Source organism: Rhynchophorus ferrugineus, unplaced genomic scaffold (assembly GCF_030347505.1).
Source record: "Rhynchophorus ferrugineus isolate W39M unplaced genomic scaffold, kcgeb_rfMv2 rfM3, whole genome shotgun sequence".
NCBI classification, from domain to species: domain Eukaryota; kingdom Metazoa; phylum Arthropoda; class Insecta; order Coleoptera; family Curculionidae; genus Rhynchophorus; species Rhynchophorus ferrugineus.
The window spans coordinates 55,548,359-55,665,084 of record NW_027472582.1 but is presented as its reverse complement, the minus strand read 5'-3'; the positions used below and the strand labels follow the sequence as shown (position 1 = coordinate 55,665,084).

At 29.9% G+C, this 116,726-nt stretch overlaps 12 protein-coding genes across 28 annotated transcripts; 6 read left to right on the top strand and 6 right to left on the bottom strand.

Moving 5' to 3' along the window:
* Positions 1-8,507: 8,507 nt before the first annotated feature.
* Positions 8,508-21,148, top strand: LOC143194128 (uncharacterized). The gene is made up of 6 exons (XM_076400709.1): positions 8,508-8,641; positions 15,804-16,030; positions 16,648-16,754; positions 16,824-16,990; positions 18,793-18,957; positions 19,015-21,148. The coding sequence occupies exons 1-6, from the start codon at positions 8,549-8,551 to the stop codon at positions 21,043-21,045; spliced, it is 2,790 nt and encodes a 929-aa protein (XP_076256824.1). The 5' UTR covers positions 8,508-8,548; the 3' UTR covers positions 21,046-21,148.
* Positions 21,149-22,221: 1,073 nt separating this feature from the next.
* On the top strand, positions 22,222-36,251 carry LOC143194177 (betaine-homocysteine S-methyltransferase). 8 transcript variants are annotated; one of them, XM_076400781.1, is made up of 6 exons: positions 22,222-22,352; positions 33,593-33,823; positions 33,901-34,062; positions 34,127-34,389; positions 34,447-34,661; positions 36,020-36,251. In XM_076400781.1, the coding sequence occupies exons 2-6, from the start codon at positions 33,607-33,609 to the stop codon at positions 36,177-36,179; spliced, it is 1,017 nt and encodes a 338-aa protein (XP_076256896.1). In that variant the 5' UTR covers positions 22,222-22,352; positions 33,593-33,606; the 3' UTR covers positions 36,180-36,251. The 8 variants fall into 8 exon arrangements, with proteins under 8 accessions (XP_076256896.1, XP_076256894.1, XP_076256889.1 ...); XM_076400779.1 differs by lacking the exon at positions 36,020-36,251 and adding an exon at positions 35,502-35,825; XM_076400774.1 differs by lacking the exon at positions 36,020-36,251 and adding an exon at positions 35,481-35,825.
* Positions 36,252-36,439: 188 nt separating this feature from the next.
* MED11 (Mediator complex subunit 11) lies at positions 36,440-37,274 on the bottom strand. Its single transcript, XM_076400782.1, has 3 exons — positions 37,116-37,274; positions 36,798-37,061; positions 36,440-36,742 (listed from the first exon to the last, which is right to left on the bottom strand). The coding sequence occupies exons 1-3, from the start codon at positions 37,189-37,191 to the stop codon at positions 36,636-36,638; spliced, it is 447 nt and encodes a 148-aa protein (XP_076256897.1). The 5' UTR covers positions 37,192-37,274; the 3' UTR covers positions 36,440-36,635.
* A 422-nt stretch (positions 37,275-37,696) lies between these two features.
* Positions 37,697-53,900, top strand: RtGEF (Rho-type guanine nucleotide exchange factor). Of its 6 annotated transcripts, none has more exons than XM_076400768.1 (13): positions 37,697-37,833; positions 38,654-38,732; positions 42,619-42,736; positions 42,796-42,937; positions 43,942-44,160; positions 47,263-47,461; positions 47,522-47,618; positions 47,675-47,799; positions 47,866-48,111; positions 48,858-50,733; positions 51,776-52,079; positions 52,276-52,498; positions 53,393-53,900. In XM_076400768.1, the coding sequence occupies exons 2-11, from the start codon at positions 38,670-38,672 to the stop codon at positions 51,805-51,807; spliced, it is 3,117 nt and encodes a 1,038-aa protein (XP_076256883.1). In that variant the 5' UTR covers positions 37,697-37,833; positions 38,654-38,669; the 3' UTR covers positions 51,808-52,079; positions 52,276-52,498; positions 53,393-53,900. The 6 variants fall into 6 exon arrangements, with proteins under 6 accessions (XP_076256883.1, XP_076256880.1, XP_076256885.1 ...); XM_076400765.1 differs by lacking the exon at positions 37,697-37,833 and adding an exon at positions 37,947-38,104; XM_076400767.1 differs by lacking the exon at positions 37,697-37,833 and adding an exon at positions 37,972-38,097.
* On the bottom strand, positions 38,208-42,284 carry LOC143194180 (uncharacterized). Its single transcript, XM_076400783.1, has 3 exons — positions 42,158-42,284; positions 38,399-38,607; positions 38,208-38,343 (listed from the first exon to the last, which is right to left on the bottom strand). Exons 1-3 carry the CDS (start codon positions 42,231-42,233, stop codon positions 38,311-38,313), a joined length of 318 nt encoding a protein of 105 aa, XP_076256898.1. The 5' UTR covers positions 42,234-42,284; the 3' UTR covers positions 38,208-38,310.
* Positions 53,901-54,481: 581 nt separating the features above from the next.
* LOC143194175 (uncharacterized) lies at positions 54,482-60,428 on the bottom strand. Of its 2 annotated transcripts, none has more exons than XM_076400771.1 (10): positions 60,202-60,428; positions 59,737-59,942; positions 59,500-59,686; positions 59,258-59,448; positions 59,064-59,196; positions 58,876-59,012; positions 58,579-58,816; positions 58,328-58,522; positions 57,972-58,236; positions 54,482-57,139 (listed from the first exon to the last, which is right to left on the bottom strand). In XM_076400771.1, the coding sequence occupies exons 1-10, from the start codon at positions 60,250-60,252 to the stop codon at positions 55,836-55,838; spliced, it is 2,907 nt and encodes a 968-aa protein (XP_076256886.1). In that variant the 5' UTR covers positions 60,253-60,428; the 3' UTR covers positions 54,482-55,835. The 2 variants fall into 2 exon arrangements, with proteins under 2 accessions (XP_076256886.1, XP_076256887.1); XM_076400772.1 differs by having other exon boundaries at positions 54,482-56,896.
* A 1,322-nt stretch (positions 60,429-61,750) lies between these two features.
* On the bottom strand, positions 61,751-64,222 carry LOC143194176 (beta-catenin-like protein 1). Its single transcript, XM_076400773.1, has 10 exons — positions 64,063-64,222; positions 63,786-63,992; positions 63,471-63,725; positions 63,265-63,398; positions 63,091-63,200; positions 62,813-63,041; positions 62,598-62,758; positions 62,399-62,546; positions 62,057-62,315; positions 61,751-61,984 (listed from the first exon to the last, which is right to left on the bottom strand). Exons 1-10 carry the CDS (start codon positions 64,090-64,092, stop codon positions 61,844-61,846), a joined length of 1,674 nt encoding a protein of 557 aa, XP_076256888.1. The 5' UTR covers positions 64,093-64,222; the 3' UTR covers positions 61,751-61,843.
* Positions 64,223-65,741: 1,519 nt separating this feature from the next.
* Mcm6 (Minichromosome maintenance 6) lies at positions 65,742-69,486 on the top strand. Of its 2 annotated transcripts, XM_076400764.1 has the most exons (13): positions 65,742-65,964; positions 66,049-66,145; positions 66,196-66,604; positions 66,655-66,846; positions 66,898-67,132; positions 67,188-67,496; positions 67,556-67,756; positions 68,041-68,273; positions 68,395-68,486; positions 68,539-68,794; positions 68,853-68,982; positions 69,036-69,172; positions 69,235-69,486. In XM_076400764.1, the coding sequence occupies exons 2-13, from the start codon at positions 66,054-66,056 to the stop codon at positions 69,340-69,342; spliced, it is 2,394 nt and encodes a 797-aa protein (XP_076256879.1). In that variant the 5' UTR covers positions 65,742-65,964; positions 66,049-66,053; the 3' UTR covers positions 69,343-69,486. The 2 variants fall into 2 exon arrangements, with proteins under 2 accessions (XP_076256879.1, XP_076256878.1); XM_076400763.1 differs by having other exon boundaries at positions 65,904-66,145.
* A 1,292-nt stretch (positions 69,487-70,778) lies between these two features.
* On the bottom strand, positions 70,779-82,580 carry LOC143194171 (general transcription factor 3C polypeptide 1). The gene is made up of 29 exons (XM_076400762.1): positions 82,024-82,580; positions 81,676-81,970; positions 81,337-81,622; positions 81,100-81,232; positions 80,862-81,042; positions 80,634-80,808; positions 80,334-80,559; positions 80,150-80,281; positions 78,624-79,258; positions 78,404-78,562; positions 77,982-78,246; positions 76,835-77,078; positions 76,549-76,775; positions 76,173-76,480; positions 75,999-76,122; positions 75,754-75,907; positions 75,326-75,616; positions 75,162-75,271; positions 74,958-75,109; positions 74,235-74,516; positions 73,876-74,171; positions 73,046-73,206; positions 72,671-72,990; positions 72,371-72,617; positions 72,160-72,316; positions 71,633-71,859; positions 71,390-71,579; positions 71,232-71,319; positions 70,779-71,098 (listed from the first exon to the last, which is right to left on the bottom strand). Exons 1-29 carry the CDS (start codon positions 82,278-82,280, stop codon positions 71,004-71,006), a joined length of 6,417 nt encoding a protein of 2,138 aa, XP_076256877.1. The 5' UTR covers positions 82,281-82,580; the 3' UTR covers positions 70,779-71,003.
* A 448-nt stretch (positions 82,581-83,028) lies between these two features.
* On the top strand, positions 83,029-89,622 carry Nup98-96 (nuclear pore complex protein Nup98-96). The gene is made up of 20 exons (XM_076400759.1): positions 83,029-83,295; positions 83,357-83,527; positions 83,580-83,719; positions 83,778-84,021; positions 84,076-84,219; positions 84,275-84,522; positions 84,590-84,749; positions 84,814-84,936; positions 85,020-85,170; positions 85,226-85,451; positions 85,511-85,832; positions 85,885-86,076; positions 86,142-86,278; positions 86,405-86,593; positions 86,652-86,854; positions 86,911-87,106; positions 87,157-87,389; positions 87,456-87,612; positions 87,687-88,540; positions 88,601-89,622. The coding sequence occupies exons 1-20, from the start codon at positions 83,247-83,249 to the stop codon at positions 89,409-89,411; spliced, it is 4,950 nt and encodes a 1,649-aa protein (XP_076256874.1). The 5' UTR covers positions 83,029-83,246; the 3' UTR covers positions 89,412-89,622.
* A 1,507-nt stretch (positions 89,623-91,129) lies between these two features.
* Positions 91,130-96,517, bottom strand: LOC143194170 (GILT-like protein 1). Its single transcript, XM_076400761.1, has 5 exons — positions 96,321-96,517; positions 92,940-93,074; positions 91,949-92,082; positions 91,741-91,883; positions 91,130-91,680 (listed from the first exon to the last, which is right to left on the bottom strand). The coding sequence occupies exons 1-5, from the start codon at positions 96,483-96,485 to the stop codon at positions 91,430-91,432; spliced, it is 828 nt and encodes a 275-aa protein (XP_076256876.1). The 5' UTR covers positions 96,486-96,517; the 3' UTR covers positions 91,130-91,429.
* A 1,449-nt stretch (positions 96,518-97,966) lies between these two features.
* On the top strand, positions 97,967-103,276 carry RecQ5 (RecQ5 helicase). 3 transcript variants are annotated; one of them, XM_076400758.1, is made up of 13 exons: positions 97,979-98,195; positions 98,252-98,376; positions 98,429-98,593; positions 98,643-98,816; positions 98,895-99,295; positions 99,359-99,610; positions 99,690-99,899; positions 99,963-100,101; positions 100,198-100,473; positions 100,853-101,685; positions 101,740-101,879; positions 101,946-102,209; positions 102,259-102,527. In XM_076400758.1, exons 1-13 carry the CDS (start codon positions 98,096-98,098, stop codon positions 102,333-102,335), a joined length of 3,156 nt encoding a protein of 1,051 aa, XP_076256873.1. In that variant the 5' UTR covers positions 97,979-98,095; the 3' UTR covers positions 102,336-102,527. The 3 variants fall into 3 exon arrangements, with proteins under 3 accessions (XP_076256872.1, XP_076256873.1, XP_076256871.1); XM_076400757.1 differs by having other exon boundaries at positions 97,967-98,195; positions 99,359-99,601; positions 101,740-102,209; positions 102,259-103,276; XM_076400756.1 differs by having other exon boundaries at positions 101,740-102,209; positions 102,259-103,276.
* Positions 103,277-116,726: the final 13,450 nt, after the last annotated feature.

The following is a 116,726-nucleotide window of genomic DNA, read 5'->3' as shown; positions in this document are numbered from 1 at the left end:
ATTAAACGAAATTAAATTATAGTAATTAACTTAGTAAACATTTATTTATTTGTAGTGATATTAGTAATTATATATTAGGTTTGTAAGTATTCATGTATTCTCACAATTTTTCATGTTAAAAAAGACATTTAGTGAGAAACACCAGAACATAATATTTTCCCTGATGATATACAACTTTTCTCTCCATTGTTGCAACATGTGGCCAAGCATTGCCAGACAAAAGGGTTGTACTCACTGTTGCTGGTCTTTTTGCAACCTGGTTCTCTTTCTCTAAATGACGTCGGTGCACATGTGTAGTACAGTACAGTCTTAATAGTTCCTAGTAAACTTCACCTTGCTGATCCCAACACCTCTATCGATATGGAACCATTGAATTAAATAGTTAAGTCAGGTTGTTTAACAAATTTTTATACCTATGAACAATCATTATTTTTAAAAAAATAACTGTATTTGGAAATAGTTCAGTTTCATAAAATAAGTATGTTATTTATACTTTTAAAGATCAGTCATGTATTATAAAAATCTACTAATTTTCATATTTCCTAAACAATTAACGAACGTAAAGTATAAAACACATCAATTAATAACAAGTAATAAGAAGAGAAATATAATAAAATAGAAACAAACACTATATATCAATTCTAAGCTTAAGCGACAAATAACGACAACTAATAATATCTATAGATATTTTATCGCTTCGTCTCTTAATTTGTAAATGGTAGCGATTTAAATAGAACAACTTTTATATTTTTGAATAAATTTAACGAATTTTTGGATACGTTGTTTGATTATAAATTATATAGTCAAAATGTAACTTACAATACAATAACGTAAAATATATAATGTATGAATTATAGTGATCGAAATAAATTATCAACCAATGAGTATGAATACATTAGAAATCATATCGACTCATCATTTAATTAAAGAAAAAACCAATACTATGATTATTATCAACACTAGAAGAAACAATGACAAAGAAAACGAAAATAACCACCAACGAACAAAGACGTAGCTACTATTTATTGGATATACGACAGAATGAGCTATTGAGAATATTGCAGCAACTTATTGAAATTGAAGAAAGAAGTCCACCTACGTGCACACTTACATTTTCTCATAATTATAAAATTATATGAAGCAGTTTACAAATTGCAACTGCCTCCGATATATTTACCAGCAATCTATGTGAGTTAATCGATTTCCGAATTCAAAAAAAAGGCTGTATGGAAGAAATGGTTTTCACAGACGCTATAACCATTACAATTCAAACCGTTATTTTTTGATACTGCATATAAATGATTGATTAAGCTTAAATAGTCGAAATAAAAGTTAGTTACATTGAATAACAAAATATATTAAATATGACACATCAAAAAGCAACTTAAAATTAAAATAATTGAAATGTGATTCAAAAATAATAATAAAGAACAAAAAATATTATAAATTAAAATTTTGTAACAATTACAATAAACAATTTGTATGCGCAATGGATTGTGCATTCGCATACATACATTCGCTAACATTGAAACAAAAATACATTGAAATTTGACTTTCAACAGAATTAAAATTTCTGTGTTTTTATCACTATGGATGAAATTTAGGTAGACTATCGGAATCCTGAAAATGGCTAATGAGTGGTGTAAACAAGGATCTTCAGCTCCAACGTAAGTTTGTGTTCACAAATAGACCAAGTCTGAAAGCGTTAAAAACAATAAATTTAGATCTGTTTTTTTTTTTGGTCCTGGAACCGGGAAAGGGAATCTGTTACGGATACCTGGTCGGGAAGACCCGCAGGAAACAGCGAGTTGGACTGGTTATGTGGAGACTGCCTCTGTTCTACCCGCTAAACCCCACACTATCAGCTGATCCTATCACCCTAACTGATACTTCTTACTGTTAGTAAGGAGGGTGTCCATGACCGGTAACACCGTTAAGAGGCACAAGGGCCAGGTAAGGACGTGACGTCGTTATCGCACCACGCAGCTTGCGGTACATGAGTTAATCGCTCGCCGGAGAAGGTCGAGAGAATTTGGAGTTAGAGCACGACGTGGAAGTGTCGGCTGTGATAGAATAAGGCAATGAAGAACCGAATGAGTTATTGGCCTAAAATATCAGCCAGCTCGGTAATACATCTATTACCCGAGAGACGAAGAGTGGAGAAATATCTCGAGTAGAGCTCGAATATAAAATCGTGAACTTGAGGGACGTCTGTTTCTCTATGAATCTGATTGTTCCTAACGAATCAGGGGGCATTAATTATTCTCCTGAGAATTTTTTTTAAAGACTTGAAGACGTTCCACCTGGCTAGGTGAGACGTATTTTAGATAACACTGGAGCCGTATAGAACGACTGATCGAACCAGCATCTTGTACAGGAGAGATTTTATAGAGAGAGGAAGCCTGCTGGCCCGGTTGATAAGCGGGAACAGCAAATTAACAATACCTTGACCTTTATGGGGGGATCTTTGAATGTGGCAATTCCACCTAAACTTGGGATCGAAGACAAAACCGAGATAGGTGGTTTCTTCTGGCCATGGTATTTCGGCGTTCTCGATTTTAAGACGCGAAATATTCGGTGCAAAACGCTTCTTGTGGAAAAAGATGGCCTGGGTTTTCTGTGGGTTTACCTACAACCTCCAGAAATGTAACCACAGGACCGTCTCATCGAGTTGTTTTTGGAGTCTGCTTCGGATGTGCGGTGATACTCTTGAAGAAGCAAAGTAAGTAGTATCGTCTGCATAAAAAGCTGCCTCAATTTGTGGTCTCCTAGTGATATCTGAAAGAAAAATATTAAATAGAGCGGGTGCCAGGGGGGAGCCTTGTAAAACTCCTGCGTCGATGGTTTTCCGGCTAGAGAGAATATCTTTAATCATCACCTGGAACGATCGTCCTGACAGAAATGATTTGATAAGAGCTGTTAGGTCATCAGGTAGGCCTAATCTGATGCATATCGCCACTAAGCCTTCGTGCCAGACCTTGTCAAAGGCTTTGGTTAGGTCCAAGAAGACCGCTCCAAATCTTTCACTTCTGTTAAAAGCACAGTTGATTTTTGGGGCCAACCGATGGGCCTGATGAACGGCTGAATGTTTGGCGCGGAACCCAAATTGCTCATCTGGAATCATATTGCTTGTCTTCGTAAAATCATTAAGAGCATAAAGAATTGCTCTTTCAGAAAGCTTGGTAATGGAACTTAGTAGGCTGGTAGGTCTGTAGTCAGAAGGTGATAACTTAGATCCTTTTTAGGGATAACTGCGATGGATACATGTTTCCATGTGGATGGAAAGTGTTGCAGTCTCAGAATGGCCTTGATGATATTACTTAGTTCGGTGAGCTGTAGGGAAGAGAGTGAGTTTTTCAGTTGGGCTATTAAAATATTATCGAAACCCGGGGCCTTCTTGTTCCGAATCTTGCTGATCATTTGCGTGAGTATTTTAGGAGTGACTAGATGGTTTAAAAGATAACTCGGAGGCATTTGAGAATGAACGGAGTTGGCCTTCCTAATGATTTCGTCGTTCTCAGCAGCGTTTATATTTCTCGGCCTTTACGTGGTCGATGACTACGAAAGTTTCTGTCTCCGCTGACATTAGTGGGGTATGACGTTTTGCGTCTTCCCAGATTTTTAAAGAGTCGCCAGAAAGTTGCGGGGTCACCCAGCCTTTGGTCCGCTAGAAATGAGTTCCATTTCTCGGATCGCCAGGCTTTAATAGTTTCCTTCACTTGAATGTTTTTACTCCGTTGACCTCCCTTTTATCTGCCGAGCTGAGAGTGGCACGAGCTCTACGATAGAAACGATATTTGAGTCGGATCTGTGACTTGATGCCTTCAGGAACTGGCTCACTTTGAGAGTTTGAATAAGATGGAAATTCGATTGATGAATTCTGATAGGCGGACTGGATTTCTCGAGGTAGCTTCGACACAGCACGCTCGAGTTAATCAGGTCGATCAATCTTCGGGTTTGGACCAGATTCCAAATTTAGATCTGTTGTAGCTACTATCATATTTGGCTTTTTTCTATTGTTTCACTGATAACAAGGAGGTAATAAGTGCCACACAGTCAAAATTCACAAACTTGACGGAGTGTTGTGCTAAGAATATCTAAGTTGATGAAATTTGTAGCGAAAATCTTGTTATATTTCCGGAATTTTCATTTCTGTGAATCTAGCGAACGTCCTAGTTTATACAAATATAACCTCATAACACATAAATGCGTTACAGTATTTATGTAACTGTATCAACTCGTATCTTTAGTTATAGTAGACATTATTTCGAAAATAAAAAGTATTGATAACTAGGACGAAAGAAAGTACAGGTAAAAAGTAGGACACATTATGTATCGATAGTTTTGTTGCACAAAAAAGCATACACGTATAAAGATCATCTTTTAAATACACATCAATATATGCAGCTTAAAATCAAAAACATACAACAACGAAGAAGATTGTGAAAAATATTTTTAAAAATAGCGCTGACTGTTGAGTAAAAACTTTTATTATTACATAAACAAGTTTTTTGTATAAAAAAACTAAAATTAATTTTGCAGCTTCACAATTTGTTATTATTTTATTGGTTATATACTGTTATATCGCGTTATATTTGAGGAGCATTACTTGAAGAATAACTTAAACTGTGCAGGTAGTTGGTAAAAAGGAGACTCTAAATAATATCTTTTAAAATATGATATTAATGAGCTCGTTATTATTAACAAAGTATCATATTAATACTGGACCAAGAAAGTATGATTTTTATATAATCTTTTATTTGTTGATTTTATTTAAATATCTCTTAATTATCTATTAATCTCAATATTTTTTTTACTGTTTCAAATAAAGTCATAACGTCCTTGGAATAAAAATAACTCAAATATTACTATATCTCAATATTGGACATTGTTACAGCAGAATTTGTTTCTGTCAGATTTTCATCAAGTCATCTGTTTTCTTATCCTTATTTAAAATAACTAATCATAATTTGCTACTCATAACATGCTTTTTAACTTCAGATCGTTTATATTAAACAAAATAATCCCAAGTATTAATAACAGAGCAAATTGAAAATCGAAAAATCGTTATGTCTTCTTAATATATAACTATGACATTAACTGAGTTACTAAAAATAATTAAAAACTGCATCATTGTCTGAATAGTTTTTACTAAATTATTGTTGCAATTGCAAATGTTTAGTTATTATTGCAATATAATAAATTACACTTAAAAATAATTAATAAAATTAGAATCAACAATGAAACAATCTAATCATTTTGTATTTGTCAATTTTAAATATTTAACACTATCACATAACATCTAATCTTATAATAATAATAATAATAATACTCTTTATTTTAATCTAAGTGTTGACTTATGTAATATTTTATTTAAATTATAAAAAATAATAAGATATAAAAAAGGGAAAACACAAAAAGCAGTAGATAGTTTTATAAAGTTATTATGTTCGTTATGTGTTTAGTTTTTCGAATAGGGCATAAAATGTATAACGATTTATATTAAGGCTATATAATAGGTAACTCTACTGTATTTTTGAATACCAACTGATTAAATAAAATAACTTTACAACAATAGGAAAAACTCAGTATTGAGCAGTGACACAATACATGTTACAGGTCATAAACCCAAAACATGAATTTAACCAGGTTAAATCTGCATATTCATTATCCAACAAGTTAAGATATTACATAGCTGAAACCAAGAATTATATTATTATTAGTTATATAATGATTTTTTAATACTTTTTGGTAGCAATTTCTTAGGTCAGAATAGGTTTATGTGATTGAAGATCCATAATATCATAGTAAATAAAAGGGAGTAGCGAGAGTATTTACATACAATAACTCATTTGGACTTAAAAAATGCATTTAAAAATATTTTGTTCTCAATACTTCAATTTCGACAAGTTCTTTTTATGCAAACCTTGTATATCGATTTTATTTATCAATATAATTCATCAAAAAAATGTTTAAGACCCATATAAAACACAAATAAGCCTTAAATATGTTTAAAAATAGCACTAAATCCTATTACATAACAATTCGATTTGGGTTTTACTTTGGGATTATTGTACTGAAATATCGTACTTTTTAGTTTTAAAAAAGTTATAACGGGAATATTAAAAGATTTAAAAACAATGAAGGTATTCTAAAACAGGATATTAAATTACATTCTAATCTGAGGTAAATTATCATGATTCCTAAATCCTAATTTAAAAATTAACTTTCCATTTATCAGTTTCCTTGTAAAACTTTCTTTATTTCAATTTTTACGTAATAAAATTTTAACACTTTTCTGAAAATTGATGTATTAAAGTAGTCAAAGATGCTAATATTATAAGATAATACCGTAAAACCCTGAAAACGGTTATTTAGTAATAAAAAACTGCTAACTATTTGACTTAATAAGTATTTTTTTATAATATAACAAATTATCAAATTCTAATTAATATTATATATTACGATAAGCTTTCTAAGCAATCCGTTTAAATATTTAGGTACTAATAAAAGTCATATGCCATCTGTTGCATATGCATCAGTTTTATGTAAGTAGTTAAATACAAATTTTTAAGTATAATATAAGTGTAGTATATGTATTACATTTTTTTTAATAAATACAGTATTTTGAACAGACACTTCATTATTTCATTAACATTAGCAACAATAATACATGTACTATAGGTTTCAGTTATATTGTATTATTTTTAGCACAATTCTTTCCACAAAAATCTACAAAACCGTTAAGAGTGTTACGCTCTATTACTTTCAGTTCAAATATTTGTTATATATTTAATGAGTTTTCGATATTATGTACTTTCTTAAACAGATTTTTTCGTTTTCTTAAAAACCATAAATATTTCAGTTTAATTATGTACCGTGTCATCATGATCAATCCATGAGCATGAGCTGGCATTCAGGGAGAGTGTCTACTTCCCAATCAATACGTTGCTGTTAATCCATTAATCAACCCTACATTGACCAAACAAGACCTACATTGTTCCAAATCTCGCCGTTCAAACCTCCAACAATGTTATTGTTGTAATTGTTAATTTATTTACCTTTCGCCAGACATGTTTAAACCATTACAATCAATGTCTCTGGGCGTGGTCCTCAACTGTGCACTGACTGTCGCAACATTTGTAAAATTTAACATCGCATTTGAAAGACTTAAAGCCTACAGATGTCTGTAATAATGTCCAAGTCTCGAAGCAATACGAACTATATAGTGTAATAAAGATAATTCAAAAATCTTCATATTGAATATCATATCTATTTTTAACTTCTTTTCATACAATTTCGTTTATTACCATGTTGAAAATCAATATCGGGACGACATCTTAGGCGAAGACCAAATATTGAATCACAAATAGGTTCGATGAATCATTTCTTTTTGCAAGCAGCTAATAAAATCAAAAGAAGCGTGAAGAATTTTAGTAATTTTTAGGGGAATATGTTCCGAAGCTTCCCAGAGTTGCCTAAAGCTTTCGAAACTGAAATCAATAAATTTACAGTCGCAATTCAGTTGAAATCCTGCCTGCACTTCTCAGTTTGCTTCCTCACGAGCTCTTTGAAGACCCATATATATCTTTCGTAAATACTTCCAATAAGTCCTTAAAAATATTAATTCAGTTAACTGGATATATGTTATAAATAATAACGCAGTTTAAAATTTAAATACACACTTCTAAGAGTGAAGAATATTGAAGTCGAATCTGAAAAGGATATGTCGGAAAGAATAATTAATACAACTAATTAATGTAGTCTTTTTCGCGAGCTTTTTCAATTCTATACTAGAGGTGGTTCATAATAAATGGCTAAGAATGATAATAAATTACCCATAAATTATATCATTCGTATTAAAAATACCAAAGTCTAATAATATGAAAAAAAAATGAGTATTAGTTCTTCTTCATAGTAGCTTGTCATCACTGGATCGCTATCCAGTATTCTTATGTTAAATCAGCAATAATCTATGCCTCAGAAGCTCTCAAATGCATATATAATATATGTGTGACCTATAAGGTGCATTAAAAAATCATATATAAATAATTGCGATTGTCAATTAAAATACGAACAATCATTATCATGAAGCTTTACTTCGTAATATTCAAAAAACAATAACTTAACAAATACAATATATAAAATAACTATATGGTCCACAACATGTTAACATCAAAGAAACCAAAGAAGTGTAGAGAATTTAATTGTAATAATTATAGGATATATAAAAGAACAATTTGTATTAAAAGAAAAATTGATAAACCATCGTTTTTACGAATCCATCACATTCAATAGCTCCATTCAATAGCTCCATTCAATAACCATAAATTAATATATCATTCACGATTAGATAAACAAGACGAAAACAATGAATAAAATTAAGTTTCACCAAAAACAATTTCTATCGGCCGAAACAATAAAACATAATCGAGAAAATTTTTTGTTACATAAACCCTCATCATCCGCATCATCTCGATCAGTTTGATATTTGAAAGATGTTATCATTTTTTTTGGCCGATGCGGATTTATAGGGGGGCACATATAAATGATAATCCACATCTCGTTTAGAGAGTACAGTTCAATTCGCGACGCGTTCTTCGCTGGTCTCTTACACTTTGGTACAAAGATGAAAGTTTTGGTAAGTCACCCGTTCTTCTTACGATTCCTTTTCTCAAGGTTATTATTTATTATCTCATATAATAGTTCAGTTTAGTATATAGAGCAGTATTTAGTGCCTTCATTACTTATATTTTAATTGCGATACATATTTTAAACCATTTTAAAAGACGATTCTCAAACAAAGATTAATCTACTTAAATCCATAAACGTTTTATTATATGATTAAATATGTCTATTGTTATTCTTATTTATTTTAGATACAATAATAATATTCCCATAACATAAAAATTATTCCTAATTCATAATTATTTACACTAATTAAAACTTAAAACATTCAATCAAGTATATCTTGTCATGTAATACTACTTTATTTGCCGCTTTTATTGTTATTTTATTATTTATATCGTTAACACAATATGATTTTTATGGTTAATAAAATGTTAATATAAATAAAATTAATATCCTACACTTATAATATTTCATTATCATTTTAAGAACTAAAAGTATCACTATAATCCAATTTTGTATAAAATCATTGATCAGAATTTTAACGAAAACATAGCAATATCCATTAAAATTTTTCAAATTATAATGTTACATCATACCTATATACAACTTCTTAAAGAGGTGGCCAATCTCTTCAGCTTGGTAGAGCTAAATTTAGTCACTGACATAACAAGTCGGGACAATTACCTATGATATATTAAGCAGTTTGCATCAAGCCAAAAATAATGATTTGCAATAATTAAAAATCGTTGACAGGGTAACAGTGATTTGGTATAAACCAGTCAGCAATAATTACCTTTTTAATTATATATAGGTAACGGAATTGATATTTAAGTCAACATTCTTTAGTAGACCTTACTAGATTAATAAACTCTAAGAAAATCTATTTTAATTCTAAACGGTGATGTAAGTTCAATTTTCTCATTATACCATGTGAATTTCCTACACTACTCTGCTCTAGACACATTTATGTCCATAAAACTTTTTAGACATTGAATCACATGGACATTCATATGGTTAACAGAGGTCTTTCATATTTCCATGTTCTCTATTCAATATTATCAATAATCAGATAATTATCAGCATTTTTTATAATCCAGTTAGATATAATATATCATTTAAATAATATGTTTAAAAATCATTAGCTTATTTTTTATCAAAAAATCTATGGTTTTTCCTATTAGTCACAACATAAATAATTAAACTTTTAATTAAGTATCTTTGAAATGTGTACGACGAAATCAATGACAAAGCAATTTTGAGCATTAGTTCTTCGTGTGACTCCACCAATCCTATATTCTAATGGGAATTGACGACATTGTTGAGCTCTCCGAGAAATTCTTAGAATAAAATATGAATAAAAATTCCATGTATGTTGATTTAGCCGCAATTAGTGTTACGTCGCAAAACGTACATGTACAAATCGATTACCCAACGAATGTCCTTTGGCTGTATCATCCTCCGCCGTAAACCCTGTTTCGTAAAGAAAAGAAAGTCCGGTCGGTGGATTTTAATTTCAAATCGTCCCGAGATGGTTAAATACCAAGAACGCCTACAGGTTACGTCAGCCTGAGGTTGTGTCGGGCCTGCTGCAGCATCGGCACGCTAAATAATTTAGCTGAGGCGTTACGAAAAGTCGTCCCCCATACACGCAGATTGCGTTTTACGTAACGCCACTTCTCCCGGCAGATGGAAAGGTCAAACGTTGCCGAAAAATCGATCAATCGATCGAAAGAACGATTATATTGGAGCAAGCGATGGCCGGTGACATTTCGAACTGTATTAGATCATCTAGGGCAGGTGCATTCACTAACATTTAAACATCTTCAAAGCCAGTAGGTTATCTGAGCGGAATATTGATTGAACGGTTCCGAAATAATCACATTGTTTTTATTTTTGGCACAAAATACACATTTAAAGGTGAAATAAGAAATCAAATCGTTCTTTGTACGTATATAAAAGTTAATCAAAATCATTATTTGATTATGGAAATTCGATTGGAACTATCTAAAATTGTTTTAATTGTTTCGGCCATCGAAGGAAATTTCATAAGTTAAGAATTGGTATCGTAGACTTTTCCATAGGTTCTTAGACTTGAATGTTTGGCCGTAACCCTTTCAACACATCCCCAATCATAGCCATATGTCAATACGAAATACATTTTTTAAGCTGATATACTGAATTTTCGTTTTCATAAACTGTTTTAACTACAATAATAGTCATCAACAAGTTCTTAGACCTAAATGTTTGACCACACTCTCTTGATACATCCTCAATCGTGAAAATAGATCAAGATGAATATATACTTTTTATTACATGTTGTCATTGTCCATCACTATGTTGTTTCCTGCTGGTAAAGAAGACACACATCAATATTACCTCATTGTTTTTGTACTATTTTATTTATATAACAACAAAATCTTGTAGGTTTCAGTTTATTTGTATCTTGGCTAAACTTAATTACCAAATAGATTTAATGTAGCAGTAAATAAACATAATGATTTTCGAAAAATCAAAGATTAACTTGACAAAATTAATTAAACAAGTTGTAAAAATATTATTCAACAAAACAACTTTCAATAATTCAGTAAAGTTAAGATACAACATACATTTTCTATAGGAATATGTAATAAGCTTAATGCTTTCAGGGTAATAAATATTCAAACTAAAAAAAATTATAATTTCTTATAAATTTAACATAAATAATAGTCAAACCAATTATTAAATACAATTCAACTATATGTAATTATCGTTTAACCTACTAATCTACTAGTCCAATATCAGGTTCCTGCAGTTGACCAAGAAATGATGCAAACACATTTCATAATATTAAATTACTTGAATGATTCTAAAATCCGAATCAAACTGAGATTAATGGGATGTAGCTGATATTAAGTTGATAATATTAATTATTGAAAAATAATTAAATAAATGAAACTAAATATACTTAACTATATACGTGAGTGATTTTCACGCATTATTAATCAATCTCGAGTTTTAATTTCATTCATTATTATTAGATTGTAATTATCATCCAATACAAATTTGACCTCAACATTTAAATCGTATGTAAAAGATAGAAAATATATTAATGAAACTTAACGGAATTAAAAGGAAGTCTAGTGAACTTAAATAGTTCTTAGACTTTTATCATTTTAATTTTAAATAAAATTAATTTTTATTGATAAAATAACATCTCTATCGATCATTCAAGCTCATTGATTTAATGAATACATTTAAATATATTGTAACATATTATAATATCCCATAGTAAATACTTTTTTTAATCTATGAAAAAATATCACTTATTGTATTTAATTAAAAATATTTGTAAAGAAAACATATTCATTCTATTTTAATTGATAACTTTTTATAGATAACAGACATTTTACCAAACACAAATTGTCTTTTAACCGTGTTAGGATTTATGTACCTAGGTCTTCATTTTTTAAAAAACGTTGTTATATTTTAGCCATTTTTAATATCTCATTAATGTTTTTTAAGAAATTTAATTTGATAGTTTATAATTGCTTAGTTTATAATATATTTAAAATCATGATACAATTACAAGTATGATATCAACCAACATCAATTATATTGAGGCTTGAAAAGTCACACAATCTAAGGTATATAGTTATATAGGATTGTGAAATAATATTCTTAAAAAATGGTATGACACATACCAAGTGACATCGGTCCAAACAATAATCAGATGGGGCAATATCTAGAGATTACAGCGGGTGGGGTAGAACTGAATCATTTATACTTATCCATTTACCAATTAAAGTCAACAGTTCAAGATATTTTTCTTTAATTTGGGAAGGCTTTTTTTTTACACAATTAACACAATTAACTACAAGAATAGCCAATAAAGATCTGATTAAAAGCTCAACAAAGCAGTCTTGTTATTTCAATATAATGCTACACAATAATATGTTACAGGTTGTGATAAATGGTGTAATGTTTGATATGTATGTAGAGAAACTATACTATATATATGTAGTAGAAATGAGATGTAGAGAAACAATACATAAATACTTTCAAATAATATATCATTAAAAGTTCAAGATATATAATTAAAACTACTAGGTGTTCTACATCATATGTTATATTATCTAAAATCGCTAGGGATTTTCCGTAGAAATCTTATAGAAAGTAAGGTTATATAACCAGCGATCTAAATCAGAACGAAAACACAATTCAAACAATGATAATCAACGACGAACAGAGTGATTAGAAGCAGACAAAAATAATCGGGTCTGTCGCTGCTATCTCGCACCTTTCATACATAACAAACCGGTCAATGAACAGGCTCTGCTTCTGAATAAATTTCGAAAGTCGATAGCGATCCATTCATCACTCCACCTTTCTTCGCATTATAATTTTAAATGAGACCATAACATCCGCGAACAGTCAAGATCAAAATGAGATGGTCTTATCGCGAATCCTCGCTCGTGATGTAATTGAAGAGATTTTTTTGCTGCAAGTGCTTCTTCATTTTCGTTCTATTTACCAAGGCCGCTAAATAACATTCCTTTACTGCCATTACGAAAAGGTCAACCATGAGCGCTACTGACCTATGAGGTGGCTTATTCATCCAGATACGGATGCGAAATAAAGAAAGACCTACCCACGCGAAAGGAATTTAAACACATTTGATTCATTTAGATGTAAAAATGTATTATCCTACTAGACTTTTTGGTATCTCTTGAAAACATGTTAAAACATTAGTCAACTCATGTAAAAACTTATGTAAAGGGGTATTCTAGTCTAGGGGCATGGATTTTAGGTATTTTTTAAAGTGAAATAAAAAAAGAACAAACAATATTTCTACTATCCATGTTTTTACTAGATATTTATTAATGTTTGAAGAGAACATACAAAAAATAAAAATTCAAAAACTTACAGGCTGATGAAGTACCTTCGTACACACTATTGCATCCTTCCTAATAGTCTGAAAACCAAAAAAAAAAGAATCTCAATCTATAGCAGTGCTTCCTTCGTAGAAAGGTAAAACAAAATTTGTTATTAAATTAAAATCCAAATTTAGTAGTTATAGCTTTACTTTGATACGATAGAAGAATGTACAGAAAAGGCTCCCACCAAATTTCAGATAAATACTTACTGAACTAATGTAAGTAAATTCGAGAAAACACGTTTAAAGTTTCGGGTAAAATAACACGTAGCCTTACAATAAGCCTAAGCCTTACAATGGTACTTTATACTTACATTTTTTCGGTTCAAACGATTCTGACCTCCTTTGAAGAATAAGAAACTCGTATTTCTGAGCTCTCAACCCGGGTATTGTCACGTTTAACGGCAAACGCATAGGGTTCTGGACTATTTGTTATTCCTATAAGGGTAATCGATTTTTAGGATGGAAATGAATTCTTCGTTAAAAATTCAAACTGCTATAAAAGAAGCAATTTCATTCGTGTGAGTTCCAACATAAATATATTTAGGTGTAGAAATCAATATCAATGAATTCATATTCATTATTATTTTGTATTTCTAAACCTAAACATCAAGTCAGTTAATATCTTCGAAAATAATTTTAAATGTTTAAAAAAATTATACTTAAATCTCTTTAAGGGCATTTCTTGGACATTCAATTGATTTTTCCGAAATTCTTAACCCCTTAACACCAGAAATGTATTTTATATTTTAATTAATTACTTAACCTCTTGGCTTATTTCTATCTCTCTATAAATATCTATGCACTTCTGCATATTTTTTCACTCCTGCAAGACGCCTGCATCGAAAGTATTTTCGAAAACTTTGATATCAAAAAATGCACATAACAGAAGAGAACAAATGCGCATATCTAAGCTGTACGGCAGATATATCAAAATCTCATGATATATAGATTCTTTGAATACTTAATTAAACTGTTTTATCTATTCGACATGTGAGCTATTCGGGCAAGGTATTAGTTCATAGCAATTCCCGATTATGTCTCAATACCACGACGTTACATGATATTTTACGACGGTATACAATAACAATTCATACACAAAATCAATATTTACCAATACAGCAACTAATTTTGTACATCGACTACGAAATTCGTTCTTGTCTAAACAACTGCAACGACTGGAATCAGCAAAACCATTGAAAATAGTACTCCCCATTATATTGATCAATGCACACTCAATTTCTATTCATTTTAGAAATAATTCGGAAATGAAAACTCGTTAAATGTTCCAAGTATCGAGCATCTGGTATCTTCAGGTGAATGGTTCTAAACTGTTTTATGGTCGATCTTTAATTCCATACCAAAATTGCAAAGTCAAAAATATCGATCTATATGAATTTTATCATGTTATCAGTTAATCAAAATTTCTAACATTGGTGCTTACTTCACCATAAACAGTACACAACTTTCAATGAGTTGCATTACATTTTTTCTTTTCTAAGTAAAAAAAGGTAAAACATGATAACAACAGCCTTCTGACATCTGATATTGTGCTTTGAAAATTGAAATATATGTTGACTGAGCAAACGAATGATACTATATGTATGTCTAAAATGTTCTATGGACTTTTACCTTTCAAACGCGGTATCGTCTATGTTCATTGTATATGTATTACTTAAGATATACTTAAAGCAATCTATAAGAAAACAAGCAAAAACATCCACCCTATACATTTTTAATATAATAAAAAAGTTGTTTCACTTTAATTCAAAGTCTACTGTATTTTTGGAAAGTTACTAAGTGTTATTATATTATAATGCTTCCTATTAAATATAACGTATGATAAAGCACAGCACCAAATAAATGTAGTTTAGACAAACAAATTCCGTTCGTAATATCTCAATTATCGGCTGTAAATCGAAATAAAAGTTTATAAAAAAAGCCCGTATACAAAATTAAAAATTTATATTTTTCTTAAACAAATTGCTCACATGTTAAAATACTCTCGCATGGCAACATTAATTTATTACAATCCCGAAATATAAAAGGTATCATCTTTATAAGTGTAACATTTTTTAGTTATGTTTAATATAAATACTTGGCTTCCTAAACAATTATAAATAATATTTATAGGCATTAATAGCATTTTTATACCAAAGATAGGATATAAAATCAATGAAATTAATAAAAAGTGAAATGATAAACATAAACAAACTTTTTTTTCATAAACAAAATATATTTAATCGTCGTTTTTTTCTAGATTATTTTTGCCGTTGCCCTAAGCGTGTGCCTGGCACAAAGACGCCCAAGCCAACCGAGTCAATACCAAGACTCCCAATCAGCTGAAACCGCAGCTCAAGATTACCAAGCCCCAGAACAACAATACCAATCTGGTGACGCCCGTCCCCGATCAAGGGAACTCACTACTCCGATTCCCATCATCAGATACGACAAAGAACAGGGCAATGATGGATCATACAAAGCCGCGTAAGTGGTACTTTAAGTTCGATCCGAATCGTACGCGTACGCATTCTCCATTATAATTTTTGGTTGCATAAGATGCTCTATTTAATACCCTAAAGGAAAATGTTCTGTTTCTGTGTACAAAAGTACGTAACAAATTTTCAGATCTATTTTAAATGTCACGGTTAATATATGAATGTTATTAGGTAAGACCATTAACCAAAAACACTTGTTAACGGTGCTTCTAAAATTAATCATCCTTGATGTTTATCACTTTCCCTATTTCTAAACTTAAATATCTGGGTTTTGTTTATTTGCATTTGTATCTTAATTTGTCGATTATCTTTATTGTAACAAATCTTAAGCTCAAGTCACTAATTTATTTTTCTTTAATGTAATCTGAAATAGTTCTTCAAGACGAAATTAGATGACAAGGAAAATATTTTTTTCTAAACCAAATACTTTGTACTCTGTCTTATATTTCATATTCTTCAATTTTTATAAAATGTATATATTAATATTATTTTATTTGAAAAATAAATATAAATATATATAGAATATATATATGAAATAAAATAAATAGTCGTTTCAGTGCCTCTTTTTCTATGTATTTACTTCACATCGTTTAAATATTATTTTAGATGGGAAACTGGTAACAATATCCTCGCCCAAGAAGAAGGTTTCTTGAAGGAACTTGGACCTGATCCCGATGAAGAAGGAGGTGTTCTTGCTGCTCAAGTCCAACAAGGTAAATTTCGTAAATCCCAACGGGCATCGCCTGATTAATTATTGTTTATTAATCATATGTTCCCCTTAGGTTCTTACTCGTACACAGCCCCAGACGGACAAATCATCACCGTCAACTACATTGCTGACGAGAAAGGTTTCCATCCTTCCGGAGACCATCTACCAACTCCACCACCAGTCAGTCCGGAGGTCCAAAAAGGTTTAGATCTTATTTACGCCGGTATTAGAGCTCAACAGGTATGTGTAAAGAACAAAATCACGACAATAATATATATGGACTATAAATAAATCAAAAGCTAGTTTTATGTCCATATATATTTAAAAAGATAAGCAAACCAATAAGTTTTAAAGTATAACAGGTCAATATATTAAGTATGGTATATCGTAGTTCGCGGTTGTTTACTAACTGAAACAAATTATAATCAAAAGTGACTACGACTGGTAAATATAACGATTTATAATGCTCGTTTCTTCTTTGATATGTTAATCGTTAAATTCATTAAATGTATTTTAATACTTCTTCCTGTTAGATCTCATAGCATCGTTTTTCTTTCCAAGTCACGCCCTAAAATCTCGTTGGGAGCCTCTCCATACACCTAACTGATGCTTAATTCTATTGTAAATTATTTTGCAAATTAACTTCTTTCTTTATCCAATAATTCCCTCATACGCTATCATTACTTCCTATGCCGAAACTGCGATTTCTCAATGAGTGAATCACCTTTAACAATGTTCTTTTTGGCTGAAGTAGAGAAGTTTATTATATTATATGTTATTATGTTTATTGTGTTATTATTTATGTTAAAACAGACACTTATACCAGAACTGATATAACGAAGATATATTTAACATCAGTAAATAACTTTAAAACTAATTCGGTTTGCCGCTTATTTTATTTCAGAATCAATGTGTTTTGTTATTGATTCATAAGTTCGTGCTCATTCATTGTAGTAGCATTTTGTATTGTTCTCTGTTACTAGTAGATCATAATCAGACCCACTAAACCCAAGAGATTGTCGACTTTACTATCTGTAACGACTTAAGCTATTATTAGCACCGCACGGTTAGTAACCCGCGTTTAAATAAACAAGAAGCGCGCACAAATAAAAAGAAACAAAAACATGTGAACTAACAAATAACTCATAAAATATGAGGTTCGATAAATAATTTGTCTCGTTTTGTGGATTTCAAATTTACTTTATTAGGTAAGTACATAGATGATGTACATTATTTAATTGTATATATTTGTACAAAGTGTAACTGGCATGTGGAATAGATTTATAAATAACATTACACCAATACACAAAATAATGAAAACAAATTCAATAATACTTCGGAAACTATGAAAATACGCATTGTAAAAATCACAAAATATCAATTAAGACACATTCGTCAAATCACAATAAAAAATCACCATCAAAACAACTACAAGCTATCTAAGACACTAACACACACAAAAAAAACTACCTGACGTAAATTTGACCTATCATTGTATATAATATACACCAATATTTAATATAAAACATACCTACTCCTACATTTATTTAGACAACATAATTAAACATCGAAAAGAACAAACATGTTTCATAGTTTATAGAAAAATAAGATGTTATAACAATGTATAAAATGTAGATATTACATAGAAGTTGCGTGCGTACATATTTAATCAGTCATTATATATATTATGCTGAAATTTGATATATATGCATATACAATTAACTGATTCCATACATGGTCAGATTTTTAATCACAAAATATAACATACACTAACATGTGCATATTAAAACAATAATTAAAATACATTAGTTGTTTAATGTTTCAATTTCTACTAACTTCACTCCAAACACATAACACATTTTTCCAGTTATTATACATTTAATGGCATGAGGCTTCATTAATATCAACATAAATATACGCAAAATAACAGAATATTTCATTCAAATTTCGCTGATCCATCATAAATATATTTTGCGTATATTTATAAGTCATAACATATATATTATTATTAACAAGGTATATTGAGGAGATCATTCTTCTAGCTGTATAAGAACGGGGAGGTGCCAAATAAACCAAGGGTGAATATATATCGAGGAAAAACAAAAGCTAGTGGCATAAATGCTGCAAATTTAATTGACTTTAATATTGGATTGATAAAAGGTCAGATTAGCGCTAAAGCCACCGACACTCAAATCGGCCTACAGTCGGTACGTATAAAAAAATATACAAGGTAATATTCTTCATGTCTCATATCTCCGTTTTAGATACTACAGAATCCCAGTCCTGGGAAAAGCGAAGTGATCGATCCGAATCAGCTTACACAAAACAACGTCAGAACAGCCGCTAAAGTTACCAAAAAAGCTGATAACAACGATGCGGACGTTGTTCTTATTAATTATAAAGGAACTCAAAAGTCTCCGTTATTTGAGAGCAGTACTGAAAGAAAGTTGGTACCTTCGTTGAGTATCGTCAGAGAAGATTCAGCAAATATAAATACCGGGTCACGAAGCAACAGTAACGCTCATATCGGAAGTGATGGAAGTGCGAAAAGAGAAACTATCCGACGTCAACCACAAATATATTTTCATTCCACTTACAACACAGTAAACAGGAATAGAAATGCACCTTCAAATAACATACAAAAGCAGGAAATAAACAATCAACATGAAATTGTTGCTGCAAATAACAAGTTTTCACTAGAGGAGGTCGATAAATCAACCAACAGTAACGTTGATGTAAAAACAGCATCTCAAAATGATAAACAAAACATTAATGGTCTCAGTACTAATTCTTTATCTTCCGCAACATCGACTTCATCCCAAATTCCTGGAGTGAATCATGAAAATACCGGGGCATTATTTTCACCATCAATATCATATAGTCAAAATCCCCAACTTAACAAAAACATAGCTATTAAAGATGACAAAACATCTTTTAAATCACAAACAGATTCAATAAACACACAAAAAGAAAAGGCTTTAGATAATTCTAGACATGTGTCCACTCAATTTTCGGATCAAAAAATTCAAAATCAATTTAAAACAAAAATCATTAATGCAAATGGAGAGACACCAACCGCTGACTTAAAGAATTCTTTCAATAGTAATCTAAATATTAATAATCAATTTGAATCAGAAATAACAAATCAAAATAATGACCGAATTTCCAACCCATTGCATGCAACAACCGCTGACTTAAAGAATTCTTTCAATAGTAATCTAAATATTAATAATCAATTTGAATCAGAAATAACAAATCAAAATAATGACCGAATTTCCAACCCATTGCATGCAACAACCGCTGACTTAAAGAATTCTTTCAATAATAATCTAAATATTAATAATCAATTTGAATCAGAAATAACAAATCAAAATAATGACCGAATTTCCAACCCATTGCATGCAACAATAAATACTAATAAACCAACATCATTCGAAAAGACCTCAAGCAACACAAAATCAGCACTAACATCCAACACTAATAACTCAAATCTTTTATTTTCAACGCAAACTGTCTTTCGTCCACCGCCATTTAATCAAGACCAAGTAGCTAAAACGTCAATTAGCAGTAATACACAAATTAACAACACATCATCTGTTCCTAATTTCTTGTTATCACTCACTCCACCAAGCGAAGAAATCTCCCAAACTAACAACTACAACAGAAATAATCCGCCTGAATCTAATGCCAATGAACAAGCTCCAACAAAAAATACAAATGCATCACCAGTCCCTGATTTCTTATTAACACTCATACCACCATCTAAACAAAACGCTCCAACAAATAATCCCAACGGAAACAATCAATTAAAGTCAAATGAAAATGACTTTTTATCATCACTCAAAGCTCCAACCCAACAGAACATCGCAAGAAGTATTACTAACCAAAACAACCAGTTCAAATCAAATGAAAATGACTTTTTATCATCTCTGCAACCACCAACTCAACGCAATAATGCAATAAGTGTTACTAACCAAAATAGCCAATTAAAATCAAATGAAAATGATTTTTTATCATCTCTCAAGCCACCGACAAAACAAAACTCCAGAAACAATAACCAAGTCAGTCAATCAGTCAAATTAAGTGGCGATACACAGGATCTACTTAAGCTTTTAAACATCAATTTAGAAGATATGATTAACGCACAAAACAAATTATGCTCTTTAGTTGAATCTGCATCAGATAGTGTTTATGAAAAATGTTCCAGCATTGTTGGAGACGTGGAAGAGTTTTGTAAAAACAGCAAACGGAGTAGTTCAGCTGTCTTCGATATTATAAAACATAGATTTAACTAGTTTATTATGTATAATAGTATATTTAAAATGAATGTTATTATCATGTCAATTACAAATAGTGTGATATCTACACAATCAGTACAATAATAATTATTTTGAACAATATTTACTTCAACTGTTGCTTTATATTTAAAGCTAAAATATTTCTATACCTCTTAATCAGTATTAACTAATTTATTGTGAATTTATTTATAAATAAAATATTATGAATAACTATGGACTATATTTATTGTGATGTAAAATCAACCTAGAGCTAACCAAAGGTAAGATTTTAAACTGTTTGCCTTCATAAATATAAATTTGAAAATCTCTAAAAATGTCTTTTAAATTTGCAGGAAGCCGCTGAAAGAGAAGCAAGAGAAAATCCTCAAGGCAAGAAACCACAAGAAGAGGATTACAACGGAAGATACAAGCAATAAATTATATAAGTCAAGTTTTATATCAGTTTAAAGACTTTTTGTGATTAATTATAACGTTTAAAATTACTACGAATATATCGAGGTTCATATTAGTTTTGCTACATATTGTTTAAATGTATTAAAGTATTTTTAATATGCAAAACCTATAAGAACACTCGGTATCTTTATAGACTGAATATAACAAAATAAAAAGAATATGATCTACAAAAAATTTATAAAATAATGCCACCATATAGTGATTTATATTCTTTTTCAGTAATAATAATAAACAGTGAAATATTAACTGTGTTTTTCTTCAGTGCATGACCAAATATACACTAACAGCCAAATATACTTAAATTAAAGACAAAGACATCATCTAAAAGATAAATATAAACGTATTAAACTTTATTTACATTGGAAAGTGAAAATGTCTAAACTTACAAATGATGAAGAGGTTAGGCAACTTTTTATTTCTTTTTCAAACAAATTCGCGGATGTAATATTAATTTATTATTTAAGTCTATTTATTCTTTAAAAAATTGCACTAAAAGTATAACAAAAACGAACTTATGATAATGGATTAATTATTTTCAGTCTTATATTTACAATGTACAAAATTTTAGATTATAATTTCAATATTATTAACATATTCTAGTAATAGAATATAATATTGCTCATATTTATATAGACAGATTATTATTAGTAGTTTATAGTAAGTAGTTTATATTAAAATAAATAATATTTAGATAATATGACACTTATTTCTCTAGGTTATCAGATGGCAAAGCGTCGGTTAAGTTAGTTTGCCTTGAGCCTTGGAGATGTTTATATGTGTCTGTGCTTATTAGGATATTTATATGTATTAACAGTTACCATTTTTAGTGTGATATACAGAAAACATAAAACGTAAGGATTCGCTATTATTAGTAATGTTTTTAATTAAATAACCTTAGTATAATAAATGGAATTTCAAGTCTAAATTTCTAGGTTATGATTAAATTTGGTTTGCCTAACATAGTTGGTTTAAATACAAAAAGTCTTAAAATTAGAATTTATGAACATAATTTTAAATTAACAAATATACTCAAAAAATATGTTAAGAGAGTAGGTTACCGTACCACCATAAGTTACTTTTAAATTAATTTTATGATTAATAATTAATAGTTTAGATGCGAAACAAATTATTAATTCTTTTTTAACTCTTTTTAATTATTAATTAGAACTTTTTTTAATTTAAGAAACATCGTTAAAGAAATCAATGTTTTATAGATTTAAGTAGATAATTATTGTTGTCAATCACGCCAGCAAGAAAATTGACAATTGGCAATAGTTATAAAATTAAATATAGTTAAACAAAAATTAAAAATATAGTTAAAATAACGTAGGTATATAATATCAATGAATATAATATTATTATTAAATGTACACAAATTGATGTTCACACCTTTTAAAATATTCACTTTTATGTGCGTTTTGTTTTGAAACAAGTATACAAAATATGTATTTGATGCAATGACAATGTAACATGGTATTTTTATTTAGTTTGACTCAAGCACGTGTCATTAAAACGCAGTTCGTCGCTGAAGCAATTCGTTTAACGAATCTTTCTATAGCGAACGTAAATATTTGGTAAATAGATATCAGTGTTGAATCGAATATTTTGTAGAAGTTAAAAAGATTTAGATACATTTTTCATCAAATTAAATTAATTAAGCTAAAGAATATATCTATATATAAGAAACTAATGTTATGGCCTTGTTTCCTGTTAAATGATAACGTATTTTTCATGTAACAATTTAACGATATTGGCGAAATAATAAAAATAAATCTTAAATAAATTTAAGAGTGACTGCTAAAAATTGAGATATAATATCGTCTTTTTAAAAATAATATTATTAAGCCAATTTTCGAGAACTGAGGACAATAAATAAACTGTTGTTGGCCAGGCCAAGAGGTTGGTAATAATCAAATGTGGCAATAGGTAAAAAGTTTTTTGATTAAATATATCCGTGGTTCGACCTCAATACAAAATTAGGTCAATATTTTTTATTAGCTGACATCTATGAGCTTTGAAACGTTAACTGGCATTTATTTTATCTTTTATGTTCCCAAGGATGTTATCATTTGTTTTATATCATATATCAATTCTAACTCTATTTACAATGAGATTTCCTATTCCTTGGCCTAATTGATTAATTTTATTAACACATTTCATTTCGTGATTTCGCATTAAAATGTTGTGACATCGGACACTTGCACAACCAAATGCCTGTTAGTCGTGTCACTAGAATTGGTTTTTTGTTATGCGCCGTTTTTCTGAAGTGTGTTTTGTCCTCTCCGAAGATTACGGACAACAATACGTTATTTGTGTTACAGAAATTAGGGTTTCCAAACATGCTTTATAATAACACATAATACTTTGTTTTTAATAAATGCAACAGGAAATATTCTTTAATTAATAATTTTCATAAATGAAAAACTAGATAATAAAGAGCCGAAATATCTTCACCCGAAATTGTCAACATATTTTCACTTTTTATTGATGACAGTTTATGCTATTTTGACCAAGATTAATTGTACCTTTCAATTTGTAGGCTTTCTATACTTCCCAACATATATTGCAAAAATGAGGTTAAGTTTAAACATTTTGAAATAGAAATTACAAAGAGCAAATCATACAAGACAAATTTAATATTAAGATAAACTATTCGGAGTCAAAGAATGTTCACAGAAATATACGTTTGAAAATTGCAATATATTATTCTTACTCTTATATTTGGGAAGTACATACTGATGTATTAATCCCGTACTCGCCTGGCTTGTGTATTAATGCAAGTACAACAGGACAGTAGTAATAAATTAATTTGTAAATTAAAATTATACTAAGCATATCTAAAGTAAGATGTAATTAATAAAAATAGAGTCTTATTAGTCAATCTTTTATTTATTATATGCTCCATCCACTCCAGCTATCACTAAGAGTATTTTCAATAATTAATCTAAAATGACGGAAAAGGAAGGACAGATAATCCATAAATTGGATACAAAAAAAGGTTCATTTATTTAAATCCCAATGTTGATAAGCTTGAAAGAAACTTTCAAAGAATACAGAAAATTTTTAACCTACACATTCCAAAAACACAAAAAAAAATGTTATTTGTCTATACACTTATTTACATATATTTTTCTAAATACATAATACATAATTTTTCGTTCTCTTCTTTGTTTATTGCTTACTGCTTTAGACTTTTATTTACTGCTTAGAGGGATTGAACTAATTTATTGAAAAAGTTGAAGAGTTGAAAAAACAAAAAACCACTACTTTATTTTACATTACCACCTCTTGCTTTCACAACCAATTCTTCGGAATTGATTCACAGTCCTTTAATTACATAGCAGTCTCCGAACCCTTTTAGTTATCTATATACTTAACCCCTCAAGTGAAAGCATTGGTATAGGTTCAATTTTGTGTCAAAACAAACGTTATTTCGCGTTCCAAACTTTTTATCAGCAGCCTTGTAGTCTTTAATGTTATCATAAGGCTCTTGAGATAAAAATACTCATTATTAATAATTATTTTTTGTGAAAACATGTTACAAACAATAATTAGATAATAGTATATAATAAAATGTTTTTATCTTAACTAATTCCTCTCTATTATTTGTCAAAATTAATGAAAATAAAAGATTTAATTTAAATAGAACTGTGGGAAAGGTAATAAACAATTAGCCCTTAAAATATTTTTTAGAAAAAAATTAAACCGACTTCAAAAAACAAATAAGCAGCTCATTAAAAATTAAAAAATAATCAAATTTAGAATATTGACATAAGAAAAGCAGTTTATAATAAAATATGTACATAATAATCGTTCTAATAATTAAATAAAAATAATCAAAAACCTTAATTAACCGATCCACTACACGTATTTTATATTCTACTATAATACACACAATTTAGCTGAATATCTACCTAAACCTATTTATCTATTTACAATATTATTTTAACAATTACTAACTGACTACTTCGAAGTCGGTTCCGGTCCCAAAATTATATTATTATTTTTGTATTGTTTGGGCTCGGCACCGACTTCAAAGTGGTCAATTGGTAGTAGTTAAAATAATATTGTAAATAGATAAATAGGTTTAGGTAGAGATTAAGCTATATTGAGTGTATATAGTAGAATATAAAATACGTGTAATAGATAGGTTAAATCAGATTTTTAATTATTTTTATATAGTTATTACAACGATTATTATGTACATATTTTGATGTACAAGATTGATTATATTTTAATTTTTAGTGACTTCCTTATTTATTTTTTGAAATCGGTTCATTTTTTTTGTTAAAAATATTTTATTTTTCTCTTTTTAATGTTAGATATTTACTCAATAAATTAACAGGTAAATTGAAAAGTCCCCAGCCTGACACATAGATGACGCTATTAGAATTAAATCCATATGATTTTTTAGTTAGCCCCAACCCTCAAAAGATGCGTGTATAAATTTGACAGCTGTCGGATCATTAGTTTGTGAATTATAGCATTTTGAGTGAAGCAACTTTTGTTATTGTGAAAAAAAATGGATAAAAAGGAGTTTCACGTATTGATAAAATATTGCTTTTTGAAGGAAAAAAATACAGTTGAAGCAAAAACTTGGCTTGATACCGAGTTTCCGGACACTGCACCAGGAAAATCAAACATCAAGGATTGGTATGCTAAGTTTACACGTGGTGAAATGAGCACCGAAGACGATGAATACAGTTGACGGCCTAAAGAGGTTGTTACCGACGAAAACATTTAAAAAATCCACAAAATTCATATCATTCACGAATATTTGGGTATGAGAAAGCTCTGTGCAAAGTGGGTGTCGCGCGAGCTCACTTTTGACCAAAAACAACGACGAGTTGATGATTCGGAGCAGTGTTTGAAGATAATTAAGGGTAATAAACCCGAGTTTTTGCGTCGATATGTCACAATGGATGAATCATGGCTCGAGTGAACTGCACACGATGAACCCTTTCCAAAACGTGGGAAAACGCAACAGTCGGCTGGCAAGGTTATCGCGTCTGTATTTTCGTATGCGCATGGAATAATTTTTATTGACTACCTTGAAAAAGGAAGGACCATCAACAGCGACTATTACATAGCGTTATTGAGCCGTTTGAAGAACGAAATCGCCGAAAAACAGCCGCATTTGAAGAAAAAGAAAGTGCTGCTTCACCAAGACAATGCACCGTGTCACAAGTCAGTGAAAACGATGGCAGAAATCCATGAATTGGGCTTTGAATTGCTTCCTCATCCACCGTATTCTCCACATTTGGCTCCCAGCGACTATTTCCTGTTCTCAGATCTCAAAAAATGCTCGCTGGGAAGAAATTTTCATCGAATGTAGAGGTGGTCGTCGAAACTGAGGCCTATTTTGAAGCAAAGGACAAATCGTACTACAAAAAAAAAGTTGGAGGGTCGCTATAATCAGTGTATCACCCTTGAAGGGAATTATGTTGAATAAAAAAAACTAATTTTGCCAAAAGAATATGTTTTACTATGGTAGGCCAAAGTCCCCGGCCTACCCTCAATTGACCTGTTAAGATACAGTGTTGAAATTATTTAATATATGGATAAATAATAGATATATATTCTATACAAATTAAAACTTCCGCTCTTGTAATGTCCAATTGAGTAATTTCTGAAAGCAAAACTTGTTCTGAAAGAAATAATAACCAAGATATAAAACTTTTAATTGAATTATTCTTTGATGAATATTCCTCAATTCTTATGAGAACAGATTAGATGTTGGTTCATTTAAAATGAATAGCAGTTGTGACTTGAAATATTTCACTCATGTACCTTCCATTTTTCATAATTTTCGTCGAATGAAGAGGTGATCGCCGAAACTGAGGCCTATTTTGAAGCAAAGACAAATCGTACTACAAAAATGGTATCGAAAAGTTGGAGGATAGCTATAATCAGTGTATCGTTCTTGAAGGGAATTATGCTGAATAAAAAAATTATTTTGACTAAAAAAAGTGTGGACTTTTCAATTGGCCTGTTACGCAGTTACTTTATTTAATATTACAATGGGTAGGCCAAGTAAAGGTGCAGCCCATATGAAGAAAAATAGGAATAAAGAAATAATAATTGAAAATAAGCCTAGTCTAGGTGATTTGACAAATATTCTAACTAAACAACAAGTTATTGTCCCCGCCGGGAATCAAACGCGCGAGCTCCGCTTGGAAGCTAAGCGCTTTAACAATTACACCACAGAAGTAGTTTTCTACAGTATTTCTACGAAGCCTTATGTCCTATAATGAGTTGTCCTTAAAGAGCAAACTGAATGGCTGGTGCACTGAACAACTTCTGATTTTCCGTCACATCAGGTCAGCAGTAACATTATACACAAATATTTCATTATTTTAGATAAAAAATAGGTGAAAACTTTATACGTGCCTTTGAAAATTGAGGGTTTCCCTCGATTCTCCCCATAAGATCCTAACTTGGTTCCAATGGGACCATCTGGGAAGTGCACTCTTTCGACTAAAAAAATAATTTTGAAAATATGTCCATAATTGACGGAGAAATCGGAGAACATACATTTAAAAACCTCCTCCTTTTTCGAAGTCGGTTAAAAATAGTGCTGTGGCTCCATTATGCGTTCCTCTTCACTTTCCTGTTCTATACTCCTAAGTGTAGTTAAGTTAGGTAGTAAAAGTTAAAACAAAGCAAACCTGTGTTTCTTTCCTTTATATTATTAGAAGGGGAAGGAGGTCAAAGACTGCCAAAAATCGCCTTACGTAGTAAATGAATAAAACGTTATAAAGTATAGGGGTGTTGGCTACTGAAAAATATGTCGATATTTCGATATATCGATATTTATCGTTACCAAAATTTACCAAATTTTTAAAATTAAGTATCAATTTTAAAGGTTTATTATAAAATATATTTAATTTATTTTGAAAAAATATCGAAAACTGTCGGCTAAAAAATATCAATATATCAGCCAAAAAAATCGATATTTTTTTCAGAAAATATCGATATATTGAAACTGGATCCATTTATTTTGTTATTTTCTTACTTTCTTCCACATGGAACCCAAGTATCGAACTTTTTTTATATCCAGTCTTATATATATGTTCAAAACTGTTTCGGTCGATACTTGATTCCGTAGCCATGTCACCAGATAAAATACCTCGATATTTTAAAGAACTTCATCCATTTGGTCGGCCAGACCGAGGTTAATCTTTAGTATCAAAATTTCCGGAAACCAACACGAGCAAACCCATACTCACACTGGTATTCACTTAAGCACTCGACTCCATTAACACCACACAATTTTGAACAGTGCGTACTTTTCGTAACGAAAGACACTACCTTTATCTGGAATGTTTTATAGAATATTATCTTTCATACGCACTATATAAAGCACTTTAAAGCTATTTGTTAGGGGAAACCAAGTTTCTTTTCCCCAACCTTTTCAAAAGTTAACAACTATTAGTTATTCTTTTTCGTTCAGCAATAATGTGGAATTATTCATAATAAGTGATAATCAACTGGGATAATATCAGATTAATCACATTCATGTATGTGTATATATAAAAGCACATACAATATTCAACTTAGAGTGAGAAAGAATAACGCAAAAAAAACGCTACTATCAAGAAGAAGTACATCATTAAAGTTTTTTTAGGGGACACAAAAGTGTGCTTTCAGTTCACTACCCCTAATACGCTTAAATAACTACAAGTACACCTTGCTTCGTTCGAAATTATATACGACGATATTTATGACGTCTTCACTATGTACGTTTTTTTGATAACGACAATCTAATTAAATCTATTACACCCTAATATCAAGATAACTGAAAGTTGTAAATGATTATCTTTGTGAATGAATCAGGTTGATGTTTGACGCTTTCGTTTTAGTTAGAAAACGAATGCCTATCTGGGTGTATTCTTAGAGCCTTGGTAAAGCGATAATGTCACCAGCTCTAACTCTTGAAATTGTTTATTTCTTGAAAACGCTCATTTCTTATTTAGTGATCTAATTAAAGTTATTGCTTGCAACAGTATCAGTAGAAATATTCTGGCATTAGAGCAAACCCGCTGTTGGCTGTTTGTATTGAGTATTTATGGTGTCAGATTTTGCCGTCCCTACACTAGTATATAGGGTAGGTATGTTTTATCGTTCAATTAGCCACCTATATGTCATGCACATCTTGCAAGCCAGTCAGATAATTTTTACTAGGTAGCTTATCAAGAATATCACATAATCTAAAAAGTTATCAAATATTTTTTACTGTTTATGATAGCCTCTCACAATGGTTTTTTTATGGTTTATTTTATCGTGATATATAATTTTTCCAAAAATAAGGCCTATTAAGCCGACTAATTAACATATACGATTAAAAGCCGTTTTCTATCATACTATTCCTGATATAAATACCGATCCAAAGCCTTTATGAAATAGAAATTCCTCCTTTTTTCCGTGTGCTAGAATGTCTGAATTGATCTAATTGAAGTGATTTAGTTTAATTTAATTTAGAAAACGAACAGATAGTAAAGGTTCTTAGAGCCTCGGTGGATCCAACATGCATTTCTTATTCTTGAAATAAAAGTTTTCGTAAAATGGTCAGAACTGGAGCAGTCGACTGGATTATTCCCGTGACATAATGGGGGTGTTATCTTTCGAATTCATTTCTGTTCACCGGAATCGAACCAATTTTCAAGAAAATAAGAAAAATTGACGTTGGATCGCCAATCGCTCCGAAGTTACTCAAAACACCCCTTAGCCCAGTTTGTATTGGAATTTGGATGTCAAAGGCAATCTAACGGAAGAAGTTACTGTAATACAATAGCCTCAAAGTTATTGAAGCTGCACACATTTAAAAAAAAACCTAGTCTTCGAACCCATGAAATTTGGATATCCTAAAGTTGAAGACATAGTCTAGTTTACTAGGATTTAAATATAATTAACATCACAATTCAGGGTTACTGAAAGTGTCCCTAGCCGTGAATATATTAATAGACATCTCGTCTAAGACTAATACAAATTGTTAACAGATAAGATATCTAATGTAATAAATATACAAGGTAGTTATGCTAATATTTTATTCTGATAAATAATAGTTTAGAGTAAATTAGATGACTTGGTGAATGGAGGTAAAATGAAATGAAACAGTGGTGTTTACATTATGTGACCGTTATTTATTGAAGTAATATAAAAATGTGGAAAATACAAAAATAGATAAAACGGATGGCAGCGGTGTTACCTGGAGACGACGCTTGGGCAGTCGATGGTAACATCCCAGATAAACGTCTCGGGGTTGCCAGCTATTAGTTATCGGGTTCTAGTAGGCGATGCTGGCACCCCGCCCGTGTTCAACATCTGAGATTATATTTCTGGGTATTTTGTAGACCGTTATTCCACCATGTAAAATTCGACATGCCTCAAGGTCGCTGCAATAGTAATAGTAACCAAAACTTTTTTATTAAAAAATGTTTGCATACAAATTATTAATAACAATGCATTTAAAAATATATTTTAATAATGACGCTTATCAATCAAGATTATTAAAATAAACATTACACTTATTGGGCAAGCTCTACATAAATAAACCAACTTAATCGGGTTGAATCCTCCGACTGTAAAAGTAAATTGTTTTAGTTATCATATTTAGTAAAAAAACAAGCTCCTTACATAATAGCTTATCAAAATTTGTATTTAGAACAATATTTTATGCCGCTGAACCTAGCTTATTATTTGCCTTAGATAATTCTATTTGCAATTGATAATAGTGGTACATGATAAGCCATTTTGACCTGAAGATCTTAATTTGTGGGGGGTCAATAACTTTTAATATAACTCAGCATATTTTTGTTTTTCGTGTCAGTTTTGATCGTGCCATAAACACGTTTTGTTCTGAGTACTCTTGTTTGATTTCTGTAAGTTGATTTTTATCTCGAATTTCGAATTGTTACATATTGTTACTTAGTAGTTTTAAAAGTTGCAAAATTAAGAGATAACATACTAAAGTAAACAAATTAAATTTAATATAATAATACTTATTATGAACTGATATCTATTAATATGTAGAACATAACAAAATGTTCACATTCCTTCGCCACATGTAGAATATTGTATAAAAAATACATACAGTAACATTTTACCAAGAAATGTAGATGTTAGTGATATTTGTTTTATATATTAGAATACTAATAGTTATTAAAATTCAGTACTTATATTATTGGTATAATTAATACTAAAAATAAATCTACTAAGATTAAACAATCTTAATTTACAAAAAACTTTGTTACTATTGTTCTGTTGTGCTTGCTTCAACGCACAAGCAGCCAAGTGAGGGATTAACACATCGTTATGCAGTTTCCAAATTCAAATTAAAATAAATTAATTAGGTTAAAGTTAAGAGTAATACCTATGTACTACATAAATTCGTGTGGTTTGTCTCGCTTCAATCTTCCGATTTCCTGCACCTTATTTCATGTTTACAACGTTTAGGGTAAGTTATATGGCTCGGTGAATGGAGGTAAAACGAACTGAAACAGTGGTGTTTACATTTTGTGACCGTTATTTATTGGCAATATAAAAAATGTGGAAAATACAAAATAGATAAAACGGATGGCAGCGGTGATACCTGGAGACGAGGCTTGGGCAGTCGATGGTGGCACGTCTAAACCAAACGATGGTCGAGTACTGAATGATTGGAAATACCCTTCAATAACATCCCAGATAAGCGTCTCGGGTTTGCCAGCTATTCGTTATCGGGTTCTAGTTGGCACTGCTGGCACCCTGTTCGTGTTCAACATCTGGGATTATATTTCTGGGTATTTTGTAGACCATTATTCATTCCACTATGTAAAATTCGACATGTCTCAAGGTCGCTACAAACGAAATCTTGGATAATTTAGTAGATCCATTTGATTAAGCAGAAATAAATATTGGTAATTAAATGAAGAACTGTGTTTTGGCAGCGATTTTTAGATTTTTAATCCAATTATTAGTCAATTTATTTACCTACAAATTAAATACACATGTATCTTTAAATGATAAATGAAACATTTGCGATTAGAAAATCATTGTCATAGCTGAGGGATAAAACAGTGGTGAAACCACTTAAAAATATATTGCTACTCACCCAATCGGTTTTTAAACATAATCAACGAGGATATTAAATTTTCTATTGTCATTGTATTTGTTTTGTGTGAACCATTAGCATTAATACAAGTTAGAAACGTTATTCGTTCTCTTTCTGGCTTTCTACCCGGAGCAGGATTTCAAATTACGGTCCGATATCAGTGGATCCGTAATCTCACGTAAACAAATGCAACCCTTTCACACTCGCCGATATGTTGGTATTGTCTCGTTGCCGGCAACGGCATGTCGATGGGAAGCAATCGGTCCACTCGTGTCGGTGTCGATTTTTGTTGTGTACAGAGATATTTTTAAGGTTAACCGAGGAAAATGTCTAGGTTTAAATATGATATTGTACAACTAATTAAATTAGTAGAGCCAAAGTCTTGTATATGGGACAAGACTAATGAAAATGATAAAAACAAAATACGTGCCATGTCGGTGTTGTGCCGGTGCCGTGTCGTGTCGATGTCATGCCGGTGTCGTATAGGTGCTAGCAGATGTGAAAACGCCCTATCTTGTTTCAAATCGTTTGTAGTTTACAGTCCGTTTCAATTTTTCATTTAACAATTTATTATTTATTTAAGTATTTCATAGCTCATTGGGTCATGCATTTCCTGTTGTTTAAACTACTTATAAAAGGAATTCTTCATTTTAGGCGCCGTTACATTTTCTTGTTTCCTTACTAAATCGGCAACTAACCGTCGAGCGTCGTATTGCCAAGAGTTATTTACATCTGTCGTAGAAATGTTGTTCCTACATTACCACGCGTTCAATTTAATCCTATGGTACGAATTTAGTGTTTACATTAATGCAGTGTGTTCATTATTGAGTGTATATTTTAATTTATTACACAGTTTAGAGTATATATTAAATCAATCAACTATACTATATTTTTCACTCTTTTCATATATGTCAATATATACAAATAATACCAGTGTCAGAAAGTGAATATTTTTTAAATTATCATAATATGACATGCACAAAATTTCTGAATTTTTAGAGAACTGATACACAATGGCCCCACCGGGAATCGGCAATTCTTCGCAGTGTGACGTAGAGTTCCCTACTAGTAGCGAAACTTCCAAAAATATCGTCATTTTGGATGGAGGATTTGCCACTCAACTTAGTTGTCATGTGAACGATCCCATCGACGGAGACGTATTATGGAGTGCAAGATTTCTATCCACGAATCCAGAGGCTGTTATTAATTCTCATTTGGACTTTCTCAGGGGTATAACATATCTGCTTTATATAATGAGAATATGAATTTGCATTATTTATTTTATTCAACCTTTTGTCATATTTCAGCTGGAGCTGATCTCATCATTACAAACACTTATCAAGCAAACGTTAAACTTTTCAAAGAACACTTAAATATCACAGATAAAGAAGCTTATGACTTAATAAAGAAAGCCGTCCTATTAGCTAAAACTGCAGTCGCAAGATATATGGAGGAATTTCCCAGTCCACGTAAGTTATTAAACATTTGCATTAAGAAAATGTGAAAAAAAAATATGATGGATTCAAATTTCAGGTCGACCGTTAATAGTAGGTTCAGTAGGGCCATATGGGGCTTCTTTGCATGATGGCTCTGAGTATAATGGATCATATGCTTCAACAACGTCAGTAGATGTAATGAGGGAATGGCACATTCCAAGAATAGAAGCCCTTTTGGAAGCTGGTGTTGATTTGCTGGCTTTAGAAACAATTCCTTGTCGTGTTGAAGCGGAAATGTTGATCAACTTATTAAAAGAGCGTTATCCAAAAGCCAAAGCATGGCTTTCCTTTAGCGTTGGGGTAAATCAACTAACATCTGTTTATCATGATAAACACTTCATTACTTAACTTACATAGACTGACGGCAAGACAACTGCTTTTGGAGAGCCTTTCCAACAGACTGCGAGAGCTTGTTATGACTTAAACCCAAATCAATTAGTTGCCATAGGTGTAAACTGTACAGCACCTAGATTGATTGAATCTCTAATATCCGGAATAAATGACAAAAGACAGAAACCCATTCCATTAATTGTTTATCCAAATAGTGGTGAAAGTTACAACGTTGAAATGGGGTATGTATTGAATATATTCATAATAACTCAACATCATTATGTGCTTGATATGTAACAGATGCAAACATGTTTTGTGCTTTGGGAAAAGAAGATAAAAAAGTTTTTTTTTTCATTTTTCAAGACGTTCATAAGAATATTACAACATATCGATTATTTTTCAATTATCTTATCAATGCAAAATCACACACATAAGAGAGCTTATACCTTAATTATGCAAGTATGTCTAATATTTAATACTCAATGATAGAAAAAATGGTACCACTAGATTAAATATAAATATGGTTTACTTTTACATAATACGGTAAAGCTTCTTTTATGTACATATATTGTGACAGTGATGAATTATGTTCAATAAGTTCTCAGGTTTTTATACACTTATTTAGATTAAGGCCGTGTTTAAGATATATTAAAAAAGCATTTAAATTGGAGATATAAATATTTTCCATTAAATATATTTATATGTACACATTTCGCATACATAAGAATGTATAGACATAAAACCTGAGTATCATAAAACAATCATCATAATCAGGATCATAATGATTAAAATAAAGGAATTGCTTGTTCTAAGAATGACTTGAAAAAACTGAAAATTCGACAAGTGTTTTACTATATTAATGTAGGCTAAATAAAAACAGATGAAAATTATTAGAGCTCGTAACTTGGTTATTTGTTCAATGTCTGTTCACTGTTCAATGTCTTGCTTTAAAATATTATTAGTCATTTGAAACAGTCTAAAAAGTCTAATTGCGTTATCACACAACCGCTTGCTATTAATCCATTCTACTAACTATCACCACTTGGTTTTTAAATATAAAGCGATGATACAACATCATACAGATGGATTAATCGAGACAAATGCGAGCCAGTTGAAACCTACGTTTCAAAATGGTTGGATCTAGGTGTGACATATATAGGAGGATGCTGTAGAACATTTGCCATTGATGTAACTAGGATAAAAAGAGAAGTAGAAAAGTGGAAACTGATTCGTCACATTGAGATTTAATTACTATTAATTATTGTACCTGCTTTAAATATTTTTATCAGATAATTTTAAGAAGTATATGTAATATGAAAAAAATATTGAACCAAAGACTTGCTAGTTTATGGGATTACATCAATCTTTATGTTATTTGTTGATATAAATAAAATTGTACTACATCACTGTATATTTTTACCTAACACTACAATATTCCATATTTGATTTTTAAATTCCATCAATTTCGATTTTTTATCTTTTGGCCTCTTACAAATTCAATATTTATTAACAAAATTTCATTGTAGTAAAATCTGTTTTATCATATGCACATAATATTTTAATGAAAGCATTGTAGATTTTATTAGGGTTATTTTACTAGGAATTTCAATGAATTAAGAGATGATCCTATTGAAAAATATGTCATGTCATGGTTAGATCTTGGTGTGGTAGGTATAGGAGGTTGCTGTAGAACTTCCTCAAAGAATATTAAACAAATAAGCATAGAAGTAGACAAGTGGAGACATTTGAAGAAACAATGATATTTAGGACCTGATATTGCTTTTGATATTATGTTGTAGTATGTTCTAATAAATATCTGAACATATATAAAACATATGTTTTGTATTCTTCCCCCTCAATATAATTATGAAAAAGTGTTATAATCAAACAGACATATGTAAAGTATCTAGTGTTATTTCAGAAATTATTTAAGGTCTATAGGCACCCATTAAGATATGTTGACGAATATTAGTTATACTAAGGTATAAAGAATTTTTGAAACAAATTATTACAATTAGTGTTATCTTTATAAAATTAGTAATTTTTTATTTGACAAAATAATTATATACAATTATGTCTAATAAAATCCATAAAACACATTTATTTTAAAGCTTACAATAATAAATATATCAGTGGCCGAGTTTATTCGCACTGTCACAGCACATCTGATATTCCAACATTCGAAATATAAGTTCTTTATACATCTCTGTCAACTGTCAAGTGGACTGGGATTGGATTTGAGGTACATTCATTGAAGTATTGGAAGTGTTTGAACCTGTCTGTAGCTGTTGCGTGGGTAAACGTTGTGACTGAGCAGTACGACCTTAAATAAAGATCAAAATCAAGTCCATTATGACATTCGAATTGTAGTAAGTTACCTTGCATGTGTTTAAATTTAATTTTTTCAAGTTCATTAACTCTAGACCTGGCATGTTCTAATCTGTGCCAAGCCATTTGCAAAACTTTTTGAGAGGCATATCCAGAACCTTCATGTGGCTGTCCAGTTGACACTTGTGTTAAATAATTTATTTGATCTGTAAGCTTATTTTCTACAGATCCAAGAGTCTTTAAAAATGTTTGCGTATGATTTTCTGCTTGCTTTAAACTTGACTTTTCCTTGCTAAGTTCTAGGAACACTTGCCCTAAAAAATGTAAGGTTAAATACAACAAATGTAAATATAATTACCTAATTTTACCTGCACTATTTAAACATGTTATTATATCTTTCTCTATGGAATCTAAAACTTGAATCCGTTCCATAGGTGCCGTCATTTTTAAATTGATTAATTTTCAAAACTTCCTCTTGACATTTACTTATAAAAAATATTTACTAATAATGTTTTACCTGAAGTATGCTACACAAAGCTGCCACTAGCATTGTTAGATTATCGATATATCGATTATAGCCAGCAATATTTAATGATTGTTTTAGCATATACGCAAATTGTACTTTAATCAAATATAATAAACGAACTCATCAGATTATCTGAAACAATATTTCTATTGTAGATATAAAGACTGAGATATTATATATATAGCGAATTATAATTGGATTTTTTAAATAATAATAGAAATAGTTCTCGATCCTGAGAATATTTCGGTTATTCCAATGTCAATAATGTATTAAATTTAACAAGAAAAATAAGAATGCAAAGAGATTTTTAGGCAAATTTAATTAATTTGGTTATTTTTGGCATAAAACTCATTTTAACTCCAATCTAATCACAAAATTTGAGAGCCAGAAATTGAAGAAGAAGAAATATTATAATATATCTCTGTTTTGTGAATTTTTTCTATATATGGTGTGAATATAATAGATGTCAGCATTAAAGCCATTACTTAAGCATAAGCATTTTTATTTTATTTGTAAAGTACTTTTTCAAAATATATTGCAGTTTTGCATATACGCCATTTGTAAGTACACAATTTTTAATTTAAAAGTAAATATTGTAACTAATAAGTAATGAAATCGATATAAAACTACATTTTGCATTCTGTAGATCTCTATCAAACAGCTGTTTTTACTCATTTAATGTCATTTGTCATCTGTAATATGTTTAATGTGTTTATTTGGTTTCTGAGTTAATTTAATTAGTTATTGCTACTGTTAATAATAACATTTTATCAATATTTTATCACAAATTAAGTGTTCAAGTATATCAAGTGAAGTTTAACGCTGTAAGAGGTATTTAATTGTACTTTTTTAATTAATTACATATATATATATATATATATATATATATATATATATATATATATATATATATATATATATATATAAAGTATTTATCCTCCTTATGTATTTCATAATTAAAGATTAATTACATTAATACAGTAACAACGATTATTTTATTATATGATATAACTGTGTTCTTATACTTCATTTCATATTTAAGATGTTTTAATAATTTGTTGTAACTTGTACTGAAATTACAAATAGTGTTTTATAATACATTTTAATTAGTGTAACTTGTCTTACCGTATTTATAATTTCCTGTAATTCCAAGTGAGCCCAGAGTATTTCTGGCACATTGCCAATTTTATCTAAAAACCTTTGCCATATGCCAAGAATGTGTCGGCATTTTGAAATTATTTTTCGCTGTCCAATGACGGTTGTTTTACGCACTGCTTCTAGCTCGTTTTCATTTTTTTTCATGCAGAAAGTGCCTTTTTTGGTGGTGATTTTTTCTAAAAAGTTCAACAGAACAACATCTTTTACTATTTATTTTCTTAGGTGTTGATGGCAAAATATGTCGGGGGATCCACTAGTTGTTCAAGCACTATATTCTTTTAAAGCCAACAATAATGATGAAGTAAGTATAATTTTTGTGTATTATTAAAAATTTAATTTGATAGACGTGAAAATATGAATACCTATTTTATTTTAACATATGATGTTATTTGGCTGCTATTTTTCTATTACAAAGGGGTCTTAACATTATGGTTATTAAAAGAACTGTTGGTTCAGTAAACACAATAATTCTACATATTTAAACTAATGTAACCAAGCACTATCTAAATACCATTGAACATTTTGCTACAATTATATATTTCAGGTATTGGGTAAAGTTATAAATTATTTCCATTCATATATTAGAAAACATATTTGAAAATAAGTCATGTTATAATTTTAGATACATAAAAATCTGTCCTTGAATATTTTCGCAATATGTATTTTATGAAAAAATTATTGAACTCCTAACTATTTCACATAAATTGTAAATACATCCTCTAGAGAAATTATGTCTTATAATTTTTTTAGTTTTATTTTGAGGTATAAAAGGCAATAAACAATAAAAATGATACATTACAATTCAGGGAATAAAATTGATTAGATGAATTTTTGGGGCACTAATCTAGATTACAAATGATTAAAATATTGTATACTGATTTATTATGAGTTATACCTGATAAATAACATTATTTTACATAATTTATCACTATAATTAAATGTAGGTTTATATTAAAGAACCATACAATTTTTACTAAAATTTATTTAGATCGTGCTTTTTTGAGAAATACCAAGCAATTAAAAATTGACTTATATTTAGATGCCCCACTTTGAGTCTAATATTTTAACAAGAATAGTCGCACGAAAAATATCAATATAATACCTAAATTCTTTATATACTTAATATTTATATGTAAGCTATTAATCATAAATAAAAAATAAATTTATTTTTCGTAAGTTTTTTACGAGATTTAAATTATTTTAGCATTGATTAACAAATTTCGCACTGCAATATCCCAGAAAGTCTCGCTAATATCAAATATTTTAACAAGCAAATAAATCTAATCTACATTACCTGTAATCAAGGCTTTACTTTATCAGAAAATTATTCGTGGCATTTTTTAGTAAAATTCAACTGTATGAAAATGAATTTACTTGAACCAGATATAATCCATTTTCTGAATGAGTGGTCTAGCTTATATTGTGGTTGTGGTATAACTTTTCAGTCTATCAAGTATTATCGTAATGGAAGACTCTTTTGTTTCTCTATCAATGAATCTTCTAACCAACTGGAAGTATTTGTGGACAATTCCTTTCGCGTCCCCTCACCCGACACAAAATATCACCTTTTTCTGAGACAATTAGCGAAGTACGGTAGATGTTAATTCAGTTTATTATTGTTTTTGGGCCAAACTATTTTTTTTTTATATTCAGCTGCATATAAATGCTACAAAACCTGCCCGGCCTGACACATAGATGGCGCTACTAGAATTAAAACCGTATATTTTTTAGTTAGCCATAACCTTCAAAAGTTGCGTGTATAAATTTGACAGCTGTCGGATCATAAGTTTGTGAATTATAGCATTTTGACTGAAGCAACTTTTGTTATTGTGAAAAAAAAATTGATGATTGAAAAAAAAAAGAAGGAATTTCGCGTGTTGATAAAATATTGCTTTTTGAAGGGAAAAAATACAGTTGAAGCAAAAACTTGGCTTGATGTCGAGTTTTGGTTATTTTGGCTAAGGATTGGTATGCTAAGTTTAGACGTGGTGAAATGAGCACCGAATACGGTGAACGCAATGGACGCCCAAACTAGGTTGTTTCCCACGAAAACATTAACAAAAATCTAATAAAAAAAAGTCTAATCGACAGTCATCCGAGTGGACTGCACACGATGAATCCGCTCCAAAGCGTGGGAAAACGCAACAGTCGACTGACAAGGTTATGGCGTCTGTATAGTGATGCGCATGGAATAATTTTCATTAACTACCTTGAAAGGAAAGACCATCAACAGCGACTATTACATAGTATTGGACCGTTTAAAGGACGAAATTGCCGAAAAACAGCCGCATTTGAAGAAAAAGAAAGTGCTGCTTCACCAAGACAATGCACCGTGTTATAAGTCAGTGAAAACGATGGCAAAAATCCATGAATTGGGCTTCGAATTGCTTCCTCATCCGCCGTATTCTCCAGATCTGGCCCACAGTGACGGTCGCCGAAACTGAGGCCTATTTTGAAGCAAAGGACAAATAGTACTATACAAATGGTATCGAAATGTTGGAGGGTCGCTATAATTAGTCTAATCACCCTTGAAGGGAATTATGTTGAAAAAAAAACTAATTTTGCCAAAAAAATGTGTTTTACTATGGTAGGCCGGGGACTTTTCAATTAACCTGTTATAGTAACATCAACACTGCTGATAATTTTAATTTTGCTTGATTCTTTGAAGAGTTTTATCTTCGTTCTTTTCAATGATTGAATAAAATTCCCCATCATAACTCATCTGTCACATCAATATTACCAGATTTTTTCACAATATTTTCGGCAGCGTTGCATCAATACACAAGCAAGACGAGTGCGGGATAAATGCATTAGTATGTATTTCGAAATTTAAAATTAAATTAACGACTTAAATTAAAATAAATGGTAGCGCTTGGTTTAGTTCGCTTTAAACTTCTGATTTCCTACGCGTTGTCCAGTACTTGTATTGCTACCACTTTGCTGCGATTTAGTAACTTTATCTCATGCAAGGCAACATGTTGAATAACTCCACTGATCCCTTTCATTTCGAGGTCATTGTTAATCGAAAAACTTTGTTGTAGCAGTGTTGGATTATTAGTCGATTATGTTTTAAGTATTATTTGCACACCTTAAGTCCAAATAGGCTTTATGATTGACTGACAAACCAGTCTCTTTGGTCTTGAGGCCAAATTCGGAGTATCTTCCGACTAACCAGTACAATTATTTGCTTTTGAGTCTAATTTGATCTTTTTTGTCCAACGTCATATTATATTTTAAAATATATAGCAAATGTTCGTTACTGAAGACGTATATTACATCCAACTAATAAAAAAGTAAAGAAAAAATTATTTTATGACGGTTGATTTTTGCAGAAAATTAGAAAATGTTATTTCTTGTGTATTTGTAGCACATCGTCAGCAATCTGCAATCACTATAAAATTACAATTTAATCTTTACGATCGCAATGAAAATATTTTATAACGCTGCAATAAAATTCTACAGGTTAACAGCTTAAACGCCCAAACACATTAAGGAATATATTAAAACAATCGCGCGAAAGTTGGTATGATTGGTTTTCCGAATTTATGTTTATATTGATTGATAAATGCCATTGTAGATTTTATAGTCGAAAATGTTTTCCACATTGCATTGTCTAAGCTGTATACCTGAAACTGTTTAAGTTTTATATTTAACTTATCCACGCATTACTCATTAAAATTATAAGATAACATTATTTTAGATAAAGTTTATCAAGTAGAAACATACCTTTAAAGTATTTTAAAAAATGATGGAATATTTCGAAAAATAAAGTTAATATAATTCCCGAATTTAAGAAATGCATTTGGAATATAAAGAAAACTAACAAATTCACTAAAAAGCGACTTGATAAAAGTTATACTTCAAAATATCATTTTATCTTGATACGCGCCACAAATTTATTATATTGTAAACTCATCCCAATTTATCAGATAATTGTTTAAAGCAAGAATAATCTTTGAGCCTGCGTCATTCATTCTGTTATTAAATATTTATCGACCGCATATGTATTTTTCAATAATACCTCTAGATATAATTTGCAAATTGAATGTCAATGCTACGTGACGACAAATTTTAAAAAAGTGTATTGTTTATTATCCTTGATTTAAATTTCACATTGGAAGCGTGTCGTGTATCAAAATGAGCGTTTTTTTCGCCATACATCGAAACTAAGAATGAAAGTGTTTCAGTTATGCTTCAAAAAAGGTGATGTGATAGCAGTAACTCAGAAGGATGAAGGATGGTGGGAAGGCACCCTCAATGGCAAAACGGGATGGTTTCCTAGCAACTATGTTGAAGAGTGTAAAGGTACGGGGAGTCGTGTTACACAATATTTCTTTTTGGTGAGTGATGTCATTTGGTTTTAGACGTTCAGAAACCGGTAGTTCAACAAGACAACCAATACACGAGTGTCGTTTTAAAAGATCTCGTGGATTCCGAAAAAGCTCACGTACAAGAATTAGACGGTTTGGTTACCAATTTCTTACAACCTTTAGAAAAAAGCACAATGTGAGTAGTTACATGTCGAAATATATATATATATATATATATATATATATATATATATATATATATATATATATATATATATCGGATATATCGAGAAAATATTCTTTTTTCAGTAAAGTAAAATTGTATGCGCATTTAGATGTTTTTGAAAGGTCGCATAAATTGTGGATTATCGATAAAATATCTTAAAGTTATTTCCTTATTGTTGACTATTATTTTGTCCTAATCTAAAATAATATATAGCTTGAAATTATATTATAGTCTATCACATTTTTATTAGATTAAATAAAAATAGTATACGAGGTGTGTTCAAAAGGTAACTGGAATTTTGAAATTTCGCATTCTGTGTTGATCCTATTGGTACCATTTTTTTGTTATATATTGATGAGTATGCCTATATATAAATTATCTGTACATTTCCAGCCATATTAGTTTACACGCGGTGTTTTAGTATCGTTAGTAATCTTTAACGTTTCATAAATAATGAAGAATTTTCTATTACATATTACTTTTGGTGTATTTGCTGCGAATAAAAAAAGGACTTATCGATATGATATAAGCGTTTTCAAGATGGCCGTGAAGACATTGAAATTAACAAGCAGTGTTGAAACAATTGATAATGCAACTGCTCATACTTCATTGCTTGTTTGAACTGTTGTCACCTTCGCAAGCAGAAGAGCTCAAGCTCAAAAACAAATGCCGGAATAATTTTGAAAATTACTTTAAAATAAATTATAGTAATTCCCTTTATCTTATAACACCCCTCATATATTACATATTTTAATAAATTATCAAACTGCATATATAGTAATAATATTTTGAAACTGAACAATCAATGTATTTTTTTTTCAATAGACATCGTGGATTTTAAGGTAAAGACAATAGTATTAGGAATGATATTTTGATGATTTGTCATATTATTTATTTGTTTTATTTCTTTGTTATTCCTAAATGATAATTTCATTACAAAACCACAGACTAATAATTTTATAAAACAATTCTAGATTGAGCCAGGATGAATTTAAACAGCTCAACAGCAATATTCAAGAAGTCCTGGAAGTACACCAGCAGCTACTTTTGCTGTTGGAACAAGAATACAACAAACCGGGTAATGAGCAGAGAGTGGGGAAATTGTTTCTCAACTGGGCCCCTAGAATGAAGGCTGTTCATCAAACATACTGCTCATTACATCCTAGAGCTGCTGTAATATTGGATAAATACAAGTAAGTAATTTCAATATCTTAAGATATTCTGTGTATTTCACTGACCATATTTGAGCATAAGTGCATTGAGAATCAATTTTTGAAGTCATTTGCTTTTTAAGAATCTTTATGAAATGAACATTTGCTTTTCAGTCTATCTAATAGAAATAATTTAATATCAGTTAGATATGTATTTTTAAAAAGTTTTTTTTGTTAATTAAAATATCTCGCTTGTAATCAGAAAAAAATTATCGTTAAACAGTCATCTCCTGATGACATGTCATATTTCTGGCTTCAAATGGAAGGTGCTGTAAAATTATAAAATATGCTATTATTGTTAATCAACTTTTCTAGTTCTATTACTCTTAGTGATTCAATAATCTGCCCGGTTGGCAATAAGTATTTCTTATGATAATCTTGAGGTGTATTTGGACTTTTTAGACAGTCCTTTACTTTTAATTTATTACCACTTTTAAATCTTCTAAGTTTTATTTATCTTAAATTATCAAATAATATTATTAATATATCAATACAAAACTATTGAAAACCTATTTTTTAAAATATAGGAAAACAAAAACCGATATCCGAAAATTTAAAACATTCATTAAAATATGTTTTATTTTAATCTATTTTAAGATCACAAATATTTTCTAATCGGCCTACAACATTTTTTATAAAACCGATATACAAAAGATTGGAGATGCGAGCTCGACATATTTCTTTCTGGCGCCTTGGTCGCGTATTAATTTAAATTTTTGGCCGGAAAACATTGCTGGATGTTCATTAATAATGTTCAAAGACTGTACAAGTTGGCTCTTTCCCCGATGATATTAATAATTCGACACTCATAGTTTTATACCATTCCTCAAAATATGAAAAACCGTTTTTGAGATTGTTAATAAAAATAATAATGTTAATAAATTAATAGTTTGCTTTGTTTCGACTTCCAAATGTACAAGTGCTTATTCAATTTATCTTAAAGACATGCATAGAAAAATATCTGCGAATTAATACAATATATGTGTACAATATATTTTCACAATCTGTTCAGCGTTTTGACTCATATATATAGCTGCTATTATCCATATGACACATACATTCTGAGTACTACTATACATTATATTTTGAGTGGAGTTAATTACAAATTAAATAAAAAAAATAAATCGTTACATTGCCTTCTCATATCAAAATGTATATCAACCAAAATAACCATACAATAAAATGGCATTTCCGTCCGACCTATTTTTTCATATAAATATATTTTATCCCGAGAGTTACTGTACGGCCACTTAATCGTTAGCATTTTCAGAACACCCGTACACGTCATTATGGAATTCTTCTTTTCCTCGATCTTTCGAAGATGTAAACAAGTGTTAAAAATAGGACTTATTTGTTGTAGACCGAAATACATGGTAAAAGTTTATTATAGGGAAAACGTTTAGGTAGTACTGGAAAATTCGTTTGATGGTTAAAAATAAACGCGATACAACGTAAACATCAGAACAGTTTCTTATTACATACATAATTGGAAGTTTATATTATACAATTATTTTCATAAATACATGCATGTCTAGTAAATAAATTCCTCTAAAATTTAGAACAGATTAGTAAAAACACAAAAACAAATAGTTTTGATTTCAAATAAATTAAAAATTAATTGTTAGTCTGGACTATCTTGTAGGTAACAATAGTTAATGGGGTGAATGCACTAGTAACACAGTAACGATCGTTGCCAAAATACATTAACATTATTCTCCTTATTTATTGTAGAATTAAATAGCTTATTTTGATTTTATTAATATATATTCTATTTTATTTTGTTGCCAGTGTAAGTTGCAAATAAAGTTTTGGTGACATCGGTCCTTAATCCTAATATTTAAGTATTCTTTACCACTGCTGTTTCTTACTGACTATACTCTTACCTGACTATAAATTATTTTGAGTCTGTGTCCTGAGTGACATTGAAAAATTGCAATATTTCAGTATGAACATGGGAGTGGATGCTTTCTCCTTCATGTAGGTATGTTGTCTTTTGTTGTGGCTGTCACTACCTTAAGGTCTCTGTGTAAGTAATCATTACTATAGTATCTGGGTTACGACACCTCGTTACGCACCTTAAGACTTTTTTATGGGAAACTTCTATTTTATTTATATTACTTTTCGCAGAACATGCACATTATTGGATTCGGCCCGTCCATATAAAAGTTATAACAATAGTAAGTTATTATTTATGTGCTTTGAATTGGCCAGCAAATTTTTTATATTTGAATTCGAGTAATTTTTCTTGTCTGATGTTCTCCACTAAACCATTTAGTTTCTTGTTTTGAATTTCCACGACACAGTCTTAACACAGTTTCTGTTATAAGACTCGTGAATAATCATTATGAACCGTTAACTGGATCATTATGAACCGTTAAAGTTATCATAACATTATTTATTATATATTTATATTTTAATAAATTATTATAAGTTGACTGATATAAACAAAGAAACTAAAAAATAATTATGAAATAGCATAATCACTGAATAATCAAGGAACTTATTCAATCGTTAATATTTTTAAAAAGTATATATCACTAATTCATACATTATAATACGAAGTTTATACAATTGTTGGAAAAACCTATTTTACTGTAGTAATTGACGTTTACATCGCTTTTAGGAAAAAATGTCGAAATTGACAACAAAATTCATACTGTAGAATGGTGCACTAATTAAGTAATTGGGCATTATTCATATTTCACAATTAACACAATTATCATAAAGACCCAAATGATTAGACTACGTAATTATTCATCATTAAAAAAAAATAAGGTTAAAGAAATAATTTCATAGTGTATATACTTAGTTAATAAAGAAATATAGTGACATATTCTACTTATCGAGATTATCTCACAATTATCTTAATTGAGTTATATTTTGTTGAAATGTACTCTAAGATATATGTTATAACATCCTTAGCACCTTCAAATGACTTCATATTGTATATGTTTCTATTTTAGCAATATTTGCCATACAAATATTGGAGCCTCTATTTCTCTCCATTTACTCCATCACTGTAACAAAATTGTTATGTTTAGTTTTTATTATTCTGCTATTATTTACTAAAATTTCGGCTTTCAGAGATAAATTAACCAAATATATGGAATCCAGAGGTGCCGCTAGTCCAGGTGTATTAGTTTTAACGACAATGCTTAGTAAACCATTTAGAAGACTAGATAAATATTCGAATATGTTACAAGAGTTGGAAAGACACGTGGAAGAATATCACCCCGACAGAGGTGACACGCAACGATCAGTTGCTATTTATAAGGAAATAGCTGTAAGTTGCAATATTTTGTATAAGATTAGTCATTATAGTTTAGTATTCTACAATTTATAGACAACTTGTTCATCCATAAGAAGGCAGAAAGAATTAGAGCTACAAGTATTAACGGGTCCAGTAAGAGGTTGGGAAGGACCAAGTCTTACAACGTTAGGTAAACGCTTAAAAGAGGAATAACAAATACATTGTTACATTATTTTATTTATTTAGGTGAAATTATCTACATGGGAAGTGTAGCAGTAGGATTACAACACCATGACAGATATTTTGTTTTGTTCCCTACAACTTTAGTTATTCTTTCAGTTAGTCACAGATTAAGTGCGTTTATTTATGAAGTAAGTAACAATGAAAGTGTTGAAATTACATTATAATGGTATAAACCAAACATTCGCTAACTTTAGGGTAAAATGTATCTGTCTGGATTAACGATAATGCGTTTAGAGGATACAGAGAATATTAAAAATGCATTTGAAATAAGTGCACCTATGATTGACAAACGAGTCGTCGTGTGCCAAAGCCGAGAAGAAGCTGATCATTGGGTAGAGCTACTTTCCAAGCAACAGGGTCCCCGATGCTCAACCACGTCTACAACTAGCCACAAAGTATTACCAAGCCAAGCTCAATATGTACCTCAACCTCCACCTCATGTAAGTTTATATATCTATTATAGTTATCCATTGTTTTTGACTGCCACCTTTCAGTGTGGGTTTTGGTCATTATTGTAACACTGTTTACATGTATAATATGTTCAACAACTTTTATCAGTATCAGATGGAATGTTAAAGCAAAATTGTTAAATTGGAAAGTAAAGAACTTTAAGCTTATCGTATATCACATACAGCATTAGAATGGGTTAGGAAAAAGTGATTTCGTTTTTTCAAAGCGAATGTATTATTCATATAAATTTCAAACAGTAATAAATGATATATCTGTCGTTTTAATCGATGGCATTTTGGAACTTTCAACATCAAAGAAATTTTGTAGAAACCTAAACAAATGATAATCGGACGAGGCATCCGGTCTATACTGTAAAAGCAACAAAACTTTTATTGATCATTGATCCATTGTTCATGGCCTGTAAATATATATCAAAAATGGCTCTATTTCATTTCGTTTCAGTAGCGATTCACAAATCGAAACGTTTTCAACACAACACAAAAATTTCCGAAATGAAAACGAATAAGCCAGTTCCAACATTGGTCATATGTTAGGAAAACCCAAAATTACCTTTTCCCGAACCTTATATTTATTAAAAAAATATATAATCATTTACAATTTTCTTTTCAATTTAATAATTTTTTACCACTGGAATCTGAACAGATGTCCACGTTTTTTGAGATAGGATTATTTATGTCGAGAATTGAGGATCATTTTTTTATCATTTCCCCAACAGCTTACTCGCCTAAACCAACGAGGTTACTGCAACCGTTCGTCAGTATTATCGTATAGAACCCCGTTGAATTATCGGCCTACTTACCCTTCCGCCATCTATCCATCAGCAGCACCATACGCATCCCTGGCTCGATTCTTTGCGAAAAAAATTAAGGAGAAAATAATAACGCGTAAACTTCTTAGAAATCTACTTTATGTCGAGCACTTAAACAAAATGAATCTCAACGTCGTGAAGATCAGGCATCATGTGACCGAGTGCATCATAATGACTAAAGGTATGCACCTGAGAGATAGTGTGATAAATTGTGATAGTGATTCGGATAATGATTCCGATTCTAGTGATGAAGAGTTAAATCTTCGACGACAGAATGCCGTTGAAAAACATTCAGGAGGTACATCCAGTAGTTCTAGTAATCCATTCGGATACATACGGTACTACAATCCTGATATTGGTTGTAATAAAGTACCAGTTGAAAAGTATGAAAGTTTTATTGACTATGGCCAAACTTATAAGGTAACTGAGCCTGATGAAGTGAGTATATCATCTTCTACTAAAGGACCCAAGGTGGTGGAAGAACTTCCCAAGAAACCTAGCATTGTCCTCACTTCTACAGCCAAAGTAAATCTTCTTAAGAAGCAGTATTCTGAAGAGTCAGATGCTAGTTCATGTATGGTTGCCCGAAATCCAGCTCTGGCTTGTGAAAATCTACACGCTTTAAACGAGAGTTTTGAGATGGAGAACCTTCATGTACCGGACAGTTATCTGCCCGTAATGCGTCAAAGTTGTCCCACAAAATTAGTTGGAAATAAATTTAATCAAAGCAGTTTGACGGCAATCTACATTCCACCTTGGTCCAACAGTGAAAACAACATATCATGTCGGACTAAACCACAAGAAACTCCACCAAATAGCCAATCCAGTTCGACTACACATTCTAGTAGTTTGGAATTGCCGGTAAATGCCTTACCATTACCAGATAAAGTTGTTGGTGAATTATTATACGGAGAATACACCAAAAGTGATAGCGTTGAAACCGATTTAACTGAACAATCTACCAGAACTGTGATAAAACCACCGACAATGTTTACCAACGCAACGGTCCGCAGTTCCAGCGCAATTAGTTTAAACAAACAAAATATACCATTTAGGAAACACAGTATTAATTCTGATAAGCCAAAAAGAAGATGTAGCATTCAAATTAATCCTACCGATTATAAGGAAAAGGCTGTTAAAAGATGTGTCAGTTCAAAATATCTGCAAATGAGACCTCCCGATACAAACGATCAGCCAAGTACATCAAGGAAATCAATTTGTCGATGCGGTTCGGAATACTGTCATAGTCCGCGATCATCAGATTCCGGAATGGCCGGTAGTTGTACCCTGAACAGTCCTGATTTGGCAAGTGCTACGGATATTGAGCCAGAAAGAAACAGCAGTGATGTGATGAATTTGTTATACCAGAAATATCAGGATTTAAGAGGTGGTATTACATTGAGTGACATAGAAGCGAGGAACTTTGAGAGCCAGTGTCCGTGTTCGTCTCCATTCGGTTCAACTCCAAGAACATCTAGCGAAGCTAGTCGAACAAGAGATTCCTTACGAACAACTTCAGTGACAAGTATCGATATACTTCCACCACAGTGGGAGAGTAATGATATCTCTGGTAACTATATTCAGCCGCAAAAATCAAAATCGGCCAGTTCGTTGCTGGACTATCCAGATGAAGCGTTGCAACTGCAGGCGGATGGTACGGAGGAGGAAGATTCACCGATGTTCAAGTCGGGTTTGTACGCGCACTGGTGGTTAAAAGCAAAATTGCCACCTGCCGTAGTCAGAGGGATTTACGAGACGACTCGCAGGAAATCGCAGGCTGCAGGCAAGGGCGCATGCGAGTGCAATGTGTGACGAGCGGTTTTATTTTTTTAACTTTGGCTTTGCGAAGAGCGATTTGTACTTAACGATGATGATTATGTTTAGTCGCGTTCAATGTAAACACTATTATTTAGAAATTTATGAGTTGCATATATAATTTATACTATTATACTATCCGACACAAATTGATGCCTGCGATTTCTTAAATGTCTTTGTACAGCGTAACTGTATAATTTCTTTGCACCTAATATACTTGCAAATAATTATACTATATATTTAGCCTGAATTAGTTTTAAACAAAGTATCATAAAAGGTAGTATCTAAATAAATATAGATTAGTGCGTGAATGGTATCCTAGCTCTTGGCTCTTAGTTGTTAGAGCTTCTTTCGGGAGAGGACCGCACGTTTTACAGAAATAGTGATTCGGCAGCTTAAGAAGTAATTTTTCAAATCTGGCTCATAATGGTCTTAACATAAAATATTAATTTTAGGCCATTGAAAATACTAAAGACTATAGTTGAATAACGAATTGATGTTTATAATATATTCAAACACAGTTATGGTGATATAACTATCAACGTAGGTTATTAATTCACAAACACAAAAGTTATACATACACTGATTATTTATATTAGTGATATATTAGTAATTAGTAGGCAGTACTGAATGCGACTGAACATATCCAGAGCAACTAATTCTAGCTTCATATGTGTTATGCCCTTGCCTGTACATTCGCATATTCATTGATGTTTTCACTGATAATTATTCATCTCGTTAATATTCATACCATATCATAAATTAACAAATCATTTTGCATGTTACTTTCATCATAGATAATGTAAATATTAGACCGTTATGGTTTAACATTCGTAGTTAGTACTATTAACAATACTTTTTAGTTAGTAAACATGTTGGTCGTTAATTGAACGACCATATAGTTGTTTTAGAATCTAATTAAAAAGTTTCTTATGCCTACGAAAGCTATATTTACTTTGAAATACGGAGATATTTTTAGGCATTCATATATGAATAATTAATTATTTTAGACGTCGCCACTAGTGTCCGCCCTAAGCCCTAGTTCACCAACTTTTGGAGCACGAGGACTGGCTCCTCGATGCTCGTCGCCCCCTGCCCCACCTCATGGTATATGTAGAAGCCCTAGTTGGTCAGCTGTGTGTTTGCGACCAACCCCGCCTTTAAGACCTTGTCTTGCGTTAGGCGCCGCACCTGGCGGGCCTTATCAAAGATACAATAGTAGACATCCGACAACATTTAAAGAAGACGGTATGATACTGGATGTTATTGAGGCATATTGTTCTTTAGGAAAGCCAAGGAATACCGTTAATTCAGGTAAGGATACATTAAAGTATTTTAATTACTTATAATGAAGCAATTATGAACGCAATTAGTAATATAAAGGCCAATGAACTCATAATTTTGAATTTTGTTTGAAGAAACAAGTTTTATAAATTTCAATGTTACTCATTTATTTTTCCCGTTTCCTTGAGTATTTTCTCAATCCTCCATCCTTGAACTTTCTGTCTAGCTGAAATTCTAACCGGCGGAAACGTGCAGCTTCCAAATAAACTGGCCACGACACGCTCTAGCCTCGAGCTTATAGTGCAGCCCTTACAACCTAGGCGATACCGCCCTCATGGTCCCTTAAGGGCTTCTACATGGTGTTGTGGATCCTTTGTTGCAAAACAACTGAAACGAACCCAACATCTGGAATAGGGGATTTTCGACCATAACGTTGCAGTTACCGCCGAGTGTGTGAATTACTTTTATTGAGTGTTTCTTTTAAATGGTTTGCTAATTTTACTAACCTAAGGCATATTTCATAAGTTGTCAAGATAACCCTAAGAGTTTTTGAAGTGTTGAAATGCATAACTTAATAATTAATTTAAAGACACAATTGTTGGAATTATTTCCATCCCATTTCTACTGTATCCTTAATTGATATAAATTTATCCTTCAGATCTGAGGTTTCAAATAAATATGAATTTAATGCTTATGAAAATTGCTTTAGTATCGAATGTTTTACATCCCATTCGCTTTCTAATATTACATCTAAAGAAGCCAAATATTGTGCAAATTAATTATCTTAGGTGTGATTTCGACTGTAATTCACTTAAATTTTTCCTGGGAACCAATCGCTTGCATGATTTTTTATAGCTTTATTAACAAATGCACAGTAGTCAGTTACAACTTGTTTTTATACTTTAACTTAAAAAGTGAAACGAAATGGATCGGGAATTTTTCATGCTACAGTTCATACACTTATTTTAGTCATTATGATTTGAACATATTTATAAACATGGAATTGGAGAAAAACACCATTAAAATAAAAAAGGTTAAATCAATTTAATTAATGGTTAAAAGTAAAAATAAAATAAAAACACGTTAATGGATTAAAATAGTCAGAATAGTTTATCTTAAAAGGGAATATATATGTTATTATTCTAATTTTTTAATTTTTCACCTTCATCTTATATATCATATTGAAAATAATGTCTTTAAATAAAATGTTCATCTTAAACACGTCCGTGACTTGATACATGTAATTTTATTTGTATTTGTCTTTTATGAACTTCATTCACATTAAAACACAGCCTATTTTGAATATAGTTGCCTCTTTAATAACAGTTACATTTCTTTTACAGCATCGTTTACCGATAATCAGAAACATGACTCCTCAAAATTATTATCGGACACATTAAACTTGCTACAATCCAAATATTATGTCTTGGAATACAAATTGGGCATGCTATCTGCGCAGCTGAAAGAAGAACGTGAAGCACGGAACAATTTACAAAACATTGTAAGAAATTTTGTCGTCGCCAATACGAAAGACACTAAAGAACTGGATAGTATTCAGTGGCCGCAATTAGAGTCCAACATCTAAGGTGTTTATAAAATTGGATATTTAAAATATGACTGAAACAGAATATACCTGAAAAGTATTTTTATGATTTAGTTTTTTAGAATGTAACAATAATTATATTATTTAAATGAAAAATATACATATATATAAAGTATGTTAAAGTCTCTAGTTCAATATTGAAATTAACTTGATTGAGGACCACAATTATTTTTATAACTTTGAATATTAACAAAAATGTTCCATTGATAACTGTATTTATATACACAAAATAAAAAAGTTGAAGCAAACATAATTTTTCTTTTTGTATTTAGTAATTAATTTGAAACTTAATAGGAAATTGAGTGTAACTTATAGTCCTGGAATTAGTAAGTGTTATGAAAGCATGCCTTTTCACAGCCTACTAGAGTTGTTTCAAATGCATCGCAATTTAAATTTTTGACAAGTGTTAAAATTTTGTGGCATTGAAACTTAGAAACTATGTAGATTTAGGTAAATGCAAAATAATAGTTAAAACTGCTTCTAAAGATGAACTAAATACAAGGAACTGAATATAGTGGAATCAGTTACATAGATGAGAGCTTTTGTAATCTACATAGAATTATCGCAGCCATTACCAAGAAAAATATTATTTTTCCGTTTATGTGTTGGAGAGTATATTATATCAGCAAAAAAATTAACAATAAGGACGTTTTTAAGTTCTTCCAAAATCCATACCTTCTAGATAAAAATATACATAAATATGTTCTCCAACTTTTTCTAATGAAATATTAAACAAGCCTCCACAGCTTTATATTAAACAACATGATTTGTGTCGAAATGTATTCATTATTTTGGGAAAACTATTTTATAATACATGAAACCAATAATATAGTATATGAAAAAAATTTAATAGTTATATTTATCTTACAACCTTACGCTAAATGTGCTACCACCATAATATTTCGAAATAAAAATAGACAATCAGTTCTTCATAAATCACAAAACAGAAATCACCTGTAAACAAAGTAAAATATTTAAATTTATCCGTCAAATGCTTTGATGATGAAAATTGCATTGAATCTTAATCTAACTCGTCATTTATACAAATTTTGTTTAAGGAAACAGTCTTTATAATGACTCCGAATCATATAAGTTCATTTAAATATTGCTAGCTACTAGTGTACATTTTTAAATATGTCGTGCCTAAATAGTCATAACAAATCTACCATATGAATAATTTACAATAGTATGTATTTATGTATGGATTATTCAATGATTCATAAAAAAAACATTAAAATGTTTAATAATCTCTTTTTCCATTTTTAAAGCAAACTAATAGTGTAGAATGGAATTAGTGTCTAAGTCCATTCAAGGTCATGACCAAGGTGTAATAGAAATAATAAATATATAAAAATATAAAATTGCAATCTTAGGAACTATTAAAATAAACTAAAGATAAAATTAAAAATATCACAGTAACAATTACTTTACTACACATAAGATTCTAGGAAGATTCTTGACTCTTACTGTATATTTCATTACACATAAATATTATATATGTTAAGTACAGATATTAAGTCAAAATGCAGAGGAAAGATATTTGAAGAAATAGCAGTGATTGTCTTCATATCAAGATAAAAATTGTTTAAACTTAAAACAGTAAATGCTATGTCAACTACTTAAATAAGATTTATAAAACAATTACAAATATTTAATTGTACATTAAATGTATGATTTTTAATTAAACATACAAAATATATTGGAATAGCGGTACTAATTGTGTTTCTCGAGTAATAACAAATAATGTATTTTTAAATGTTTCCTTAGTTGAAATAAGCATTATTTATTGAACTTATGTTAACATCTGGAATTTAAATGACGTACATTAAAAAATTTTGAAAGATGTTAAATGTATCAAGTCAATCCAGTATATAAAATTGGGCAATTCTTAATTACCTTGATTGGTAAAAGGTAGATTGTAATTTTACAATAACCATTATGAAAATAATTAACATCGTTATATTGAAAATTACAGAGGTAATGAAGTTAAGAAAAATATTAATAAAATTGTCCATTTGTATAATCAAAAACTATGTTTTAGATAAACATTGCATATGAAATATACAGTATTAATTTAATGAAGCCAACCAATTAATTTTGAGCCTTACTTTATTAAACTACTAAAATAAAATGTAAAAGTCAAGAAACTTTTCCTTTCCAGATCTGTACACAAATACCAATTATCAACAGTTTTCATTTTTTAACTCTAATTTTTGATGAGCAATAGCTTGCTGTTTCATGTATTTCGCATACATCTGTCTCGCTTGATTCAACACTCTGATCACTTCGTGTTTCCTGACCATTTTATCAAAATGCATTGCCATTTCATTATAATCCATACTCTTACTCATAATATGATCTCTGTGTTGGAGTAAAACAGTTAAACAAAGAAACATCAAAAATGGATTTCCACCACCAAATTCACTGGGAGGTGGCAGAAACATGGATGACTTTGATTCAGTGACTTCCTCGCAGGAATTCGTCATCAACGCGCTTCCATTTTGACAATCCTGTGATAAACTCTGATAGTGCAGAGGTTTCACTGGCGGTAATGGTTCTGACAGATTGACCACAACTTTTTGTTTAGTTTTCAGTTTACATTGAGAATTAATTATTTTTATTGGTGTAATCATTTTTGTTGCTGAAGTTTCATTAACCATTGTGGGAGGATCATAGTCAATGTCAGCTTGTTCGTCGGGAGTATCGGTAAAATTGGGAATGTTTTTGGGACTGGTCTGATGCAGCGGATTCTCCCATACGAAAACATCTCCACTATTAACTTTTTCCCGAGGTATACCTTCAAACTTAGTTGCTGTTTTTACATCGCATTCACTAGATGGTGGAGATTCTGAAACTTTGCTAGTAAAATGATCACCAAAAACTTTCCTGTCTAAATTCTCCAATTCCAAGCGCAACTCTCTAGTAACTGAAGTAGTCAAGGGAAAATATTCTTGACTATCGTCAGGACTATACTCGTCAAATGTATCAGTATCATCAGTTGTAACTGTATTTGAAGTAGATGAACACTTCAACTTATCACTGAAACTCTCCGAATCGTCAAAACTGGATTTAGTCAGCATAATCTTTGGTTTTTCATTAATCTGAAGCTGATTCTGACTTTGTGTCCTATCCGAAATTTTATTCTTGTTCATTCCAGCGAAATTCAAAAACTCGTTCAAATTCTTCACCACCTTCTTTGGTTTCTCTTCTTCTTCCTTGATGCTGTGTGTTGCGTCCAGTCGATCTAAAGAAGAAAATATCTTATGGGCCGCAATTTTCTCTTTCAATTCTTTAAAATGACCACCCTTCTTGGTGCTCTTGATTAGATTTGACATGCTAGATGATAGGCTGGAGCCCTTTAATTTTGCGGGTATTTGATTCAAGCGATTATTAAGCACTACTGAATCCGATTTGGGTTCTAGAGGTGAAGCAGATCGTGTTCTGTTCTCAGAGCAAGGTGATAGGGATGTGTCTTCTTTGGAACTGCCTATAAGGAGTCAATGGGATGGTTCAAGTTAATGTTAGTAAAAGCAATTAGAAAACCTATCAGTTAATTAGATTTGCACCACATTCACTTTTTTATCTCATAAAATTATTACAAATTTTATAGATATTAGAAATATCTATGTAGAAAATAATTTAGAAAAAGGACCAAAATGGAAACGATATTAGAAACATAAAATACAAAATATAAGCTTAAATTTGCATATTGCATCGTAAATATGTTGGTTATGTTTAAAAGTATGTTCTGCTAAAAAAACATTGAACTACTTTCTATTTTATAATTAATAAAGAATTTTTAAATGTGAATAACGAGTGTGAATTAATTTCGAGGTTTTGTTTTTAATTCAAGGCTTTATTACCAATTTATCATCTTTCTAGAAGCGTATGAATTCAACCTGAAAAAATTTGACAAATAGAAAATAAAGTCTGCTGGCATAGCTTGAAATTAATATAGGAGTTGCCTATTAAATATAGCATAGTTTAGTAATTGTAAATCTATTAAATTAGTTCATAAAGTTCTAAATTAAAAAAAAACATAGTAAAGTAAATCGCAATTATTACTTAAAATGACTGACTGTTTTGTGGTAGCAAATCAAAAAAGCATAGTGTTAGTTGCAACAGTTAGTTCAGTGATCTACATATATATACAAATTAGAGAAAAAACAAGCGGAAACTAACAAATGGAAACTAAATTATTATTGACATATATATTTAGAAGCAAATATAAATTTTATTTTATATTTACCTCTCATATATATATATTATTATCACATTGTTATTTTTTCCTTTTATATTATTAGCAAAGTTATACTGACCATGCTTGGGAGACTTAGGACTTGAATCACTACTCCTGCTACCTTTCAGATTTCTTGATAGTGCAGTATCATCCAAACTTTGGTTTTTGTTAAGCTTAATGTCCAGCGTGCTACCTTTATATCTACTTATTGTTTCATCTAAGCTATGGTTCTGTCTTTTAACAGGACAAGACTTTCTACAAGCGTAATTACTCAATGATATTGATGAACTTTGACGGCGCAAAGCACAAACTTTGGTGTAGGCATTTTCTCTCGGTGTTTTGACCTGAAAATACATATTAGCTTAAAAAATAGGAATACAGTAAAATAAGACTCCATCGATATGTAAGAATTAACATAGTATATCATACACCTACCAATGGGCTAATAGGAGGTGTGGCAGTAGGAGGTATTGAATGGAACAGTGTGTCATGTAAACGAAGTTCTATTTGAGGTGGATCCGCTGGCAAAGAGGCCCATAAAACTTCTAACATTCTCAAAGAATCATCGAATGCGAATTCCCGTTTCATTTCTAACAGCAACCATCGATAGCAAAACAAAAGATCATCTGCCTAAAATATAAATTTCTATAGTTAATCAACATTTTGTTGATATAATATTCATGTACCTGATGGAGTTTTAAATAGTTATAAAATTCAGGATCATAATACATAAGTCCTTCTGCTAGATGTGTAAATTTCTGAGTCATGGCAATGCCATCAATCATAAAATTTGTTGCCAATCTTTGCATCAAAGCACAAAAGCAAATATAGGCATGAGCTTCATCATTCATGGTCACCAACAATGGTGATGCCAAGTCACTCATTCCTTGGCAGTAGGATACCTTTGGATGATTCAATGCATATCTAAATACAGTGTAGTTCACATGCATTAAAAGTATTATATATAATTTTATAATACTTACGTAGTTAAAATGTTAAATAGTGAAGCAATATTTTGATTATCATCACTACCAGCATAAAACGGATGATGCCTATCTGTTCTTAAGACATCTTTTCTAACCATTCCAGTGGTATATGCCAATTCACCAGCAACTGGACCCTAAAGAAAAGTTTTATTACTTTACTAAATACTAAATATAAACATACATACCTGAGCAATTGCCTGCTTCCAAGTATCTCTTAGTTTCTCATATTCATTAGCTTTTCTTTTTATATAGTCCATTCTTTCTCTACCTGTCATACCATCTGGATAAACATTTAATAAATGTTTCCAAACAACTTTTCTATAATAAATTTGCAAAATTATTCACATCTACAAAACTATTCTTGGAAATAAATGATTACCTCAAACTTGGCTCAATACCCCCATAATAAATGACAGATCTTAATTCCTTGGGATGAATAATTTGGCCCACTGCATCACAAAATTTACGAAATTCTGCATCATTTAATGCAGGCCTTGGTGGTTGTATTACATTATTTCCATCTTCTCCAAAATTTAAGACTTTCTGGACCATATTAAGGGTCTTCCCCACCTATTTAGAATACTCTTAATCATGTAATGAAAGGATCATCAAAAGACAAACCTGGTTAAACATGCCATGCAACCTAGAAGAAGGTTTTGCTTCTTGGCTTGATACTGTTCTAATTTGTGTAATAATAGAAACATTTTGCCTTTGTTCCCAGTCATCAATCTGTTCTTCAAAAGATTTTAAATCTACTCTTAAACATAAACAAGGCTCTGCATTGGTAGCAACGGATGTGTTATGTGCTCTATAACATTTTAAGTATTAATAAAAAATTAGGACATATAAAAATCTTACTTTAAAAATGCAGCATCTAAATCCCAATCAGACAGTAGTCTCATATATACCTCTTTACCAGTTACATCATAAGCTCTATATGATATAGCAAAATCGCCTTTTAAGTCAAAAGCTTTAGCTAAAATACTTTGTAAAACCTCAAATGAAGTAATTTGAGGATCAACACTGAATTTTCTGAGTTCCACTGGCAAACAACCTTCAAATTTCTAAAATATACATACAGAGAATAATATATCCTATAACAATATTATTTAAAAAATATTCAGAAAATACAATATTATTATTATTCAAATTTATTTAGTTCAAAACAATCTGAAAATTTAAAATAGTGTTAATAATTAATATAACAGTGAAGCACAGTTCTTGTACTTGATTATAATCAAATAATAAAATAACTAATTACAATATTAAATAAACTCTATAAGCAATGTATGCTAAATAAATTAAATAAATGACTATACTTACCTTTACTTTTACTCTTACCGCTTCCCGACTATATCCAAATACTCCGGACATTTTAAATATCTAATAAAAATCTTCTTCTATGTTTAAATATTATCACGTATCCAACGACATTTTTTAAACACAATTATTTATATGTAACTGTATATAAATTAGTTATCCTTAAAAAAACAATTAGAAATACTGACACTTTACTTTTCGTTAGTTGATTTGACACACAAAAGGCTACTGACAGCTGATAGTTGAGGAGAAAATAGATAACGAAAGTTTACGAAAGCATTCGAATCTATACGAAGTTATTAGAAATTTGAAATTTTTTAATTTTTATTTATAATTAGTTCTTATTACAACAGAGGATTAATTAAAAGTAAAACATGCTAATTGTCATGGATTATTAACTATTTATGGAATACGTACGTACAACGAAAATTACTACTAACTGAAATTAATTTTCAGGATACCATATTGTTCAATAATTTTTGTCATTATCATTTTATGGTTTCAAGTACATTTCATAATTCAAAATAATCAAATAACTTTTATACGCTTTCTCAAATCATTTTTATAGTTCCATTACTAAGTGCGAAAACCCTCCATATAAATATGATTTCCAAGACCAGATAATAAAGGATAGCAAATCTAATAAATAATGCATTTTAATCCCTTGATTTTAGCCATGAAATTTTGATGTAAGCACATTGTCTTAATGAAAAACGATTTATATTTTTTAAAAACAATTTATTGGCCAACTTCTGATATCTTGTTTTGACTATAGATATAATTTTTATACATAGACACAGAACCGTTTTTAAAATCGCATTCAGTAAGTCAACTAGAGTTTATATTAACTTTTCCTATGTTAATCTAGAATACGATAATCAAGTGAGACTAATAGCACCACTTCACATCTTATTCTTTGTTAAGATGACAAATTTCAATTTAACTGAATGTTCCAGTGCATCAAAATTATTTTTTATTATATTTTTTCTACCAATTACCACATATTATTACTTTACTTGATTTGAATTATTTTTACATTTTATTTTTGAATGTTGTCTTAACCTACTTATTTCATTGAATTACAAGCGCATGACGTGCTTATGTTTTAAAGTTCTGAAGTATTACTACTGTGCTATCAAATTACTCTTGTACAAGAAACTATTCTGAATAAATTGAATTTTTTAAATAACAAAAATGATAATTAGCCGGCTTGGTGGCGCAGTGGAAAAGGCGATAGGACGGTCCTCCTGCTGTTGGGGCATGGTCATAAATTTATGTTTGTAACTATTTAAAATTTGTGATTGTCCTAAGCAAGAGTGTAAAATCCGACAAGGAAAATGATCCCAGTTACGCCAGTAACCAGGCCGGATAAGACCGGATGTCTTCTGGGATGATTTCTAAAATTGGTCCCCAGTCGGTAGGCTTAATGCTGAGGACCGTGGTTCGGAGCACACGTTAAACTGTAAGTCCAGTCCAGATAAACCCCTAGTTGGTAAAAGGAGACTTTAAAATACATCTTAAAAAATGAAAATTCAAAATAATAATAAAAAAATTATTAAAAAGTAATTATATTTCCATGGGAAAAAACTTATTTTTATAACATTTTAATTTTATACTAATAAATTTAGATTTGACATATTTTTAATTAAAATTTATCAACTAAATGTAGAATGTGCTGTTGTTCCTGGTCCCTCCATTCCTTATCTCCCTCCTCACCTAAATTGCCTGCATATTCTCTCATGATATGTCTTATTGTTTTCAATGAGGCTCCTCTCATGTTCAATATCTGTATAATAGTAAAATAATTGTTTCATACATTATTAAAAATACATGCAATGGTTTCAGTAATATTCTTTACCTGCATAACTCTCTGTTTTATACTTGTTGGGCCAGCAGCACACACTTCTAAAATAATATAATCTACCAGCTGTAAAGTAAATAAACCACCTTCCAATCTTCGTACATAATTAGCATCCTCATTTTCTTCCTCATCTTCAAGGCCTTCATCTATTTTTTCAACCTTTTCTAAATACTTGAAATGCAATTCAAGCAGCCGGTCTACTTTTTCATGGTCATTTTCAGTGAATTTACTTACTAATCTTTGTCTCTGTGACCCTCTAAAAATTAAAAGTCTCCATTATTAAACCATTGATCATACAAAGGTTGATTAATTGTACAAATATTTCTAGAAATTATTCACCTGCAATTTCTCAACATAGATGCAATAATAGAACAAACATGCTCCTCATGTTCTTCAGTAGATAAAACTTTCTTTCTGTTTTTTTTAGGTGTTTTCATAAATAATGGAAATATAGTTCTTAATCCTAATATATCAACAAACTTATTACCTAAAATAAATATATTACAACAATAAGAATGATTGTTAATATTCAACTTACAATTATCTTTTCCATGTACACCAGACATTGCATAATCTAACACTTTTAAAGAACCATTCCTTGATATTTTCTTTTCTCTCAACATAAGATTCATCAATTGCAAACCTTCACCTTTTAAAAATTTGTCTCTGTTTGAAACCGCCATTAATGAGCTGCATAAACTACAATAAAAAAAACTTTGGAATATGCTATTACAATTAAAATTATAATCATACCAGTTAAACAAATTTTCCATATATTCATGTTCCTCTGCACTTGCAGGATCATGTCTTTTATAGAAAGCGAGTTGTTGTAAAAGGGTATCAATTCCATCTAATTCACCAAGTGTTAATCTATTTTTTTCATTATCTTGTAATATAATTGATAACATTTCACTTGTATAAAGCTTGTTTTGATCAAATGGAGCTTTTAATCTTAATCTTTTTAAAAGCCAAGCTAATAAACCTATTAAACATATTAATGATATATTTACCAAAAATAAGTTATACATTACCTTGTTTTCCAGCTTCTGCAGTTATCTCTGATCTAAGTTCTGTTAAATTTTCTATTATAGATAATGTATTATGCACTCCATCTGATTCTTCTTTTACATTTTCATCTAATCTATAATTCAACGAATCACATAAATATACATTTGATTAAGAAAATAAGAAATGCTAAAAGGCACCTTTCCAGATTCTGAACTAATAATGCAATAACTTGTTGGTCCAAAAGTGACTGTATTAATGCATCAGCTCCTTCATCAGATTCATTAAGTATATCAACATCAGTAAGTTCTTGAATTAATTCTACAGTTGTAACCTAGTATCGTGAAATGAGATAATATAAATATAAAATATGTCTTAAAATTAAATCACTTTATTTTATACTTACTGCAATGTCAGTATTATCATGAGAGAGTAGTTCTAAAAGACTTGGTATAACTTGTAATTTTACTAATAATGGATAATAATCTGGTGCAGTAGATAAAACCCGCATCTCTTGAAGAGTTTCATGTAATTCTACTTCACTTTCCATAAATTTTTCTGGAGAATCAGGAAATTTAATTCTCATCTCCCTGTTTTTAAGAGACCTTTTCTCAAAATTTAATACAATTTTTTTAATTGTAGCTGGATCAACAACTTCACCCTATAAACTTGTTTTTCATACATAAAAGTACACATATATATTTAAATTGCAAAATCAAACCTGTGCTTGTTCCGTTTCAACATATTTCAAGATCTCTGCTCTTTCTTCTTCTGATATCTGATCAAGAGTTTGAAGAGATGGTGTGGGTGAAGGTGGTCTAGCCATTTGTTCAGCTTTAGCTCTTGCAATTTTCCTCATTTTCCGTGCTTTTTCAACATCATCTTCTTTATCTTCTACTTCCACGGGTCTTTTTATAGCCTGAGGCGGCTAAAATTGAGTTTATAGAATTGAAGTCGAATTAATTATTGAAGTAAAATGTTTATTTATTATACTTTACCTTATAGTCCAATAATTCTCCAATATCCATTTTGGTTAAATTTTATAGTAAGAAATAACAAATACAGACCCCAAAAACTTTACGACCATAGAGTATTATATATTTACTCTATGCTTTACAACTGATAATTGACATGATAATTGACTTTTCAAGAAAAATTAATAATGTTGGTTATCGATCGGGAGGGTAATGGAAGGTTATTGAGGAAGTTACAGTATCGAAGGTTGCATAAATTACTAGATAATATATTTGACTCTTAACTTTAAACTAAATAACTAAACTTTTAAACTTTTAATTATACTTATTTTTAAATATAATATAATAACAACAAAAAATATTTAGTTACATAGAATATATATTCGAGTAAGGATTACACTCTGATATATTACCTAATGTTATTTCTTATTGTTAATCAATTCTCTTTATTTTAACTTTACTCAACATTAATATATTGATCAAGCTTCTTTCGCTTCTCCATACTGAGTATATTTATTAAGATCAAAATTATTAGAATTATATTCTGATATATTCAATTGTTATGCTCCCCTCTATGGCTACTTTCTATACAGAAACAATTATTATTAGCACTACAATAAAAAATAATCTTGTATTGAAAGAATATTGTTTGTTACACTGACAATTCCTTTTAATATTATTTAAATATCAATAATGGATTAATCTATAGATTAACTAAAATATAATTTGGTTACATTAGTAAAGATACTATAATGTATAACGTCAAATCGGAATGGTATATATACAGAATACATGAATTTCTTTTTTTTATATTTATTATTCTTAATTTTATGACTTGAATTATTTATTTTTCTGATTTGATAATTTAAATCCAATAAATCTGCTAATAGTTTTTCATATATTTCATGTTACATTTTGAATTTCCTATTCCCTCGATGGTTACTTTTTATCAATCCACTTGAATGTTAATTCATTTTACAAATTACCTATAATTCGGGACGGGATGGAATTTTTGGTTTTGGAACTTTATATATATCAAATAAAAATATTTGGGATTCATTATTCTATTCTTCTATTATAAATTTATTTTTCTTTGCCAAAGTTAATACAAAAAAATATTTGTAAGCACAGATTTGAATGAAATAGAAAAATAATGTTACAATTATTATATTATGTCATTGTTGTATCTTTATTCCATTCCTTTATTTATAAATTCAAAGTAATGTTAAAATATAACATTACACCGATACATGACAATATTAAATGTCTTAAAATCTCTACAGCACAGAGATCTAAGCAATTACCTGAAACTGAAAAAAAAGTAATTAGTATTTTCAGTTTACAATTTTTAGCTATCGACTGGATCGACTATCGACTGGATTTTACTATTTTCAGTCAATGGATCCTAACTAGGGGTGTGTCGTAGGGATACAGAAAAAATATCCATATATCGATATTTTTTGAAAAAATATCGACATTTTTTTGCCGATATTTTTTCAGAATAAATTAAATACAATTTTTGATAAACCTTTTAAATTGGCGAATTTTAAAGGCCTATAAAAAATATCACTATTTTTTAAGAGATTTATTTTTCACTATTTTTAATTTTTCTTAAAAATATCGATATATTTTTTTGTAAAATATCGATATTTTTTATACCTATTGCAAAAAAAAACGATATCTTTTTCTTCGGTATATCGATATTTTTTTAAATATGGAAATATCGAAATTTTTTTTGGGGCTTACACCCCTATATTATAGTGTGTCGACCTAGAAAAATATTACGTTATATCGATATATTGAAAAATATCTTTAGATCGTTTTCGATATTTTTTGGCATCTCTAATTCCAACCCTAAATGGTACGTTTCCCGCCAAAACCGTCTTATAGGAAAAGCGGAGGAAAGATAATTATTAAGTTAATTTGGTAGGATAGTTTTTTACTCAATTATTATTTAATTTCGAAAATACGGTTGTGTTAATTAAGAGTATAAGTTTCATTTAATTAAAGATATAATGGATGTTGCGGATGTTAATGCTGGTCAAAGACAACATCGAGATGAAATTGGAATCCGTTGCCAAAAATTGTTTCAAGATTTCTTTGAAGAGTAAGTAGTTACATTCGTATCAACATTACATAAATCATAGAATAATTTAGGTATAAAGAAGATGGAGAATTAAAATATTTAGAACCAGCCAAAGAGTTGCAAAATGAGGAACGCAGTATTATTGAAGTTAGTTTTGAGGATGTAGAAAAATATAATCAAAATCTCGCCACTACGATAATTGAGGAATACTACAGGATATATCCCTATCTCTGCCAAGCTGTATCTAATTTTGTTAAAGATCGTACTGAATTAAAAAAAGCTAAGGATTGCTATATTGCTTTTATGGATGTACCAACTAGACATGTAGTAAGGGAGCTAAAAACAGATAAAATTGGAACATTGATAAGAATATCTGGCCAAGTTATTAGAACTCATCCAGTTCATCCTGAATTAGTCTCAGGGACTTTTGTATGTTTAGATTGTCAAACTGTAGTGAAGAATGTGGAACAACAGTTTAAGGTATTAATTGAAATAAAAAAAATCAATTATTTAATATTTGTATGTTATAGTACACAAATCCAACCATCTGTAGAAATCCAGTGTGTAATAATCGTAGGAGGTTTATGTTAGATGTTGATAAATCTCAATTTGTTGACTTCCAAAAAGTTAGAATTCAAGAGACACAATCAGAATTACCTAGGGGATGTGTACCTAGAAGTGTTGAAGTTATATTGAGAGCAGAAAATGTTGAAAGTGTTCAGGTATATAGTTAATATTATTAGAATTACTGGATCTAAAAATGTACTAAATAGGCAGGTGATCGTTATGATTTTACTGGAACTCTCATAGTAGTTCCTGATGTTGGTGCAATGTCACTACCTGGAGCAAAAACTCAGATAGCTTCAAAGCATAAACATGGAGATGAGGCTGAAGGAATTAGGGGCCTAAAAGCATTGGGTGTTAGAGATTTACATTACAGAATGGCATTTTTGGCATGTAGTGTCCAGCCCACAAATCCAAAATTTGGGGGAATTGAAATGCCTCTGGGTATGAATAAGAAATTAGTTGAATGAATGTCATTGAATTAACTTTTGATATTTAGGTGATATTACACCAGAAATAATGAGGCAGCAAATGACTGAAGGAGAATGGAGGCATATGTATGAAATGTCCCATGATAAGAACTTATATCAAAATATGATTAGTAGTTTATTTCCCAGTATACATGGAAATGATGAAGTTAAAAAAGGTATTTTGCTCATGTTGTTTGGAGGGGTGTCCAAAACAACAAAAGAAGGTACCACCCTCAGAGGTGACATTAACTGCTGCATAGTAGGTGATCCTAGTACTGCAAAAAGCCAATTTTTAAAACAAGTTTCTGAGTTTTCACCAAGAGCTGTGTATACATCAGGTAAAATACAATAATTCTATTTAAGAAGCTATTGATATTTAATAGTCATAAATTTACAGGAAAAGCATCATCAGCTGCTGGTTTAACAGCAGCTGTAGTAAAAGATGAAGAGTCCTCTGATTTTGTTATTGAAGCTGGAGCACTCATGTTAGCAGACAATGGTGTATGTTGTATTGATGAATTTGATAAAATGGATCCAAGAGACCAAGTGGCTATTCATGAAGCTATGGAACAGCAAACTATTTCCATTGCTAAAGCTGGTAAGATATATAGTATAATTATACTCTTCTATGAAGCTTCTGCTTCCCATATTATATATTAAAATATATATTATTATATATTATATATAATTATATATAGACATAGATTTCACCTTTTAAACCAATTCTTATTTTTAACTTTATTTTACTTTATTTTTCTAGTATATTTTTCTGGTTTTGCTATAATGTATTGAGATTCCAATTCATTCCAAATTCTGATCAGTATTGCTCTCTTGTTGTGTTTAATTGATTTTTCATATTTTCATAGTTTTATATATTTGCAGGTGTCAGAGCAACATTAAATGCTAGAACTTCAATTTTGGCTGCTGCAAATCCAATTGGTGGGAGATATGATCGTTCACGATCCTTACAGCAGAATATTCAACTGTCTGCGCCTATTATGTCAAGATTTGATCTGTTTTTCATCTTAGTAGATGAATGCAATGAAGTGGTTGATTATGCAATTGCTAGGAAAATTGTTGATCTTCACAGTAATATTGAAGAGAGTGTTGAAAAGGTAACTTAAATATTTCATTTATAAGGCCTATAACAATATATATATATATATATATATATATATATATATATATATATATATATATATATATATATATCATATATTTATATGTTCATTATAGATCTATACAAAACAAGAGGTATTACAGTATATCAGTTTTGCTAGAAAATTCAAACCAGTCATTAATCAAGAAGCTGGAGAACTTCTGGTGAAGTAAGTGATTTAAAATTAAGAAACAAGTGAAGCTAATTTAAAAAATTTACAGTTACTATAGTAGATTAAGGCTTAGAGATAATAGTACTGCTGGGAAATCTACATGGAGGATAACAGTGAGACAGTTAGAAAGCATGATTCGTTTATCTGAAGCTATGGCAAGAATGGATATAAATGATGAAGTTCAACCAAGGCATGTAAGAGAAGCTTACAGATTACTGAATAAATCCATTATCAGAGTAGAGCAGCCTGACATTCATCTTGAAGGTGATCAAAATCAGTCTGTTCATGAAGATGAAATATTGGAGGTAAAAGGAATTATTATAAAACATACTAATATTTATCATGGATATATTAAAATTTTAGGATAATATACCACAGACTCCTGCAGATCAACCTGTTAAGAAGAAAATGGTTTTGAGTTTTGAACAATACAAAAATCTTAGTAATATGATAGTTGTATTTATGAGAAAACAGGAGTCGCGACTTGAAGAAGGTATAATATTGTTCAAATGATTTTTATTAATTTAATTGTTTATTTTACTGTAGAAGGTAAAGAGGGTATTCATAGAAGTGATGTTGTGGAATGGTACCTTAACCACATTGCCGATGAAATTGAGTCTGAAGATGAATTAATAGAGAAAAAAGATATGCTTGAAAAAATTTTAGATAGATTAATCTATCATGTAAGTTGGAAATTTAAAAGTACTGTATATGCAAAAAATAAAATTAATCTTATATATTTTAGGATCAGATTATTATTCCTTTAACGAAAGTTGGGTTAAAAGGTGATTCACAAGAAGAGGAAGAAGACCCTCTACTAGTAGTTCATCCAAACTATCTCATTGATCAATAGAATGTTATATATCAAACATTTTAGAAAAGATTGTTTTGTATTTTGAATTAGTTAAGATGTTAAATTATAAGTTGATGCAAGACATTTAAAAATGGTATTGTCATTTATTCTTTTATCTATTTTTTAATAAAACAGTTTAATAAATCATTGTTTCAGCTATAATAATTTGCTTCTATAATATATGAGCAAAGCTACATGAAAGCTAAGCTTAGGTGAACGACTATTTTTTAATTATTTCGTTTAATGGGTATGATTTTGCACAACGGATATATGTGTAAAATTTAGTACATAAATAGCTGCCATTAAAATGAAACAATATGATATATAAAAAACACAAAAACGACAAAAGTATAATATCGAATAAAGTTTAGTCACGCCATGAAACATTTGAACTTAAACATAGCATAACATTGTTGAACTTGTCACTTTATGATTCATTATATAATGATTAAAAAGTGGAAGCGCCTATTTAGTACGAAAAAACTTTTCACAAGATAAATCTTCAGATTTCTCATAATGCTTGTACCTTTTTTGATATCATATATCAAGAAGCATTGTGAAACTATGAAAGCTAGTGTAAAAAATGACCATTGATGAATAAAATTATAATATGGTATTGTGAGGTGTATATAGCATAATTCAGTTTCAAAGCAGAAAAACAATATAGTATTACAATCACTTATGGAGGTCTTCATGTAATTTATTGAATGAAACTATGTTTCTCTTAACACTATTAATAACACTAACTATTATACATCTAATTAACTAATGAAAATGTATGAATGTTTGATTGTTGATTAGGTAGGGTAATGCTGTCATTAGTGAAGAACTCATATTGGTTATTCCTTTGAAAGTAGGCTAACACCGTCGAGAGAGATCAGAACAAGTGATAACCAGGATGTCGTGTCTGAGTTCTGGAGGTTTAAAACCTCTACTATTATTCAATTATGGATGTTTTATATTTCATACCACGTTAAAACACGTTTCAACAAATTCTTATTGCAGAATTCATTGCATTTGACCAATAAATCTTAGATGTAAATTCTGTCATATCGAGTATATTTTTGTAGCCAGCTTTATGTAGATATGTTAAAATAATCTTTTGATCATTCTTAGCTTCATCCAGATTATTTTTGCCAGTGTTCATATTTCACATCAAAAATACTAGAACGAAATAGACCAAGTTCTGTGCAATAGATTTTGAAAAAAAAAACCGTACATAGTTTTTTTTCAACAGTATATTTTATACCACTCAAAGCTATAACTATGTATCACCTTTCTAACAAGCGCCTAGTGATAGTGGTTCGATCTCTGGAAATGATTCCGTATATCTGGTAAAACACCACGAATTCTCCAACCCAATATATGGGATATAAAAGATTAAATATACTCTAAATAGTTCAAAAAAGGAGGTTACACTAAAAACAAAATAACCGTTTTACAGATAAACGTACGTTTATTATCAAAAAAAACAGGTACTTATATAACTTTCATATATAACATTATTAACTATTTATAGTTAAATCATTTTGCTTAGCATATATATTTTATATTTTTATAGAATTACGAACTTATACTTACAAACAATTTAATGAATCAATCATCTATCATTAAGGAATAATCTGATTTTGGTATATTGACATTTTTACCAATATTACAGATTATACATTATGTAAAAAAGCTCCTAGTGATGTGAACGGCATATATTTTAGGTCGATAAACATATCCTCAAAATTGTCCAAAAATGTAGCTTTTGCTGCAATAAAAGAAAGATACTTGGATGCAACATGGACTTAGATACTACAGATGCAGCATAAATGTACTATTTCAGCAAAATAATTATGATAAAAAAATAATCACTAATAGATTTTTATAATAAAATAACTTACTGTCCTCCGAAATTTCAAACTCTGAAAACAAGGAAACTGGGCTAGGAAGAAACCTTCGTATTTCTAAGCAACCTAATTCCTCTAAAACCTAAAAGATATTTAGTCAAATTGGAATAATAGAAATAAAAACGCCATTGGAAAGAGCGTTATTTAATTACCTCAAGTAAATGATATATATCCACTGGTGCCATGAAAGAAAACTTATTGCACAATCTCCGTAGTGAAAGCTTTGGATTTTCCGTGCAATATGATAATATAGTAGACAACCATAACCGAACTAAATCCTTGTTGACTGTGCCATCAACTTTAATCCATGGTTGCAATTTAATTTTTATCCAAGAAGTTACTCTGAAAATTTTATTGTTAGCGATATTAACTACTTAGCTCTACAGTATATTTACTTCATGTTACTGTCAATTTGTTGCCTCAGTTCATCAAATCCATCATCGTCCTGAACTACTGTATGCGTATCATTTAGATTGAACGATTCTAACAGCCATTCAGATGCATAAGTGTAGTGAATAAACCGAATACAACAAATACCCACTTTTATAATTATATTGTAATGGAGCAACGTGTTAATTATAGATATTAAGGAATTAATATTATCAGATTTCTGAAATTCATTCTGCAATAATAAGAAATTATAATAAATAATAATGGCATAAATGTTAAGATATCTTCGCACTTGAACGCACCAGATGAACGGAACAACAGAAATTATCATTTCCATTATATTAATTTATATAAAGAAGAAAATATATGTAACTGTTTGAATATAACATAAAATTATGATAAAAATATAATTAATTCAAGTGTGTTTGTTTGTTTTGTTTTGTTTCATTTCTTTTATTTTTTTTATTCTCGCAGTACAATTTGAAATAAAAATTATCATTTCATAATTGCGTTATAGAAATATCAAAAATACCTTTAACTCCTGGCCAGTGGCACCCAATACATTTTTTTCATCAATGAATGTGATAATGTGGTTAATTAAATCAATATCGGCAGGATTCCTGCCATGTTTGTTTAAGATTTCCTCAATTATTAGCGTTGGTTGTAGTGGCAATATAATTCGTTGTTTACTAAAAAATATGTATAAAAGTACATTGATAAAATGATTTGTAGATTGAACTAACTTGAAAAAGGTCTGCCACAGATTATTAAGTTTCATTTTATTTTCTATTGACTCGGTTATACTATTGTGAGATGCATCAGCTTCAAACGTCACCAACGATGGATATTGTTGAACGAAATGTTTCTTTAAGCGATCAATAGTTAACTCGTCTGTCTCAATTTCATCGAAATTTTCTGTTAACAATTTTGTTAGATCGGTTATATATGGAACATTTCGTTTTTCTTCTTTTGATGTTACTCTCAACATTTCTAAAATAATAAATCAGCATTAATCTAGGTCTACAAAGTATAGTGCTAATTGCCTTTTTTAATTTCGTCAAGTGATAATATCCTATAGTCTTCAACAGTAGCATTTTCAGAATCGAATACTTCCTCTTTAATAGGCATATGTATCTTATTATCATCTTGAAACATTAATAAATCTGGACTAGGACTACGAACTCTCTCGGTATCAATACAGTCCGAAATCCAGTGCTTCAGATTATTAATAGTTTCACTATCTGCCGATACTGTAAGATCCAAGGGTTCATAATCATCATCTAGTTGTGATGTTTCTGGCTGTTCAAAAACTTCCGCCGATATTATTAAATCAGTGTTTTTATTTGCGTTTTCGGCATGAATACTGCAAACAAATATACCAAGATTATTTTTGTTTATTGATAATTAAAAAAACTTACCTCAGTTCAACTTCTTTTGCTTCATGTTTTAATTTTACTTGATATCTTTTAGCTAATTCTTCAATTAACTCACTATGGTCTACGATGTCTGGATTTAAAATAAATGGATTTTCAGGAATATTAAATTTTAAAGTAATATTATTCCATAAAACAGTAGTCATCTGAAATTAATATTATTAGCAATAATTAAGGCAGTATTTTCATTTCCATTTAAAAATAGGAACCGTGAATAAATTCGTTTTTACGACACGAACCAGGTACGCGTATATTCTAGAATATAATTTTGAAAATTCAGTGCATTTATAATTAAGTAATATAAAAACATGAAATGAATTAAACATGCTTTAAATGTAAAATTATGTTTTTAATATATTTTAAGTTTTCTAGTTCCAAAAAAGCGTTAAGTTGAAAATTACAATATATTACTTTATAAACAACGCTTTATGCGACGCTAAGCGGAAGTGTAAAACCAAACAATATTTGCAAGATATAAAACTCATAATTATAAAAAAAACAAGTATTATCACACATGACTAGTTCTTTCAATTATGGAGCAAAACGTCAATTCAAACGGTGCTGGAGAGATTGAAAAAAACAGTATCTAGAGATGGGCAATACCTTCAATAATATAATAATGGATTTTTATAGTACACATTTTCTTAATGAAACAACTAATAAATATTTAATGAATTTAAATCATCATTAATAGTATTTATTTCTTATAATTAATTTTATCACAATTTATCAATAAATAAAAGCCATTAAAACACATTCAAGCATATTGCTAAAATATATTATAAAATGCACCTAAAGATGATCTTATTATTTACCTCATGTACTGCTATAAGCTGCCCATAATTTTTTTCTTCAACATAGTTTCGGTCAAATTGTAAAGCTTTACTCTTTACACTAGAAAAAGTGTAGTATGCTTCTTCTACCGTATTATAATTAAATATGGTGCACTGTGAAAAAATATATTGTAAACCAATTTTATACGGAGTATGAAATTTTTTGATCATATCCTTTTTATATGTCATCATTTTTTGTTCCTTCAGCTCTGCAATAACAGATTTTAAGCTGGAGTCACTGAACTTCTGAAACACCTGATACAACTGATAAGACCAAGCTGTAAAAATATATAATTATACCAAAAAATGTAATGGTTAAAAAATAGTTAATAAAATAATACCGGGGTCTTCTTTTCTGCCGCCTAGTACACTATGAAATAATTTCTTTAATACGCTTTTTCTTATGCCATCTTTATCAACAGGATCCATATACTTCGTATCAGAACTATATACGGAAACGAGATTAGATTTAATAAATTCGATATTATCTGACTTAAAATAATCCACTGTAGTCATATTTCCATCAAGTGTTGTCTCTACTTCTTTGCGATGCGTTATTATATAATAACAGAGGAATATAAAAGCGTTCTGTAATTCTGCATCACTTAGTTTAAATGGTTTTCCTATAAAAACATTATTTTATAAATTGTAAATTAATTTTGAGGAATGTTCAATTAAGCTTCGTTGAATTTACTTATACTAAAATTAACACTGACAAAGAATACCAAAAATAATTAGTTTATGCCGCTAGTACAGTTGCGGTTAGTACTTATGGAAGTACTAACCCGACAAGTTAGTTCAACAGGGCAACGATCAGTCAGATGATAAAATGTCAAAAAATACATGACAATATTTAAAAAGTTGCAATAAAAATTGTTCCTTCCCAATAGTACTAGTTTTGACTGAAGCGACATGGTCTGGTTGAGGAGTATTAATAAGATCCGAAATCTTCAAAATAGCTTCAAAGGACTTTAAAATTACATAATTTCGTTTTTAACTGGGTAAATATTTTTACTATTACTAAGAAACTCCAATTTTATTAATGACGAATATTTAATATTTACCTGTTGAATTGTACTCATTCTGCAAAAAAATTCTGAGTGGTAAGAAAAACTGCTGTATTTTGTCCAATTTGAAGAGATTTGATACCCAAAAGTCAATGTTCATAATTGAAGGAATATCACGTTTTAATATCTTCCATCGTCTAGGTATAGCGCTACGAGTTTTTAAATATGTCATTTTGCTAATAAAATGAACCTTAAACTTACCTGGTTGTTTTGTTAAGGCTAGCGGGAAGAACTCGATGTAGAATATCACGCAGCGTAGTATTGTTAATCGCCAATTTGGGTTTCTTGGGACTTAAAAATTTGGCTGCAATCTAAACCACACATACATATATACCTGTATTATATAGTATATATTTAAATATTACCTTTAAAATAATTAATAATTTATCTTCCTCGCCAGACCATGAAGGTTTAAATCTCATGCTACCTTTGTACTTCTTGTATATTGCTTTATCCACGTCATCATATACATTTTTCATAGATTTGCTTACCTTACGAATTGGCATCTTTCGTTTAATGATACGAGACTCTCGGTGGCCTTTCAACTTATTTCGCTTTGTCAAGTTTCCTACTACTTGAGATTTTGGTATGAAGAACTTTGTAGAACCACTAGGCACTTTTAGCTGTTCAAATGAAACTCTTTCACGTTTCACTACCTAAAATTATTTTAATATATTTTTGATTACTATAGCACGACGACTTAAATATTTCTAAAAATTGAATAGTTACATAAAATATATAAACAGAACACCTTTTTAATAAATAATAAGGAAACAAAATCACTTTTATATACCTGGTCAAATTTAAGAGACTCCAAGTCATCCGTAAATTTCAAATTCTTATAATCCTTTCCGAAATAAAACCAATTTCTTTTAATGTGAGACCATAACGCTGAATCTAAACCGGCAGCTCCTCGATGATCACCAGGTATAGTTCCATTGTCAAGACTGTTGGAAAAATAAAGAGTTGAAATTACCCAAGGTTATTATAAATATGAAAATGACTATTAAAAATAGCTTAAATACTGATGTAACTTACTTCTTTGCTTCCTCTTGTGTACGGACATCAAACACCTTTTGTAAACATATTTTGCCTTTTTCTTTTTCTAGTGTAATGGTTTTTCCACTCATAATATATCTGGAATTTAACGGCGTATTCATACCTACAAATAATATTAAAGTAAATCCATTATTTGAAGAATAACATACTTACTGATAGTATGCAAAGTAGACCAATATTTAAGAATATCGTCCATAGTATTAAAGGTAAATTCTACCTTATTATAATTTTTAACGGTCACTTTATGATAAGCCGGTTCGGAATCCATAGTTTCAAGTAAACTGGCTCTCCGATTTAAGTACAGAAAAATTTGATCTTTTTCCTGATATTTCGACGGACCAAACTGTACAAGGCCACAGTAACCTAAACGAGCTATTGTCTCATAGATACTATGAATATATTTTCGACGATACATAATTACATTGTGTAGTTGCGGAGATAAATTTTTTAACATATAAAATCTGTAAATAAAATGATTGCCAAAAGCATTTTGATGATTTATTTGTTATCAATTATTATATTCAAATACCTCTTAATGGGGTGGTGTAGCATATCTAGAAGTTCAGTTGAATAATAACTGATACAATGAACCTTGGTAATTAATGAAACAGGCATTCGTAGAATGACATCACATATAAGAGCCCAACCATGATTCCAATATTGATGATGTGGTAGCGGTGGAATAAACATTTTCCATGATAACTCTTTATTAAAAACAGGTGGCAATTTCTCTAAATCTTCATGTGTCAAATTAATCTAAAATTGAAAAAAATTATTCAATACTTTATTTTAGAATTTGAAATTATTTCAATTACTTGATAACTCTGAAAAAGACTTAGAGTTTCTGCTTTGCTGAGGGCTTGAGCTTGTGTATCCAATTCATATATTAAGTAGAAAAGTAACTCGTGCAGTATAGACATCCTAGAAAATTTTGGTCTGTATCCATACAATTTTCCTGATTTTGAAGAAGAAATCATTTTCATAGTGATCTGCTTGTTTTGGTTTAAACATTTTAATTCTCGAATACTAGCTTGTACATCCTTTCGTCCAAAGGGAGAACTAAAATATAAAACAGTATATAAAAGTGGCGCTTATAATAAATGGTTCATTTATTCAAATATTTATAAAAGAATTTGTATTAAACATTATCAAAACATCTTCAATACAAAAAGGAAATAACTAAGTTTTACACTTAGACAACAAGTTAAAATAGCAATCAGTAAAATTTAGTGACTATTCTGAATATAAAATGGTTTAATGACGCCAACAATCAAGAAACAAATATTTAAGGATCTTTCAACCTGATAAATGGATTTGAATTTTTTTAATGCTTTTAGTCAGTTTTACTGTGTAAGTTAAAACACGATTAGGCTATAGTTACAAGGTTTCTCAAGAGAACGGTTTTATCAAACAAATTTTTGTTGATTAAAAATAATATTGTATTTGGACAATATTATTTTAACTCTCCTCTAAGGACCGTTAATTCCTTATGCTGCACTTCGTTGAATGAAAAAGTTTCTGTTATGCCTCCAAAATGAGAGGTTCAGCCACCCTCAACATACCACAACATTACTCAATTCCTATCGTTCTTGATGACTTTGGTGATCGGATTTTGGTTTTTCTGTCACACCTGTTATTTCATACCTGTAGACTTATTTTCCAAGGAGGGAGAACTCATCATTATTTTTATTAGGAGAATCACTAATATCGCAGAATTCTGTACTTTCTTCTACGCGGTTACATACCGTTCTGTCAAACTAGCGCATGGAAAACGCGTAGATTGCTTCAGGAAAAAGCTTCATATCAATTTAACTTAACTTGATTTAAAATAAAGTCCTTCTTTTGCGCCATTCCAGATCGTTGCATAACGCAGTAAGATAAACAAATACAAACTTTCCTTCAGATAATTTGTATTAAAAGAAGCCACAGTTGAGTATTACATTGAATAAAAACAATACTTACATTTTACTCTCATCATTTGCCTTTATTACAGGTTTACTTAATACAATCTTACGGTCGCCGCAACCAAAATGTTTCCAGACGGTTTGCTGTATTTGAGCCTTTATTACATCATTGTCGTGATTCACACGTGGATGACAAATGAATACTTCCATTCGTTTCAAATTATCATTGCTTATGTGTACTTGAAAAACTTTTATATACCCTTCTGTGACTAGTTTCCGTATTATTCGTTGTGATGACTTTTTGTCTATAATCTTGTTATAGCCTGTAAAATTGAATGAGGTGATACTGAATTCATATAAAAAAGAATTATAAAAAAAATAAAATCATCAATATTTGTTCAAATATTATTGTTCATAGTTCAAATTATAAAATAACATAAAATAGGATTTTTATTAAAGATAATCACTTTGCCTACTCACCTTCTTCCTTTTCTTTATCTCTAATAATTTTAACAATATACTTTATTTCTTTGCAAATATGAACTGTATTGATTTCATTTAAAATTATTTTAATCCTGCTCAAAAGTCTATCAGTGATATTATCATTATTGATATCAAATGTATAATGGGTAATATTTTCTATAACAGAAACATGTAGAAAATATAAATGTACATCACATATAAAAAACCTAAAACTTACCTGTAACAAATTTCTCTGGTGGCGTAGACATAATTAATTCAATATTAACATCATATTCGCCTTTCTCTTTAGACACTAAAATTGGGTTTGGCCCCATATAGTCGCAAAGGCTTGCGATTTCAGATGAAGTCGCGTTATTTCCAACTATTTCTGATTTCATATCAACAATTTTGGAATATTTTCGTTTTATACCTTTATCTTTTTTGTTGTTTAAATTGAGAAAATCAATAATGTCTTTCCTCTTAATTTCTATGTCTCTCAACATTGCCAACATTAGAAATACTTTAGTTAAATGATCAGGTTTACACTTATAAATGTGTATTATATCATATGTAATGCTATTTTCCTGTTCCATCCTAACATCTAAATGTTTTTTATCAGTCTTGTTACTTAAAGTTGAAATATTAAATTCGATCTGATCCACTAGTTGAGGTAAAGTTAAATTCAATCGAAAGTATAATGTAAACAATGAGGAAAAATGCGATTTAATTACAGATTCTTCCATTTTGTTTGTACTAAGAGATGCATTCAAGTAAGAACATGTAATAGATGGAACTTTCATACTTACTGGCAAGTATGAAGGTTTATCTATGCTTAAATTGCATTCTGCTTCAAACTGCTCTTGCATATATACCCTAAAATATACAATCGATATTAATTAAATTTATGTAACTCATTTACAATATATGATATAACTTTTACTCTATATATTGTGTTTAAAGGAAGTTTTGTCGTAATTTTTGCAGAGCCCAAAACTTTTTACAAAGTAGCCACAGTTTTTATTTTTATATGTTTATCATGACGTTTATCATCACGAGTCTATATATATATATATATATATATATATATATATATATATATATATATATATATATATATATATATATATATACTTGTGCTTTAATGACCTTTTAATACAGAATTGTTTTAATGAGTACTATTTTCGCAGAAGAATGAGAATTATTTGAAACCATGATATGATGAATTACTTGAGTTTTAATCGGGTTTATCTGTAATCGTTAAAATATGTGTGTAATGTGTAAAATGCGTAATTTCCCCGTGGTGTTTATTTGGTTATGAAGATGGTCTCTGAGGTGAAGCAAGGGTGTATAAAATGCTGAATTTGTGTAGGTATGCCAGCAGAGATGTTCGAAATTAGGAAGTCAAGCACCGATATTGTGAGACTGACAATTACGTATGTTAATCCAAACAATCTGCAATTGATTAATGTCGTTAAAGATAACATAACCCATGCCATCGTTCAAATTAAGACGATTCTATGCAACAGGGTCGTTGAAAATTCGACTACTCGGATCTGTGCCAGTATAGGAAACTCTTTAATATATTCGATTTATGCATAGCCATTACGCGCCTTTCAAAAAAAATCGTTAATACCTCATACACAGCTTATTTCATTCTGTTTTAATATTTACTTACCCTAAATATAAGAAATATATAATATGTTTTAAAAGTATTAATTTCAAATACACTTTCAAAAAAATATAATAATTCATCAGATTACTTACTGATCTTTGTTTAGAGTTTTAATTTTAGTTTTTTGTCTTTGCTTCATTTTTTCAACTGTACTAATATTTTGTGGGCGATCATAAGGTTTTACAGAAGTTATTTCATTAGTTCTGAAATATTTTGCAATATACCTAAAAAAAATATGTATCAATCTTAGATCCTATTTCTACTAGCTTAACTAACTGATCATGTCTTTGCTTTCCTTCATCACATCTCTTTATATTGACTACACCAGCTTTAACTAATTTCTTAGTACATGTTCTTATAGTACCAAAATCCACATCAAATGTATCATTTATTTCTCGCATTGAAGAACCCTGTAGTCCTTTAGACCTGATCATTAGATATAATTCTTTGGAAAATTCCATATTAATAGCTCTGCCTTTACCAATCAGATAACCAGAGTCCTCTAAAAAATGACTTATTAGTGATTGAGGCTAACTTTAAGAAATGTTTAAAATTATGGCCATAAGTTAACAGTACCATTTTCATCTTCATCTTCTGATGAATCTGCATATGTAGTATCTGACCAATTTGCAATCACATTAATATAAGGATTCTTCAACTGTATTGTTCTTATTATTCTTTCTTTTGTCATTACTTTATTCATATATTGACTTGCAATGGCATTGGGGTACATTTCTCTATATAATATAGGCTAAAATACTTTAATAATCAGTGAAACAATAATAACCAGGAACATTAACTTACATTACATGGACTCATATACTTTAGTACTTCTGAATTCTTAAAATATTTTAAAGGAATTAAATTCCGAAATTTTTTTTTAAAAGTTGTATAATCTGATCTATATTTTGGACATTTCTTTAAATAATCAATTATTGTTTCAGTAATCAGTAATAAATTAGATTTGTTTTTTACATAAAATCTCCTAAAAATGATAATAATGTATACTATACATATGTATACTGTTTGAAATTCTAAAAACCTTAAATGTAACACACTTCCAATTTTAATTTGATCTAGTGAAGTCTTGTGGGAAAAAAATTGTTTCGTAATTAAATTTTGTTTTGATAATCTTTTTCCATAATGATGAACAGACTTTGAATTCATATTAAAATCTGAAAATTAGAAGAAAAAAAAAATTAGATACCAAAATAAAGCATGTCTTGTAAATCAAAGCATTTACATAACTTTATTGTAAATATATAAGTTTACTTCATACCAATCCCTATTGCTGCAACACCTAAAGTTATTTCACCAAGAGTTCTTGATCTTGCAATCTTTTCTAAAATACAATATTCAATTGGCATAATATCATAGTTTATATCAGCTGATTCATGATATAACACATTTGTTCTTAATGTTTGATTAGCAACTATAACCAACTTATTTTGATAAGCATTATAAGCTTCAGCTAAACTCATATTGCGTACTATATTACTTATATCAACTCTACTTTGTAAAGTTGTACAGGAACCCCAAATATTGCCCTTTGGAGCACATTCAATCTTTAAAATATAAATTAATTATATATTAACATTTCTATTAAAATAAATACTACCTTGTAGATTTCAGACTTTTTTTTAGATATCATATCCAAGCCTGATACTTCATTTGCATGTGTATTATATATATTTAAATTTTCTCTAGCTTCAGGTATTTCAAAGAAACACATATTTTTATTTAAGCATATACATTTCCAAATTAATTCATCAATATTTTCCAGGCCGGTTGGTCCTTTCAGAGCCACATTCATTCTTTTCCAAAAACCTTCAATGGTAATACCATCTAAACCTTCTAAGGCAATTTCATCAAATATTGAAAATAAAAAATTATATTTGGTGTATTGATCATATCTGTAAAATGCATATTAAATATATAATTCAAATAAAAATAATTTAGACACTACCTAGCTTTTAATATATCAGTACAAAACAAATCATCATCTTTCTCCAGTAACGAAAGATAAAATATGTTATGTGCTGTATTTTCTTTAACACGATATCGAAATTGATATATATCTTCCTCAATTGGTTTTACATTCTTTTCTTCATTGTTTAAATTAGATATTTTTTCAGAAATAGGATGCACTTTGCGTTTCTTCTTTGCTGGTTTGATAACTCTATTTTGAACATTGGAATATTTTGTTTCTATATATTTTCCCATTTTAACTCATTAAAGATACAACATTTAAAATGAAATACTTTTAAAAAATATAGCTATTACAAATCCTATACTACCGTTTCTCCAAACTATCACAAATTCAGAAAGTTGGTTAGGATAGATTTGTTTTGAACCTCTTCATTTCAATTTGAATTTCCTCTTCTTAAAACGTATACGATTCTATATAATGCTAATCTTTTTCGATCACTATAAATTAGAGATGCCAAAAATATATAATAATAATAATAATATAATAATAAAAAATATATTGTCCAATCCATATTTCTTGAAAAAAATACTTTAGCTGATACATTTTGATCGATATATCGATATTTTTATTAGCCAATATTTTTCGATATATAAAGAAAATATATCTATTTATAATGTATAATATAAAGCAATAGAATAAAATTTTGAACAGAAAAGGAAAAATAGTTTTGACTGTTTTATGTAATAATAGTTAATGCTCTTTTTGATTGACTTTTTCGATTCGATTAACTCTCTCAAAATTTGTTCAAGCCTTTTGAATGTTAGGAACTATTTCATTGAATCTTGAACTAATAACAATGTTAAAATGTACGTGATTAACGATAAAAAAAATTATTATTGTAATTAAAAAAGTTTCGATGGTTAAATAGTTGATTGAGAAAATACGATTGAAATATTTAGTGGTCATTACTCCATTCCGTTCGACTGTTTCTGACTATCGACTGCTTCTACTATTTCCAGTCGATATTTCCCAACGCTAATTATTCACATTGTCATTAATGGCGTCAAGTGTCGTTTATTGTTGTATTCACGTCAAAAATATTGATACATTTTTGTGCTTAAGTACTGATAATTTCTGTATTCTATAATTCACTGATGATTGTTGTTGGTGATCAGATATAAAGTAATAAATTAGAATTTAAATATATAAGTTAACTAAGGGCGACATTTGTGAGACGGTATTTCACCGACCGATTTATTATGTTTGGGAAAACTACCTTTGGAGCAACGGCCCCCAGCACTTCTTTTAGTAAGTAGTTTAACAGTTTTTTCGATAGATAATATACTTGATATGTAAATTTATTGTGCAGATTTTGGACAAACTACACCAGCAGCTAATCCATTTGGTCAAAATCAAAGCTTATTTGGAAAACCAGCTACTGGTTTTGGAGCTCCATCGACATCAACATTTGGTCAGGCCACAACATGGAACACAAACAGCAGTGGGTTTGGGACTGCACCTACAACTCAGAGTGGTTTTGGTAGTTAAATACAATTGTTAGCTAGCAGCTGTTATTACATATTTTATTGTAGGCTCTACTGGATTATTTGGACAGCAATCTACAAGTGGTGGGTTATTTAATTCATCTACAACGTTTGGACAGCAAAATAAACCGACAGGATTTGGTTTTGGAAGTCCTCAGCCCACTACTGGTCTTTTTGGTCCTCAGCAGGTTAGTTCAATTTGGTAAAAGTTGTTTTTTTATTAAATTCAATAATGACTTGTTATAGCCTCAGACTTCAAATATATTCAACACAAGTGGAAATTCAGGATTATTTGGAGCCCCAGCATTTGGAACACAACAAACTGGAACAGTTTCTAAATTCAACCCAGTCACTGGAACTGATACCATGTTAAAAAATGGTACTACCCAGAGTATTAATACAAAACATCATAGTATTACATGCATGAAGGAATATGAGAGTAAGTCTTTTGAAGAACTAAGATTTGAAGATTATCAGGCCAACAGAAAAGGTAATTAGTATTTAATATAAGATATTATAATATTATTTATATTATGTATATTAGGCCCTCAACAAACAACAGGATTTGGAACACCAGCATTTGGTGCTGCATCTACAACAGCACCGTTATTTGGACAAACTGATGCGAATAAATCAACTTTTGGACAATCTACTGCTTTTGCTCAACCCTTTGGCCAAAATACAACAAGTAATTATAAGGTTCACTATATATCATTATCTATAAACTGGTGTTAATTTTTTAGATACATTTGGATTAGGTGGTAGTCAACAGAATACCACTAGCCCATTTGGAGCTAAACCTACAGCATTTGGTGCTCCAACCAGCACTAGTAATTTTGGGTTTGGTTCTAATACCACACAAAATGCTAATCCCTTTGGTGCTGCATCAGCAAATAAACCCTTTGGAACAGCAACTTCACAGCCCCTTTTTGGAGCAAGTACAACTCAAGCAAATACAGGGTTTGGTACAGGACTTTTTTCTAATACACAGGTATTGTTTAATTTTATTAATTGATTTTATACCTTGTGAAATTATTAATATAAAAAAATTGTTTTAGAATACAGGAGCTAATTTATTTAATAAACCAGCTCAACCAACAAGTGGGTTTGGAACACAACAAACTGGATTTTCATTTAATAATCCTTCATCTACACAACCCAGCTTATTTACTTCTACAACAAAACCTTTATTTGGCAATGCTACTAGTTCTGCACCAGGTAAATCTTATGTCATTTATTTTAACTTTATAATATTAATGATGAAATGGTATATTTTTATTAGCTTTTGGGTCTACAATTGGTTTTGGTTCAAATAATACATCCTTCAATAGTAATACATTTGGGAAATCTGCAGCGCCAGTATTTGGACCATCCCAGACTAATTCATATGGGCCTAATCTGGGAGGTAATTTTTTTTAATACATTTACGACGACTTTCTATTAATTAATAGAATAAACAGAATTATTAGGAAATAAACAAAATTTCAGGCATGTCAACTAATCAAAATACTGGAATTTTTGGAAGTGCAACTCAACCAAAAACAGGGCTGTTTGGAAGTACACATACTGCAGGTTCATTATTTGTTCAAAATGTCACACAAAATCCTAATTTTGGCATTGGACAACCACAACTGCAGTTGTAAGTTTATAAAAGCATTATTCCTTTACTTATTTCTAAAATTTCAATTATTTAGAATTCCAGTTCACTCTGAACAATCTACAAGTAATCTTGCTCTTTTAACAAGAGATCCCTTTGGAGATGCTCCTCATTTAGCAGGATTGGAACCTAAATTGAAAATAGATAATGCTGCTGTATCAGCCACTGATCCGAAAGAATTGAAATCTTTATTAGATCCTTCCAAAAAGGTTGATATGTCCCATAATTCTAAATTGAAAGTTACTCCGTTAAAAAATATCAGAGTAAGTGTTTGTTTTAATAGTCTTTTTCCTGCCTACAAACTTTTATGTTGATATTTTAGGATAGCTTATTTGATTCTATCCCTTCTCCAGAGGAATTAAAATCCCCAACAACAAATTACTATAAAAATAGCTTTCGTCGTTTAGTAGTAAAACCTCGTGGTGATAGTGAAAATAATTCTTTGAGTTCAAGTAATATCCTAGACATGTTGGCGGGCGATGACAAAGAAAACTCTGATAAAAATAAAACATTAAATGATAGTAATAAAGGAAACCCTTTAAGATTGCAATTTGATACAACTATACAAAATGATAGCTTGATAAACAATTCTATTGAAACCCAAACATATAACATCATCAATTCTACTACCAAAGAAAATACAGGTAATAATAAAATATATACAAAACACATCTTTTATAAAGATAATATTTGAAGATGAACTACGCGAAACTGTTACTCAACTACCTAATGTGGAACATAACTTAAATAAAGAAGCAGGGGGTGATTCCTTGAAGGAACATCCAGCAAATATAATATGTACTCGACCAGAATATTATACACTACCTAGCTTGAATGATTTGGTACCAGATGAGAATGGTAGTTGTATAGTCAAAGGATTTACTGTTGGTAAGATGGGGAATTCATTTTAATTGCTAGATTATTGACTTAAAGTATATGTTTTTCTATTTTAGGAAGAAAGGGCTATGGGAATGTATATTTCTTGGATGAAATGGATGTTTCTGGATTAAATATTGATAAGCTAATTCATTTTAGATACCGAGAAATTAATGTATATCCAGATGAAACCATTAAGCCACCTGTGGGACAAGTAAGTACTATATAACACATAGCATAACCTCCTAAAATGAAATGTTCTCTGCAAATATCTATATTTTTTAATTTCGACTGAAAGAAATCTTCATTTCACACATAGCCTTCTGTCTTATTGTTTCAGGGTCTAAATAGAAAAGCTCAGGTTACTTTAGATAATATATATCCAAGACGATCTGGTTCGAACGTTCTTATAAAGGATGTTGGAGAGCTTTTACAAATGAATTTTGCAGAAAAATTACGTAAAGTCACAGAGAAGAAGAATGCTCGATTTATAGATTATAGACCAGAAACTGGAAGTTGGGTTTTTAAAGTAAAAGATATTACTAACCTAAATTTAATTATAAACTGTTATAAATATTTTCCATTAGGTTGATCATTTTTCAAAGTATGGCTTTAATGAAAGTGATGATGAAAATGAACAAAATGCACAAGATCCTAAAAAAAAGGCGATACAAAAACCCCATCAAGCAACAGAAAATCGTACTAATATCGCTCAAGGGGATAAAATAAAGGAAGCATTTGAAAAGGCACAAAAGGAAAAGGATAGCATTTCTCCTGAATCTACTGAAAGGTATTACTGAGAAATTTATTAAGTACAAAATTTGTTTAATGTAATTGTTTTTACAGATTAAAACCTCCATCAACATTCGGTTTAGATAAAGATATTCTTATTGATGATGATGATGATGAGCAGCATGATAGAGATGTTTTGCATCATAGTATGTTTGTTGATGATACTTCTGAAGAAGATTATCATCATATACCTTCAGAAATCCCAGTAGACCTACATTTTAGCTCTTATAAAAATGCCAAGAATATTCAGGTAATTTTTTCTATTTTTAAATATGCCTGGTGTTAATTTAAAATCTTTAGGTTATGAAATCAACCCTTTTTGCTGATGATGATCGGTCATCTGAAGATGCTGGCAGCCAAGTATCTATGTTGAAACAGTATCTAGATTTGCCAGAAGTTGAAGATATGCAAAGATTACCACCATTGCAGGAAGAAGTCCAAATTAGAAAGAGAGCTGTTATTAGACCTAGGGTAATGAAAGTGCTTAATAGTTATGATCAGCCAGAGAGCACAGTAAACTTATTACCAAGCAGGTATTAAATATGAAAATAATTATCAATGCAGTATATTAGAGAATAATATTAACCTTTGTGTATTAGATGCTGTGTTGATATGGGGCTGTTTAAAGGAAAATCATTTAAAGTGGGATGGTCGAAAGGTTATAGTTTTTTGTCTACTGACACTGAAGATAAGGTTTTAAGTAGTGAGCTGCTTTTAAAAGAGTTTGATGCATCTCCTGATTTTGATCCTCTAAAGGTAATTTTCAAATTTGTTATTTTACTGCCGTGTAAGTAGAATGTTATTTAATATATCCTTGGTTTTAATTTTAGGATGTTTTAACAGATTCGCTTAAAGTTGTATTAGATCAATCAACCTACCATCTGAGTAGTTCAAAAATACCAATATTTAACATACTGAAAACTGATACATATTTGAAATGCCAAACAGAAATATTTGAGAAACTATCATTACAATATAATAGTGTGAGAGTAAATTATTTACACAGTGTCTGGACTCTTTGCACTGCCCTTTGGGGTCCAAGTGAAAGTAGTGTCGCAAATAGAAGGCATTTACTAACTGAGTGGTTGAAAATCTCATGTAACACAGATGAGATTTCTTTAGAAAAAGGGCCATTCAAATCTACTGAGGATGCAGTAGAAGCAATATTCATGCATTTATCGATTTTTAAAGTTTTTGAAGCGGCTGGAATTGCCATTGATAACAAAATGCCAAATTTGTCACTTTTACTGGCTCAATTGAGTGTGTCAAATGATACAAAACTTTTTATTCAGGAACAAATTGAATCATGGTATTGCTCGTTGACATCAAATCATATTACAAAGGGGATGAAAAAATTATATTTACTCTTGGCTGGTATACCTACCAAAGATGAAGTTAACATTTTTGACAATGTTGACTGGAAGCGAGCTTTTGGTATGCATTTATGGTATATTTGTCCTAACGGCTCGCCTTTAGAAAACGCCATTGACTTATATACCGCATCATTTCGTGAACATTTGTATGCAGAACGTCCTAATCCTCCACACGCCAAACAATTTGTAGAAGATGGTCCATTTGATATATTATATCACATACTACTACTATATAAATCTGGAGTTCATAGGCTTAGTAGTGTTTTAAATCCTGCTACTCATACTAACGACCCTCTGGATTATAGGCTAAGGTAATTTTTGCAAATAATATTTTATATTTATGATTATTTAAATACTTCTATTATTTTCAGCTGGTTGCTGTTACAATTATTTATTTCAATTGATGTCGGCCTGATAGAAAAGTCGGAAATTAATAAAATAACTGTCAGTTTTTCGAACCAGCTTGAACATTCCGGAAATTGGGAGTGGGCAATTTTCGTGCTCTTGTACCTTGAAGATGATTTAATAAAGAAGAACGCTATTTTAGGGATACTAGATAGAAATTTAAATGTTAATGTTGATAGTTCGCAAGATATTGTGGACTTATTGGTAAATGAAATGAAAATACCTGCGGATTGGATACACGTGGTTAAAGGACAAAAAACGTTAGCAGCTGAGAAATATTTTGAAGCCTTTAACCACTTTTCTTTAGCAGATGATTATGTAACTGCTAATCAGATACTTATAGAACATTTGTTACCCGACTTATTTATAAATGAACAGTTTGATGTTCTTAGAAGTTTGATTGATAAGGTTAAATGTGGATCCGGCGATATACAACATTGGAATAATGAGGCTGGCCTAATTTTGGATTACCTGGATTTGTTGGAGCAAAACATAACGGCAGATAATTTAATCAAGTTACAAGTAAAATTAACATCAATTGGCGAAAGAATTGTAAATTTCCCACTAACATCGCAACAACATAAAGTTTGTATCGCTGAATTATCTAAAAAATGTGCATCGCTTTATAAGGAATTATTTGAAAAATCACAAACAGCTAGTTTGAATGATTCTTATACACAGTTTATTGAGACACTCATCATGCCCCCAGATTATAAACAAATTGAGGGCTTATATTTAATTCATAATTTTCATAACTTTACTATTTGTAGGCAATAATTCAAGTTAAGTTTAATATTGGGATTAAATAATTATATTTTAAATATTTTACCTTTTCTGAGGTCATTTATTCCCGCTCTTTGTTTATATTAATATTACAACACATATTTCTTTGTTTTGCCAAATTGTTTGTATATTATAGGCCCTTTATTGCTTCTTTAATCGGTTTAAAGTGCTATATGTTCTAAATAAAAATATGTACAAAAATGAATTCAGACTTTTTTTTATAATTAGAAGTTGCCTTTATACCAACGAGTGTTTATCTGGACTGGACCGAGAGTTTAACGTGGGCTCCAAACCACGATTCTCGGCGTTAAGCACACCGATTGGCGAGTGACCAACTTAGAAATCATCCCAGAAGGCACTTCGTCGTTCCCAGCCTGATTACTGGCGTTGCTGTGATCATTTTTCTTGTCGGGTTTTGCACTATTGCCTAGGAGATCACAAATATTAAACAATCCCAAACAAATTAACGACCATGTCCCAGCAGGATCCGAACCCGCAATTATCGCAGCAGTAGGAGGTTTTTTGACGTTTCAGTTCAACAATAATCAGCTAGATAGGTTTACAGGAAACCTTTCAGGATACGTCATACACTGTCTATGCTGAATTGTTAATTTATATAGCCTGAGACGATATAAATAAGATCTACCAAATGAGCATTAAAGAACTCTATTGGTTAATAATCGTATCAATACAATATGGCCAAACCATTTAGTTTGAAAGAATTTGGTATTAACAAAGCACTTTTTAAAGATTTCGTTGTTTTTCATTTAGGTTCTTTATCGACGTGGAAGGGTATGTTACTTCGCCTTCTGTTCTTTAACTCCTTGCGTATGTTCGTGTATGAAAATTATCTTTGTGCTTTATTTTTATCAGAGTGTATATGGTATCCGAGTATAACATGGTTAGTGTTGACGTTGACGGTATTTCACGCACACTTGAGTAATAACAGCGAATCTTTCGGCTCTATTGACCAAACGAATGCGCAGATGCTTTTTATATTTACACACATGGCAATTTCTGAAACTTTTTTCAATATACGCAAATTTACTTAATTCGTTTCATAATAATTCAATTAAAATATTTCTCAAATCTGTTTAAAACCAAAACAGCCTTCTTGGTTGGCGCAGTGGTAAAGGCGACAGGACGGTCCTCCTACTGTTGCGATAGTCGCGGGTTTCTAATCGTTCTGGGGCATGGTCGTAAATTTATGCTTGTAATTGTTTAATATTTGTGATTGTTCTAGGCAAGAGTGCAAGATCCAACGAGGAAAATAAACCCAGTCACGCCAGTAACCAGGCTGGGTAAGACCGTATGTCTTCTGAATGATTTCTAAGTTGATCACTCACAGTTAGTAGGCTTAATGTTGAGGACTGTGGTTTGGAGCCTATGTTAAACTGCAGGTCCAGCAGTCAAATCCTCGTTGGTAAAAAAGTGATTTTAAAATATATTAAAAAGAACTAAAACATTTAATTGTAATTATTGTATAATGTGGCGTAATCGATGCGTATATGTTTTGATGGATTAAAAATGGAAATTAAAAAATTAAAATAAAATAATGAAGAAATATCACTTATAATCAATATACATTACATTACTTTTATATATAGATTGTCCGAGATTTTAAGTAAGAAATATTTATAATACAAGTTGCATGTTATTGAATTCACAACTAAAGGAGTTTTTATCATGAAGAGTCAAATAAATATCGACTATTAACCTTTAGCAATATATGTATATGTTTATTCAAAATAGTTCCTGTTATTAAAAAGGTTTTTGCACTTTACATTTTTAGTTTAATTTGTACATATTGAATCTAGAAACGTTACATTACGATGTTTATTGTTTTTACATTTCATAATTTTTGATCGGCTAACAAGTATGCACTTATGGCAATTTTTTGAATTTATAAATACATATAAGTACATATTATGGACATGTTTTGGGTTTATCACAAATATGTTAGATCTAAGATAACAAAATAACATTTTTAATTACGGTATTGCTTTTCAATATTAATGAAGAACTTTAACAATTATTGAGGCTATGAATAAGATTCCAAAGGACATTTTAATATTTCTGGTTCCGTTGCATTCGTTTGGTTTTGGACCATTAATATAACTGCACAGTGCCTTCACAAAGTTAGTTTGTGCCAAACTATTATCTTCTGGCTTTAATTTCTGATTGAAAACGATAGTTGGTACAGACTTCAAAGGATCCTGGACAGCTTTGGTGAGTGATCCAAGATTGGCTAAATAGTTAGAACCTTAAAAATAAGATACAATATGAAAAATATTTAGTAAGTAGGTGGCAATGTTGGTAATACCATCAGTATGACCAGCACAATTTTCAATGATATTCAAATTAGTGACGCGATTTAGTTCGGCACATTCCTTGGTCGGATAATTTGTGGGTACCGTATTTTTATTTGACTTATCCATCAAACAGTTAATGAAACCCGCTGAAACCCTGAAAAGAAAGTTTTGACAAAGGCACCATAACAAATTTGTTATGTAATTATATTAAAATATTACCTATTAAATCCTAAACCTTCTGTTTTACGACCACCATCGATCAGTTTCAGAGCACAAGCTTGAATTTTATTTCCATAACATTCATTGGGTCCATGATGACAAGTGAATTCATATTCATTTGTTTTGAATTCCATCTGACAAGAGAAAATTAGAAATATTTAACTATATATTATCAAATATTCATTTTAATAAAATTATTAGGAAATTTAATACTGCCCTGAATTTCGGACTATAAACCTACAATTTATAACATCAATAGTAATTTTAAATATAAAATGAAAAAATAAGATTTGTCTTAAAATTAATAATATTTTCTAACAATAACATTTTATATTAGAAACATTCTATTAACAATAGTAATCTTATTATATTGTAAAAAATCTTTTGGCACTATGTTAATAGCTTTTAATCTTATGCTAATCATTGATATAACTATAATAACATTTGTGATTTCAGATCCAATTTCAGTTCGACACTTCCTGTTACAAGAATATTTTTGAATAACAAGTTATTTATAGAAATGAGATATGATTAAAGTAAATAGATTCTCAAGGGTGTTCACTACTAAATTATGAGGAAACTACATTTATTAAATAATTATAAAATAACGATATGAATAAAAAATAAAATGAAATGAATAAAAAATAAATTATGTCACAATTAAATTTAATCTAAGCAGTTTTCAAGCGGACTATCCAATATTTAGGCCTTTTGTAGGATGTTACTGTAGGTAGTTAATTGCTTTTAGTCATATCCTAGTTACAACCAATTACAAACTATCAACAAAAAGTGATATAATTGATATTAAAGATGGTCTAATGAAAATTGGAACTATTAGAGTTAACCAAGCCAAAGTATAGATACTTTTTACTTTATTTGTAACTAATAATAATCTAAAAATTATTTAAATTAACAATAAAGTTACACAGAACGTCTAATAATTACATTTATATTGATAAGTTGATTATACATTTAGAATTGTCAAACTTACCGTAGTTTTACCATAGGGAATTAAAGTCAAATTGACGTAATTCGAAAGATTTCCTTGTAGAGACGGATACAGTTGCTGGGTGAAGAATTTTCTAGAGTCAGGACATAATGACTCGTAATAAACTGCCACATTAACCTGTAAAAAGTTAGTAATTAATACTTAATAATATAATAATAGTAATAATAATAATAATAATAATAATAACAATAATAATAATATTAATAACAATAATAATAATAATAATAATGATAATTATAATAACTACTTATTTAAGTAGTGGAATGCGAAATTGCGTGGAATTGAGAAATATAAAATACATAGTTTTTAATTTTGCATTATGTGTACTACCATTAGGATTTAATTCTTACCAGTATCTTTTATTGGTCGTCACGAGAGTAGTAACGACAGAGTCAGATTTAATATTTCCAAGATGTATCCGTATTTTTATTTATGTTAATTAAATTTTTTGTTTGGTGGGGCTAAACTATGTTATCTTCAATGATTTTGGTCTCAACGGTTTAAAAAGTGTAATTTTAATGACAAAAATTATAGTTCTTATATTGTATCATGGTATTATTGTTTATGGATCTGGATCTATAGACATTTCATGCATATTTGATAGCTGGACATACTTTGAAAAGTAAATGTTCTGTTAAATTTTTGACAATTAGTGTAGAAACAATATAGAGACATTATCAGAAGCTATCCGGCCCCACCCAGCCTTATTCCTGGCGTGATTTATGTAACCAATCTATGTCGAAAAGTATATCCTTGTTGATAAACAATTGCAAGTATCATAGCGATAGTTGAATTTGGCAACAAGGCGAGCTTTCCTGCCTCACCAATTCGGTGATTGTATCACGGTGCATATTTACTAGAAGATGTTAAAACATTACCATATATAATATAAAAAATACTTGCAATGCATATGACATTGATGTTTACAAACCGTGTAAGGTAGAAATAATTAGTATTCTGTTTGAAAATTTATCGTGAAGCAACATCCTTCGTTTTTCAATGCTGTTGTATAAAAATAAATATTGATGTAAGGCATTTTATTTTTACAAGTTTATTTCATGAATACTGTAAGTAATTTAAATATCTATCAAAGAGACTGATGCATTATTTTAAATGGACATAACTTAACATTTTCATATGTTTACGAATGCATACATGCTTTTATGTTACATATACATTTCTACTATATTCAAAACATATATAATTTTAAACCAATCATTAACAATCATTCTACACAATTAGACTGTATATTGTTATATTAATTATTCGCTTTAACTAAGTCCAATTAAATACTAGGAATAAAATCTGCCTGTTAAATTTAACTGCTTCTATAAATTTTCAATGATGCTATCCATCTGTGTATATAAGGAATGTTTAATAATTAATGCTTCCTTGCGACATATTAAAATATTATTGATTAATTTGTTAAAATTAAATTAAAACGTTATGAATTATTGAGATATTATTGTTCTTTGAACAATAAAATAACTAACATAATCATTCCTATAGAGAATAGTGTTAAATGTTATGCATACTTAAACAGTTAATAATATTATATTACGATAATGCTAGACACGATTCAGTTGCGAATTGCAAGATTAAAATAATATCAGTGATATCTATTTTCTTTAACTTATTTTTTTCATGTTTATTGATGTTAATGACACAGGAATGTTAATTAATCATTTTTAAATCATAATTAACTAATTATTTTTCGTAAATTTAAAACATGTTGTAGAGGTGACAATCATTGATATGTACTGAACATATTTTTTATTGAAATATCATTAATTTTTACATGTTTATATATAACATATAAAACAATTCATCAAAAGCTATTACCCATTCTCTCGCAAAGGGGTTAACGGTCCAAAGAGTTGTGAGAGATGTAGAAAGTGCAAAATTATGAAAATGACAGGCCCAGAGACCTACATTCATTTTAAAATCGATTCGTTTAATTATAGAGTTGACAGGGATAAAGCGATGCAATTCTTACGCGATAGGATTTTTTAAATTTAGAATCTTAAACCTTAAAAACATGCTCTATATTTCGTGTACTTTTATTGTGATTTATTAATTACTTGTAGTATTGTAATACAAAGCTATGAAAACGAGTTAGAATTAAACAAATAAGTAACAATTTGCTCAAAATGCTAATGCATATATATTATTTGTAACAAACATATGTTTAATATATAAATAACAACAAATATATTGCCAGTATCACAAACATTAAATGAAAAGAAAGTCGCGATAGGCAGAACCAAACACGTTATGTAAAGTTTCAACACGGAATTCTAAAAACGAAATCAAAACATCTCTGTGTTGTAAACCGGTTTTTGTTATTGGTACGTTAGGACGACGACGATATTTATGATACCTTAATTAAAATGTATTTCTGGAAACCACCAGTCAGAGTATTTTGTAGAAACGCAATAATAATGCATTGTTTGGAATATAATATTAAATTTTAAGATCGAAACATATTAAACAGTCTTTTAAATCAGAAGGAAGTACTAGTAATATTGAATTTATTCCATAGTTGCTTACGTAATAATTCATACAGACTCTAGTAAGTCAATAGTTTATACCCGATAAAAGATATTCTTACAATGAACTATTTTTATAATCATAAATAAGTGATATGTTTAACACCTCGTGATGTTGAAAGAGATTGTATGGTGCGAAAATATCATGCTGTTTAAGGAAGAGAAAGTTGCTATATACAAGTTGGAAAAATATTCAGATTTGAACGTATCTATGCTAAATGATGTTAAAAGAGAAAATGTGTAACATATATTTTCTATTCTGCGTAAATAGAACCACTAATATTGCTAAATGTTTAGCATCAATATTAAAAAAAAAGTAAACTAATTTAATTATGTTTGCTATATCACTACGTGTATAATAATAATTATATTACAGTAACTATATGAGTTATTTCTTTTATGGTAATCTATATTTTATAGGATTATTCCAGCTATTCTTAAACATAACTATATTAGTTAATTTGCTTAACAAAATTCAAAAAATGAATTTGTTAAATATAAAAGATACTTATTAGCATATTTTTATAAAAACTGAGCTTTATTTAGATATTTATAAAGCTATTCTATACATAAATACACCAACATAACTTTGCAGTTATAAGTGCTTTTGGATGGTATTTAGACCTTTATCTATTTTAATACCAATTATATTACAACTAATTACAACTTTCATATCGTAAACGTTTTATTTTTGTATTCCATATAGAACCATTAACATTTTTAAATAATGTTAAACGGTTACATTTTATGACTGAACTGTAATAATATACCTATATTTACCAATCATAATTAAAGTATTTTCAACATTACTTACCCTGTGCTGTTCATGGTTCATATGCATATCATGCTGGTGCATATCATGTTGTCCGGCTACGTATACCAAAACAAGCGAAAAAACGAATAAAAACTTTAAACTTAACATTTTCCCACAAAAGAAAGGCTTGGTGCTACGCGTCTTCAATGGTCGATGGTGTATCATCAACTAACGGTACTGGCGCATAAGCAGTCTACATAGGTAGTGGTCAACCTCGTATAATAACGAAATGAAATAGGCTAACAATCTATTAGCAATAATGTTAGATCTTTTTTAGTAAATAATAATTTACTTAAATATGCCCATGTACAAAATGATTGTTTATTAATTTATTTTAGTTATTTTGTTCTTTTAAATTAAGTTATTAAATTTCTTATTAATGAATCGAAAATTTTGGATGTGAAATTCTCATATACAAGATTTCAAAAAATATTTAATTTAATTTCATTGTTTTCAATATTGTATATTAAGACAATTAATAGTTGAAGGGATATTTTTTTATAATTATCTATGGCAATGACATTAAACATCGAACCGCTGTATACTTAAAATACTATAAGAACGGTTTAAGTACTTTCTTAAGGTATATATTACTTAGTAACTAAACCAAATATTATATTAAAAACATCCATTTAATCTGGCTTGGCCATTGGTCGGGGAGATTGAATGGTGTTCATACTGTTGCGGTAGTCCTGGGTTCGAGTCCTTCTGAGACATTGATTGTAAATTCATATTTGTGATTCTTTATAATTGTGAATGTCTATAAGACTAGAGTGCAAAATCCGGACCGGGTGTTTTTTGATGTTATCTCTAAGGCCACGTTAAGTAGTAAGTCTGGTTCAAATAAACTTTCAAAAAGGAAACTCTAGAATATCAAAAAATATCTATAGTATATGTTATCTAATGAATATTAAAAAATATTTTTACAGCATTAGTTAAATCTGCCCTTTTTAATAATTAGGTATGTATGTATATATATAGATTTTAGAGATCTGAACCTTTTGAAATTTTTACTGACTTTGACCGCTTACATACGATCTTACTCAGTTTGAATACCGGCGCGATTGGAATGATTATTCTGTTCTTGGTACATGTTTATGAATAAACACAGTTACAAACTTAAATTATATTCATACTGCGTTGGGAGAACTATAGTAACTGCATTCTAGTTACTAAAAAATATAGTAATATATATATATATATATATATATATATATATATATATATATATATATATATATTCCGAATATATAAATAATAAATATAAATAATACAGTGAATAAAAGTAAATATAAAAAATAATATATAACTACATTATATTAATTCTATATTTTGTGAAATAAAATTTTATATATTATGGAATATCTCGACCAGTGTTGCCCGATTGTAAGTTATAGAAACATATCATATGTCAGGTATTTGTCTTTATTCTTGATTTTTTGATGAATTAACATATAATAATACAATTGAAATGAACCAGTTACAATTCCATTCTTTGAAACAACTTTTTCAATTATACATTTTAAAAAATTTTTGTCGATGATGGATATAATCATTAATATATGATTTATTTTGGTAAAATCGAAATATTTCGATTATTGAATATAGATCAAACAACATTAATTATTATATATGAAGAAAATTTTATCGATATCGACGTCACAAGTTATTTCTCAGCTATGTCCAGTATTTGCTATTCGTTTTTTGGCGGATTGTTATTCTTATGTGGGGAGAGTTAAATATTTTAAAATTTTACTTTTTTCTATTTAAGGATAATGGATAATTCTTTAATATTTGAGGGATTGCGTAAATATTTCAAATTCGATGCGTTTAAATCAAAGCTTCAGGAAGAAGCTGTGATAGAAGTTTGTCAAAGTGATTTATAAGTATATACTTAATATATTACAATTTATACCGATATCTTATTTTAGGAAAGAATGATGTGTATATTTCTATGCCAACAGGATCTGGAAAATCGTTGTGTTATCAATTACCAGCGGTTTTACATGAACGTATGATTACTATTGTTTTCTCGCCATTACTTGCTTTAATAAAAGTTAGTGCAATGCCCTATGTGATAGAGTCATGTTAACTTTTTTTACTTTTAGGATCAAGTAGATTCTCTGCTGTCCCTCAAAATAAGAGCTGCTTCATTAAATTCTAAAATAACCAAATCTGAAAGAGAAAAACTTATTGCTGATTTACAATCAACTTCTCCAAATACAAAATTGTTGTATGTTACCCCAGAACAAGCAGCTACTAGAACTTTTAAGGTAATATAACCTGTACATTTTTGTTAAAGTAATATAATTTATTTTCAAGGAACTGTATAAAAATTTATGTAATTTCAATAAAGTTGCCTATATAGTTGTTGATGAAGCTCACTGTGTCAGTGAGTGGGGTCATGATTTTCGTCCTGATTATTTGAAACTAGGAAATTTAAGAGAAAATTGCAGTGTTCCTTGTATAGCTTTAACTGCAACAGCAAGTGCTCAGGTATATTACTTAATTGTTACACACACACACACACACACATATATATATATTATATATACATTATTTTGCTTGTTTTAGGTTTGTTTAGATATAACAAACAGTTTAAAGCTATCTAACCATAAAGTGTTTAAAACATCTTGCTTTCGGAGTAATTTATTTTATGATGTATATTTTCCCAATATATTAGAAGATCCTTATAAGCATTTGAAAGCATTCATTGAAGGCTCATTAAATACTAAAGATCAGGATGATCTACCAAAAAACAAAAGGTCATGTGGAATTATATATTGCAGAACAAGAGAACAAACTGAAGTTGTTGCCTCAAAGTTGAATTCAATGAAAATAAAGACATTATGTTATCATGCTGGATTAAAGAATAGTGAAAGGTTGGAATTTCAAGAGAAATGGCAAGATGGGGATGTCCCTGTAATCTGTGCAACAATTAGTTTTGGTATGGGTGTAGATAAAGCAACTGTCAGGTTAATATTTTACATTTTGATAATAATGTAATAATTTTAAATACTATCACTGTATTTGAATAGGTTTGTGGTACATTGGGGTGTTCCTAAAGATCCAGCCTCTTTTTATCAAGAATCAGGAAGAGCTGGTCGGGATGGAAAGCAATCTTGGTGTAGAGTTTATTATAACAGAGCTGATTCAAAAGCTATAGAATTTCATTTAACACAAGATTTAGCCAGATGTAAAGAAAAAGAGGCTAAAAAGTTGAATGTTGAAAATGCTATCAAAGGATTTAAAAAAGTTGTTCAGTACTGTGAGAATCCAAGGTTAGCAAGGTAGATGTAGAGTTATATTTGCTTAGTATACATATATGTTTTGTTTTAAAGTTTAATTGTAATATTTTAATATTTCCAGTCAGTGCAGACATATGCTTTTTTCAAGTTATTTCGGAGAAAATCCACCTGACTGCAAAAAAAATTGTGATTGGTGCAAAGATAAACGTTCAGTTGAAAAAATGGTGGAAATTTTTCATATTAAGAGTGTACAATTCACTACAGCAGCATGTTCATATAATGAAATGGATTATGGTGACTTATATGGTGGTGGAAGGAAAGGCATTTCTGAGTAAGAAAACTTATCAATCAAATTCACATACATAAGTGAATTTTATTTTATTCATATTTTAAGTGAAGCAAATGCTAGAAGGGGAGAACATAGTTGTGATGATGATGATGATAGTCAATCAGCTTTTCAGCGTGAGCAGCAGGCTAAGAAAGAAGCTTCAGTTTTCATTAAAAAGCAGTTTGAATTAAGAAGAAATCCTCAGGTATCTACGAAGAAGGGAATTAATTTTTAATAGTTGTATTTTTGATATAAAATATTTTATGTATTTGACAATTTTACCATTTTGGATTACTTGTAGGAAGTGTCTCATGAAACATTGGATAAACTGTTTTCTAAACATGCTCGTGTAAAAGCTGGCGCATCTAGTTCAAGTAAAGTTAAAGGTTTGACGCTAGCGACAAGGGAGCAATACTTGTCGAAAATTGCAGACACTCTCTATATAAACTATTCCCAATGTCAATCAAATCAGGTTTTGGATAAAATTGATATGGAGGATTGTGGTATAGATTTGGAGTATGAAATTTTTTCGTCTACTACTAGTTTAACAATGTATAGAAATGGGTTTGCGAAGTTGGTAAGACAAAATATCTTTTAAATCTGCATTTTTAAAATTATTAATTAGGAATGTCAAAGAACAGTAGACAACTTAACAAACATTATTAACCGGCAGAAGCTTATATTTTATACCAACTGAAATTTTAAATTTCCTAGGTATTTGACGTTTGAAAAGTCAATTTTTGACATTTCTCTGTTTTCAACGTAGTTATTGGATCTTCGTTGGAAAATATGTATTTTTTTATTTAATTATGTATTGTTTTTCTTTAACACATATTTTGCCTGATTGATTGCTATTCTATTGCTTAATATATTAGTGTGGACATTGTGTTACCACGCGACAAATTTAACCTAGTTATTTTTAGATCAGTGTCTTGATTGGAATTTTTCACTTTTAGATATCTAGTATCAAAAAATGTACAGAAAACGGTATTGTGTATGAAAAAATAGCTAATTTTAAACCAAGACCAGCGAAACATGAAACTCTAGTTGATTTATTTAGAAACATCCAAAAGGAGCAGCTTAAAAATAAAAATAAATCAACTTCGTCAAGTAGCCCTGAAGACATTTGTGGTGTTCAAGATAATGATGCAGAAACGGCAGAAACTTTTATTTTAGAATCTCTCAAACAAACCAGTTATGTGTTGAATGACTGCAGTACTGAACACAAAAATACTATTGTGAATTGTGAAGAAGAAAGTGTATTTTCTTGTGTTGATAGTGATTTCAGTGTTAAAAACAGCTTCAAGACTGCCAATGATATATTAAAAGAACAAGGAAAAAAAGGAGATGGCACTAGTAGCAAACAAAATTCAATAGATTCATTTATTATAAAGAATAAGAAGTCTGATTTCAACACTAATATGAAAAAGTCAAGTGACCTTAAGAATCTTTTCGGAGATTCAGATGATGAACAGAATGACAGTCAAAAGGAGAAGGGTGATATAAAATCAGTGCAATTTAATAAAGACCAAGAAAGCAGCACTTCAAAAAAATATGAAAGTGAGCGGTATAAAGAGGATAAGCATGGCAAAGATAGAGAAAGGGATTATAGGCATAAAGATAGGGAAAAGGAAAAACATAAAGATGATCACCATAGAAAAGACAGACACCACAGAATGCATGAGAATGAGAGGAAAAGACACCACAGTTCAAGTGATAGCAGAGAGGATAGTAAAAGGAGGAAACATGATGAAAAAGAAGATAAAAGAAAAGATGATCATGAAAATAGGTATGCTTCTAAAATGTTGTTTTTTTAAATATTTTAATTATGTAATATTTTAAGGGCAAAAGAAAATGGCAAAAGTGCAGAAATAGAAAATGGGGTTAAAGTAGGCAATGAGAAGTTGTTAAACAATAGTGAAGATTCTGGTGTAAATAATGATAAAGTTAACAGAGATATTGATCATAATATTGAACAACTGAGTAAGAAATTGAATGAAAATCAAACAAATACAAAAATAGATAATCCTGTACATAATTTACATGAAGAGAAGAAAAAGAAAAATGAGCTGGTCTCAAATTCAAATGAAATAATTAAGGATAAATTTAAAGAACAAAATGGTGAAAAGAGTAGTAATAGTGAAAAACTTATTAAAACTGACAGCAAAAGGAATAAACCCAAACTTAAGAAAACTGAAATTGGTTTATTGGTAGTAAAATTGTTAACACCAGCATATGTAGATAAGAGGTTTGAATCAAGAGATATATTTAAAAGTTTAGCCAGGAAAATATCACATTCACTTGCAGATAAAGGTATGGTTATAATATTCAATTACTTTAAATTAATAAGTTAATTTTTTAGATGAGGATGAAATCAAAGAGTATGTTAAAAGATTTTTGAATCGAAATTTAGAGATAACTTCAAAGACAACTATTTAGTGATCTTTGCTCCAAATTGATAGTTTAGGTATATGATTCATTAAAATATTTCAATAACCATGTTGTAATGGTTAATCAGATATGTACTAGGTTTTAGTGTAATTACATTTTCCCTATATTAAATATTTTTTAATACATTTCTCAGGAATAGACAGTGTCCTGAGAATGAAAACATTAAAGATTTTATATGTATATGATATGCCTGAGATTGTTTTTGTTTATTTAATGTGTAAAATAATTGTTATGAAAGAAATTGACATAAAATGGATTGAAATATAGAACATTTTATTTATTTTTATGTTCTGTGAAATTGTTTTTAAATTGGACTTCCCTCAATTTAATATTTCAATAATTTTGAAAATATTGAAGATCTTTGTGTAGAAAATGAGATAAGCTGTATATAAATAATATTGTGATGTTGCTGGATATATTAAAGATTCTAGAAAACCTTGTGTAAATCATAATATTCCTAATTGTTTATAACAATGAATTTTTATAAAATAAATGGTATTTCAAAATATAATAGAAATAAATTGTTTCTTATCTTTTATATTCATTTGTCAACAAATATGATGTTATTAATATAATTATTTGAAATATATATATATATATATATTATGCTTATTTAATGATACATGATAATGAATATAAAAGAGTGCTATTGATTCAGTCTTAATACTAACATATTTCCAATATAAAAATCAGAATCTGTAGTTCAAATTAAGAGAATGTCTTATTATTTTATCTTTCCATGTTTAAAAATATTTGGAATGTCAAGTATTTAAGTTTCTGCCGTTAGGTTATAAATATTTGCAGTTAAGTAATATGACAACATTGCAATATTTTCTTATAACGTATTTTCTGCTATAATTTCTTGCATTTTACATACTTGAAGCCAATTATGTTATGGGTTATGTTATATTAATAAAGGTTTTATTATTTCTGTGCATTTTATTTTTATAATTTCATTATGAGGACATCACATTACCATTGAGGCGCTATTTTATATTATAATCTTAGTACTTTGATTAATAAAACTTTAATGAGCTCAAATCTGATTTTTTATAATTGAAATCTTTAAATGGATTAAGATCCTAATGACTAATATTCTGGATCAGATAACTTCTGTCAGTGATGTATTTATGGAAATTATATAAATGAAATTTCAAGGAGCTTGCTAAGAAACAAGCTGAGAAGAACTGGCTGGATTTAGATCAAATCATGGTTTTGTAGATAAGATTTTCTTACTCCGTCAGTTTATAGAGGAAGGTCTTTCCACTGCTTTTTGACATAGTAGTGCATACAGTTATGCAAAAAGCTATTTAAAGAGACCTGGTGTTCAATATAATTCTATACATTTATTGAGAGTTCTGATATTCGCTGATATAGTTCGCATTGCTGAGTCATATTGTCTATCGCCTGTTGTTGCAAATCTCAGCACTATCCACTTAGACCAAGTGCAGGATACTGGCTCCCTTGTATGATCCTTTTTTTTACTGATTGTATTAATAAAGAATTAGACCTACACTGCTAAATTAATAAGCATAATCGATCAAGCTGTAGGAGCTTTTACTTCTGTGACAATGGCGGGATTTAGTGAAATCCTGCGGTACCAACAGCAGTGCATTGGTTGAGTAGTAAACACACTCCCTGAGCGCCGTCTGTGGATTGATGATGAAGAGAGAGCGTGCTTGTAGTTAATGGCAATGCTATGGTTTACAGTCTATTTAAATATATTGATGATTATGGAAAGATTTGATGGTATCTGATTTACCAGGCTCTTTCTATTCTGAGATATTTTATTTTAAAAAAAATATACATATTTATATACTATAAATATTTTCCTAAATCTTATCAAGCTCTTTCTATTTCTTTTCTGGCATTTCTTTAAATGACCAACAAATCAACGTTTTTTATTGAGTTTGGATATTAATCTATGTCAATAGGTTGTTTATTTTTATACAAGTATATCTTTTAATAAGTGCGATAAGTATATCTTTATTTGGTGGAGCTTTAACTTGACTATTATCAAGTGCAGATCAAAAACAATAATAATTTGTAATAACGTTGGGTTTGATGATACATTTTAACATATTTAAGTAGTTAAGTTAATATAAATCTATAGTTAGATATCATATAATTTTGTAAATTATGATTAGGTTTTTGTTTTGGTAAATATTTTATTATATAGTGCATTAGTTCAATCACTATGGGTAAAAACTACCTAATTGGGATAAAAGTATAATGGTTTAATGGTACGGTTAAGTGCGGTATATATATGTTTAATAATAGTTTTTTTATGTTATATTCATCTAATTTTTTTAAATATCATTAAATGATATTGTTTTAATTTAAGATTATTTATTGTTGAAAATAATATACAAAAATAAGTAAATATATTGTACTGAATTTCAGTTGAATTTCAAATAAATAGTCATACACACATCAGCTTGTTTCATTCTATTTTTAAAACCAACCTGTTCTTATTGAAAGGCTTTATGTTACGAGTATAATAAATTGATAAAATACATTTTAAACGATCCATAATAATAAAAAAAATTAACCTTTTTTTAAAGCCTGACATTTTAATAATTTTTTAGCAATTTTAACTTATAACTTTTATTTGGTAACTATAAAGCAAGTTTGTATCTATACCTTAAATAAAATATAAAAACTGTTACCTGCAGTGTGACCTTTTTTCTAGAAAACTCAACATTTCTTTTCATTTTTTCAAATATGGGAGTTTTATAAAATAATCGATCTTTTGAATTTAGTTATGGTGAGTTTCTGAAGATTTGAAGTACATCTGCTTTTATTTTACAAAAGGCTTTCTTAGTGACACACCAAATAATACAAGGCACACTTTTAACGTTTAGAGTCGAACGGTTTTTATTTTAACCGAAAAATGATACTTAATGGTCTGTTTACCTGTGTGACCACAAGGTATGTTAGTAGTTAAAAGTAATCTCGTGTTTGGGTATCGTTTTGTTCCTTTTTATGCAGCTGCTTCTTTGTTAAACTTATAATATAGTATAATTTTATCAACCCAAAAATGTTATGTGATCTTTGGAGTATTATTACAAAATATCTTAAGATGATCATTAAGGTTCAAAAAAATGAAAATTTCAAAAGAATGAATAGATATGAAGAATAGCTATATCTTTTACAAACATTCAATCGTATACTAGTGTTCAATCGGTCAAAGGACATCGGACTGTTCGGTACCAAAATGTTCTGCCTGCTAATATACGTAATGATAATAATAATAATATATATTCCCTTATAAGAAGCTAGAATGGTCAACGACAATAAACAAAATGCATATCTCTTTCCTGAACATGTGGCTAAATTATGTACTCCTAACTAAGAATTGACGAATTACGACATAATTATTTATTTTAGATGAGAGTCTATTGTGTGTTGAGAGTCAAAAGAGTATATGTTGTTATAACAGGTATACTCCACGCTTTCTCGTGGTACAGACCTTACTCTGTCTTCGTGAAATGGAAATGGATTTGTAGTACAGACCGTACACCTTTTAATGCCTCCACTTGATGAGCATCTGCTGAGTTTTTACTTAGTCTAGTTACTTGGCCGGTGGTGTGGTGGTATAGTGTTATAACTTTGGTATGTTGGTGGCAACTTTGGTAACTAAACATCCAAAATACGTGACTAACTGTGCTACATATAATATGCTATGACAATAATATGATATAATATGATAATAATATAATATGCTACAATAAGCTATTGACAATATTAGAGTTTCTCTAAAATTTCCAAGATGTTTTGTGTGAGATATTTTATATAGTTTTTTATTCTATATAATCATAATATAAATCATAATTTATTCTTAGTTACAATCTATGTATTTTAGATCTAAACTTATATATATAACTTATGAATTAAACATAAACTTTACTAACAAAATTCTGAATAAGTCATTGACATTAAACTAATATTAAATAGCAATACTTAGATATGACATCATTGATGTCAAATTAAAATGGCACCAGTATCTAATAAAGATATTAGCCGAGCTGAAAGTAAAATATAAGGATATAAATATGAGATTATGATTTATAGCTAAGCTACACCTTCATGGAAACTTGAGATCCTGTAGTTACTAGATAGACAAACATCGTTCACAGAGAACACTAAAGAGAACCAAACCATGGGAAGGACCTTGTTAACAATGAGTTAATGGTTGGTCTAGGAGACTAGTTTTAATTTAGACTATCAACTGAATAAAACAGTTTTTCTCGTTGTATCTTGTAATTATATTAGGCTTATAAATTAATTTTAAAGGATTGACAACAGGTGTGTCACTTACTGACAGGGTTCACTTTTTCACTGTGTGTCATTTCGTCGAAGTGTGAACAAACATTTTTTCAGTGCCTTGAAAATGATCTGATTTTGTATTAAGTGAGAATTTGAATCACTTGGAAGGAAAAGGTAGCTGAAGGTTATCGAATGCTGTGTGAAGCTTATGGCAACCATGCCCCATCGATTTCAACATGTGAATACTGATTTCGACGTTTTAAAAGTGGTGATTTTGACACCGAAGAAAAGGAGCGTTTTGGATAGGTAAAAAAATTGGAAGATGAGGATTTGAAAACGAGGATTGAAAATTTATTCGATGATGATCCGCGAAAATCGCAAGAAGAATATGCAGAAGTTAAGGGACATTGCAAGTTGTTCGGTTATATGTGAAAAGCTGCTTCAACGGAAAAATCTTTCCATTTTTTGCATCGTATTTTTATTGCTGATGAAAAGTCGATCCATTACGGTAATTCAAAGCGAAAAAAAAAACATGGGGACCACTTGGTTATGCATCAACATCAATGACAAAACGAAATATCCATGGCTCCAAGTTAATGCTTTTTATTTGGTAGGATCAGTTTGGTGTGGTACTATAAGCTGCTAAAACCTAATGAAACCATCAATGCTATTACTCGACGATGAAAAAATTAATGGAGATCTGTTGCTGTCGACTACAATTGATGCGTTTGAGTCAAGTTTTACGCGAAAAAACGGTCGGAAAACGAGCAAAGACACAACAATGTTATTCTTCAGTATGACAACGGTCGATCCCATGTTGTAAAACCGGTGAAGGCACGCTTAAAATTAATTGATCGGTTTTATTAATTTTTAATTATTGAATTTGTTTGTCGGGCAGTGTAACAAACAAAAATATTTATCGGCGGAATAGTCAGGAATATGCATAATTTTAATAGATGCATAATTGTTAGGTCTCATTTAAATTCGGTAAGTGTTCTAGCACGAACCAAAACGACAATAAAACGTTGTTATTAGTCATCAATGAAAAATCGAAAGAAAACACCTGACGATTTTAATTTTTATTTGGAATCTTTCTCGTCTGCCGGCGCACGGTTAAAGCCCGACACGAAAAGTAGAAAATTCTTACTGTCCCAAAGCCGTACGTGTTCCTTATTATGTATTTATACCTTATTTCCTAAATAAGGAAGATGGTTGTTAGTTTCTTAAGAGACTTCCTGCTCCGATCTTTTGTCGTAGGGATTATTGTTTGTATTTAAATCCTTAAAGCGCATATTAAGCGGTAAAAAGATTCCAACCTCAACTCTAAATGGGAAATACATCTGGTACAATGAATATTAACGACGTAGAAGTGTGTTTTGTCTCGTTTCGTGGGGGTTCCATTGTCGAAAACTTTTGGAGTTCGTACCGATCTAATGGGACGTTACGTCGGGAATAAAAATTCAATTAACTGGATTACATACGTAATTAGGCAATTGTTCGTCTTGATTAAGAGTACATCCCTGTTTCAAATTACATTTTTATGGTCAATTGTTTTATGGTCGGTTGTATTATGGCCATCGTACGAGGTGTTATAATTAAGTCAGCGGGGGTGGTCTTAAATAGTCGGATGAATAATACAAGGTTTGAATCTTGATCAGATATATACAGTATTATCAATGTTGAAGGTCAGTTGAGAGTAAATAAGGTTCTTTTAATGATTGAGTCTTTACATTATGCTGCATTAAATTTTTTAAGATTTTTTATATGTTGTATGACTTTTATAAATACTTTTTTTCCACTAAATGATAGGATACTAATACCTCGATAGTTTTTACTATATTTATTGTCTCTTTCTTCAGTATAAGAACAATTATTGCTTTATTTCATGCTGCTGTATGAGCAAACTGACTTTTATTGCCTGCGTATACTTTCGTAATTCGTCCATTTTTATCGAGAATTTAAGTTTCTGGAATTTAAATTGCTGTCGGATGTGTTGTATCCCATAGGTGGGTAGATCGTGATTGTAGAGTGGCATTAAGAATTCCTTCTATCTTTAGAAAAGATCATGGTGTGAATTTAGAAAGGTTCCATCCAATTAAGTGTTGTCGTTGGTAGGTTTAGGTCTACCGCTCAATCTTCAGTTATATCTAATTAATTTGCGATATTTCTCAACATCTATTAGTTTTGCTCGTTTTCGTTCTTTAATACAGTGTATAATAAACTAGTGGTTTTCAATGGCATACTCAACTCAATTGTTTCAGATATTTGCTTTTTTGTTGTTTCTGTCGCACCGACTTGGTAGTAGTTAAAATAATATTGTAAATAGGTTTAGCTAGGTATAAAGCTAAATTGTGTGTATATAGTAGAATAAATATGTGTAGTAGATAGGTTAAATAAGATTTTTGTTTATTTGTATTTAACTGCGTAATTTATTGATTAAATATCTAACACTAAAAAGAGAACATTTATAACCGATTTCAAAAAATAAATAAGGAATACATTAAAAAGTAAAAAAATAATCAAACTTAGATTTTTAACAGGTAACAGATTTTTAAATAGGTTAAATAAGTATTTCGTTTATTTGCATGTAGTTAATACTAGAATTATTATGTACATATTTTATTTTAAAACGTTTCTTTATATGGTACAAATCTAAGTTTGATTATTTTTTTAATTTCTAGTGAGTTTGTTATTTATTTTTTGAAGTCGGTTCAATTTTTTTGTTAAAAATATTTTATTGTATATATAGAAGATAAAATGCCCTACTATTCGACGAATTGGGAACATATTTAACAAATATAAGAAAACGTCATATCAGACGAGCGTCGTGCAAACATTGTCATTCTGGGTTGGATTAATACGCATAAACACAAACAACCGAAAGGAAAGAGCTTATAGGCAGGAAGTCCTAAAAGCCGAAACGGGGGAAAAAACAATATGTCGACGAAAAATATCCGAAACTGACCACACCAAAAGCAGAATTTCTGTATATTTTTGTTCGATTTATAAGATCCCACGACTGACAGGATGTCGTTTTGATAATGCACAATATTGAGATTTACGTCGTCGTAAAACTTCGTTTCGTGTAAACAGGATTTTAGTGTTAGAAAAACAAACAGGATTAATGTTAAAATCATGCGATTTTATAGTTACGCGTTGTGTATTTATCAGAACAGTAATGTAAATCTTGTACTACGTACATGTACTTAGGCGTTCCGTATGACTTCAGTTCAACAGCTTATATTTACTGATGATGAAAATATAGACGGGTGTTACAATTTAATATATAATATTGGGGTTGGTATTAATTTCTATGTATTTTTAGTTATTTATGTTGTTAAGTTATTTAAATTATAAAGATTATATTAAAAATATTGCGCCACGACCTTCTTTTATTTTTCCCATCTTTTGCTTATATAGGTCATGTCAACATTTGAATAATATGGTGTCTGAGATTTTCTCATTTGAATGTTTTCATATATTTTTTAATCGGTTTGAATATTTTCATTTCACCAATATTTATTTGTTTGTTTTTATATATAATTTTTCTTATTCAATATATGTTACATTGGACATGCTTAGTACAATCTTGTTTAGTTCTATTTTACATCGATATATATTTCTAAAATTATACATCGTAGCGTACTTAAGCTAAAGTTAATAAACTTAAGTTCTTACTTAAGTACTTAAACTTCTTCTGTTAATCTTCAGTGATTTCTTCTATTCATCACTGGTTGATTAATTCTTCTATCTTCTTTTTTTCTTATTTTATTTGACGCTCGACTCATTTTCTAAAAACTTTTTACTTTTACAAATATCATTCGAATAACCATGTCGAATCCCACCTCTGATATGAGAATTGAGGATGGCCACGTGGTGAAGTGATAGAAACTAGCGGGATTATTTATGATTTATTCGAGTGATTGCCAATTTAAAGACGACACAGCTACTCGAGGGACCCCGGAGAAGAAAGAGACCGTCGAGTTTTTTTTCTTATTCCAGATTGGCCAGCTAGAACCAAATGGCCTTTTGCTGATGTTTCTTCGGGTTCGTGATAGAGACATTTTGGGATACGACTGGGTAGTAATTAGTTTAACTACCGGGGTTTGTGGATGGGTAGGGATTTGATCATGTTGTTTTTGTGTTCTAAGGCGCCAAGAGAAAACCTTACACTGAGAGTGTTCGAGAAACTTCTCACGAATGGGATGCCTGATTCGAGATGAGTGTTCATGTTCCTCATAAACCATGGAGCATTGAGTAGCGCGTGGACTTCTTTGGACTGGAAAACTTGGAGTAGTACAAGTTGTCTCTCAGAGACGTAAAAGGCCAATTGAAAATTTCCCTTAATACCGAAATATGAAATATAATTCGAAAAATTTTGGTGGTTTTCAAGAGCTGACTCTTTTTTTATGTTTTTTATAAAAATACTATAGAAATGTAGTAACGATTGTAGAACAAAGTATAGAAACTACTTCAACTGACCATATGGCATTGATTGAGACACGTTATAATCGGAAGCGGAAACCTCTCGTGGACATAGCGCCTGGGTGGTATTTTTAAAGTGATTCTTGAGTTTTTCCAGTATATAACTGAGCACCGTAACATTGCAACATATCCTGGTTACGATAGGCGCTTGCGTGTATTTCGATCATTTATTCACATTAATAATTTATTTATTGAGAACAATTGGTACAATATTTATTTATTTATCAATATGTTTTTCATAATATTCTACAACTTTTTCCCATGTTTTTTCTAACATGTCAATGATACTGGTATGTGATTAAGTGGTAATCAGCGGACACAATTCACTTTTCATCGTCATCTTTTTTTGAATTTACAGACAATTTTTCAGTTTGGATATCTCCGGCGCTGACGTCCATATCACTTTTAAATCAGTGAAACCAATATCGATAATTAGAATATGACGAAAAAATATCACGTATATTTTCCAAAAGTTCTTGATCAACTTCCTAAAGTGATTTCCTCAAATCAAACAAATTAATTGTGAATGTTGAAAATTCAATTTTGAGCATTCCATGATTAGCGTTTCTTTACCAGATCGAAAACCGTTAAGAAAACTGAAACCTATGCAGAGAAATCTCAAAACCGTAGAATTAAATAGTTAGGTTAGGTAACTTAACAGTTGTTTACATTGATATATCGCTTTTTTACCTATAGACATTGTCGATCAAAACACAAGCAAGCACCTAATGTAACCTAACTAAATTTAGATTTCCATGTCAGTGTTTTTGTTAATGTCGGATGGGATATATCAATGTTGATTCTTTGTGATGGTTATTAAACCATGAGCAGACCATAAACTAGAGTTAGCTGATCCAGTCAAAATGTTTATAACTATAACTTAAGACTAGTCCGTTCATTTATTTTTTGTTATTCCATTTTTACCAAAATAGTACTGAATAAAGTGATATTAAGTTACTTGATCTCATTGTTAATTACTGAAATTAGAGCGATGAAAGTGGATAATGTATCCTTATTTATCGTAATATTATATACCTTATTTTATAAAAGCAAGAATGATCCAAGTTCATCAAAATATTAATAACATTAGCAATATTGGATGTTTCGAAATAACATTCCGCGAATTACTAAATAACTTGTTATTTATCATAGCGATTAACTTCGGAATATATCTAATAGACAAGAGCGTAATTCGGGAAATTGGGTTTTACACATTATATTATCTAAATATTTACCAGATATTATTTTTCCTTTACTTCCGCTCTTAACTGGAGGACAATTAAGATTTTGGGTTTTTATTAAGACCTTTCAATTTCAAGGAATAGCTTTTTTGTAAGCTTAGTGAAATTTTTTTTATTTTCAGAAAAATGACACGGACAAGATATTTGGCTTATGTGCGTGTTATATTGCTTGTCATATGGTTTTTGTACAAAATTAGTACATGTTGTAAGAGCTGTGAGAGATACATAGAAAAAACAGAAATTTCACGGTATAGGCGACCTTGGGGAAATGTTTTGTTTAGTTCAATCAACGGTAGCGCTGCGATCGCAAACTGTGATTGGCTAGTTTAAATTCCTGGTGCCGCCACTAACATGGAACGTGATTGGTCGACCAAATTGTGTGAAGTCAGCATTTTCTATGGGCGTCCATTTTTAAGTTTGTTGTTTGAAGGTTTTGGTTTTTGTTTAGATCAAGAAATCTTTGTTTTACGTTGTGCATATGTTCTGTTTTACATTAATTATTATGGACTAATAATATAAAAATTGATGACAATGCGCCAGTGTAGTAAAAGATGTAGTGTACCGGGATAAAAATCTACTACGGAAATTGGACATCGTTTCTCAAAGAATGATCTCGCTTCTTTCGAAAAATGGGTTGGTCAAGTAAAGAGTAGTAAGTTACCTGGATAAACCACAATGCAAATATATCAACGTCATGGTGTCTGTCACAGACATTATAGTGAAAAATTTAGAATTATCCTTCCTTCACGAACAGGTATTAGGATAAATGCACATCCAACAACATCAGGTACATATAAAATTATCTATGTACTATATGTCTGTTTATATATTGTTTGTTTACAGAATATCAAAATCTACTTATGAGGATGTTAGTAATAAAATTCAATTAATCTACCAAGTTGTTCGTATGCTGTCAGTGTGATGTCTCTACATAAAGAAGTCTCACAAGAAGGTAATAATTAAGATAACTGGATAATTAGTAGTAATAAATATTACTTTTAATTGTAAAATGTCCCTAAAATATTTGTAATATTTTAACTTTTTAGAACAATCAGTGTTCAATAATTTTATAGTAGAGCTATTGTACATTTAAATTTGATTATCTTGTTAAGAAAATATTTGTTACGGTGCCATCAATTAAAAAATTAATTGCTACTTTTAAGGGATTTATTACCATAAAGAAATCTATTTTGTCTAAATTTACAAATAACTACATTTTTTAACAAATATTAACCAAGATTGCTTAAAGAATTTTGTTGAATCTATTAGAGGTCATGGAGGTAGAAACAGCATCCTTCACCTAGTATGTTCGAGAAATCTTTAAAAGGGCACATCATCACTTCAATTTTTTCACATCATTCTCCCGGAGAAAATTGTGAAGAAGATGAGCATGTTAGATAACTTATATTCTTTTTCAACGGGAGATCTAGTACCACTTGAGGTTGTTAAATCACCAGTTGAGTCTATATTTTCACTTCCAGAGAACTTTGCTCTGAGAAAAACAAGAGTCTAATATTGTATTTTAGTTTTATTTCAGGCTATTTAACAAAACTTCTGAAAAAGAGACAACATGCAATATTTGTCTACATTCTATATTAAGTAGTTTCACAGATTAAATACTCTAAATTTTAAATATCTTTAAAAAACACATACATTTTTAGTGTTTCAACTGTCCAATCCATAATGATTTTCAAGGCCAAATTTTAAAAGTTATTATAAGGTGTGATTGTCTTTTTGCTTTAATGAAGTTAATACAATATCAACACGGAAGGATTTAAAGTTTACCTTCAATATATCAGGATAAGTGAGAACTCTAATAGATCCCATAAAATTGATGGCACTAACCAAATATGGGAAGATGTTATAGAAGAATTATAGATATTTTAATTGCCTAGAATAGAGCTCATAATTGTTTTTTTTGCTTTTTGTTTATATATATTTATATTATTTACACTTATGTGTATTTGTATAGGATTTTATTTTAATAAATTAATTTTAAAAAATAAATTTGATTTTCATTTATTATTGGCCAATAAATGTGACGTCACAAAGTAATCAGGCGAAATGGCAGACCAATCAAAGCAAAGTATTTTCCTTACAGGTTTCTACATAACTATTTTAAACTAACCAATCAAATTCACGTTGTTAGCGCCGCCAACGATTGAACTAAGCAAAACTTTGCCCCCACTATTCACAATTGGAGTTGCACACCCTTGGAAGGATACACTCTTACAACTCAAATGGGAATCGCTGTTTAGATCGATACAGTTTAGTTTAGGAAGAAGAAAAAGAAGAAGAAGATGAAGAAGAAGTGAATATGTATTTATTATTGGATCGCTGCAAAATCAACATTGTTCTTTCTACATGATATCGAGAATATGGAAATATAGAGGAAATAAAAGTACTGATAGAAAATTGCACATGCATTTTTTCAAAAAATGCATTTTTAACACATTACATATTTATAATTAATTGAGCCCATATTTTAATATAAAAACAATGGATATTTGTCTTTGATTTAGTTAAATTTCATTGATTATAGTTCAGAATTAATTTGTTTAAAATATTTCGAGATCAATTTTTTTTAACTAAATATGGGGTTATGATTGAGGAAATAACAATCGAATCTGGTGATGTTGCGCCGGTGAAAAAGTAAAATTTCCATAATTCGCCCGACCGCCAGATCCATTACGTTCATTAGTTTCTGCGATGGAAATTATTCTAACCACTTCTTGGTCAATATTCATATATTATTCATGTACTAGCTGTTTCCAAATGATGTCGTTTGTCACAACGCATAATTTAATACCTATTTTACCTATTTATATCATAAACGTTTTTTGGTAACATTCAAATTAGTATCAGAAATGATTTAACAAAATATTAAATAATTGAAAATACAAGGACTAATTTATTGCTTACTAGGAAGGCTGTTTTTTTCAAGCATTAGATCGGATGTCATCTGACAGCCGTAATATCGTCATTAGACCTGCCAATGAGCACGCGAGGAGATTTAATTCACCGACAATTGACGAAGTGGCCATTGTTATTATTAGAGAAAATTTTCAAAATAGATGTGGGTGACACGAGATTCGTCGGTTCATTTAGTATATAAACGTTATTTTAATGCTTTGATTGTTTTGATAAACTTTAAATAGCTGCTTAGTATTACTCTGATTGAAAATTTCGAAGACACACAGAACATATTGCGTCTCTAATCAGTTACTTTGAACAGGAACGAGATAATTGAGATCCCCTCTCGCCAGTAAAATTCGTTAGAGAGGTAAACATTTTTACTGTTAAATATTAGTTTGCTGAATTTTTATTGAAAATATTTTTTAGCGTGTTGTAGTATATTAGTATGGACACGGTCAAAATATCTCAAAAAATGAGAAATATATCTTTAATTCGCCGAAAATAGAAACCATCCTTTTACGAAGCGGTTGACGAATCAAGATCAGCTTGACGTTAGCTCTATCAGACATTAAACAAATATATAAAAACAGTGAGTAGTTTTTCACTACAAACATAATTTAATACAATTAGTTCAAAGGAAACTGTTAGTCTGAAAAGTATCGAAGAGGTCTAACGGAACTTCCGAATATTGCTTTTAAAAGAATACAATTTTTAAAAGTATCTTGGAATTGGGACCAATATACCCAATGGTTACTCATGGTAAGATAATAATAAAAATAGTGTTGTGTCAACAGAAGTTGATGGAAAAAGGTAAACATTGGAGTAATAATTGATTAGGTAAAATTGGTCATAACATTTATAAAAAAATCATTGCAGATATATTTTACTTAATGCTGCAAAACAGAAATGGTGAATAACACCTTCGGTTTGGATGAAGTCGATCATTCGCATCAGCCTTACAAAAGACACATTGAAGAAGGAATTGACAAATGATGGAATAATGAACAAATTCTATATTGATTGGAAATTAGCTTAGTTATTCACTTGAATGAAACTTTCTGAATATGATATGATTCATTGCTGCGAATTTCTAAGACGGGCTGATGAGAGTAGGAACAAATAAAGGTGAGTATATAATTTATATATTATAACTGTAGGAAATGTTGCACAGATAGGTACGTAATTGTTTAGAATATATATGAGCATTTGGTTAAAATGTTTCAGGAGAGAAAGAATAGTAACTGTTTTGCAGATATGGCAAAAATATTAAGGAGAATGCAGGTATTAACAGAACAAACGAAGGAAAAATATAGTGATATCAAAATGTCATTACAAGTAAAAGGTAAATATGCTCTCTAATGAAAATAAAATCTATTACTTGGATATACAATTGTTAATAAGGTGGATTAGGCCTACAGGGGATACGACTATATAAAAAACGCGCCTAGAATTTTCAAGAGTTCAATGT

Bases quoted from the DNA above. Each gene is read 5' to 3' on its own strand.
- LOC143194128 (XM_076400709.1), top strand. From the start codon at position 8,549: ATGATAATCCACATCTCGTTTAGAGAGTACAGTTCAATTCGCGACGCG. The intron at 8,642-15,803 runs GTAAGTCACCCG...GTTTTTTTCTAG, and splicing joins GTACAAAGATGAAAGTTTTG to ATTATTTTTGCCGTTGCCCT. The intron at 18,958-19,014 runs GTACGTATAAAA...TCTCCGTTTTAG, and splicing joins CTCAAATCGGCCTACAGTCG to ATACTACAGAATCCCAGTCC.
- LOC143194177 (XM_076400774.1), top strand. From the start codon at position 33,607: ATGGCCCCACCGGGAATCGGCAATTCTTCGCAGTGTGACGTAGAGTTC. The intron at 33,824-33,900 runs GTATAACATATC...GTCATATTTCAG, and splicing joins TCATTTGGACTTTCTCAGGG to CTGGAGCTGATCTCATCATT. The intron at 34,063-34,126 runs GTAAGTTATTAA...TTCAAATTTCAG, and splicing joins GGAGGAATTTCCCAGTCCAC to GTCGACCGTTAATAGTAGGT.
- MED11 (XM_076400782.1), bottom strand. From the start codon at position 37,191: ATGACGGCACCTATGGAACGGATTCAAGTTTTAGATTCCATAGAGAAA. The intron at 37,062-37,115 runs GTAAAATTAGGT...TACATTTTTTAG, and splicing joins AACATGTTTAAATAGTGCAG to GGCAAGTGTTCCTAGAACTT. The intron at 36,743-36,797 runs GTAACTTACTAC...TCTTTATTTAAG, and splicing joins TAAATTTAAACACATGCAAG to GTCGTACTGCTCAGTCACAA.
- RtGEF (XM_076400768.1), top strand. From the start codon at position 38,670: ATGTCGGGGGATCCACTAGTTGTTCAAGCACTATATTCTTTTAAAGCC. The intron at 48,112-48,857 runs GTAAGTTTATAT...TTTCCCCAACAG, and splicing joins TACCTCAACCTCCACCTCAT to CTTACTCGCCTAAACCAACG. The intron at 50,734-51,775 runs GCAAGGGCGCAT...TAATTATTTTAG, and splicing joins CAGGAAATCGCAGGCTGCAG to ACGTCGCCACTAGTGTCCGC.
- LOC143194180 (XM_076400783.1), bottom strand. From the start codon at position 42,233: ATGCATTTCTTAAATTCGGGAATTATATTAACTTTATTTTTCGAAATA. The intron at 38,608-42,157 runs GTATGTTTCTAC...TGAACTTTTTAG, and splicing joins TTTTTTAAAATACTTTAAAG to AAAAAATCACCACCAAAAAA. The intron at 38,344-38,398 runs GTAAGACAAGTT...TTGTAATTTCAG, and splicing joins TACAGGAAATTATAAATACG to TACAAGTTACAACAAATTAT.
- LOC143194175 (XM_076400771.1), bottom strand. From the start codon at position 60,252: ATGTCCGGAGTATTTGGATATAGTCGGGAAGCGGTAAGAGTAAAAGTA. The intron at 59,449-59,499 runs GTTTGTCTTTTG...TATTCTAAATAG, and splicing joins TGCATGGCATGTTTAACCAG to GTGGGGAAGACCCTTAATAT. The intron at 58,817-58,875 runs GTAAGTATTATA...CACTGTATTTAG, and splicing joins CTATTTAACATTTTAACTAC to ATATGCATTGAATCATCCAA.
- LOC143194176 (XM_076400773.1), bottom strand. From the start codon at position 64,092: ATGGATATTGGAGAATTATTGGACTATAAG. The intron at 63,726-63,785 runs GTTTGATTTTGC...ACAAGTTTATAG, and splicing joins TTGAAACGGAACAAGCACAG to GGTGAAGTTGTTGATCCAGC. The intron at 61,985-62,056 runs GTAAAGAATATT...ACTATTATACAG, and splicing joins TAAAACAGAGAGTTATGCAG to ATATTGAACATGAGAGGAGC.
- Mcm6 (XM_076400764.1), top strand. From the start codon at position 66,054: ATGGATGTTGCGGATGTTAATGCTGGTCAAAGACAACATCGAGATGAA. The intron at 66,605-66,654 runs GTATTAATTGAA...TGTATGTTATAG, and splicing joins ATGTGGAACAACAGTTTAAG to TACACAAATCCAACCATCTG. The intron at 69,173-69,234 runs GTAAGTTGGAAA...TATATATTTTAG, and splicing joins TAGATAGATTAATCTATCAT to GATCAGATTATTATTCCTTT.
- LOC143194171 (XM_076400762.1), bottom strand. From the start codon at position 82,280: ATGGGAAAATATATAGAAACAAAATATTCCAATGTTCAAAATAGAGTT. The intron at 79,259-80,149 runs GTAAGTAATCTG...TGTATATTTTAG, and splicing joins AAAACTCTAAACAAAGATCA to GGTATATATGCAAGAGCAGT. The intron at 72,991-73,045 runs GTAAGTTTTTTT...ATTTGTTTGCAG, and splicing joins GCAAAAGAAGTTGAACTGAG to TATTCATGCCGAAAACGCAA.
- Nup98-96 (XM_076400759.1), top strand. From the start codon at position 83,247: ATGTTTGGGAAAACTACCTTTGGAGCAACGGCCCCCAGCACTTCTTTT. The intron at 83,528-83,579 runs GTAGTTAAATAC...ATTTTATTGTAG, and splicing joins TACAACTCAGAGTGGTTTTG to GCTCTACTGGATTATTTGGA. The intron at 85,171-85,225 runs GTAAGTTTATAA...TCAATTATTTAG, and splicing joins GGACAACCACAACTGCAGTT to AATTCCAGTTCACTCTGAAC.
- LOC143194170 (XM_076400761.1), bottom strand. From the start codon at position 96,485: ATGATACACCATCGACCATTGAAGACGCGTAGCACCAAGCCTTTCTTT. The intron at 92,083-92,939 runs GTAAGTTTGACA...TTCTCTTGTCAG, and splicing joins TTCCCTATGGTAAAACTACG to ATGGAATTCAAAACAAATGA. The intron at 91,681-91,740 runs GTATTACCAACA...CTTATTTTTAAG, and splicing joins TTGTGCTGGTCATACTGATG to GTTCTAACTATTTAGCCAAT.
- RecQ5 (XM_076400756.1), top strand. From the start codon at position 98,096: ATGGATAATTCTTTAATATTTGAGGGATTGCGTAAATATTTCAAATTC. The intron at 98,817-98,894 runs GTATATTACTTA...TGCTTGTTTTAG, and splicing joins CTGCAACAGCAAGTGCTCAG to GTTTGTTTAGATATAACAAA. The intron at 102,210-102,258 runs GTATGGTTATAA...TTAATTTTTTAG, and splicing joins ACATTCACTTGCAGATAAAG to ATGAGGATGAAATCAAAGAG.